Raw genomic sequence first — 144179 nt, 5'->3', positions numbered from 1 at the left:
CTAGATTTTGCTGCTGGAAGCCTCATGATGTGGTTGTAACAAATTCCTTGGGGCCGTGTAAATTCTATAATCCAGGAGGTAGATCCACAAGCTGGATGAGTTGGGTTAATTCTTTTTTTTCCAGAACTACTTCCTAGATTCTCAAAAGGTGTTGTACAAAGGTAGAGATTTTGGACACAAATCAGTGCTCTGAAGCACTGGCCAAGCAGCTACTGCGTGTAAATTTCCGGTCCAGAGGTAGGTGGCCTCTGCATGGCTGTGTCCCTGCTATGCCCGGTTTCTGGGTTGGGACCTCTTTTCTGACCCCTGGCCCAAGTGTGGCTCTCCTGGGCCGGTGTCCCTGCCTCTTTCTGGGCATGGTGGCTCCCTTGATTTGCCACCTGGCTGCAGCACAGGCAGGAGACTATGGACCTCTCCCAAGTCACTGTTTCCCTGTGATCCTATAAAATCCTCATTTCTAGCTTGGCAGAGGTCAGGGATCAGTAAGCACCGGCAGCTACTGTGAGACACAGAACATTTGCTCATAGCAACATCCAGTGATGTCTAAATTTTTTATTGAGTTGCAGTGGCCCTAAAAAAGGACATTGAACTACTGTGATTTAAAACTACATATTTTTAGAGGGTCCGGGAGAACATGGAGGACAGATAGCAGCAGCTATGGAGGCTCTCTGAAAGACTCGGCTTAGAATTCAGGAATGGTGCGGAATAAGGAGTCATAAGCAGGTGGAGATATGTTCTGCTGACCCAGGAACAAACTGGGCTGAGAGAAACCAACTTGGAATGCAGTCCTGGTGCTAGAACAGAAACAGAGGGGCCTCAGTGTGGAAGCTGGAGCCCGTGCCATTGGAAGCCGTGATTTGGGTTTCCCGCCGTACTGCGGTTACGTCTACATCAGCTCGGCAGGGAGAGAGACCTGAGAACGGGAATCGTCAAACGGAGTCGAAAACAGGATGGGCGGGGAGCTGTGCATTGACTTGCAGTGAGGTGAGTGAGAGAAACTGACACTCTTCCACAGTTTAATGAGACCCCAGTGGAAGACATTCTGGGACTGGGCAGACTTGCGGGAGCAGGGCGCTGCAGCGACTTCAGTCATGTATCCCCCTCTCAAGCGGGATTGGTGAGCAGTGCCTAGCCTATGTGACACTGCTGGTGGAGACCCAGTAGGCTAGCACAACCCAGATCCCAGAGCCTGAGGGTGGCCTGGAGGGGCTGGCCCCGAGTAGGCTGCCTGGTCCATGACTACCTGGTGCGCTGCGGTGGGCGGGAACACCTAGCCGGCGCAATTCGATCAGGCTGTGGCTGACAGGGAGGGAAGCTGGGCCTCCTTATATGCTTGCATATATAAGGAACAAAGAATATGGGAAGAGGCAGCAACAAGAAAGGCTCCTCAGCCCCCAATCCTGAGAAACAGGCAATAGCGGACACCGCACCAATAGACATAAAGCGCCATCTAGAGAGCCTCATAGATCAGTTCAGGAATGAAGTTATTAATGACCTGAAGCTAGAAATAAGCAGAATAGTTAGAGAAATGCTAAGCACCACCCAAGAAAAAACAGATGGTGGAATGGAAGAACAGAAAAAGAGGGGAGAATTGTTTGATGGAGAAAATAGAGAAAGCATAGAATACGTGAAGCAGGTTCAAAGAGGCTACCAGGAAACTAAAAACTCTATCAAAAACTGGCATAACAGCTTGAAAGAAACTAAGGACAGACTATCTGAACTGGAGGGCAGATTTGTAATATGGGAGAATGAAATAAAAAACTTCTTAAAAGTAACAAAGAAACAAACAGCAATAATACAAAGACTAGAAGATGATAAGAGGATCCATAACTTAAGAATTAAGAACATAAAAGAAGAAATAGGGACACAAACAAATGAGCTACAAAAGCTACTCACAGAAATAATCCAGGAGAATTTTCCTAATTTAGCAAAAGGTAAAGATACTCAGATGTATGAGGCATACAGGACACCAGCCACCTACAACCCAAACAGAGCAACACCCAGGCATATAATAATAAAAATTCCAGAAATTCAATACAAGAACAGAATATTAAAAGCTGTCAGAGACAAGAAAAAGACCACTTACAAGGGAACACCCATCAGAATTACAGCAGATTTCTCTGCACAAACCATCAAATCACAAAGAGCATGGGGGGAAATAATGCAAGCTTTGAAAGATAATAATCTCCAGCCAAGATTGGTACATCCTGCACAACTATCCCTGGAAATCGATGGAAAAACAAGGTGCTTCCAGGATAAAGAGGAACTAGGGGAATTTGCAACCACCAATTCAACTCTACAGAGAATACTGCAGGATATTCTAAAAAAGAAAAATACAAAGAATCCAGAAATAGTGGCAGAGAGGCCACAATGAATGGAGCAGAAAACAAAATGAAGAAGACAAACTGACAACTAATGACAGAAAAAGAGCTCAACAGAAAAGAGGCAGAGAAAATTGGATGATAGGAACAGCTATTTTAGAGAAAATGACATCTTAATAGGTAATACTGATTTAGTATTATCTTGTTTTGAAGTCTCATCAAGCTTTTGTTCTTCTGTCTCCATTGGTCTAAACAGGTTGTATCTTATTGGATTTTATTATGTACGATAGCATAAGCAAAAACTTTTATAGACAAGGAGATTATACAGAAACCATTGTTCATTTTCTGTTAGTTGATTCTAAATACCCTGTAATGCTGTCATTCTCTTAAATGGTTTTACATTGTTTTGATATATTTGATGCTACAGTATACGAAGTTATACTCAAAGATTTCAAGGAAAGAGACAATATGGTAACTACTTTTATATCAGGATTATCTTGTGGTGAAGCACTATTCTGCTTAAATGGTTATGTTTTGATCTGCGCTGTTTTGCTGTTATGCCCTCTTTTATCTCAATCTCCACTTCATTATTTACTTTTTTATTTTTATCCTTTTAATTAAGGGAAAAATAAATAAAAAATAGCAGGATATATTATAGTAACCCACTTTGACTTTCCATTATCTTGATTTAAAGTCCTGTATTACTCTCACCATCTTGTTTTTGACTGATGTCCCCCTATTCTGTTTTGCTTGATAGTACCAGGTTTGAAAGTTTAGGCAACAGCTGTGAAGATAGTGAGATTCATTATGACGCCCATTCTCATTGACTTTTATCTACTTTTGAAGACCTATAATGTCTCCAATGTTTTGGTTTTGTCAGTTTTGTTCTTTACTGTTTTGTTCAATTTTATTGTGACTGATGATATAGGCAATTCTATTAGAGATAGCGGGAGGCATTATGGTACCCATTGTTGATCACCTTGTATTATGCTTTTACATTATCTATTATGTGTACCCTTTTGATTTGATTGACTCTGTTCTGTTAGGTCACATTTGGTTCTACTCCCTTCCAAAAAAGTAATAAGAACTGTGGGAGCAACAAAACCCAAAATGTGTAATTGTCATTGTACAAAAGAGAGGAAAAGAAAGTGCTCTAAACGATATAACTGCATGTATATTTAAGTGTATAAATAGAAAATGATATCACTGAGTTTTATTGGATCACTGAACGGAACTGTTTGCAGTCTCACCGTTGGGATGTTCACTTTACAAGCTTTAATTTTGTGACTTGAACAATTATTTCTAGGATGACAATATGTAATCCATTAACTAGTGATTTCCTACTGTTTATTTTTTTCTGTAAATTTGTATAACTTGTACCCTTTCTCTGCTTTTTTTTCTCCTTAAATAAAATAAAAAAAAACTATGTATTTTTCTTTTATATTAAATTACAAATGTGATTCATGATCATGAGAAAAACCTCAAAAGACACTGAATAATAATATCATTGGTAATTAGATTTGGCAATAAAATTTTACTTTACGATTTCCTGGGGCACCGTCTGACTAAAGAGTCCACCTCAACTGAAATCCAAGTGTAAGCAAAGTGAAAGGTGATCTCATTTTTTAGAACCTATTTAGCATTCCATTCCCTTGGATAAAGTGGGAAAGGATTTTGGGTAGAGACAGAAATCATGGATTCTGGTCCTGGCTAATTAACGGGGACCCACAAATCTGACAAGTTCCCTGGACCTCAGCTTCTTTAGTTTGCAAATACAATGAGGAAGAGCAGATGGTTTTGAATACTAATTAGTGACATGCATGTTAATACCATGGGAGCACCATCGCTCACCTTTAGCAAAAATCAGAAATGATCCCACTCAAAGTTCTAAGTTTATGAATGAGTTTATGATGAGCCTGGTGTGCTTCACCTTGAAAAATAATCTGGCAATATAAATCAAGCCACAAAAGGTTCATATCTGTCATGGTTAATGGTTTTGGGGAGGAATTCCATTTTTTGTTGATGCTTTTTACAATACTGCATATTTTATTACAGCAATCAGCTATCAGTGAAAAACATCAAGGGTATAACATTTCTACCAATGACAGATTCACAGAACATGCTAGAAGCTCGCAGTTTTGATCTCTTAAAAAAATGATACTTCAACAAGTACTGAGGAATTCGCTTTTCAAAAGACCAAATCCAAACTGAGCAACATTCCACCCTAAAATTACTTCATTCAAATTTTGGAATAAAAGGGTCAACACATTCTCTCCTCAGCTTTTGACTTTCTATAGAAATCTCCTATGGTAACCAGGAAAAACTCATTCGAAAGCTCAGTAAACCAGTGTTCCCTTACTACTGACCGATGCAAACTGTGATCAATTTCATGCTGGGGCTGGGGATTTAGCTCAGAAGGGGCTGGGGATTTAGCTCAGCGGCATAAGCGCCTGCCTTGCAAGCAGGCAGTCGTGGGTTCGATCCCTGGTACCGGTAAAAAGGAAAAAGACCAAAAAAAAAAAAAAAAAAAAAAAAAAAAATTTCATGCCAATGATGGGTCCTTGCCACAGATGCCTCGTATAAATCCTGGTTCTCTCGCCACGTACTTGCCTCTATTCTGTCCTGGGTGGATGATTTGCGCGGTCTGGGTAGTCTCTCTTCCTTTGGTGCTGGTTTGCTGAAAGCCCAGGTAGATTTCACTGGCCAATCCTGAGGGAAAATGATTTTGAAATTTCACCGCAGTATAAAGTTAAAACAAGGAGCAAAGACTAAGACAGGTAGAAGAGTTTAATGCCAACAGCTTTAGAGTATCCAAGCTCCCGCCTGCTGGCCAGAGCTTCATTGTCTAGGGTGAGGGTGTGGCGCCTCTCTCCCATGGGCTCTGCAGGCCACGGCACCTGGGGCAGGGACAGAAGCCCCAGGCTGCGAGCTGGGCTCTGCCTGCTGTCCGTCCCTTTGTGGTCTCACCAAATGCTGCTCTAGCTGCTCTCACTCTTGGACACCTGTGCTGCCTGAGGGGTGACCTGACGCATCCCCCACTTCTGCGGTTTTCCCTCTGAGCCAGCTCCTGCCTCTCTGGCCTTAACCGGGCTTCTGCCTAGCAGCCCCTCCCTCAGCCTTCTGCTTTCTCCTCTTTGCTTTTCTTTCTCCTGCCTCCTCTTTTGCGCCTCCTTTCTAGACTTGCCTCTATTCTTTCCTCCTTTCCATCAGCTCCGCCAGCTCCAAGATGCCTCGGTGGCTTTTGCTGGAGGTTTTGGACACTGCACCCTATCAGGTCTATGCAAAGCCCTGGGCTTCTTCCGGCCAAGGAGAGGGGCTTCCCAGCTTCAGCCTTGCAGCCTGGCCCACAGGAGGCTGTCCGGCTCTGTGAGGGCTGATGTTAAATGCCGGGTGGACCGAACTGCAGTGTGCTCAGGGTCTGGGCTTAGTATTGTTCCTGGGAATGTCTGTGAAGGATTTCTGGATGGATTAATATGGAATTCGCAGACTGATTCCTGCAGACTGCAGCCTCCCCAAGACGAGAGGCTGCCCCAGTCTGCTGCAGCCTAGGAAGGTGGAGTGAGAAAGAACTCTTCCTCTCCCCTGGCTCCTGCAAGCTGGGACCTGAGTCATCTGCCCACTCAGACACACGCCACCCTACAGCGCTGGCTCTTCGAGGACTCCGCTCACCCCCTACAGATCTGGGGACCAACTCCACCTCCAAAACTGCAGTAGCCAAGTCCTTCCAGCAAGTTTTACACTACTGTATCTCTCTGCCCGTCTATCCATCAGCCATCTGTCTCTTCTATTGGTTTTGTTATCTGGAGAGACTAAACCAGCCGTGGCGAGGCGATGGCACATGTGCCTACAGAGCCCAACATCAGCACAAGAACCAAGCAGCCTGAGAAGCTGAGCATCAGATACCAGTTATTTTTTCTAAACTAAAACCTCCATACTCAGGATTAATGGCAATGTGATTACTTTGCTATAAATAAATGGTTTTGAGTTGTGGTTTGGGGACCCTGTCTCTAAAAGTTTTATTATCACTGCTTTAAACTAATTCAACACCTATTTGGCAGAGTAATGCAATTCCTAAGATTTTTATCCTAAGAAAATGTGTAATCTAAAATGTTTTTTAAGTCAGACATGACGGCTCCTGCCTGTGATTCCAGCACTTGAAGACTTAGGCAAGAAGCTGAACTTTGAATTAAGTTCAAAGTCAGCCTGGGCTGTAGCAAGAACCTATCCCAAAAAACAAACAGAAAAGTTATAAAGCAAACTATAATGCATGAAGTTATTAACCACTTTTTGATTTACAATAACAAAAAACTGGGAGCAGTACACACATTGAACAACTGAGAAGGATCTGAATAGACTCGGTACGTTCCTTTGAAAGCAAAGTGGCAACCATTGTACTAATAACTGTAAAAACTATGTAGGAATGTGGGAAAGTGTTTACACTTAGATGTAAACTTAGTGCAAAAATAGACCATAAAATAATATAAGCACTATAATTAAAAACAAATAAGAAAAAATAGTAATGATCAAGTCTGTACCCTAGGGTCATAGGATTATACATACAACTTTCAATTACTTTCTCTTACCAATATGACATTTTAAAAAATAAATAAAGGTGTTAAATGGGGTGGGCTTGTAGGAGGCAGCCCATGGAGAGGCAGGGCATAGGGAGGGGCCCCGGGGCACTGACTATGCAGGACCTACACAGCAAGGAAGGAGGTCTGAGCCCAACCCTTCCCCATGGGGATGCTGCCCTGGGAATTGCTACCTCTGTGGGAATTTTGCACTGGATACATTTAGCACTTTGAAAATGACTGTTGTTTCTCTCACCTCTGGTCTTTGAAAGAGGAGATGACTTTTCATACTGCAGTGGGGACTTTCTGTCATTCTTGTTTGTTTGTTTGTTTGTTTGTTTGTCCAGGGTCATGCTATGGAGTTCAGGCTGGCCTTGAACTCACTGTATAGTCAAGACTGGTCTTGAACTCATGGCAATCCTCCTGTCTCAGCCTCTTGAGTGCTGAGACTACAGACATCTGCCACCATGCCTGGCAGTCATTCTTCCCTCAAGACCATTACTGAAGCATCTTTGTTTGGGAAGATGCTATGGTTTATGTCTAGATGTCTCACCAAGGCCTCATAGGTGTGCTCATAGGTGGGTTTGGGGGAGGTGACTGGGCCATGGGAGTGTGGACTGGGCCACCAATGAGTTTACAGCTAAATGTGGTACTGGGCAGTGGAGCAGACGCAGAAGACAGTCACAGGGATGTGGTCTGGAAGAATCTATCTCCTTTTCTCCTCCCTTGATCCCTCTCTCTGCATCTTGCCACCATGCCATGGACTGTTTCTCCTCTGCACGACACCTTGCCTTTGAACCAAATGACTACAGACCGAAACCTCTACAAACTGTGAGCCAAATAAGCCTTTCCTCCTCAGAGCTGTGGGGGTTGGGATTTCGTCCCAACAATGAGGAATGTGATTGAGGCAGAAAGAGTGTAGATGATTATGAACCACAGCATACAGAATATCCCTTGTCATTAATGCAGTGAAACAAATCCATCTTTATCCAGAGTAAGTAGTCATGGTGTCCTGGTATTGCAGATTCACAGGGATAATGAAATTATTTGGAGCAGAGACTAAGACCAACCTTGTGGGAGGTCACCAAGATGAAACTGTTGATGAAGTCTGTGAGGGTTAGGAGACCTGCAAGATTCTCTTCCTCTGTACAGGGTACCAGAGGAGTGCACTGCACCAGGAGGTCTGAGGACTGCTTAGCAGCCATGGGAAGCCCCTGGTGATGTGAAACTTCCTCATCCTGGTGATTTGGACGTGCATTTACCTGTGATTCTCAGGACCTCTCACGATTATGGAGGCACTAAGTTGCCCTCTGTCTTCCAGTACTGCTTTTTACAGGGTTTTTACTTTTACACAATCAGTCCCATTATTTCCCACGCATGTTTGGGATACCCATTAAGCCAAGCAAATTCCAGAAGCTCTTTTCTATGAGCGTGGTCTGGGTTATCTTGTTTTATATTGCTGTTTGGAAATCCAACAGATTTATATTTTTCTTATTAATCTATGGTAATGACATGAGTGATAATTCTAAAGAAAAATAAACTTCAAAGATTGGAAGCACCTGAACTCAACTTCTGGTTAAGTCAAGGCTGCACTTGGTAGCTTGGAAGAATCATTTTGAAATCTCTGAGCTGTTTAGACACTGGTCTGTGTGACCTTAGAGCACTAGAACCCTGGGCTACACAGATTTTGACAACTTATTGCACACCTGTGCTCCTGACTCTGACCCCAGTGAGAAACACAGACTTTATTACTTCCAGGTGTTATGAGGTTGACTTACTTTATGTTTAAAAAGACTCTTTCTGATAGTTTGTGTGTCATATCTAAGAAAATAGGTCTTCGAGGTGTTTGAGGCTACAGCTGTCTGGGTGCTGGATGGGTGATGGCTTCCTTGATCTGTTCCCAGCTCCCTGGCTCATTTTATTTGTTTTTTCAGAGTTGGTTTTGAGAGTGCTCTCTTTAGGATTCTAACAGTGATGCCCACACAAAGCTGTGCAAACCTCTATAATCAGTGGAACACAATAGGGGAAATCATGACTGGCCTCAGGGAGCACTTGCACATTGGATCGAACACAAGACCAGGCCAGGCACTGTTTTTGGCCAGCACTGTTCCAACAATGGAGTACACCAAGCTGTCCATGCTGCATCCCGCTGTGAACCACCAAGCCCTGCAAGCATGTGGACTTGGGAACCGGAACCAGAAGAACTTACTATTCTGTGTATAGCTGACAATCTTTGAAGGAAGTGAGAGCTAAGTTGTCAGGGATACATGTGCATTACTACACTTTAGAAGTGTGCTGTTCACTAAGCCGGGATGCAACTTGCGGGCAATCTGGAGGGCAGAAGATCTTTGCAACGTGGCCAGCTGTTCCTCCTGCAGTGCCCCCTCTGGGGTGCACATCTCAGAGCCTGGTGCGTACAGTACTGAAGGCCTGGAAGGAGAGCATCAGCTACACAGTGGTGCAAAGAGGCATCAAACACACTTACCAGTCGTGAAAACCACAAGCTTAAGAGACGCTAAGGACAAGGCTGACCTCAAGTTTTTGTGATTAATCAAGGTAAATTTATTGTTCTCCATTGAATGTCAGTCTTGTTTGTCCTTAGATATTAAATCATTTCATATCACATAAACAAATGTTCATCTTAGAGTTTTAAAGAAAAATGTATGTAAAAGAACAGTTTAAATCCTTATCTCCAACCCACCCCTAAAAAACAAAAGGTATAAAATGAAAACAGAGAAGGAGCGGGGTTACCAGTCTCCTTAATCTGCAGGAGACTTCAGAATTTAAAAATACTCATACTCGAGTTGGGGTGGGCTTCTATGTACCTTAAAAACACCTGCACACACAAACACACACCCACACACATGTGCACATGCGCACACATATGTGCACCCATACATACCATCTGCCCCTCGAAATCCAAGTGCAAGGTGACCCTCGTGCACTGCAATGGCAAGGTCAAGTTCCCATGAGCTGGACACCGCCCTGGGGCCAGAGGGACCCAGGCTGTCAGGGTGCCCAGGGGCCGCTGCAGCTGCTGTCCTTCACGGGGTCGCAGGTGGCACCCTCCGAGCAGGACTGCTCCACCAGGCGGAAGGCCTCCAGGAACTCATTAATGTCCACGCGGCCGTCCTTGTTGAAGTCGATGCTCTGGGCCAGGTCGCAGATGCAGTCCTCGGTGCTGACAGTGCCCATGTATGAGCTGAACAGCTTCCAAGCCTGCCTGAGCTCATCCAGGGAAAGGAACCCTGGTGGGAAGGGTGTGTGCATAAGCCTCTCGCCCGCTGGGCACATTGCCCTGACCTCCCTAGGGGACATCACTCCCTGCTGCTGGACACATGCAGCCCCCAGGCCTCACGGCTTGTGTGGACCCCAAGAGGACAACAGGACACTGCTGGTCACATATGATCCTTACCGGGGCAGCTCTGTTCCACTGCCCACCTCACCGCAGGACATGCGGCAACACCTGCCGACACCGTTTACTGCCAGGAACAAGATCTGTACTGGCACCAGGGAACACAGAGGAGTGATGTGTACAACCCAATGCAAAGATGGCCGGCCCACCCCAGGATCAGTAATCCAGCCCCAAACTTCAGGAGTACCTCTTCTGAGAAGCACATGCACTAGTTTATCCTGCTTATAAAAAAATCTTTATACTTGTCATGTTGGCACAGGACCACACTCCCAACTACTAGGGAGGCTGAGGCAGGAGGACTGATTGAGCCCAGGAGATGGAGGCCAGTCTTGGCAATATAATAACCTTTGAATCCATACATGTATGGTCAGTTGATTTTTTTTTAAAGTCCTGGGGATCAAGGCCAAGAACTTATGTGTGCAAGCAAGCATTCTATCACTTAGCTGTGTTCCCAGCCCAAGATCAACTGGGAAAAAATCATTTTTTTAAAAAACAATGATGGGGGAGCTAGATATCTACATGCAGAAGAATGAAGTTGGAAAATTTACCCCATGCTAGTTACAAAAATTAACTATATCAGAATGAAAGACCCAAATGTAGAAGAAAAACTATAAAACTTCAAACACTTGTAAATATTTGTGACCTTGGTTTATGTACCCGTTTCTTAGACATGAGACCAAAAGTAACAAAAGAAAAAAAAAATACATTGGATTTTTCCAAATTAAACACTTTTGTGACTCAAAGAGACAGTTCACAAAATCAGAGAAAGGATTTGTAAAGTATGCATCTAGTATCCAAAATACATCATGATTCCTACAACTCAAATACAAAGACAACACTATTAAGAAATGAATCAAGAATTTGAATAGATTTTCTAAAGAAGATATACTTAAGATATGGCCACTAATCACATGGGAAGTAGCATTAATTAGTAGGGATAAGTGATTTAAGCTATAAAGTGATGCTTCACACCTAGCAGGATGGTCATTTTTAAAAATAAAAATAAATCGAAGCCCGAGTGGATAGGACATTCTCAACTAGAGCTCTCCCGCCCCCTGCTGGAGACGTGAGCAGGCGCAGCCACGCTGCAAAGCAGGCGCCAGTTCTGCGGAACCCTGAACTTACCCACCCCAGCTTCTGCCTCCCCTGCAGGTGCCCAAGAGAACCGAAAGTTGCGTTTTCACACAAAAAATTGTACGTGAGTATCTGTAACAAAATTGGTCATCATATCTAATGTGTAAAAATAATCCAAAGGTCTATCAACTGCCTATCAAAAATCTAAACTGATTTTATGCTCAGTCTTAAGACTGATTTTATTTTGGATGAACAAAGTGTGGTCCATCCAAGCACAAGAAAGAAATAAGGAACTAACGCTGCAGCGACGCAGATGAAACTTAAATTCACCGCGCTAAGTGAGGGGCTCCAGCTGGCTTAGCAGGGCTACGTGTAAGGGGTAGGAAAGTCCATTGAGACAGGAAGTGGTGGACAGAGCCAGAGCTAGGGAGGACCGCTAATGGGTTCAGGCCTTCTTTAGGGAGTGAGAGAGTGTCCTCAAATTAAACGGTGCTGCTGTCTCTGCAACCTAATAAATACACAGAGACACTCAACTGCACGCTTTGAGTGGGTGAATTACGTAATATGTGAATTAGACCTTCACAAAATCAGGAGATCGAAAAACAGCTTTGGACGACAGGGGTAACAGGAAACGGCTTATAGTCCCTTGGTATATTTTTTATAACTTCCGGTGAATCTATACCATTGCAGAATTTAAAGCTTGCTTTTAAATTTTGGGAGTGAGGTTGCAAAGCCTTTCTGCTCTCCACCCCTCGTCATTTTGGTGCAATCTTCGATGGACCCATAAAGGTCAGCACATCTAATGAGATGCTGTCCCCCAAACTAACTATCCTCCCGCCTGTCTTTCTGCTTCTCCACGCCCTGCCTTTCTGAGCAGGCTTCCTTTTGCGGTTGTTGCTGTTGTTTTTGAGACATAGTCTCACTGTCTTGTCCAAGGTGGCCCTAAGTGCTGGGCTTATGGGCTCCTTCTGCCTCAGCCTCCAGAGTAGCCACTCAAGTGCCTTGATTGCTTAAGTGCTTTTTAATGTGTGCCACTAAAACACTGCTTTCCTTGCCCCGGTGTGTTTGGGTGGAGAGGAGCACAGGGAAGAAGACCAAAGGTTCAGTGTGAAACAGTTCTTTACCTGAGTGATCACTGTCTATGATCCTAAAGATGGTCTCCAGGTTGGATCTGTTCCGGTACAGAGTTTCTAGCAAACTCGACTGGATGTTCTAGAAGAAAGAAGCTCATTTTCCTTTTATGTTTAGTCTTATGTTCAGCCTCGGGTGAAGCGCCGAATCAACTGTACAAATGCCACCAGCTCGGCACCCAGGGAGAAACGGAGTCTGCTGTGAACGCACCCACACGGCTTCTCTTGTTCTCAGTTAATGCACACAACGGTGTGACAGCTCTACACTCAGGGTGCACATTGCCCTAGGTACTGCGGGAAACCAGGGTGGTTCAGGGTACTGGATGATGTAAGGTACCCAGATGATGCAGGGTACCCTGGAGGGTGTAGGGGACCCAGATGATGTAAGGTATCTGGATGATGTAGGGTACCCCCAGAAGGTGTAAGGTACCCGGATGATGCAGGGTATCCTGGAGTGTGCTTGGGTTACAAGGAAATGCTGCACCATTTCATGTGGAGGGTCTGAGTGGCTACAGATCGCTGTTTCTGCAGGGGGTCCAGAACAGGTCCTCCCCTCTGGCCCAAGGGATGCATACATGTTAACAACCACTGAACTGCAGACTCTGTGTGGATAGATTTCACGTGTGGGAAGTATATTGCAGCAAAGTTGCTTTCAACTTTACTCCTGGGTTTCATGGAGGTTGTTAGTATTTACTGCCCGGATGCTTTATAAATAGGGTGCACAGCACCATGGTGCAGAATGAAACAGCCCTCGCATCGCCAGGACCTGAGTGTGCTTGGCTATGCCGAGGTGCTGGGCTGAGCCCAGGCCCAGGCGCGAAGCAGGGCTGTGGCCCAGCCAGACCGCAGTGGGAAGCCTGGCTTAGAAGGTGGCCCAGCAAGGCCCCTCACTGTGCGGGCTCCCGGGTCTCAGGGTGGCATCGATGCCTGTCTGCTTGCGGTTACCCGAGGCAAGGTTGGGAAGTCAGGCCAGGAATAGACACACGGGAAGCCACAGATGGTTCCTGTCTAGGTGTCTTCCCAAAAGAGCAAAAGACGTCAAGTTACAGGGATCCATGCACACACGTGTTCATAGGAGCGTAAACTCACGAGAGCTAAATCTCAGAAGCAGCATGTGTGTCCATCAGCAGATGGATAAAGAAACTATGGTGTTTACCCACAGGATGACTATTCTGCCGTGAAGAATAAACTTAGATCTTTTGTGGGAGGATGGATGCACCTCGAGACCATAATGTTAAATGAAATAAATCCGACATAATAAGCTTAAGTATCACATGGCTTCTGTTATATACGAACCCGAAGTGTGAATAAGTTAAAAAGTAAAATAAAAGGTAACAGGAAATGGTGATGGATCTTTTGCACATGGAAGGAGACCAAGAGATGGAAGGAGCTGAAGTGAGGGCAGGGAAGAGGAGGTGAAAAGATTTAAAATGCATTATGGGCCTGAGCCAACTCCCCACAAGGAGAGTGACCATTAAGTACCGCAAACACAGGCTAAGGAAAAGAAAAAGGAAGAAAGCCAGAAAGAGCCATCCTGGGGTCCCCAGCACTTTCTGGCTCCTGGGTAGAGCTGTCTCTGCTCGAGGCACTCAGCAACAGCCCGGAGCACACTCTGCCCGGCTCACCTCAGGGCTGGGCCGGTCCTTGGCCTGGTCCTTCAGCCAGGCCGAGTAGTCCAGAGCGCTGCCCACACTGCCATTCACCAGCTGCGGCCTCAGCACCCACCACGGCAGCCCCAGGTGCAGCACGGCCTCCAGAGCCGCTGCCCAGTCGCTCCAGCTGATCACACCTGCGGGTAGGCCCCAGTGTCTGTCCACCGCTTATAGCTCTAGTCTCCCCTCCTCCATCAAATACACATGCTATCTTGACAGATGCTAGGAAGCATGGGCATGAAGGCAGATGTGGGGGGGTACACCTGTGATCCCTGCACTTGAGCAGCTGAAGTACGAGAATCACTTCAAGTTCAAGGTCAGCCTGGGCTTATAATGCAAGACCTTGTATCAGTAAACCAATAATAATAATAATACAATAACACTGGGCACAGTGGCACAAGCCTGTAAACTCAGAACTCAGGAGTCTGAGGCAGGAGGATCTCAGTGAGTTTGAGGGCAGCCTGGGCTACAAAGTGAGTTCAAAGCCAACCTGAACTGCTCAATGAGACCCTGTCTCAAAAAACAAAATAAAACAAATATAATAGTAATCATGGACATTATCATAATGTTTGTTGATCATGGCAAAGCCAGCTGGAAACAGCCCTGGCAAATAAAACACAAGATGACTACTTAACATGAACTTGAGACAGATAATGAAGTATACTATTTTCCAAATAGTATATAAAAGCATTTGTTGTCTGTCTGTAATTCAGATTTAATCAGACATCTGTTTTTTTATTATACTTAATTCAAAAGCACATAAGATTCTTATAAATAAGATCATAAAATATACATATGTTAGACAGCATTAGTTGCTTTACAAGAAAACCCACATTCCTGAGATTGCATTACTCACTGGGTCACTGGGAAGCTTACAACGTGTGTCCTGGGAAGGATGCCACTATGAACCTATAAATATCACTACTACTGTTGATAGGGCCAAAGTTCTTCAGACATTTCATTGAGTGTTCTGGGGGTGTCCCCCACCCCTGCCAGGAGTTGCGCTGGAACTCAGGGGCACTCCACCACTGAGCTACAAACCCAGTCCTTTTTTATTTTAAGACAAGGTCTTATCCAGTTTCCTAGGTTGGCTTCCAATTTGAGATCCTTCTGCTTCAGTCTCTCAAGTAGCCAGGGTTATAGATGTGCACTACCATGCCTGGCAAAAGAGCAAGTTTTAGCAGGTGAAATCGAATCTGGAGCAGTTCGGGACACACCCAAAGGTGGGGAAGCCATGCTGTTGCATTGGCTGTCTGAAACACTCTCTCCTGTGACTTTCTTCACTCATTCTCACTTAGCTCCTTTGCCCTCCTCCACATCCATCCGTACTTGGCCAAGCTTATGTTCTGTTAAAAATTTAGAATATCAAGATTTGGGGAAGGATACATGAGAACTCCAGGGAGCAGGATGGGTGAAGTAGTCAGAGGTTTTTGTTAATTAACGAACATTTCTTTCTCTCCTAACTGCCCAGCGTGAGCGAGGTTCTGGCTCAGTCCCTTCTCCTGACCCCTTTCCTCCATCCTTACCAGTTTGGCTCCTGTCATACTTCCTGAATTCCCGCAGGAGGTCTGAAGAGTGGGCAAACAGCTTCTCCCTCAGCGCTCTCAGCGCCGACTGCCGACTGCTCCGCTCTGCTGACCCTGGGCCTGGAGAGGAGAGGGTGCGGGAGAGGTTGGTGAGCAGCCGTGGGCTTCAGGCTTCACAACATTCCTGATTTCTCTTAACAGCTCTTAGTGCTTCTCCTAACGTCCTGGAGAGCTCAGTCTTGTTTTGTTGGGGTTTTGTTCTGGTGGACTGGGGATTGAATCCAGAGCCTTCACACTGAGCTCCACCCCTGCCTTTGCTTTTTTATCTTTTATTTTAAGACAGAGACTTGCAAAGTCATTAAGCTGCCATGGTGGGCTGGAACCTGTGAGCCCCCAGCCATGAGCCCAGTTTGTGAGGGCTAGGCTCCAGCCCTTCTCTCTCCCTACTGCCACCCTGCCTTTCCCTGGTGTCACAGGCAGGCCTGGTACTTGAGTGAGTAGCACGCGTGTGCAGGGCTGGTCTGCGTGGTGTCTGCAGGGGCAGAGTGAGGCTCCCTTCTCTGGCCCTGCTGCCCTGGTTCCAGCTCCTGTCTGGCCCACTGCCTGCTCCCCAGTCAGCCTTCCCAGGATAGAACAGTGACTAGATCAGTCTTGGAGAAAGATCACACCTTTGGTAAAGATGTCTAACCAGCCTGTGCCTCAAAGCCTGCAACTGCTAAAGGGGGGTGATTGGCATTGATCAAGTCAGAACGCTGCTCACTAGAAGTGAGCAAATATAGGTCTGGCAGTGAGCAAAAGACTTGCACACAGAACACACACAGCACTGAGATTCTTTGTCAGAACCTCATGCATGTGTTACATCTTACTATGATGGTAAGGGTTTGAGGCTGTTATGGTTGATACATTGTGTCAACTTGAGAAGTTTAACTGAGAGACTCAGCAAGGAGCCAGGGTTCTTACTCTGTTAATATCCTCATCCTGTGCAAGAAGAGGGCAAGTAGATTTTCTGAGTGCTACACCTGTCCTGGAGGACGGGGTGGCCCGTGTACAATACAAGAGAGGAGAAGAAACTTGTTCCTCCCTTTTTGTCCTGGCTGCTTTTGCTGTCTGCTGCCTTGAAAGATTGCCCCTGTGGGCACCCTGCTTTGGAGCCAGCTAATTATGGGCTGAAACCTCCAAAAACTAAATAAAACTTTCCTTTCCTAATCTTGGATATCAGGTATTTTGTCTCAGCAACGAGAGAAAAGTAACCAAGGCAAAGCAAGATTTATGAGTAAGAAACAACACTAATTTACTTTCCCATTCTTATGGGAAAGTGACATGAGGCATATTGCTCTGCCCAACAGAAGTGCTCAATATATGTCCAAAGTTGAATGAACAAGAGTGTAAGAAGAAATAAAAGGTCAGGCAAAGTGCTCCCATTGCTTGCATGAACAGCTATGTGTGGCGAGGGTGACGGTGTCCTAAGAAGCCACCCATGGATGAGGCCATCCGTTCCCAGCCCCCAGCCACACCTGCTCCACCACTGCAGATTCCTAATCCTTCAACAACATGGTCCTCAGCATCCCCTGGGCAGCTGGGGCCTGGACAGGGGGATGCACTGCTTCCAGGAGCAGAGATCTGAGCAAGAAGTAATGGCTGAGGAGCAACAGTCCTCTCAGGACAGCATGTCAGAGCTCACGGAACTGGAACCTGACTGCAGCTCCCATGTTTCTCTGGACTTCAGACAGTGTGTACCCTGGAGAAGGGACTTCTGGGAGAACTGGGTGCTGCTGTGCTTACTTAGTGCAATGAGTGAATCTTTCAAAAAACACTACTTACAGGACTCCCCACATGGCTGCCTTTGTAGGAGGACACCTGAGTCCCCAGCGGGAGGATCTGGTTCAGCAGGGCCAGGGGACCATCAGTTGCTGGCTTTTATAAAGCTCTATGTAGCAAAATCTCTTGTGGTGAGTTTACACTTTTTTTTTAAATAGGTACCAGGGATCGAACTCATGACTGCTTGCTTGCAAGGCAGGCATTTTGCCACTGGGCTAAATCCCCAGCCCCAGTTTATACTTTTTTGGTAACACTTCTTTCTGAGTAAATCTGCCCTGTAGTCAGTAACTCAAGATGATTTAAAATAATCCACTTTTACAGCACTTGCGCAGGGCAAATGTTAATACTAACGTGTTCTCTATCCACTTATTTGGATCTGACGTTGTATACTTTGATTTTTAACTTGGGAGGCTGGATAGTTAAGATGCTTACTCAGCAATCTACATCTCCAAGCTTATATGACCGGGGTGCCATCCTCCAAAAGTGATGATATCGGGCTGACATTCAACACCCAGGTCTGAATAAGGTCGTGAGTGCCAAGCCTGCCAACTCCACTACTGACTGACTGTGCAGCCATGGGCCGGCTGCTGCATTCTCTGTGCCTAGAGACCTTATCTATCAGCCTGAAATCAGCCACGATGTATGTCTCACACGAGCCTTGTGAGACGGTAAACACAGATGACCGCCTTACAACACTGGGCAGTTCTCCTAAAGTTAAAACTCAAAATGGTCTCAACATTTAAATATCACTATGCTCTTTCCTCCCCCCAAAAAAGGGGCCCTCTTTAATAGATGCATGCTCCAAAATCCATTGCAAGCCCCCAGATAGTGAGAGGACCTTTGGCTGTGGCTTCTGGGGCTGCCACAATCCTTTGCAGATAAGAGAAAACAGGAGAATCTTAGACTCATACATGGACTTCCCCTGCGAGGTCCTCACTGAGACTCCTGCTCACACGGGTAAGGAGTGGAGCTGAGAGTGTAGAAGAAGGAAGCGGTGCGGGGAAGAGGGTTTGCGTGGAAGCCTGCGCCTCTTCTGTCCCCTGAAGGCATGGTTCTCAGAAGGGGCCCGGGACTTTTGAAAAAAGAGAGTTACACAAGGTCCTCAGGTCCAGGAAGAGTGTGCCCACTGAGACCCAGTGTCCCCTGAGAAGTTGATGTGAAATGAGTGGCGTGGCAACCCCTCTGAACCCCATTTCCTGTCTCAAAATGTTTTCTTTCCCGCTCACACTCTGGGGTCCCCACCAGCAGTGGAACTAATGGGGCGACCGAGTCCTGACTGCCTAGCCTCTAGTGCTGTGTGCTCGGGAAGGCTCTTTCCTTTGTAAGTAACTTGTCTTACAACAACAGATTGCTGAAAGGCATCTACCATGTCCAGTCTGGACTTTAACGCCGACTCGGCCACATTCTGAATTCTCACATAGAATTGATATCTGAAGCCTCGATATTTTTTATAAACAATGCAACATTTTCCTGAAAGCCAGTCATTGTAAAGTCTTGCCTTTGCTGCAAGGTGAGTGTGTGGGTGGCCTTGGTGGCTTGATACTGCACGATGTGTGGAGTCAGGGCTGGCCCCAGTTTGACGTAGGCCCCTCTGTTACTGCCAACTTCGTAGTAGTTAGAGGCAGAAAAGATGGTCAGCACCTGGGTCCAACAGAAAAGAGGCAGCATTTACGCTCCTTGAAGAGCCCCGGCCTCCAGCCCCCCGCGGCCCTGACCTTTGTCAGGTCTGCTGCCCACCCTTACACTAATCTGTGAGTCTTTTTCTTTTCTTTCTTTTTAAAGTTTGAAGTCATCCATGTCACAAGAGCAGGAGTTGCTGGTTTGAACCTTAGGCACCCAAATCCTGATAGGACATTCATAACATGTTTTCACATTCTGACCCCAAATAAGAAAGGCAGGGGTGACGGAAAGCACCTCTTGTGTTCCTCTTAGCAGTGGGCAGCTGAGAACTGTCTCAGAGCAGGGTTCCCTACCGAGTCGTTGCCTCCTGAGGTTTCTGGGGAAAGAGGTTTCCAGGGTCAATAGATTATTTGTCCCAACGCTTTTTTTTAAATTTCCCATGGAAACCTGTTTTTCTGCTATAAAATTAGTATTTCTAGGCATACAGAATCCCATCGCAGGAGCATGAAGCTAGGCAAATGTTACAGCATTTGGGCACACCCAGAGATCATTCCTGACACTAATTATACTCCAGAGACGACAAGAAACGCTGAGCTCCTGCTGGACGGGACAGAAATCAGTCCAGTATCATGGCATTTAAATGTGAAAGCCACTGATTTAAGGACAGAGATGCAATCAGTTTGGGAAAACATCGGCCCCGTTTCAGTCCTGAGGCTGGGGCGGCAGACTGATGACTTCAGTCAAACCGTGAATTTTGGAGAGGCTTGAGAAGCTGGGGGTGAGTGATAGAGAGCACTGTGATACTGTGGTGGGTGGGTCACAAACACATGTCCCAGCCCATTGGTAACAACCTGGAGGCTCAGCTCAGCCAGACACCTGTGCGCCCACCGCAGGGACTTGAGGGCTGCCCACCTTGCGGTTGTGGCAGAATTCATAGCCTTCAGGCTTGCACTCGTGGGATCGGATCAGGAGCTGCAGGCTGTATTTCTGCAGAAACTGCTCAGTCACGTCAGGCCCAAAGTAACAGCCCCCTCCACGGACAGTGTTGGCCTTGCAGCCCTCCTGCAGCATGGGGTCACTCCACAGGATGTCCACCACCTGGGGGACCAAGAGACAGACACCAGGTCATTCTCAGTCATCCACGGTGGAAGGACAGGAGGAGCAGGAGGAAGAGGAGGAAGAGGAGGCAGAGGAAAATATATGAAAAAAAATATGTGAATAAATTTCCATGCAGTCAAGTTCGGCATACATTTATATGTGGGGCCCCAAAGTTTCCGGAATCTTATTATTCACAAAATGAGTGCAGGTGGGTGTATATTAGTTGCTGAGTATACACTGCTTTCTGGAAAACAGATCTCAGGTGCAAGGTCAGTGTGGGAAGAGATGAATCTGCTCTGGATGCAGCTCTGGCCTCAGCCAGCAATGCTGAGCTGGCGTCAGTGCCCAGGCTCCCGAGCACTTTGCAAAGAGCAGATAGATGCCCTTAGGGCAGGCAGGTGAGCATCATACCCAATGGGGTCCTGACAAAGTGCATCAACATTTTAGTTCTGGAGGTAATCTTAAGAATTTTGAAAAGAATTTGCAGAAGAGCTGAGCAATCTCCAGCAGCCTAGACTCTGCATGTTCTGATACCCAGGGAAGTGCTGGTTGCTGATTTCATATAGCTCAAATGAAATAACTGAGCTTATTGTGATTGGTGACACTGATACTCTCGGAATGTCCTGCGTTTGATTTATGAATATCAACGTGTTATTATTGAGTCATGTTTTGCAAAAGGAGAGACCTATATTTTAAAATTTTGATTCTAAGGGTGTTGAAGCCCAGATCAATTTTTGGGAGCATGAAACCTAAGCTCTGTCTCTGTCCCTGTCTCTCTGTCTCTGTCTGTCTGTTTCCTTCTCTCTCTCTCTCTCTCTCTCTCTCTCTCTCTCTCTCCTCCCTCCCCATCTCTCTCAGCTTCTAGCTCGTAAGCAGCTTCAATTGCTCCTTCTCATCACCCTCTCCACCCAGTCAACACCTACTTCTGCTGCATTTAATTTTTTAAAATATCTGCATTCTCTCTACTGGATGAACCAGTAGGTCACACAGAATTGACTCCCAGTGAGTTCGTGGTGTTCTCTAAATCATGGCGGAGACCACCTACACTCTGCTCTGGTTCCCTGTAACAGTTCTTCTTGGGGCCTCCCTGCCACTGTCCTGCCCCATTGCTTGGCCCAGCCATGGCTCCCACCTGGCTGCCAGAGTCGTCTGCTGACACGCACCATGCCAAGTGAGGACGACCTCCCCCATCTGTCCTCTGTCTTCTTCCTCACTAACACAGTGACTGTGCTGAGGGCAGCAGTGTTCAGGAGGTAATCTCATCACACTTTTCCATTTCCCTTTCAGCTCAGGGTGGCCATGTGACACAGAACTCTGGGAAAACTCTTAGTTGCCTGGTAACAGAGGACAGCCGCTCCCAGGGCCCTGCGCCACAGCAGCTCCTGTGTAGGGACAGACCCAGCCTGCAGTGGCACCCAGTGGCTAGTTCTTCTTCCCCAAGAGGTGCCAAGCCACCAACCATGGATCCCCTCTGCTAAGCCAACTGCCACCCCCTCCCATCCTTTATAAACCTCTACAACGTGGCATGTAGTATACAAACACTGCTGTTCACTTGGGTGTCCTAACCTCAGAGCGTGTGCCCGGAATGCATGTGGAAGGAGAAGCTATGTCTGTGGCTTGCCATCCCGATCCCTCTCCCACACATGACACCTGGTTCCAGGCAGCAACCTGGCCACCACCCACCTGTTGCCACTCCTCCTGGGTGGGCCCTTGCAGCTCTCCATCATCCAGGGCCTCCTCGGGGGCTGCAGGCGAGGGTTCCTTCTGCTCCTGGATGCTAGGGGAGCCCGCTTGCTGCCAGCCCGGGTCCAGTTCTAAATTCACAGAGCGCCGTCCCCTCAGGGACAGCTCCCGGGGGTCCAGGGGGACACTGCAGGGGACGCTGCAGGACCGGCCAGTCCTGTAGGTCCTGCTGTCTGGGCCAGCATGGAGCAGTGAGGAGGGGAGTGAGCGGCTCTGGGGCAGGAACCAGGGTATGGGTCTCTGCGGGGGACACGGTGCAGCACTGGGCAGGCGGGGCCCCTCTGCTGGCCTCTTGGGCTCCCTGGGCGTCGGCCACCTCATAGTGGAGACAATCTAAACATGTCCAGAGCAGAGACAGGGCTGAGAGGACACTGCAGCACTTTGTAAAGATCAAGGTGGCCTCCAGAACAGTCTCAGGCCTGGTGACCCCCGAGCACGGTCTGTGCACCATAGGCTCTGGCCTTGTCAGGCAGGGGCAGACCCAGAGAAAAGCCTGACACAGCCACAGCACTTCAACATCACTGTCACATGCCAACCATTGGGGGAAACTTCACCTTATTTCAGTAACATTTCATCTTTATTGTATTTTCCAAACGGCTTGGTATTTCCAAACCAGAAATTTACAACTGGTCCTTCCTCCCCAGGACTATAGTATAAGATACACCAAGCTGGTTCATTGTCTCTCCCTGGGGGCCCAGTGGTGTCAGACAAGGAGAGGAGCACATTGCTCTCAGAAAGGCTGCCTGCCGACTGTTCCTGTCACCCCACAGATGCCAGAGCAGAGAAAAAAGTGGCTACCGTGGTACGGTCTGTGGTTTATTTCCCTAGAACCCCAGTTGCCTGTGTTCACTGTGGTCAGAACAAATGTAGGGGAGTTCTGGAAGTAAACAGCTCATGGGCTTCAAGTTGTATGCTGCCAAGGAGCATGGTGAGATCTCACGCTAATCCCTCGCCACCCCCTTGGACACAAGTCTGATGCATCCAAGCTGTGTGCATCGCCTTCCCCGCTGATCTGGGCCATCAGATGGACTCCCGTGGTGTCACAGGGTTCGGTTGAAGGGACCCTGGTTCTGCTTAGCTGTGTTTGCAAAACAAAAGAGCTGTGATGTGAGCCAGACCCAGGGCACAGCACACAGAAGGCCAATTAGCTGGGTAGCCCTGCTGCCGGGAACCTGGGGAAGCCTGGGAGAGGCAGGCTTGGTTCTGTGGCCTCGAGCATCCACAGAGCCTCAGACAGATACCAGCGGGCAAGGGAGCCACAGCATACGCTTGGAGATGGGTGACAGAGACAGTTCTGTGGGAAGGGAGCCCCCGAGCACAGCCATGTATGGGAGAGGAGAGATTCCTGCAGCCTGGGCCTTCCTGTAGGCAGGAAGGAGCTGAGCAGGGTCTTCTCTCTGACTCCAGTCACCATGGCACTGGGACCCAGAGGAGGACAGAGGGGACACATGCAGAAGGAAAGGCAGGCTCCGGCCACAGAGCCACACGTGGCATTGAGCGGAAGGCGAAAGTGGGTCTCCCTGGTGTGCTTGGGTACCAAGGTGGACACCATGAGAGATGATCTCCAAAGGACATCAATGACAAAGGTCTAGTCCTATGATGGCAAATCTAATAGAGCTTTCAGTGACACAGTCACTGCCATGCATGCCGTGGTCCAGTCCATAGAGGGGGTCTGGGGGCACATTGAGTGAAAGAGCACTTTCTGCAAGCAGATCTAAAAGTGGTGACATCAGAAAGTCCCTTCTCACTGTGGACAGGCCCAGGGTGAGCACACAGAGGAGGGCGAGCAGAAGGAGCCCACTGAGGAGGACAGGGCCTCCTGTGACAGTCGGAAAACCACTCTGCAGAAATGCAGGCTTGCACAGGGAGAGGACAGTCAGGCCACACCCACAATCTCACCACCTACCCTTCCCAAGGGCCAGCACTTCTGATCCTGTGTAACACTGGGTGTCACGATCTGGGCCGAGAAGCATCTGTGACTCTCATTCTTAACAAAGCTAGGAGGACCCTGCATGTGGAGACCTTTCGGGCACTTCATGTAAACGCACTGACCAACCTTCCTGCTGGCCTCAGGAGGCAGCATCGTTGTTTCTGCTCCAGATGAGAAGACTAAGACCCAGGGGCCCTAAGGCTCTTCCAAGACTGAATCTGGACCCTTGCTCTGGGCCCTGCCATCTCTGTCTTTCTTCCCAGGGATCCCTGGATCATATGGGTGGCTGCATTGCTTCCTCTCCAGAACTTGTGGCCACACATTAGGGAGTTGCTTTCGGTGCTGCTTCCCTAAATGCCCCTGCTTCAGTGCTCTCACAGTCCTAAGATCCCTAAGGTCCCTATGGTTGGCAAAGCATATGGACTGAAGTCTACTAAAAACTACCAAGATATGAGAGGTTGGGGAGCTAACAACAAATTACATGTTGGGCACTTGCAGAATATAACAAGGGAAAAATCAAGAGCTGGTGGGAGGCCTTGGCCCCATGCTCATCCAGAATCTTCAAGGGCTGAGTACATGGACATAGACAGGGGTTTGGTGATGAAGATTTGGGGCCGCCTATTGAGTGCTGAGCCCTTCCTCCTTCTACCTCTGCTAGAGTTATCCTCCCTCTCTGTGACTGCTGAGTTTTGGAGTTACGCAGACATGAGTTGTCTTCCAGCTACCAAGTGACAAGAAGCCATGTCTAGACCTAGGAAACAGGACCTCCATCCAGAAACCGTGGACCTTCAAAGTGGAAGCAATTACAGGCCAAGCCTGGAGTGGACAGGAGTCTCCCTCGCACGCATGAGCCTGGCGCAGTGTGGGAAGTGTGTGCACAGAAACTTGGGGAACCAAAGGGACAATCTGATATGTTGACACCCTGATTTATATATGAACAGCTATCTCTCTTGCTTTCTTAGTGACAGAACCCCTGATCTTTCTGGGGCACATCACTGCTGACACACAGACTGTGCAGAGGTGCAGTGGTTCGGGGGCTCTCATAGAGGTGGCAAAGCCAGCGCCCTGAGCAGGTGACACTAATCCATCCACCCACTGTGGGCTCTCCTCTACCCTTCTCCCGCCTCTCATCAGGCTCTGGGACTCAGCAGGCAGGAGGTATTTGCTTATGTTGGCAGTGAAGACAAAGGTAAGATTTGCATTGTTTCATTCCTCCATACCTTGTGTCTGTCTAATTTAGCCAAAAGCTCCAGGTCAGTCCTGTCCGACACTCCACCATGAAGAATCAGGACTTTCTCGTCAACTAGCGTGGCCAACGGAAGCCAGCAGAACACATCCTGAAACATCTTAATATTTTCTTGCCATGTATCTGAAAGCATGATAGTAATAAGATAGTGGGTTTCCAGTAACGTACTCGATTTCTTTCATCTAAGAGAAACTTCTGCTAAAAGCAGCATAGTAGCCAGACATGGTGGTGTGCATCTATAATCTGAGCACTCAGGACCTGAGGCAGGAGGATCACTGTGAGGTTAAGGCCATCTTGGGCTACATAGCAAGACTCCATCTCAACCCTCCCCACCAAAAGAACCATAATAAAAGCTTCCTACTTTGTATTTACGCATCACTTCCTTGGTGAAACCATATCTAGGCATAGAAGCAAAAGTGGGTATTAAAATAAACAGTATAAATTGCATATTTTATACACATGTACTGAAATTATTGAGAAAGAGACTAAGCCATAATTAACAAAATATTTACAATTACAACGTTGTCTCTGAGTAGAGAAATTATGAGATATAATTATCTTCTTTTCATTTATCTGAATTTTGTACTTTTTCTAGGGTAGATCCTTATTTACATGCTAAGGAATATGCATATGGAAAGCCTTCCTATAGAGTAGAATAATTTGTCAAATTTTTAAAATCTTTAAAAATCTTGTATACTATGTATTCTACTTTCAGAAAATAGAAAACTACTTTTAAATATCAAGAAACTCTAGCAAAAAAAATTATTTTAGAATAGGCACAAGCAGGCATGAAGTGCCCAGCCGGCCTGGGCTTGTACCGTACCGCAGGTTCACCATGTGGTCCTCATGGTTCCCTCGGTTCAGATGGAACTTTTTGGGGTAAACCAGCATGAAGGCGAATAGAACCATCAGGATCTCCACTGAGTCCTGGCCTCGGTCCACGAAGTCACCGTTGAACACGTACGCCCGCTCTGGCGACGGGAGGCCATTCTTCCCGACACAGGACAATGGGGAGGCCAGTGGGGAGAGGGAAAGCAGGTTAAAGCAATGGCCTCAGAGCCCCAGGCAGCCTGCATCAAGGCTATGTTCTCCGGGTCTCCTGCCAGTGACAGGTTCACCAGGCAGAGTGACCCTTGTCAGAACAGATCATGTCAAGCCGGAATGTAGCCACAAGTGTGGACATGGGTGTTAGGTGGAGAGGCAGAGACCAGTTTTCAGTTCTGGCTGCATTAAAACATGAACAATAATAATAATTCCCATCACAGAGTCCTCAGGATTAAACAAGAAAATACATGGAAAAGTGCTTCGGGAGGTATAGCCTGTGTACCTAGTAATACCACATAAAAACACTGCGATCCACACGGCTGTTCTACAGTCTGCATTTTATTGCTAGACATAGATACGAAAATAGGTTTTGGCTGCTTCGTTAATAAGCAAGATTCTTTATCTAGAAAAAGGAAAGTTGCTGAATGAGGCCTCTTTCTCCTTGTTAACATTTCCTATTTGTTAAACAGTATAGCAGAAAATGTAGTTGAATAAAATACAATGCTTTTATACCATGTGTTTATTGCAGAGAAGCCAGTAGTTTAAAAAAAATAATAGTCCCAAGATTGTAGCACTATTTAAGTGTGTGTTCACTACATTGTTTCCAAACCGAGCTTCCAAACCGAGCCTCCCGGAGAGGAAGTTGGTGCGAGTGTTCCTACCTTGTAGAATATGAATATTAAGTCGTCCAGCTGGCCGTGCAAGTCTCCTGAGGAAGGGAAAGAGCATCAGTGCTGCTCAGTCCTTACTCTTCTAATTTTTACCACAAAGAGGAAAACACTGCACCAAGAAAAGCTGATGAGGAATGGGCTGTTCCTGATTTCCCACTTGTCACAAAGGGATGCTTGCTAACTCACCCTCACGTGGTCATCATAAAGAACAAGGGACCTGCCTTTTTAGCAGCGATAGACAGAACGAGAGGGCTCCATAGTGGTTTTAAGGGGCCAGCATTAGGCAAGATTTCTACAGAAGCTGTGAACCCTAGATTGGGATATGGAACCCTCTGGTTGCCGAGTGTTGGGATATCCGATCTGAGATCTGAGCTCACAGAGGACACACTGGACTCGGGTGGGCTGCAGGCAGCCCTTGTGGCCCTGAGCTGTGTGTGGGCCTCTGTCCATGTACACAGACGTTGGCCATCTATGAAGACACAAGGACAGGGGATGCAGCTGGGAAACGGACTGCTCTGGAGGGGACCATGTATAGCTGGGGCTTGCTCAATGCTGATAGGCAAACTGGAATCCACTGGAGAGGACCCGGCATGCAGTGCAGCTGGGGTGTGAGCTCAGAGTCCAGGCAGAAAGGCGAGCTGAACATGCCTTCTCCTTGAACCCTCCGTCACCCAGTGCAGGGCACAGGGTGGCAACCAGCTGGAAGCACTGGGGCTTGACTTGCCCGCCCCCTTCCTGTCCGCCCTCCAAACCAGAACCTCCAGCTGCTGCCGCTCTTACCACACACTGTGAGCTCCTCACTGTAGCAGCTTGACATCCGGGTGATGTTTGGTAGCTGCGCCAGGTGCCTCTGGGTCTCATGCAGGAGATGCAGGACGTAGTGAGCATGCAGCTGCTGCTGGGAGGGAGGTGGGGGCCTCAGGACACTGACAGCCGCCAAACTGCTCCGTGACCTCGAAGGACCGTCTGGGTCTGAGTTCCCACACGGGGAAGAGGAAGGCTCACAACCTGACCCGGAGCCCAAACCTGATGGCTTCTAGTGCCTCTGCCTCTGGGCAGCCTTTCCACTCCTTCCTCCCTGTGCCTGCATCGTTAAGGCAGAGGCCTTGCCTGTATGCGCTAGTCAGTGTTTCTCATGGCACAGGAGACTGAGTCCAAGGCCTTCGCCCTCAGCTAGGTCCGCAGCTGTGTTTTATTTTGTTTTGTTTTGTTTTTGAGACAGGGTCCTGCTATGTCACTAAATTGTTCGAGCTGGCCTCAAACTTGGAATCCTCTTGCTTCAGCCTCACAGAGTACTGGGATCACAGGCAGGCACCACTACATCTGGCTAATACTCTGTCTTAACGTGGTAACCAGAATGATGATTTTCAAAGCAAGCCAGTTCGCACCATCCCTTCACTCAATGTCCAGGGTCTCCTCATGTCATTCGGGAACATAAGTCCCCCTGTAGTCTTCCCAGCTCCCTGCTTACAGTTACAGGGGTTCCGGCTTCCCCTGCTGGAACTGCCCAGCGGAATCCCGCACCAGCTCTTCCCACTTGCTCCCAAACACCCACATGGCCTGGCCTCAGCACCACAGTCCTGCACTCAGAAAGCACTTTCCAGCCTCTGCCTCCCAGCTTCTCCCCAAGCCTGGCGCACCTCCTGGGCTCTGGTTTGCTGTCACTGTCTCCTGTCTGCCTACCTTCCTAAGTGTTGGCTCCAGACAGGGACCCTCAGGCTATGTCTCTGCCCCCGGAATGCACAGGGAGACATCAGGGCTGAGGACCTGCTGAGGCCCAGGCTGAAAAGGAGGGGCCCTGTCTCTATAGTTAACATAGTTTGGGCCTGCGCCGGGCTGTTGCACCCAAGCTCACTTGTTTAAGCCTAAAAGCTTCCACCAGGGCAGTGGCGTGGCCAGGAAGCAGCGGGAAGGACAGGCGTGGCCCTGTGTAGTTGGCAGGCACCTCTATGGCTTTATAATCACTGCAGGTATCCAGCTCCGAATCCTGGGGATGGCTCTGCTCAGTCAGCATGCGGCTCAGGATGTCCCCTGGCATGGACAGAGGAGTAGCTGGCTGTAGGCAGACATGCCACTCACAGGCCAGACAGAGAGGGCTGTGGTGAGGGGACAGGTCTGGCCAGCATCGGCTCACCCAGGAGAGAGAGAACAGGAAATAGTACAATGGGTCTGTGTGGGCTGGAGAAGGTGAGGAATGTGAAAGCCAGGGCTGTGAGCAGGGGGAGGAACAAAGCCCAGGTGGGCAGCACCGGACCAGGCCAGCAATGCCAGGCCCTGAGCATAGCATCTCCAGCTGCCTGCACCCTCCTATCCCGGGGGCTTCATTCCTAGGAGCCCACCATCCTCCAGCACCTGGTGACACATGGGACTCTAGTCCCTCTGCTTGAGTGGCAGACATGCCATTCTGAGGCGGGTTTCCCAGTTTCCTGGCATATGCCGCCCCTGGTGGCGGGCTTGGAGCCCACTTCCTGCCCTGCCCCTCTCCATCTCCTCCCACCCTTCCTGCCCCTCCATCTCCTCCCACCCTTCTGACCCTTCTCCATCTCCTTCCACCCTGCGTGTCCTGCACTAGCTAAACTCAACTTCTCTTGCCACAACACTGCCTGCAGTGGTTCTAGAACCAGAACAGACCCCACGCTGGAATCCATCTGCTACCTCTCCCTGCTCCTCTGGCTCCCCCTGGGTTCACGGCTCTGTCCTTGCGCCCCATGCTCCCTGGTGCCTGTGGCTCTGAGCTGGGAAATAGAGTTGGTCACACTCACCCTCATGGCAGCTGCTGGGAGTGAAGTGATCCACAAGGTAACTGAAGAAGTCGTGCAGCTGCAGAGGAAGCAGGGGACCCGGCTTTAGAAACCAAGTGGGAAGGTGCAGAGAGTCCCAGACACTGCCTGAAGCTGGCAGGGTGGTGAAGGCACCACCAGGCCCTACCTGGCCCTGGTCCTGCTGCCCGGCATACTCTATGGACTGAAAGATGCTCCAGGTACAGCGCCGCCGCATTTCCAGCCGGGCCACGTAGCACCGGTACCCTCTGGATCAGGGCCGCCGCCTTGAAGGCTGTGAGCACATGAGATGTCGCCATGAGGGGATGCCCTGTGCCTGGACCCCTACTATGCCCTCCTGCTGGCTACAGGGCTCAGTTCCTGCCCACTCCTCCCGCCTCCATCCTGATGGTTCACGGGCATCTCTGGATTCTGTGGGCTGCTGCTGGCCTCTGGAGACACTGACATGGTACGAGCTCCTCCCAATCTGTGGCAGGGGGCCTGGAGCTCTGGAGTCACTCTCCCCTTTTTAAGTCAGCATGGCTGTCTTCTGGCTTGACAGATCCCCGTAGGCACATGTGAGTCGCCAGGGTTGCCACTGTAGCTCTGGCGCTACTCGGTAAGAGAAGGGCCACTGAAAATGAGCACTGTGTCCCTCAGTGGTCTGCTGAGCCAGAGGCCTGAGTGGCCAACAGCAGGGAGTGTGTGCCCAGGGCACACTGGATACCAGGAGGACTCGCGTTCTGCCAGGATAGGTGAGTCCATTATAGCAACAGAACAGCAGCACACAACTGAAAGCCCAGGGAGGATTCACTTCTGGGATTTTCCTTCTCACATTTTCAGAGTCAGTTGACCATGGGCAACAAAAAGCGTGTAGGAAGAGTTTGGAAAGGTTCAGAGATGTCACCTGAAAGAGTAGGCCTGGAATGTCCTAGGCTGATCTGAATGGTAGGTTCTGATCAGAGTTCAGAAAACCAGAAAACCAGTGAAGACCAGGCATGGAAGATTTCTGCTGGGAAGAAGGACTGCCTTGGTTGTTGGACTCCAGATAATGTGTTTTATGGCTTGGCAGAAACTTTGTCTGTACCTCCACATGCCCAGAGCAGGTAAAGAGAACCAGAAAACACGCCTCTGCCTGCTGTGTGCCGCCACCAAAAGGCCACGTCCTACAGGTGGTCACCATGGGCAGAAAGAACCAGCAGATCCACCTTCACCTTCAGGGTGCTGCCACCAGAAGACTCCTTCCTGCAGGCAGCCAGCAGGAACAGGAACACACAGCCAGGTAAGTCCTGTGCATCCGTAGGCCATCATTTGAGGCCCTTGGTTCCCTCAGATAGCTATCATCCACTAGCAGAATCAGACAAACAATCCCCTGTGTGACTGCCACCATCGTGGGAGTCCAAGTGTAGACACACAGGCTGAGAGAAGCAGCCTCACCTCCATGCACCCCTGATGGTCAGCAAAGCCCCAGAGTAGCTGCATAGCTCTAGAGAAGCCCACTCCACATCCTACTACCTCCCTGTAAATCTGGAATTAGAGGAACCCAGGTGCCTGTCCCATCCCCCTACACTGCTTAAGGGCAGGCAACGTGGGACGTGCCTGGGACCCCACAACAAGCTTGTGGGTAGGAACCCAGGAGAGTGTCAAGGTGAAGAGCAAAAGGCAAACTCAGATCTCTAAGCCCACACACAATAAGTCTGGGAGATATGGTCATGGAAGAAAACAGAAGTCCACACCTGAAATCTCTGAGAGCATAGCAACTGAAGTAAGAAAGCAACTTCACGAGATTGCAAAAGCAGTCGATCAGAAATAGTGTCTCAGGTAAAAAAAATATCACAAACATACTGAAAGAATTGTTCAGCAGGTCTAAAGAAGACATAGACAAAAAAGAGGAGCATAGGAAAATGATGGAAACCTTGAATGAATGTAGAAAGAAATTACAATGCATGAAACAGATTCAAAGAGAGATGCAGGAAACTAGAAACTCAATTGAAAGCTGGCAAAATCACTAGAAAGAGACTAAAGATAGATTTTCAAAGCTTGAGGATAGGATTGTAGCTAATGATAGTGAAAGGAAAGATCTCTTAAAAATAACACAGAATCAGGAAATAACCACTCAATGGCTGCAAGATAATGCAAAGAAGCATGATTTAGGAATGACAGGTGTCAATGAAGAAGCAGGTGTCAACACAAATGAAATTAAAAGGGTTTCACAGAAGTAATAGAAGAAAACTTCCCAAACATGGGAAATAGATCTGGAATATAGATAAGTGAGGAATATAGGACTCCAACTAGCCATAACCAAAGTAAATCTACACCCAGACATATAATAATCAAGATCCCAGAAATTCAACCCAAGAACAGAATATTAAAGCTATTAGAGAAAAGAGACAGATCACCTATAAAGGAAAACCAATCAGAATCACAGCAGACTTGTCAACACAAACCATCAAAGCAAGAAGAGTTTGGAGTGAAGTGTTTCAAACCCTGAAAGAAAACAACTTCCAACCCATATTGATCTATCCAGCAAAACTATTGTTTAAAACTGATGGGAAAATAAGATACTTCCATGATAAAGAACAACTGAAGGAATTCATGACCACCAAACCAACCCTACAAAGAGTGTTAAAGAAATTCTAGAGAGAGATAAAGATGACCATGGTTCCAGGAACAGTGGTAGAGGAGGATCGCCAAACAAGACAGGCAACTGAATGAAAGGGAAAAGTGGAGGGCCAACAGCAGGAGGATAGCATGGCAGAGACAAACCAATGTATGCTAGTTGTAACCATTAATGTAGATGGCCTCAGGTCATCAGTAAAAAGAAACACAGGGAGAGGGGACCAAGAAACAAAATCCATCAATATACTGTATTCAAGAAACACATCCTACTGGAAAGGAAATTCAAAAACTGAAAATCAAAGGAAAGAAAACAATTGTTCCATGTGACAGGAGACAAAAAAGAAAAAAAAGCAAGAGTAACTTGCCCATCAACTGCAGAATGGATAAGAAAGATATGATATTTTTATGCCATGGAAAGCTACCCAACTATAAAGTAGAATAATCTCAAGGCTCTTGTGGGTAAATGGACACAACTGGAGATCATGTGCATGGATGAAACAGTTCGAACTCATACATGTGAACCCTAGCGTAGGAAACAGAAGTAGTTAACAGGATCCAAAAGCAAAATAGTTAATGTAAAAGCAAAGGGAAGGAAATACCTGGGAGGCAAAGGTGGAAACTACTGTCAATTTGTTATTGTCTTATCTTGAATTTTTGCATTGTTTACACAACTTTGTTAGGTTTGGTTTTGTTTGTCTTATTTTGTTAGATTTTATGCTGTTAGATGGTAGGGGAAGCTATATTGAATATAATGGGATATTTCATGGTAATCATGGTTTCCTATTATAGTGCTTTGAAGTCTTATAATGCTTTCATTCATTGGTTTGATTGGTTTTATTCTGTTTTGTCTGATTGCATTATGTGTGATGGTACGAACAGCTATTTTGAAGAAAACAAGACATTATGGCAGCTATTGCTGATTTACTATTATCTTGCTTTGAAGTCCTACCATGCTTTTGTTCTTCTGTTTTGATTGGTTCTATCCTGTTGTGTTTTATTTGATTTTATTATGTGTGATGGTATAAACAAATTTTTTGAGAAAAATGAGATATTATGAGTAGCCATTATTCATTCCTGTTGTTTGGTTTTGAAACCCTGTAATGCTTTCATTCTTTTGAATGGTTATATACTATTTTGTTACATTTAATATTATTTTGTGTGAAGATATGCTCAACTATTTCAAAGAAAAGAGACATTATGGTAGCCACTATTGGTGACCGGTTGTCTTGTTGTGAAGTGATGTGTTGCTTGCATTGTTCTGTTCTGATTTGCTTTTTTCTGTTCTCTTTTGTTTTATTCTCTTTAAAAAATTTTTTAAATTTTAAAAAAAGGAAAGTTTGTTTTCATTTTGCTTATGTCCAGAGACTTTGCCTGAGACTAAGATTAAGGGTGGTGGACTAATTAATCTGGCAGAAGAAATTTCAAGGCAGTCTAATGTTGAGGCAGTGGCTACTGTTGGGGTCATTTAGCCAGACCTATGTTAAGAGTAGAGAGCAAAGAGCCCAGCAGAGTGATTTAAAACACTGTGAGTTTGGCCAGAAAGGAAGCTCCAGTATAGTTGTGGACTGCAAAGATACAGCTGAGGAAGTCCCTGTTGCTGAGAAGGAACAGGAGAATAAAAAAGATGGCCTGAAGGCATCACAAGAAGTAGCAAGCTTTCCACCTTTGCAGCCTCAAAACTGCAAAAGTGAAACACTTTGCTTTGAGGCAAAGGCTGCAGGGTACCATGTTCCAGAATAGCAGTAGCATAGGAAATTTGCTCCTCAGAATTGGATTCAGTGCCCAGCAATCTAAGCACTTGATCCTTACAGTGAAGAGAGAGGAAAGCCTGGCTACTGCCCCAGCTGGCAGCAGACCTCAGTGTCATTCACATGGTGCTGGTTTTAGGTACATACGGAATGCAAGAATTCTGAGGTTAAATAGGCTTCCACCCAATTTCAGAAGGCCTGGGAAGCCAAGTGAAGCTGTGAGTATGAAGCCAGACTTGCAGTGGAGAACCCAGAAGTCTGGAAAAGCCAGGATCATGGATCATCTAAGGAAAGCCGCAAGAAGGAAACAAAGCCATCCCAAGAGTGAAGACATGGAAGCTACAACTGCCACAAGTTCTGTGGGGGTGGAGTCACTTGAGCCTTTTGGAGCTAACAACAAGATTGCTTCAGATGCTGGAAATGGAACTCCAATGTTTGCCTCGCCAGATTTTGGACTTGCTTTGGTTCCAATGCTTTGTATCCCCCTGTGTGTAACTTTTGGATGGTAATGTTTATCTTGTGCCGTTGTATGTTGGAAGTATTTAACTTTGCTTTCATTTGTACAGGGGTTTGTAGCTGAGAGTTTGCCTTAGATTTTGGAGAAGACTTGGGATTTAGACTTTTCAGAAATGCTGAAACTGTTAGAAATTTGGCAACTCTTGGAGGTGGGCTAAATGCCTTTTACATAAAGGATGTACATGAGTCTTTGGGGTCCAAGGACAAAATGTTATGTTTCTAATGTAATATGATGTTGATAGACTTAATGCTGGTTAAGGGTTGTCAAGCTGTGTTATAATGTTCAAGTTGCAAAATATTAAGAATAAGCGTGCCTTTGTATCTGGAGACTGATTTAAAGAAATATATCTGGTTGCCAAGTTGACAAGGGGTGGATTGTTATGGTGTATACACTGTCAATTTGAGAAGTCTGGAAGCTTAACAAGGTGAATCAGCATCTCTGTATCCAGGGGTGAGGAGAACAAGCCTGTTCTGGGATACTGTCCATTGTGTCAAATTTGAGAAGTTTAACAAAGTAACTCAGCAGGGGACCAGAGTCCTTTGTGACATCCTCAGCCCATGCAAGAGGAGGGCAGCAGATGGTGTGAGTGCTATACCCACCCCAGAGGAGTAATCTGCATACAATAAAAGCAAACGATTTCTAGTTCTTTGGAGGAGCTCCAGTCTTCTAGTGGCACAGTGGTTTCCTGGCTTGGACATGGTTTCCTGGCTTTCTGTATAGATGGTTTGGTTTCTGCTTGGGACTTTTCAGCCTTCGTCATAGATTCCTCAGGATTGTGTTGCAGCCCCATTGGCCTCCTGATACGGCCTCCTCCGGGATACTGCAGTGAGCTCTAGCCCTTGGGCTGAAGCCTTTGTCCTCCAGCAGGTGCACACCCTTCACACACTCCCTTACCCAACTTTGTGGCTGACCGTGGTATGCCAATCTTGTAATTTCTTACATATTTGTATATCTTCTGTTACATCTGCTTCTCTAGTAAACCCTGGCTCACACACTCCCACTCCCACTAGGCCTTCATATCATCACCTTTGGGGCCAGATGAAGAAAAGCTGGAGCAACATAATAAACAAATTTGAGTGAATGCATCACCCAAAGGCTCCTTGTCTGCACCCCTGCTGCCTTCTCTGCCAGGACTGTGTCAGGCGGCCAAGGATAAGTCACTGTGTCCTGGTTTCCTGCGCAAGGCTTAGGACCTATAGTCAACAGTACTGCTGAGAACTGGCAGCTGTCCACACAGAACTAGGCTCCTCCTAAGCTCCTGGGCCTGCCATGCTGCTGGCAATGAAGGGACTATTTGTGGACAAAGCTGGATTAGAAAGGAAACCCCAAGGGTTAACTCAGGTCGACCTTGGGAACAGAAGACAGATTGACTTAATATATTTAGCTTGCATTAGACAGACAACTGATAGAGTGCTTGCTGACTTCCTAACAGGAAAAAGTAGGAAAAATTAATGGAGGGGTTTAGGGGAGCCAAGTTTTACTTTCTATGAAATAAAGAAGTTCATAGCATATGTCTCACAGGCACTTACCACAGGTGGCAGGCTGCAGCCCTGCCCAGTCCTGTCCTCATCCAGAGCCCCGGATGGGTGTGTAAGGCAGGAACTCCTGGAAGCCGCAGGGATTTGTGCCCTTCGCCCTAGGCCTGTGGCATCAGAATCTCTGCAGGTGGAGCCTGGCATGGGACGGACGTGCACAAGTCCCACTCGTAGTTCAAAGGTCCAGGCGGAAGGGTAAGGATCAAATGTTGCCATGAACACTGTGCCAAGCACCTAAGGCAAGTGGTGCTGAGCAGGCGCACATGAGCCCTCAGGGCGCTTCCCTGCTGGACAAGGCACACCCTTTCCTTCTCCTGCTCCTCCTTTTCCCACCAGTGCCAGTACCGTCTTGGCTGCCTTTAGTGGATGTGGGTGACAGGAGGCGCAGATTGTTAAGACCCTTCCGCATCTCTCCTTCCAACAGCACAGTGCACAGCTCTTGGCGCCCTCGCCTGGCTTTGTGGAAACTACTGCTAGGGGACAGATTACAAACCCACTCTGCTGTCAGCAGGGCGTGTGTAAGGGAACGCTGGCCCTACGTTACAGACTGAAGTGTTTCCCAATTCTAAAAGGGAAAGTAAAACTGACTGGGCGTAGTGGAACATGCCCTGCATCCCAGGGGCTGGGGAGGCTGAGACAGGAGGATCACAGATTTGAGGTCACCCTGGGCAGCTTCATGAGACCTTGTTTCAAAACAAAATTTTAAAAAGACGGAGAGCTGGGATGCGGCTCAGTGGTCCAGTGCTTGCCTGGCATAGGGGAGGCCCTGGATTATGTGCCCAGTATCCACTCTCTGAAAAAGTAACCCCAATTAAGAGCCTTAAAAAAACACAGAGGCTCCATTTATGGACTGGGAGTGTAGCACCTCTTGCCTGGCATGCGGGAGGCCATCAGCTTGCTCCCCAGGACTGCAAAAATCAAACCAAACCAAATCCTCCACTTGAGGATCCAGCACCATGGAACACAAAGGAACAGATAAGTTAGAATACTCACAGAAGTGTGACAGGTATCAGGAGTGAAGATGGAACCCACAGCCAAAGCCACCCACGGGGGCTGGAGTCAGGCCGCCCCCAGGGGCACACACCGAGCATGACTCTGCCTCTGCAGAGAGGACTCCCGAGTGTGCGGCCAGAAGTCTGCAGCCCTAGGAACCACCAAGATGGCACAAGCTGGGCCGGGGAATCTGTCCCCCAGCTGTATCAGGGCAGAGAGCCAGCCAGCCAAGTCCAGGTCTCAGGGAGAATGGAAGTCCACCACCTGTGGGCTAACTTATTGCAATTGAGGGTCAGAAAATGGGTCCAAGCACCAGGTGTGGTGGCACATGCCTGTAATCTCAGCACTCAGGAGGCCGAGGCAGGAGGGTGGGCAGTTTGAGACCAGCCCGGCTATAGAGGGAAGTTAAAGGGAGCCTTCCTCAACACACAAAGACAGGAGGCAAGGAAGAAGAGGATGGAAGGAAAGAAGAGAAGGAGGGAGGGAGAAGGAGAGGGAAGGGAAAAGAAAGAGAAAAAAGGAGGAACCCATACAAATGACAAACCGAAAGCACATTTGCAATTTATGTAGCAGAGATACAGGATGTCTGTGTGAGATGGGAAGGACAGTGTGGGTGCTGTCCTGGCCTGAGGCTCTCAGCACACAGGACACCTCTAGCTCTTAGAGACCACGAGGACATTCCACTTTCACTGTATCCCCTTGGTACTCCTACATGAACCTAAAGAACAAGCCCCTGCCTTATTGCCCTTCCCTGACCTCTGGCAGGAGCCCCAAGAGCTTGGCATACCCAAGGGAAACTCCACGTGGTCATCAAACATCATCTCGGGTTGGCCCCCATGGGACTTTGGCCGCTGTGCCGGTTCCACCCGAGCCCACAGAAGTCCGCCCACTCCCTCCTGAGGTGAGGACTGGAAAAAGTGCAAGTGCTTACTGGTGCCAGCCTGGCCTGCACCCCGACTCTAAAGAAACAAAAGAGAAGCCTGCCAGAGCCCACTACAGTGCAGCCCTCCGATCTAGAGGGTAGACCCGGTGGAAGACCTCCAAATGACACCAGGAAGAGAAACTCCCAACCTGTAAGATGGCCGGTACGAGTTCGTGTTCTCTAAAATTGAATAATGAATTTTAGGAACAATGGAAGAACAGGATATATATATATATGTATATATATGGGGAGGTTAGACAGGGTCTCGATATGCAGTTCAGGCTGGCCTTGGGCTCACATTGTAGCCCAGGCTGGTCTGGAACTTGCAAATGATTCTCCTGCCTCGGCCTCCCAAGTGCTGGGATTACAGAGTGTGCCACCATGTCCGGCTTTAAGAGCAACTATATTAATTGGGAGAAAGAAAGCTTCATCTGAGAGAGGGACAGAGGGGTTCTGAGTGAGTCCCCCTCCAGGGTAGACTCTGGTTACTGCAGCACCACTGCTGAGCTTGGCTTTCTCGGAACACTGTCCAGTGCACTTTAACCTCAAATCTGTAACAGATGGGCCACTGTGGGCTCCCTCTGAGAACTTCTCATGGCCTGCTCCCCTCTGCGGAGTGTTCTTTCACTGTAGTTAAACCTCTGCATTTGCCACTTCCTCTGTGTGTCCTCCTCTGCCCTTTGCTCAGGATACAAGAGCCTGGATATCAGGTGAGACTGAGGCCCTTGTCCTGGAATGCTGCAATGCCAGCTTCTACAAACTGAGAAGGAAAAGAACAACAATTACGTAGCAAAAAATGGACCAGACAGGTAAGGAGAGTTTTGAGACCAAAGAAGCCCAAGGTTCAAATGTGTGAAAAGATGTTCCACTCATCATAGGAGACAAAGTAAAATTTCTAGGAGACACATTCCCACCCGCAGGATGGTCATAAATGTAAAACCTGCCAGGGCCTCTGTTGAGGAAACCAAGGAAACAGACATCCTCATGCATTTATCATAGGCTGAGTGATGTCCCCCAAATTCATATGCTGAAACCCTGGCCCCCAAACCACAGACTGATAGCACTGGGACAAAGGCCTTTCAGTGAGGTGACTGAAGACGAAGGTGTCGTGGTGGCCCTAACCCAGTCAAGAACGAGGGACACAGCTGTATATGCACAGGGAAGGGCCCTGTGAATGGAGGGGACACCTCGCGAGAAGCCAAAGCTTGCTGCGACCTCAGGCGCCAGGGCTCCGGAACCACAGCAAACACGGTTCCACGGCCTCAGCCCTGGTCTGTGGGCTCCATCACGCAGCCATGGCAGTCACATGAGAATGCTGAGGGGAGCAAAACTGGGGATCTGGGGAACGTCTGGCAGTCATCCCTAGACCCAGCAATCTTACTGTACTGGAAGGAATCGATGACAAACGTAAACCAACAAAACCAGGAAGAGTTGAATCCCAAGACCATGTGTAATGGAAAAAGACTGGGAATGATCCAGAAACCTGTCAGCAGGGGACCTGGCTGGCTGAGTAAACAAACCGATGCTCACACAGGGAGCAAGGGAGAGGCAACCAAGGGGCAGGGACACCTGTCTTCTGCTACAGCAAACCCGGTTAAGTGAAGTAGGCTGCAGAGAAAGGGGTATAGGATCTATCATTTATCTAAGAAAGGGAAGTGTGAGCATGTGAACAGACTCCTATTTTTTTGAGAAAGTGAAGAGGAAACCCCAAAGGCCTTTGAGTTACTTGCAGATACAAGAAGATACTTGCAGATACAGATGGACAGACAGACGTCCATCCTCTGGATACACCTTTGTAGGTTTGGCTTTGGAATTATGGCCTCTCAAAAGTGTTGGCAAATTCTTTGGCCCTTCTGTCACCAAGAGAGGGTGTTCCCGTTCCCTCCTATTGAATCTGGGGGGCTCTGGGACCTCTGCAATGGAGGGAAAACAGTGGCAATGCTGTGGTGTAGTTCCAGGCTCTGGATTTAGAAGCTGACGCCTATGCTCCCCCTGGGCTGAGCTATAAGGACTCAGCCTGACCAGCAGTGTTTCTAGAAGTCCACAGCACCGGGAGGTCCTGGGAAATGATGTGAAGGCATCAAGGACAAGTGCCTCCACCAAGGACAGCTGCAAAGCATAGTCAGCCCTTGGCCAGGTTTGGACCTAGAACAAACAAAATGGAGTCTCCTGCTCACCGAGCTGGGCTGGGGTGTCACACAGTAGGAGGGCTTCAAGAGGAATGGCAGAAACTCCTCGGTGGCTATGAAATTCAGATCACAAAGAAAAACTCTAATTCATGCAATAAAGAATGAAAAGAGTGAAATCACTACAGGCGCTGAAAATACAGAAGATCATCAACACCTATTTTGAAAACCTCTACTCACATAGGTTTAATAACACAGAAGAAATGGACAGATTCCTAGAAACATATGAACAGCAAAGCTGGGTCAGGAAGATGTAAAACTGCTGAATGACCCAATTTCTATTAATGAAATTGAAAATGTAATTAAGTCCTTACCTACAAAGAAGAGCCCAGGCCCACACAGATTCACTGTGGAGTTCTGCAAGAAATTCGAAGAAGACTTAGTGACCACACTCCTCAAACTATTCAATGAAATTGAAAGGGAAGCAATCCTTCCTAAGTCATTCCTGGAAGCAAATATTACTCTAGTACCAAAACCTGAGAAAGACCCAACTAAAAAAGAGAACTACAGGCCAATCTCCTTAATGGACATAGATACAAAAGTTCTCAATAAAATATTGGCAAACAGAATGCAGGAAATCATCAAGAAGATTATACATCACAACCAAGTAGGATTCATCCCAGGCATGCAGGGATGGTTCAACATATGTAAATCAATAAATGTAATCCATCATATTAATAGAGCCAAAAGTAAAAATCACATGATCATTTCTATAGATGCAGAAAAAGCTTTTGATAAGGTCCAACATTCATTTATGATAAGAACCTTACAGAGAATTGGAATAGATGTCTTTACCTCAATATAATAAAGGTGATCTATGACAAACCAACAGCCAGTATCATACTAAATGGGCAAAAGTTGAAGGCCTTTACTTTAAATTCAGGCACAAGATAAGAATGTCCCTTATCACCGCTCCTATTTAATATAGTACTGGAAATACTAGCCAGAGCAATAGACAAGAGAGAGAAATAAAAGGGTAAAGATAGAAAAAGAAGTTAAATTATCATTATTTTCAGATGACATGATACTCTACGTAGAAGGCCCCCAAAAATCCATTGAAAGACTCCTAGATATAATAAATAAACTCAGTAATGTAGCTGGATACAAAGAAATAAGAGAAGCCACACCCTTCACAATAGTATCCAAGAAAATGAAATACTTAGGAATTAATCTAACAAAAGAAGTAAAAGATCTATTCAAGGAGAATTATAATACCCTGAAAAAGAAATTGAAAAGGAACTCAGAAAATGCAAAGACATCCCTTGTTCATGAATAGGAAGAACAAACATTGTGAAAATGGTCATTCTCCCAAAATTGTTACACAGATTTAATGCAATCCCAATCAAAATACCACTAGCATACCCCATAGATCTACATAAATCACTCCTAAAATTCATCTGGAACCAGAAGAGACTAGAATAGCAAAGGTAATTCTAAGCAATAAAGGCAAGGCAGGAGGCATCACAATCCCTGACTTGAAGTTGTTCTACAAAGCTATTGTAATAAAATCAGCATGGTACTAGAAAACAGACTTGATGATCAATGGAATAGATTAGAAAATATGACCACAACTACAGACACACTCAAGCACCTTATCTTTGATAAAGGGGCCAAACACATTCATTGGAAGAAAGATAACCTCTTTAATAAATGGTGCTGGAAAAACTGCTCTCCATATGCTGAAAACTAAAACTAGACCTATGCCTACCACCATGTACTAAAGTCTAAATGGATCAAAGATTTAAATATTAAAACAGAAACACTAAATCTGTTGGAAGACAAAGTAGGTAAAAATCTTGAAGACATAGGGGTAGGTAGAGAATTCATGAACAAGAATCAAACTGCGCGGGAAATACTTTCCAGAATCAATAACTGGGATCACGTCTTATTAAAGAGTTTCTGCATGTCAAAAGAAATCTCCAGCATAGTGAAAAGAAAACCCACAAATTGGGAAAAAAATCTTAGTGAATTCTGTCCCTCAGACAAAGGACTTCTGTCTAGAACATATAAAGAATTTTTTTAAAAAATCAGACCCCCAAAATTCAAAGACCCAATCCAAAAATGTTCTCAGTTCTCAGATGAAGAAATACAAATGGCAAATAAATACATGAAAAAAATGTTCATCATCTTTACTCATTAGAGAAATGCAAATTAAAACCACACTGAGATTCCATCTCACTCCAGAAAAAATGGCCAGGATCAAGAAAACTACCAACAACAAATGCTGGAGAGGCTGTGGGGAAAAAGGAACTGTTGGTGGGAGTGTAGACCGGTGCAACCACTTTGGAGATCAGCCTGCAGATTTCTCACAAAGCTGGGATTGGAAGTCTCATTTGACCCAGCTATTCCGTTTCTAGGCATATTCTCAGAAGAACTGAAAACATCATACCACGGTGATATATGTGCACCCATGTTTATAGGAGCACAATTTGTAATAGCCAGATCTTGGAAACATCCTAAATACCAACTGAGGAATGGATTAAAAAGATGTGGTATTTTTATACAATGGAGTACTACTCAGCTATAAAGAATGAGCACCTTGAGATATTTATAAATAAATGGATGCAACTTGAGACCATACTCATAAATGAAATAAATCAAATTCACATGTATAAATACTGTATAGTCTCCCTAGCATAAGAAATGATAAGAGTACATAAGATTTTGTGGTAATCATGATTCCCCATTATATTGCTTTGAAGTCTTACAATGTTTTCATTCATTGGTTGGAATGGTTTTATTCTGTCTTGTTTGATTTTATTATGTGTGATAGTATGAACAGCTACTTTGAAGAAAACTAGACATTAGGGCAGCCATTTCTGATTTAATATCATCTTGCTTTGAAGTCCTACCATGCTTTTGTTCTTCTGTTTCCATTGGTTCTATCATGTTGTGTCTTACTGGATTTTATTATGTGTGATGGTATAAACAAATTTTTTATGGAAAATGAGATATAGTAGCCATTGTTCATTTTCTGTTATTTGGTTCTGAATGTATTACAACTTTCATTCTCTTGAATGTTATGTTTGATACTATTGTGTATGAAAGTATGCTCAACTATTTCAAAGAAAAGAGACATTATGGTAGCTACTGTTGATGTCCTGTTATCTTATTGTGAAGTGTTGTGTTGCTTGCATTGTTGTGTTCCGATTTGCTTTGTTCTGTTCTCTTTTGTTTTATTCTCTTTAAAATAAAAAATTCAAATCACAGCAAAAACCAAAATTTAAAGAGCAGAAACAAAAAATGAAAAGAAATCTCACGCTGTATACACTGGTGCCACAGCCACCCAGAAGAACGTTAAAACAGGCAGGCAAAAAGAACTACAAAGAAGTCTTAGTTTTCAGGAACCATATTTTTTTTCTACAATTGTTGTTCAGAAACTGAATGTAAGCGTAGAATAAAATAAGCGGTGCTGTGTTATGTCATGATAGAAAAATATGTTTAACAAAAGAGAGTGTCAAGGTTTTCAAGGAGAAATATTGCCCCCTACACTGGTCACGACCTCGGTTTCTGTTAAACAGTGAGGATCTGTGGCTCTGTTTGCTGAAATGACCTAGAAACCAGGACCCCTTGGGTAGCAGGGACTGCTTTGGCCCCAGGGGGAGCTGCTGCTCCTGGTCTGGGACAGCACTGCGTAAGAGGGGCCTGGACCCCTGGCCAGACCAGGAGGCCAGGATAGCATAGCGGGGCCAGCTGTATAGTAGGGTCCCCTCTCCCTGTGCTCCTGCCGACCAGGCCGGCCAGGCCCCAGCATCACAGGCCCCAGACCCACACCACCCTCCTCCCGGTCTCTGTCGCTGTCTCCCTCCTTCTCTTTCTTCTTCTTTTTTCCCTTCCTCTCTCCTTTCTCTTCCTGCCTTTTCTCTTTCTGTTTCTGTTGCCATTTCTTCTTCTTTCTTTATTTTCTCCCCTCTCCCCCCCTCTCTCTTGCCCTAATTCCCACCTGAGGCTAAGCTTCACCCAGGTGACCACATAGCCCCTTGTCCACTCTGTCAGCCGTGATATAAAGTCCTGCCACGTGCGCTGTTTTGCATGAGACTCATACGATGAGAAAGGCAGGAAATTACTCTCTGCCTTGAAGATGAGAATTAGAGGTGGGTGCACACCAGTATCCCAGCACACAGAAGGCTGAGGCAGGAGGATCACTGAGTCCAATACCAGCCTGGGCTATATAGTAAGTTCAAAAAACCAAAAAAATTAAATGGAGATTAGCCGAATTCCAGTGCAGGCTTCTGGGCAGATGAATGGATACCGCATGTAGAGCTGGGTGCAGGTGTGGGCATGCAGGTTGCTCAAGGGTGAGAGACAGCGCTGTCTCAGCTTACAGTCTGCCGTCGCAGTGGGCCTGGAACACAGTGCAGCGGCAGGAGCAGGGCAGGAGCTCTGGCTTGGCCTCAGCTGGACCCTCTTCTGCCTCTCTGGGCCCTGACAACGTCCACGCTCAGGGTCTGCCGTCAGCTCTCGGGCCTGTGGCTTCTCCCACTGCCTTCCACAAGCCTCCACGCTACTTGGCATTTTATCTCTCCTAGCTCTTGTGTGTTTGCCTGAGCTCTCACACAGCCCTGCAGAGGCTGCAAAGGTCCTTGACCACGGCCGTCCCTGGGAAGCTAACAGACAGCTCTCCCTGCAACACCCCCAGATCTGGATACACAGGGAACTGACACTTACTCGGACTGAAGATGCAGCTGCCTGCCCCACCGACTCTCCTTGTCCCCTGGACACCACACACCTTGGGTGCAAATGTGGCCACTTCTCCTCTAGCACTGTCAGTCATCAACCATGCAGCCACTGCTTCCGGCGAGAACCCTGGAAGCCCTGCCTGACTCACCTTCTCCTCCCCTGGACTGCCTACCATTGGAGGGAGGCACGAACCTTTCTCTGTGTTCTGAAAAGCGAAGTGAGGCTGGCTAGAGGCGCCGTTTCCCATGGCTTCGGTGCAAGGTTCCTGCAGGACTCAGAGAGTGGTCCAGGATCGAGGCAGGGCACTGAGCCCAGACACAGGGACAGCCAGCTGTGTCCTAGGGAAGGGGAGGCACAGTGTTAGTTCAGGTGCACCAGGTCGGCTGTGAACCACATGGCCCACACTGCTGCAGCCCAGCAGAGCTTCTCTCCTGCACACACCCTCCACAAGGCACCTGCACTGTTTTCCCCTTCACGGCTTCCAGTCACCTAGAAAATCACCGAGGCATCTGTCTCACGTGGTCAGAGCAGTTCATTGTCACCTTTCAACTTTCCCATCCCTCCGGCTGCTTGCCAGCCCCGCTTCCGTCTCCTCCAGGCTGCCTGCAGAGCAGGCCGGGTTCTCTCCTTGGCTGTCCCAAACCCGTCTTGTCACCCTGGTTACCCATTAATCCTTCTAAGCTACTGTTTCCAGCGCCTTCAGTTTCAGAAAAGCAAAGCCCTCTGTCTCCACACATGGCATGGTTCTGTGTCCTGGGCTCCCACATGCTGGACTCTCCTGCTGTCTGTCTCCTGGGGCTAACTGTCCCATATCCATCCCTCCTCCTCCTCCTCCTCCTCCTCCTCCTCCTCCTCCTCCTCCTCCTCCTCCTCCTCCTCCTCCTCTTCCTCCTCCTTTTTTGTATTCCACTTAGAAGGCCTGCTACCCTCACTCTGTTCCCTGGATGGTTTAACCAACTCTTAACAGTCTCAGCCACGGCTTCCCACCACTCACCTCTGTGTTCCATCCAGTCGTCCTCGCTGCAGCCCACACACCAGCTTCCTGCTGGACACTTCTCTAGGGTCCACAGTCCCCACATCCCATACAGAATCACCTTTCCAGCCGGGCCGCTCTTCTTTCCTCCCTTCGGCTCTTTACTGAGACCCATGCATTTTTGTCTTCTTTGGAATGTTCTTCCTAACTCCTCCTCACCTGGGTAGCTCTACGCACTGCTTAAGGCTGGAGTTAGGCACTGCTTTCCTCTGAGAAGCCAGCCTTCCGTGCCCTCCTTGTGCTCCTGCACCCCCTTCTCCTGCCCCAGTCCCTGGATACTGTAGCATCCTTCAGCATCTTATTTCCATGCCAATAGACCGAATTCCAGAGACAAGACGGCCTGGGAGAGCATCCATCCCTCACCCCAGGGCTGGCCGCAGCACCTGACACACCCGGAAGTTCATCAAAATTAAACTCTTTGCCAATCTTATTTTTACACAGCCAGCGTTACTCTAGCTCTTCTCCAGGGGAAAAATTGTGATTCAGTGTGAATTACAGTTTTTTACTTTTTCTTTCCCTGGTTTCTACCCCTTCTTCCTTCTTTCTCTAGTTTTGAAGGTTATGGTATTGGAGATAGGCAAAGCATTATTACCTTTTCCTTTGCAAGCTAGACCCCCAGCCCCGGTTGGCTTATTTTGAACAAATAGCAAAAGAAAAAGATTACGATCTCTTTTTTTGTGGATGCAAAATTGCTCCCAGTTACACGAGGGATCATGAAATCAGAATCTGAGGGTGGTGCAGTGGGAAGGCATCCTGCCCAGAGAGCTGCCCCTCTGGGGACCTTCAGGGCTTGGGGTTGGCAGGGACTTGCGCAGTCACCAACACTTAGCTGGCTTCTGTCCCTGAGTCCCTGCCCTGCTGACTCCAGCTGCCCCGAGACAGTCTGGGTCAGAAGCACACAGGAGTAGCAGAACCCCAGCTCTGCTTCTGTCGGACCCTGACACCTAAACTCTGGAGATCTGTCTTCTATCTGTGTGCCCTTGAAAATAACAATATACATAAAGTGCTTGATACACAGGAAAACCTCAGAGGGTTGGATGAAGGCTCTCATACTGCAGGTGTTTAAAATGTGAACAACCAAAAGCTTACCCCTGACTCCCCTTGAGGACCCACTGGGAGCCGCCCTGCCCCCTAACACAGCCTGAATGGCAGACAGATCCCTACCCCTGCTGCCCACTGACACCTGTTTCTCATGAGTGTACAAATCCAAAATGTCACTAAGTACAGTCGTGTGGCCAGTCATCTACCACATAAGAAGTGATAGGGACAGTGACATGGCACATCTCTGGGATGAGGGCTTAGTAAGTGTCACAACCAGTAAATGGGGAGACTGAAGTGAAGGCTTTCATCAGGCAGAGCGTCTCGGAGGAAGCAAGAATATGCTCTCCTGAGCATGGGATGGGCACGGCCCGGCTATCACTGGAGCACCCAGGCGCTGGCAATGCTGCTGGGGGCAGGGGATGTCTGTTCCTCTGTTGTGTAGGGGCAGAAGTCACTTCCCCTCAGGGTTAACACAGGGGGACCAGGTGACAGAGGAGGAGTCCTTCGCAGCATTTGCCATTGTGTTTCTTAAACAGTCTCTCAAAATCTCTGCAAATATCTCCCCGACTGTGCCTGAGGTACACGGCACATAATCAAAAGGAAACTGCAGGACCTGGTGAGTAGGGTGCTTAGGTACCAGCAGGAAGTGTCTAAAACCCAAAGTGCGCACCACAGGGTCCACAACCACCACCTCAGTAGATGGAGCCAGTAAGGTTTTCACGCTTACCTTACATAGCTCTTTCTAGCCTTCACCCTTAAAAAAATTTTTTTTTTATTTAAAGAGAGAAGGAAAAAAAAAAAAGAAAGGACATAAAAAAACAATGCAGTAAAAGGGTACAAATAATACAGTATTTCTAGAAAAAAATATATACAATATGAAATCACCAGTTAACCTGCTAAACATTATCTTCCCAGAAACAGTTGTCCATATCACCAAATTAAAGCATATAAAGTGAACATTCATACAGTAGAATTGGAGACAGTTCCGTTCAATGATCACCCTTAAAATTTAATAAACAAGGGTAGCTCAGGGATAGAGCACTGGCCCAGCACGCAGCCGGCCCCAGGTTCGATTTCCAATCCCACCAAAAAGGATTATACATATATAATAATATTTCCCGAACATTTGCATATAAGAACAAATTTGAAAGTGGATCTAACTAAGGGCAGCTTACATATGACGGTTTAGGAGAAAGGGAAGGTATTTGTGGATGACTAGAATCTTCCTAAGATGGTCTAGAAGTCATGAGAAGACGAGTGAAAAGGAAACATGAAGTAAGTGATTCTTAAGGGAAAGACTGAGCAAGCGGAAATCTCCCAAGATGAGGACACAGACGGCTTGCAGCAGAAGATGCTCCCCACTCCACCAGCTCTCTCCCTTCCGTCAGTTGCCCCAGTAACAGTTCCAGTTCAAGTTCCTGTTACCTTTGTTTCTTAGAAACAGATGGTCCCTGCAGCGCACGGTGTAAGGTCCAAGCCCAGCGGACAAGCCATTCGGCCTGTGCTGCCTTTTTGCTTATCCCATATAAACCCCAGACCTCCAGGGATCAGGGCCTGACATCTTGAGAACCAGTTGGTTCCTATCAGTGCCCATAAAATAAATCTGCCTCAGAGTCCTGGGTGTCGTTTCAGTGTCCCTGCTTGCTGTGGCAGGTGACAATGTTTGTCCTGCTGCTTGCTTCCCTGCTAGCTATCCTGCCTGGTCATTGCCACAAGCGTGTCGCATGGATGAGGTCCCATCCCTCTGGAACCTGACTCATCCCACCCCGGTATCTGCAGTTTTAGAGACGCGGGCCGGGGTTTATTGCTCGCACATGAGGCAGGGGCTGGGACTTCCCCTGACCTTGGTCCCCGTGCTAGACTGCACTCATCACCTGTGGAAAATGAGATTGCGCCCTGTACTCTACTTTCTGTCCTCTGGGCCGGAAAGGACAGTCTTACCGTAGTGTGCTGGTGTCGCTGTGAGGCCCCAGAGGCAGGAGCCTCTAACACACACGTGTGCCCTCCATGCCACCTGCAGAGGCTGAGGTCTCCCGAGCCCGCAGGTCCAGAGTGCAGGTGCTGCCTCCAGCCTTTTCTGCTGCCTTCTGCCAAAAAGTCAAGGACCACAGAGCCTGGCTCTGGGCTAGTGCTGGGGTGACTACGGGTAGAAGCCACTGTGCAACCAGGCCCAGAGTGCAAGAGATGGTGGCGTCTCTGTATAGCCCGCCTTGCTGTTACAGGCTTCTCTTTACCCCTCACGCTGCCCTGCCCAGCTTAAGCCACCTCAGTCTCCGGATTAGGAGACTGCATTTCCTGGCTATCTGAGGACCTGAGCGCCTTAACCCAGAAACAGGACAACTGACAGACAGAAGGGAGGGACAGATGACCTGGCTCTGGAGCAGGCCCCGCCACCACCTGAACCTAAAACTCTCCTCCCCCTGGGGTTCATTTCTGCTTGCAAAGCTTGATTTAAAGATCTGCTCTTTCTGAAGGATTTTCCTTTAGGATAGTGTAGTCAGGGTTCCCAGGGGAGTAGATTTAATACAGGACACATAATTTATAAGACTGTTTTATAATAGTCCCCCAGAGAAGGGTGCAGGAGATGTGTCCATGAACTCAAAGAATCCAGCCGAGGGCCTGGATCCCTCAGTGATGTCCTCCATGAGTCCAGCTGGAGGCCTAAAGCCCAGGACAATGTCTCATGCTAGTCTGTATCAAGGCTCTGCACTGAGAAGGCCCAAAGTCCAGTGGTAGAAGCCAGGAAGTCTGGCCAGTGGGGCAAAGGAGCTGTCTCAGGTCAGCACTGGAGCCAGGAAGAGACGCTCAAAGTAAGGGCCAGAGCTCCCCTGAAAGGTCCACAGTCCTCGGGGACTGCAGGGACCTGAGCTTCTCAATGAAAAGAACAGCGGGGTTCTTATCAGGAAGCCAGCAGGACAAGCTTCTCCAGAAGAAGCAACAGCACCTATCCCCCCCACCCCCCGTCCAGTTCTCCTGCGGCAGTGCTCAGGGGGCCCTCCACACCAGCACCATGCTGCCTCAGTGTGGCTGGGTGTCACAAGTGACCACTACTTAATCCTCCACAGATACGGTAGAAATTATTAACAGTATCCCCACACAACTTTTCTTTCTTTTTTATCCCTCTCCTTCCTTTTCCTTTGCCCCAGGGCTGAGCATCCAACCCAAATGTTTGGGGACAACTCACTTTTCAGTTAATCTAAGACGTGCTGTGTGCATGCTTGTAGGGACTAAATATTCTATGGCAGTTCCCAAGGAGATTTATGTTCTGTTTACTTAACCTACATCTAGGAGCTTAACCTTATTAATTAGGCTACTCAAATCCTCTTTCTCCAAATATATTCTTTGTGCTCTGCCCAGCTTTGAAAGAAGTGTTTTTGAAGATTCTTAAAATGAGTATAGAGGTGGCAATTTCTTCCTGATGTTTGTTTTGTTTTGTTTCGTTGAGACAGGGACTCAACATGCTTGAGCCCAGTTTTCTAGACTTTGGAGATTTTTCATTTGGGGAACATTTTCTCAGAAGCTCCCAGTTGAACTCACACTGTACAGCCCAAACTAGCCTCAAACTCACGGTGTTCCTGCCACAGCCTCCTTCATGCATGGGCTGCCTGCCTGGCAACTGTTTTGGTTTTGAGAGGATTTTTGTTTTGTGTCTTTTTGAGACAGGGTGTCTCTATGCAGTTCAGGCTGGCCTTGAGTTCACTTTGTAGCCTAGGTTGGTCTTGAACTCGAAACAATCCTCCTGCCTCAGCCTCCTGAGTACGGGGATTACAGGCATGAGCCACCACGCCCGGCTCATTTTGGTTTTTTAAAACAATGAACATATATTGCTATTCTTTTTTATATTAACTTGAATGATGACAGGTAAAGATGGATCCTTTATCTGATACAAAACAAATTCAGTAAATGTTATGACTTTTTTTAAAAACGCGTTTTCAACCAGGTAGAATTATCCTGAAATATTTTCCTCCACCACATCTGTAGATTTCAGAGATTTTTTTTCATCACAATTAACAGGGTCCTGGGGAAGCTGGGTGTCACAATGAAGCTCACACAGGAGTCATCTGCAGGCTGAGACCTGCATGCCTGGTACCAAGGGGATCTGATGACAGGGGTCCCGTGGAGGCCGCAGTCCAGGTCTGCCTGGTCTCTGAAGCCCACAGCTAACAGGGTTTTCAGTTAGAGGGGACAAGGGAAGCCCTTGACCAGCTGGCTTATTTATTTTTAAGTTTCTTTAAGGAAAATACTTTCCTCCCCAAAGTCCTCCACAGAAGCTCTGACCCTGGCCCCCACTTTTACATCACTCATGGGTGAGGAGCGGCCCCAGAGGCCACACTGTGAGTTAGTGCTGGGGCCAGAGGCATAACCCAGGCTCCTAACCCCGCGGCCAGGGCCACCCAAGCAACCAGAGGCCTGGTCTGTCCTCACTGCCGTCCAGGCACTGTCATGGGGTGAGCACTCTTTCTGGAAGGAAACAACACCTGGAGAGCTTTTCTAGTCCCTGAAGCAGCAGTGGACACAAGAAAACCTAGCAAGTCAGAAAGTAGACAAAGTCTACCTTAGGTCCTCAGATGTGTCTAGCACTTAGAAGGCTGAGGTAGGAGGATCACTACTACTAGTTTTCGGCCAGTTTAGACTGCACTGTGAGCTCAAGGCTGACCTGGACCCTGTTTCAAAGAAAAAGAAAGTCCAAGGTGCGTCACCTGTCTTAGGTGCTGCCTCCCCGTGGTCATGCTTTGTCTGGGTGGGAACCCCATGCCTCGGAGCACAACGCCTTGTCTTATGTGAGGCCGTTTTCGGCATAACCATTGAAGACATACTCAGTTCACCTGATAGAAAGAAGACCTGGTGTAAAGTCAGCAGAGCCTTTGATTCTGCTCACATGCCACTGAAATGATATTTGACCACAGGTCAGCAGGTCTAAACTGAAAGGAAGGTACTGGTGACATTATCCGAGGGAACTCCGGCCCCAGACGGTAGAGCTGGTCAGATACACTGCTGTGTGAACGGCCACTTATTACAAGGCCACTATTTACAAGGGTCCTGCTGCCTGCTTTGCACGCACGGCTTCACCTCAACCCTTTAACTGTAGCAACAAAGCACTTAATTCCTTCTCTGAGCTGTGGCCTAGTAATCCAGCACCGGTTACTCTCCAGGGGCCAAAATGCAGAGATGGAAAGGGGATTCAAACTCAGATGTCACACCCTGCTTTCCCAGGGTTTGGGATTCCATCACACCTGCTCTCAGAGAGCAGAGAGTCCTTGTGGGTCCCGGTCCCCAAAGGTCACTCAGGGACTCACTTCCCACCAGCCCCTTCCTTCTGCTTTCCCACTGCTCACGGCATCACCAGGTGCAGCTGTCCACACCCCATCTCTGATTCCTATTCTGTCTTCTTCATCAGCAATGAGCCACCATAAACCAAACCAAAATGCACACGCAAAGATCTTACAACATAGAACAGAGGAAATCTTCAAAATTGGAAAAAAAAAATGATGCGTATCTCTATTTTTTATTTCTCGTCTTTGAGACAAAGTCTCACTATGTAGTTCAGTCTGGCATCACACGCTTAGAGATCCTCCTGCCTCGGCCTCCCTAGTGCTAAGATTACAGGCATGCAGCACCATGCCAGATATGTACTGTATCTCAGTTGAAGCAATGGCATCAAATATACTAATTAGTGAGGAAAAAAAAAAAACAAACAGGAAGGAGGGAAGGTGGGAAAGAAGGAAACAAGGGAGGAAGGAAGGGCAGGATGCATGTGCTATGGTAAGCCAGTACAGCTCATGGTTCACAGAGGGACCTGGGTGCTGAATAACTGTAGACTATCTGTAAAATCTTTTCGGTGCTGCTCTAGGTTTACAAAGTTGGACAGACGTGCTGGGTGGAGGGCACTGGAGCCCAGTGCCAGCTTTGTGTCTCTAGGGAATGCACTTCCCCTGTTTCCTGGCAAGGGGTTGTGAGCCAGGAATGGCCCAGCTATTGGTGCCAACGGTGATGCTCCAAGAGACAGAGGTGCAGATTTTGGAACAGGGCTGCAGGCCCTGGGTAGGGTCTAGTCCAAATTAGGAGAAAAAGACAAGGACCCAGTAGTGGAAGAGTCTCTGAGAGGAAATGAATGTAATCACATCAAACCTACGGATGGGGGGGGGGGATGGATATCATGGGGTGCTGAATTAGCCAGGCTTGGAGCCAGAAAGGAACACCCTGCAGATTTCTCAGGGAGCAGCCTGCCTGTCACCAGATGGAAGAACACACAGGGACCCTGGACTCCTCCACCTACAGACCCTCTAGGAAATAGACCAACCTCCATTCCAACCAAGAGACCTCCTTGAAAATGCAGGCCTCCCGCAAGTTCAAATGGATTGAGCTGCAAAGTTGAGATTCTAAAGCTCGCTCTCCTATGTGATGGTAATAAAACATAAAATAATGCTTATTTCGAGCCCACTGACACATTCAGGTACTTTTCTAGGTGTCACGATTCTCATTTCTCACTAGCAAAACACCCTAGCGTCCCCTAAGGAATTATTCATGTCTCACCAGTGACCAGGAACGAGGAGGAGCCTGCCTGGGAAGCCGGCCTGTCTCGGGTCGGCCAGGCAGGCAGCACTCTTGTTTTGGCTGCCCTGTGGTCACTCATCACCAGAATCCTTCGGGGACTCCCATGGAGCTGACACGGGTGCTCCCACTGCCGCCACCAGGTAACTGGCTTTTATCATGAATAATTTGCCTCATAAGGGATAGGAACACTTAGAGAGGGTGTAAATCAAAGGGTTACCTCAGGAGGCGGACAGTCACATTCCCATCCACTTTCGAAGTCACAGACTGTATCTTCACCTGGGTCCTACGGTAATCTCCCACGTGCACGCAGATAGACTTGGTACACACACGAGTACGCTATGTTATGCGGAGGTTGTTGTAGGTTGTGTTTGGGTTTTACAAAACAGATGGTAGGAAAAGGCATCAGGAAGAGTCTGCAGATGTGAGATGCTGGCAGTTCTGGTTCCTCTGCTCCTGGGATTCTCAGAACACAGCAGGGGAAGGGAGGAGCGTGTGGCTGGGATGCCGGGACCCAGGAGCTCAGCCTTTGCAGGAGGCCGGTGCACTCGGAGCCCGGGCTGGCCTTCTGCCCTGGGTGCCAGCTCCAGGTTTCCTCTCTTGTATCAAATTACTTAACGTGATTCTGCCTAAGCCACTGGACCTCACACCTGCAAGGACAGGGCTCTGCCACAGGGCAGCGGCTCTGGGCCATTTCATTTCACTTTATTCTTTATTTTGTGTTATGTGTTTATTTCCTCTTAAGGTCAGGTCTGGCTAAGTTGCCCATGCTGGTCTTGGCCTTGGGATGGTCCTGCCGGAGCTGCTGAGGAGCTGGCATTCCAGGGTGAATGTCCAGCCTAGGCAGGGATTACAAATTAGAGGCAGCTGCCTGCCAGGAGAATGCAGAAACCCAATGAGATGCTAAATGGTAAAAGCCCCGGGTTTGAAACCCAAAGAGAGACTGGCAGAGTTCTGTGACCCTCACCAGGACAGTGATCCCGGACCATGCAGGTCCTCTGCTGTGGTGAGTGTGGGGTGAGTATGGGGACGACCCTGGGGCCATGGTGCTGATGGCACTGACTCCCAGTCTACTCCGCTGCTCAGGGTCCCAGAGCCTCCCATCTGGGCCCTTGGCTTCCTAGCAGTGGGCATTTCCGCTAGTCCCTCAGGCCTCTGAGCCCTCCCAGCCGGAGTCCTGCTGGAGAAACACAGAAAGGCCACCCACCTCCTATGTGGAGAAGTCACCCTCTTGCTTTACTTGCAGAGAAAGAGGCGAAGGATGAATGCACGGCTTCTGTTTGCTGTGCTCACACCCGCGACTCCCTGCACACCATGCGTGACTTCTGCTGTGCTCTGCACATTGTCTTGGTTCGTTCCTCCTGCGTATAGAGACACTCAGTCCTGGGGGTGGTGGGCCTGGGCTCATGAAAGCCAGGGCTCCATGCACATTTGCACAGCTCCTCCTGACACAAGGGCTGCTCTGGAACAAGGAGCTCTGTGTAGAGGGAGGTGGGACACTGTCCTGGCTGAGAGGAGCCGGGCTTCCTGCCCTGGGCTGCCCTTTCATCACAGGGAAACTGACAACCCTGATTCCTGGGTCCCTGCCCCCAGATCTAACTTCACTGGTCTGGAGTGTGATGCAGGCCAGGGAGGCTCCGAGCTCCCCAGGGATTACTCCAGTGGGCAGGGGAGGTGGGACCCACTCGGGGAGGGAGGGTGCTCTTGAGCTGGCCCGGCTGGGAGCAGTGGCTGGCAGTGGAGACAAGGGCTTCCCCAGGCCATGGGGTAAGCAAGGCCCTGCTGAAACAGGCACTGTGGTCAGGGGAGACACGGGCACCTTGAGGGAATCCTGTAGATTCTTCATCTTGCTCCAACCGAAGACCTGTGACTGAGGCTGGTGCGGTCAGATGCAGTTGCCGACCTGACTATCTGAAGAGCCCAGCACTGAGCTGGGTGCCAGAATCGCACCCTTTATGCAGTCCTCCTCTGCCTCAGAGGGACTCAGAGGTCAAGCCCTCCCTGGGCACCATGGTGACCATAGCTGCAAATTTCCTATCTCCGTTTTTCTTGCTTTATTTTCACAGGTATGAAACTTCCAGCATGAAATTCATTGTGACCCTATCTCAGTCTGCTTAAGCTGGCAGGTAATTCATCTCTCTCTCTCTTTATTTAACCTCTGCTAAAATGCTTCTGTCCTTCTAGGAAGATAGGATTTAGAGAAAAAAACTGCCATTTTTAGAGTGATATTTTCAGGAATATACAGGGTCCCTCTCCTGGCCCACGGCCGCCACTCAGGAACATATATGCAGGACTGGAATACTGTCTCCAAGGGAAAAGGGAAAAAGTCTAAGGTGAGCCTGGCCTCGAGGTGAACATCGGTACTGACCACCGCACGCGTGCAGGCATAGGCGGTTTCAGGTCTGAGCCTGCCTGGGCACTGTGGCAGCACAGAATGACCCCTCCATCCTTTCTTTCCCAAGAGTCCGGCAGAGAAGGCCAGCATTAATGTGCGCAGGGTTCATCCAGAGTTATGGAATCGCATGTCCGAGATTCCAAATTCCTCAGTTAGCAGACAGGCGAGAAGACTTTTCAGAGTACGTTAGAGAGCTTTCTCCAGGCAGAGATGAGGTGCCAGGGTCCGAGGGCCAGGCTATGCGTCCTAGAACCTCTGGGCACCCTGTGCTCTGCAGCTCCTCACAGCTGTCCCTGCTCCCGGCTCCTCTCTGGCTGTCCAGAGAAAACTTGTTCTCATCGCGGAACCCAGAGCAATTTTTCTAATTTCCTCTAAAAATGTTGTATGACTATCTTTCACAACCTTGCAATAGACTGAAACTTAACGTTTGCTGATAATCAAAAGTCACATAGCTGCTTTATGTCTATTTGATACTTAAAGTGAGTCTTCTTTTTTAAACTCTTGTGCATTTTATTCAGGTATTTGTGTACTTCTCTCTTTTGTTTGACGTCTAATAATTATTTATTGAAAGTGATGATCAAATGAATCCCAGACCCAGCACACACTCAACATCAGCTCTCACATCCCTGGGTCCCCTTCACCTCTGTCCCAGGCCCTGGAGCACAGGGGCTTAGTAGAACTCTACATCATCAGAGTCTGAGTCAATGCCTTGGTTCTGAATCTGACTTTGCTTGTGGTACAGACAGGCCGCCTACGCACTGGTAGTGGCCTCCTCTGGCTTCTTGTCCTCATGTACGCGAATAAACCGAGGGAAGTGGAGGGAGAGCCCCTTTTCACTGTCGACCAGGCCCTGGGCAACAGGGTAGATGGGGGAGAGACAGAGATGGCACACTTCACCTCCCACACAGTATTGGGGTCCAACCAGTGGTCAGGCGCCAAGGCACCATCTGCCCGCACGTGGGGGCGTGGGTGGGAAGCACCAGGGCCTCCAGGCTCTGGTAATGCTCTTCCAGCTGCTCATTGCTGAAGCCCGTTCCGAGGTTGCATATGGCCTGTAGCTCCTCGCTCTCCTCATCATAGGCAGCCAGCAGGAAGCCCCCATAGTGGCTGGTCCACTTTCCCTGGCCCAGGTAGGTGCCTATCACCACGAGGTCTAGGGTGTCACCCATGCCATCGAGGTAGTCCTTCTTCAGCTTGAGCCAGTTGTGTGACCTCTTGGCAATCTCATAGGTGGCATCAGCATCCAAGGTCTTTACCATCAGCCCCTCGCAGGAGTCTTTCACTGACTGTTCCAAGAACTCAGCAATCTGCTCCATGTCCTTGGTGTCCAGAGAGGTGGCGAAGACAAACTCGCCTTCTGTCTCTACAACGTTCTCCCAGAGCAGCTGCTGGCATTGGGACAGGGGCTCACGGACCAAAGACTCTCCACTGAGGTAGATGAGGTCAAAGGCACATGGACACACCTGCACCTGGATTTCTGCAGTGTCTACTTCTTTCCGTTTGCGAGTGGTTAGCACTTGTAATGGCTGGATCTGCTTTTTTTCCCGGTCCCAAGCCACAGCTTCATGTCCAGGATAAAGGATGTGACTGAGGGGAGTTTAATCTTGGGGATGCGGCTGATGATGTCGGGGTACTTCCCCATGTTGTCTTCCTGATTCCTGCTGAAGATCTTCACCTCCCCACCTTCTAGAAGATGGATCTGTGCCCTCTACCCATCGTATTTGTACTTGCAGGTAAAGGCTGCCTCCTCAAAGCGTTTCAGGACATCACTGACACCCCGAGTGGGATGGGCCAACATAGGTTTCAGAGGGACCCCTGGGCTCAGCCTGCAGTGCTCTGGGAGTCGCTCCAAGCCATGCTCCAGCAGCATAGGGATGATTCGGTCCAGGTCAGGCACCTCGCAGAATGTCTGCTTCAAGATCATGCCTTGCTCCTCTAGCCATGTCTTTCTGGCCTCTGTGGTCTTGCCTGTCCCATCATCCACCATGGCCAGAGGGAATTCTTGGCCTGGGAATTCTTGGCTCGCAGCCTGGGAAAGGGCAGCCAGCACCGACTGCTTGGCCAACCCGAGGCGCAGCCGTCCACTCAGGGCCCTGGTGATGAACGGGGCTTCTGAGTGGCGGCAGACAACAAAGCAGCCTTTGATGATAGCCATCTTCTTGGTCATGGAAGCATTGCCGGTGAGCCGGGCAATGTCCTGGAACTTGGAGAAGACCCCAGAAGCGGTAAGAGGAGGTGGTGGCAGCATCAGTCTCTGAGTACTGCGGCTGTTCTCAGCCACCAGCCCAATGTCTCCCCTCTCAACAGCCTCAGCCCGGACAGATTCCAGATGGTGGCCTGTGGCCTGGGCCACGGCCTTGAGAAGGACACCATCACCAACGCCAAGCTCTAGGCCCTGCTGGGGAGGCCCAAGGCAGTTAAGGGTGAGGTAGAGGACAGGGAGCAGGTCTGGAGGGGACAGGGCCACCACAGAGGGCAGCAAGTTGCTCAGCGTTTCCACCATCCAGAGCCCAGCAGAAACCTCCTCAATCTTCTCAAACGTCGGTGCCACAGCCAGGGAAGGAACCTTCTGCCCTGTCTCCAGCAGGCATACTCCATGGGGTGGTAGTTGTTCTTAGCAGGATTGTAGCTCACTGGGCCCAGGGATCCCTTGGCCCCCTCTTTTCCCGCGGTACCTGACTGCTCTTCTTTCACATGGGTTTTGACTGATGGCTTCCGGGTTGTGAAGAAACTGCTGAGGGTCCTGGAGACTCTGGGGGCAGCCTTGCTCTGGTTCTTTACCTGTGGCTGCTGCTTCTGGGGAGCTTGGGTGTGGAAACACCTTCTGTCTTTGCTGGGGCTTCTGCTTTTGGGGTTCTGGGGGCTCAGGGGGTGTCGAGGGCTGATCCCCTCCTCTTCTTCCTTCGTTGTTGCCGCTCCAGTCTCTGTTGGGCTTTCTCTTGGAGTCTCTGCTTCTTTTTCCTCCTTCCTCTTCTTAGCTTCTCTGTCTTTGTCCTCATTCTGATCCTCCAACACATCCTGAATTACCCGTTTCGGGAGCTGTTTCCAAGCTGTGAGACGCTTTGGTAGTCCTGATGGGGAGACGACCATAGGGGAAGTGTCCGAGAAGGGAGGGCTGTTTCCGGGACACGTGGTGAGGTTGGGCGGGGACCCCTGTGGGGAATCTGACCCAGGCTTCTGGTCTTCAGTGGGGCTGAGGGCTTCATCTTTTTCCTCTGCTTCGCTGCTCAAGACGCGCACGGCCTTCCTCCCTGACCTCTTCACTGGAGAGTCACTATCAGGCACCACTCCATTCCGCTCCCTCAGTGCCACCTTTGGAGGGGGCTCTGTCTCTCTGCCGCTGCTCCTGTTGGTTTCCTTCTCAGTCTTCTTTGCTTTACCCTCTTTGGTGGGGTAGAAAAATGACATGATACTCCACTGCATGATGGCACTAAAATTCTCCCAGGATTTTTTTTTTTCTCTTGTCAGCTGTTCCTGGTGCACGGCTGCCCCAGACACCGCACTCGCTTAGCACAATTGCATACTTATTTCAAGGTCAGTGTCTAAGAAATGTTCTTCGGGGACCTCCTGTGGACCTGCTCTCATTATCTCCTTTTCCTCTGACTTGCATTTCAGAATTACAACCCTCTCCCTCCTTTGTGTTTTGGGACCTGGCTCTTTCTGACTGAATGGGGAACGCTGTTTAGGAAAGTTGCAGGGGCAGCTGGGCATTCCGGGTGAAGTCGTCTCCGTTGAGAAGGTTTCTGTTTACTCCTCCTGGGCTGGACGATCTGACCGTGTCCGAGCCCACCTTCTTCTGCTGGAGGATGTGAGGATCTGAGCCAGGCCCTCTGGTTCACCCCTGACTTTCAAAGCCAGACCTTGGGGTCATCTCCACAGGCTGCTAATGCAGCCCCTTCCCTCTGCGGGCTCTGAAGTGTGAGCTTCTGTTCCCAGTTCTACGCACCTGTCACAGTCTGTACCCCATTTTCCAACACTACCTTTGGAATTGGCTATTGCCTCAGGAGAAGCGGGGAGCCAGCTTCCTCTGTGGGGTGTGTGCCTGTCTGCGGTCTCGGGTGCACACAACTGCCTGTCTGACCTCCTGTCCCTTCATGACCAGGCATCCAAGCATCATCTTTGTACAGTTCTGGTCTCCCCAGAAAGACTGACTCAAAACTCTAACGCGAGCAATTAATTTCCTTTTCAAGAAATGAAACACTCCTAATTTATTGGTCAACTGCAAAGAAATATGAATAAGACGCAGTTGGTAAGAAGTCAATGCAGGTTTTTAAAGAACGGCCCTGATTCACAGTTCTTGCTGTTTGCTTTCTTCTCCTGTCAAGAACTCACAAACCCGTTTCTGTCTTGCTGTCTGTTTCCTTAGTGGAAACCGCCAGTCATCAGAAAGACCATGACAGCCCCGTTGTTTCCACTTCCAATGGAAAGCGATCCTCTCCATCTCCTGGTCCTCTGGGCACAGTTGCCCCCACCAGAAGAGGCAATGGTTGAGGAGTGAGGGTCTCCAGGACCCTTACAGCTCACAGCAGCCTCCTCCTCCGAGCAGCCAGCTGATGTCACAGCTGAGGAGCCAGGTTACCATCTCCCTGCCCTTCACCCCCGGCACACCCTTCCAGATGCAGGCTGCAATGAAGGTTTCATGTCACTGCGCGAGTCCTGGTGGAATATCTTTACCATCATTATCACAGCGCCAGGACAGCAGCAGAGAAACTGGAAGCGGGCTCCTTTCATTCCGGGTGGTCCTACCCTACCTAGGAATCAGGGCTTCTATAACAAATGAAGTGGGGGACAATAGGGGAGGGCAACCCCTGATCTCTGCTGAGCTTGGGGAGAGGGAAAGTGACAGAAGGCTTCTGTTTCCACCCCCTAGCCAAGGCCCCCAAGAGGCTGCTTGGGATATTTGCAGCCAAAGGAAGCACCTGTGTCAGAGAGACACACATTGATGAGGCTGTGAGGATTAAGCTTAACATTCCCATGTGCCTGGAAAGGAGGGAAAGTTCAAAGTTTCCCCCTGTTCTGTCTATAGAGATGCACACCACAAAAGGGTAAGCAAGATTTCACACATCTCACCTTCTCTCTGGGTGAATATGCAGCCCATTTCCAGGAATGGGACCCCACCCTGTGTGGCTTTTATCCCGCACAATAACCACATCTCTTCTTCCCCCTTTTCCTCTGCAGAGGGAGGCACTGCGTGGGCTTCATGAGGATTGGGGTGTCCTTTGGGAAGCCCCCCAGCTGCTTCTCATTCCTGCCGGTTGTAACAGGGTCACACCTGCAAGGCAAAGGGACTGGAGGGAGAGCAGGAGATGCTCAGCTGCTTCAGAGAAACGAGTGTCAGCACATAAAGGACCTAAGAGCCGGGAATCGGTACCAGCAGGGCGTGAGTTAGAAATGAGGAAGACCCAGGCATGGGGCACACTCCTGCAGTGCCAGCCCTCAGGAGGCTGAGACAGGCGCATTCCTAGGGCTGTAGTGAGTTTAAAGCCAGCCTGGATTACATAATGAGACCTTCTCTCAAAAAATAAAATGCAGAAAAACAAAATCCCAATGTTAAAGCAAACCCACAGCAGACGATGTGTGGATACAGATCTTCAGGGGCCCTCAGCAACGTCCACACAATTCAACATCTGCTGGACTTTCTCTACCAGGAAGAATTGTACTCTGTCTGCATCAACCCTTTCCATGCTCATTCTCTGGATAGCTTTGAGCCTGAAAAAGTTGTTCTTTGTATAGAGTTAAAATATGAAGTTTGTCTATCTCTTTGAGGCCAAATTAAGCAAATCTAATGTGTCTTCTCAATGCTTTCCTTTCTCTTTCTTTTTTTTGGGGGGGCGGGGGTACCGGGGATCAAACTCATGACCATGTACTTGCAAGACAGTTGCGTATGCCACTGACCTAAATCCCCATTTAGAAAAGCATTAATATCTAAATAAAGATATCTCCCAGGTAAAATTGTCTGGCACCAACCCTTCTTTTTTTTGACATTGTTTGATTTCTAATATCCTAGTCATCGTTGCTAAACATTCTCCAGCTTCTCTGTGGTCCCTACCACCAAGGAAGTTTCTCACAGTCACGCACACTAGGAGAGATGTGATATTTAAAATACCAAAAATGGGACAATTGTCACCTGTTCTCCAGATTCTGCCTAGTATCATCTGGGGCCATTAGCATTGGTGTAAGTCCCAACTAAGTTCTCTTCACGTCCTGCTGAGAACGTGTGTGACTCTTTTATGGACCTGCAGGCTTAGGCCTAAGAAAGGACCCTGCATGACTTTTTACCATGGGTCTCACTGGCCCCAGATCTGTGATCTCACACTGACATCTGTGACCTAGATTCCACCACACAGTGAATGACAGCTGAGTAGTCCAGCAGGGTCCCAGGGTTCTCTGCTCACAGATCGGCTCACACCACAAATTATATCTAAGCATTTCATTGGCCTACGGCCCTGGGGAGACAGAACAGGACAGGCTATGGCTCCAATCTGGGGAGTCTCTGTTTCAGAGCAGTATTTCCTGGAAGCTAGTGTTTATGTACAACATCTTGGTTTATATACAATAATAAACTACATTTGTACTTGCAGCAGAAATCTTAAGCCCTTGAGCTATGGCGTCTCAACTAAAGTGGTGCAGGTAGTAAAACGGGCATTGGGAAAACACTGCCCTCTATGTACTTGAGTTCCAGCAGTACCCAGGACCAATCCAACTGCCTTTGTTGTAAGAGAGGTAAAAATAACAGAGACCCAGGAAATCCCAGAGGTCCTCATGCAGAGTCCATCAAGTGGCTTGACCTTCAGTAACCTTCTGGAACCTTCTGGAAAGTTCATCAATATGGAGAGCATCTCATACATATAACTACATAACAATGAGCTCTGGGAACATCCTTGGCACGAGAAAGCCCTAGAAGACCCAGCAGCCTGTCACTCCTCCCTGACAGTCTTACCTTGAGATCCAGTTAGAGGCACCCAGGCTGGGTTTGCAGTTCCTTTCAAAATCTGAAGGCTTGGTTTCTCAGTGGGTGTGATGGGCCCTGACACCACTTCTCAGCTCGTGCCACTCTTCTTGTGTGCGCTGGCCCTGACCTCCCTGAGCACATCTTCCTGTGATCCTCAATACACAGAGCGGCCTTTCATGCCACCCCCCCCCCCGCCTTTGGGGTGCGCTTTGCACTTCTCGCTCCTTGGACAGCAGAGCCTGGATCTGTATGCTGGACCCAACAGGCAGTAACAGAAGCACTGGGGGAGAAATAGCACTCGGCAAAACGCATGTTCAGGCTGTGGAATGAGTTCTGTGCCCTGGAATAATGGAAGGAAGTAGGGGAGTAAGAGGGTTAGGTTCACGCTTGGGGGTCACCTGGGTCATGGGAGTTTCCAGTACCAAGGAAGTGACTTCCATCCCAAAACCTTCCCGCCATGATTTTTTGTTTTTTCTAATGTCACATGCTAGGTAGGACGGGGCTGAATCATAGTGCTTAAGGATGTGCGTGTGATGGGATTTTTATGATTTTTAGCATATTTGCTAGAATATCAGGGCTTTTGTTTTTTCATGAGTGCCCAGATATTTCTGAATTTCCAGGCAGTCCTGGATAGTGTTAAGACATCACGAAGATGGAATGTGAAGATGAGTCAAAGCGAGAAGGACTTCGTGACGGTGATGGGTGGCATCATCTGAATATACGGGCCCCCTCCTGTCTCCAGGTGATTTTGGAAGCAGTAGATTTGGCTACAGCTACATATTCCTATAAATGTTGTGCATTTCATCCTGCTCTCAGTAATAGGAACAGTTGTGGGCACTTTCAGGCTTTTGAAGATTTCTGCTGGGCATCGAGAATGAAGAATTGAACCTGACCAAGTCTGGAGGTTGTTTTATGGATCAGCTTTTGAAAGCATACCCTACTTTAAATGAGCCAACAAGTGCGTCTCCTAACGATCATACTGGTCACTCATAATTAATACCTGTGTAATGCCTTCTGCATGAAAAGAATTATCCTACGCACTTTGTTTATTAATTTTGATTGAAATCACTGGGATCTTCCCCATATTTGAGTTATAATTCACATGCTGTAAATCAATTCATCATTTAAAGTGATATTGCAGTGTGTATTAATGCAGACATAAGGTTCACTTGTTCAGCATTTTCTATACCAAAAGAAAATTTGTTTCACCTCTTTTTGCCTTCTATTATCTGGCAAGCATTCTGCTTTGCCTTTAGGGATTTGATTATGAGTATTTCATTTCAGTGGAGCCATGTAATGTTAAAAATCTATTTTATTTAGCATAACATTTGTAAGGTCCTTCTGTGTTGTAGCATCATCTACAGTCATACCCTTGTTCTTGACTTGTTTGAAAATTGTCACATTTGGTACTCCTCTGTCTTGACGCTACAGTTTTGTTCAGGCACTGGCCATTGAGTTGGTAATGGACTTGCATTGTCAGTGGCCTCCTGGGGACTGTCTTGTGAGTTGCTGTAATTCCAGCCACAACTGTGTGTGTGCTGCTTATTGTTTTGGCGCTCTCCTGCTTCCTGTAACCGACTTATAACAAACCCCAAAGCAGCACTGTACTTGTTCCTTTTCACGACTGAATGAAATTTCTGTGTGTGGCTCTTTGTGTTTATCCGTTCATCAGTTGATGGGGATTCCGTGAACTCCACTTTTGAGCTATGAAGAATATTTCCGCTATGAGCATCCTCAGATAGGAGTGTGTATGGACTTCTGTTTTCATTTGTATTGGGTATATTCCCTTTCTGAGTCTTAGGCTAACTTTCTAACTTTTCTACAGGCCTCTCTTCCACTTCACATTCTCACCAGAAAAGGAGGAAGTGTATCCCATAAGAAGTTTTTGTTCTCTAAGTTTTTAACTATTACTTAAGGTTTCGTTAAAGCTCTTGTCCAATCACCACAGCGTCGATGTGATCAGCTTTTTTTAATCTAAAAACTGTTTATGGCATCCTGATTATTCATGATATTAATGATATCATGATAAAGCTCCAAGAGAAGCAACTGCATGTTTATCAGATGTGGCACTCAGGAAGCTATTAGATATCTTTTGGAATCACTTGGGTTGTGCTTTCTAAATTAATTGCATTGTGAAGAACCTGTGGTCTTTGTTATGCATTTTCCTTATTTTTCAGGGCTAACTTTAAGGCTAAGCATGGAGTCAAGCTTTCTTCTGGGTTCCATGTGCCATACTTGATGAGTATAAAATTCAGTTCTCTGAGTTTTGTGTGCCTTATTAATTACGGAGGGAGATATGTTAGCAATTTACCAAAAGTAATAGATATGCCAAGTTTGCCTCTAGTTCTTCAATTTTTGCTTTTATATTTGGAGATTTTATTAGATGCATAGAATTTTAGAGCTGTTTCCCCCCCCCCCACAGGGAAATTACTCTTGTGTGTTTATACTCTTATTTTTAATAACTCCTTTTGTTTTGTATTTATAACTAACATATCTATAATGCTTGTTTATATATATTCCACCCATTGACTTTCTGAATATTTATACCTCTTTGTATATTTCTTGCCAGATATTTAAAAATCTAGCTGCAATTTTTTTTTTATCGGTACCAGGGATCGAACTCATGACTGCCTGCTTGCAAGGCAGGCGCTTATGCCGCTGAAGCTGCAAATTTTTGAAGGACCTAGTTTACTTTCGTTGCAGTGATTAATTTTTAAAATTTATTTCTTCCAATTTACTATGTGTTTTTTCCGATTTTCTAACTTTGCTTTAAATGTTTTGTTTCTTTTTTCCCATGCTGCCATTCCCTGTGTACTTGCTGGGTGGTGATCAAGCAGAAATCCTGACCTAACTGCAGCTGTTTTGTCCAAAAAAACTCCAGCCGTTCTGTTCTCTGGTACTGGACCAGAGTCCAGTCTGCTACTGGACCAGTAGCTAAATCATATGCTTTGTCATCAAGTTGAAACTTCTGGGAACGTGCTAAAAGCAACTTTGCTAGGTTCAACTACGCTCACTGCACAAGATACCCACTGTACCGTGGCTTTCAGCTCAAGCTTATCTAATATTTGTAACTTCTGTTTGCCACCCTATTAAAAAAAGAAGTTCTCTTTAATCAGTATCTCAGTCTTTGGAGATTACTCCTCTCAGGTCTGTTGGCATTAATAAAATTTCTTCTCTTCTCCTGAGCTCCTGGCTATGATTAACTCAATTTTCCCACAAAAATATACTAAAAAAACAAATAATTTATTAGGTTTATTTATTTATTTTTGGTACCGGGAATTAAACGCAATACCTTGGGCTTGACAGGCAGGCACTGTGCTGCTAAACTAAATTCCCAGCCTCATATTAGATTTAGAAATAAAACAAAAACTACCAAAACATTAAATAATCAAGTTTAATAGGAGCAGAGATTGCTGGGATCTAATGAAGTACATTTCAAGGCTTTGTTTATTGTGTTTTAAATGAAACCAGGAAAGCAGATGAGCAGTGCTCCTCCAACAAAGCCCTCTCACCTTTGCTGGTTGCTGATGGCTCAGGTGATGGGTGGGGACACAGGAGCTCCTGTCACTGAACCTGGATGCCTTCTTTCCTGACTTGGCACAGGGCTGCCTTGGCTTTGGCACTTGAGCTGTGAGCAACTTGGATTCCTCTGCCAGGGCCCAGATCCGGTGGGAAATCTCTCCCATCCTCCTCTGCTGCTGCTGGAATCTGGACTGCTCCTCTTGGACCTCTCTGAGGAGCAAGGGTATCTGCTTCTGGAGTTTGGCTCTGTCCCTGGCCACCTGCTTGCAGGCCACCTCCAAGTGCTGGGCTTGCCTGGCCTCCTCCTCCAAGAGGGCCTCCTCCTCCAGGCAGGCCTCCTTTAGGGCTGACTCTAAGGCCTGGTGCTCTTTTTGAAGTTGGCTGAGCTTGTCTAGGAGGTGGCACCTTTCCTGGATGTGCGCTGACATCTTGAGAGCCAGCTGCTTCTCTCTCCTCATGGCAAGCTGGCTCCTCAGGGAGCGGAACATCCTCCAGAGAAGCAGGAGAAGGGACAAAAGACCCACAATGGCTGCATCCTCCATGGCCAAGGCTGCCGGGGCAGTTGCCTCTGCCCTGAGTACTGGCCTGGAATGTTGGGTGTTTGGGTTCAGAACCTGGCAATAGAGCAGACCATTGCTGAGCCACTGCAGGGGTGGAGTGGGGCACCTGGGAGCATTCCCTGGTGAGAATTGTGTGCTCAGCTCTCCACTGCCACGGAATCCTCAGGGTTTCCTGTTACACTTTCTATTCCATGCCAGCACTGGTGAACTTGCATGTGCCAAGTTGCTGGTGAACTTGCTGGTGAACACCAGCCTAGGAACTTGCATGTGCTGTCTCCAAGTCTCCTCTCCCCACCTTTGGTTCCCACTTGGCTGGTGCCAGTTGGCATTAGGGAGAGGGTAAGATCACTTTTCAGACCTAGAGTAGCAAAATATCCATGTGTAAGAAATAAATCTTTGAGACTCACCAAAGTACTGACCAAATACTTTATGATGTCCGTGTATCTTGACACGAAGAAAAGTTATTGGCTGACAAAATAATGTTGTTACCTACCCTGAAATAATGTTTTCATCTGAACCTGCAAATATCTATGGTGTGTCCCTGGTTGTGTCTAGCATTGCTTATTTGTCTTATTCAAATGCTAGGAAAAGTTGGTAACTCCTGTGTTTAAGTAAAGACACTCTGAATAACTTGATCAAAGGTGCTGCAAAACTGCATATCATTAGCAACTTCCTTCCAGAGAGCTAAGAAGGTTAGTCAGTGAAAGCAGTTTCCAGGGGTCCCAAACCCTGCTGCTCCCTGAAACTGGGAAGGAAAGATCACTTTTGTGACTAGCAGCAAAACTTTTTCTACTGCTGGGCCTGGTGGAATCCCAGAGGCCAGGGCTTTTGTGTTTGGAGCAAAACCGGATGGGCTCGCCATCTGCTGGCTGGCGGGAGGTGGCACAGTGGTGGCTGGGGCCTCCTGCTCCTCTTGAACCAGTTCTCCCTGCTCAGGATTTGAGGAGTTGCTTGGCTCTCCCAGGGTGAGAGACTCCAGCAGGGGCTGTCACTCAGGGCCCTGGCCTTGGGCAGCTTGCCTAGCCACTTCCATTCCAGAGGACCACTGGAGAATGCTGATGTAAAATGTCATTCAGGGCCAGATTTTGGACAAGGAGGTCACAGGTGCTGCCGACCCTGGGTGGCAGCGGGGTGCAAGGTCGCTGGGGAAGAACAAGGGAAGCTGACCTCGCTTTCTGCACAGTGGGGATCTAGCGTAGCTTCAGTCCACTGCCCTTCCTCCTGCCTCTTGCAGCCTCACTCATGGTGGGGTGCTTCTCCCCTTCAAACCCTCCTCTGTCCTGTGTGCACCTGCGGTTACCTTATAGGAAAATATCACTTCTCCTGGGTGAAGCCCTCAAAAGGCAGACCACATCCTTCAGGTGCAGGCAGTAGGTCTGCTTCATTACAGAAGGACTTTCGTGGCCTCTGCCCCCACTTGACCCTTGCTGCTTGACTTTATATTGAGGCAGAAGTCCTGACCTAACTGCAGTCATTGTTTTAATAAAGCTGCAGGCATTCTGTTCTCTGCCACTGAAATCAGTTAAATTGTAGGAAACTTCTGGAATGTGCTAAAAACAACTTTGCTGCATACAACTATGGTCACTGCACAAGATGCCCATTGTACCATAAACCTCAGCAGCTTATCTCGTTCTTGTACCTGCTGTTTACCACCTATAAAAGACAAGTCCTCTGTAATCACCACCTCAGACTTCTGACATTACTCCTCTGGGGTCTGCTGGCATCAATAAAATTTCCTTTCTTCTGAGGTTTTGGCTACTGCTGATTCACTTTTTCACACAATGACAGAATTGTGAATAATTATGAAAATGTGGAGCAGTGCAAATGTCTAACGTCCAGCATGAGGTCAGTGTAGCTGTTCCATTTGAATATGTGGCTTACTTAACATATTCATATAATGTATATTAATGTGTCCTCTAGCCATTAATGAAACAGGGATTTCATAACACGCTCATGATATAAAATAAGCAGTGGGAAATGAGCACCAAACTGTGTCAACAGTTTACATTCGTGTGTGTGTGTGTGTGTGTGTGTGTGTGTGAAGACTTGCAGGTAAATTCTTAATTACCATTTTGCACTATGAGTTCCTTCTGTTGCCTTCAGAAACTGTCGGTGAATCCTTCCTTCTTGCTGCCTTGGCAGCCTGCTGCTTGCGGAGTAAGTGCTCGCCGTGGATGTTCGCAGCTTTGATGTGCTTTTGCACTTAGCCTTATTTTGTAAAGCATTCCTTGAGGGGGAAAAACCCCTCAACATTCATTTCCTCATTTACAAATGTTCTCATTTCTAAACAACTTACACATGTTCAGAAGAAATGGACTCGGATGCTGGGTAAGTTAGTGTAACACAAGGCTCATAAACAGACAGAGCGAGGACCAGAATCTTAGCAGTGTTTTCCTCTGTGCTTTCAGCTGCTCCCTGCTTAAGGGTATCTGCCAGGAAATTCATGCGGTGCTACCCCCCGGGGCGCCGCCTGCCCCATATTCTCAGTGATATTCTCAGTGAATGGGTTCCTCTGAGCTGGGCGCCCATGATTATGCTTACTGGGTACATTAAGCTCCTGTCCAAATCTGTCGCCCCCCAGCACTCCACTCTGTACCTACTGTTTGTTCAGCTACCAGTGTCTGCAGTTCCTTCCTTGCTCAGAAGCCAAGCGGGGCTGTCCTGTCTGAAGTCCTAGGGAATTACCACCGGCCTTTCAGAGTGGCTTTCCTGCCCAAATCCTATTTCCGCAGTGGGTGTTCCAGCTTTGGTAGGAAATAGTCCTGGAAGCTGACGTGTTGGGTGTGCTGGCTTGGCTCAAAGCTGGGACTCTTGGAGAATGACTGACTTCCCTTCATCAGTGGATCAGTCCATTTGTGGATTCATCGTCTGATGGCCTTGCTGGGAGGTGAGGGAGTTTAACAGGTAGGAGTTGGCTGGAGGGTTGGCCTTAGGGACTGTCTTTTGCCCCTGCTCCCCAACCAACCTTCCTCCACCCTCCTCTTTACCTCCTTTTCTTACTTCCCTTCTCCCTCCTTCCCGGCTGCCATGAGGTTAGTTCTGCCTCCCCCAGAGGCCAGAAATACTCAGGCCAAGTTTATGTCTGGGTCTCCCCGAGAGCCTCGTGTGTTTGGAAGGTGATGGGACCATGGGGGTGTTTCTCTTATCTGTGGGTTCATCCACTGATGTGTTCATGATTGACTTGCTGTTAGATGTGGCCCAAAAGAGTGAGCTCCCTTTGCAATTCTTGTCCCCTGGCTTCCTGGCCACTGCGAGAGAGAAGTCTTCCTCTGTGGCAGGCTACCACCGTGCCATTTCTGCCTAGGTGCCAGCTAACTATGGAATAAAAGGTAAAACCCAGGAGCCAAATAAACCTCTCCCCTTTCAACTGTGATGTCTCATACTGCATCTCAGGCTGGTAAAATGACTAAAACACTGGTTTCTCCTCTCTACACTACTTTTATTACCTGCCCCTCTTAAACAAAGTACTGCCCAGAATCCTCGTCTCAAGCTGTACATCTGAGGGAAAAACCGTATGACATCTACACGACAGCTCAGTGCTTAAAGGCAGGTTACCTAAAATGTGTACCTGGTGTAGCAAATACATAAATATGCCAATTAAATTTGGACATAAAATGAGAACTTGCAGTTTTCAAAGTCTATTCTTTCGCTAATAGGAAACAGATGGTTCTTACATCTGTTACACATCAAGCCTTTATTAAAAAGCAAAGCGGTCCATATCATACAGTTATGAAATTCTTGATTGTTAGGAAAGGCTCGCAGATGTAACATCTTCATTATGGAGAAGATGGTGAAGGATGAGGAGTGAATTCGCTATGGTGGAAGATGAAAAGGCATGGAATTTGCAGGTACAGGGACAGAATTCTGTAACATGGTACAATAAAATCAGAGACAGCACATTAATAATAACACATATATAAACAGACTTCCTTGTGACCAGGATGGATGCCTGGCACATGGTCAGTACACGTGGACACCACACGGTGAGAATGCACTTCACAGTGAAGCTTGTTTACACTTAGAGCACAGCACGCACACAGCGAGTGTGCACACCCATTTCTCCTGGAGTGTGTACACTAGTGCCTAGGAATAAAGAAATCTGAGAGGGATCTGACGTCCCAGAGAGTGACGCTCAAGAAACTCCTACGGAAGCCTCCCTGGAAGGTCAGCCACTTGCCTCCTCACTGGAAATTAGACTGAGACTTTCTTTTCATTGAGGGAACTTTAAAGAGCCAGCGTGAAGAAACAGGACTCTCTTTTATTGGCTTCCCAGCTGACGATTTCTCACTAACACTACACTGTCTCTCACTTCTCCTATTAGCTCTCAGATGGTCACATTGTTCAACACTTTTGAAAAAAAATCAGTTTTATTTTTTATTGAGAAATAGATCCCTCCCTAAATTTGATGAGATGTTCTCCTAACTAGAACAACTTGGGCTAGAACTGTGAAAATGGATGAATTTTCAGTACCCAAGCCTCCTTTGTATCACACTTCATTTATATTATCCATTCTAGTCTTTAAACTATGGCACACAATATTTCAGGATTATATACCTGAGCTGGTATAAAATAAAAACTTTGTTTCTACTCAAGCTTTATGAACTTTGAAACTTGCTCAAAATTTTCCTTAATATGAACATACTTACTGAGTTAAAAGGTTGAGTGCATACAGTAAAACTTAGCTTGTCCTACTAGGTTAGTTGTAACATTAACTCATCTGCAAATGAGTTGAGACACATGGGAAAGAGAATAGAGGGCCTCTGCCATGGTGTTCCTGTCTTACAGCCAGTGAACCACAGACGGACCCTCTACAACTGTGAAGCAAATTGAATCTCTCTTCTGTGAAGTGTTCAGCACTTTACACCACCGAAGGGAAAGCATCTAGTATAATTTTATTCTACAAATTACTGAAAATGTCTAAACTGGAAGCAAATTAGGGTTCCTTCCAATTCTTATGTTTTCTTAGAGATATCATTTATCCAGTAATTAATTAATATCAGTGCTTTTACCCACCGTATTGCTAATGAAATATAAAATATAAAAGCCCCACAGATATTAGATATGACAAAATATCAAAAGTTACATAGTATTTAATATGTTAACCATTCCTACAGACTCTAGTATAATGGCTACATACCCATTCTACGCTTTGTAGTTTTCTTCTACTTCATGTTTTCTAAGAGTTTACTGCAGGAAGGTAGCTGAGTTAAAATTTCTTTGTTTCTTCCTCCCTCCCTTCTTCCCTTCGTCTCTCTGTGCCTCTCTCTCTCTCTCTCTCTCTCTCTCTCTCTCTCTCTCTCTCACCAGGGCTGCACTCTCAGTCTCACACTTGCCAGGTAGGTGCTTTCTCCTGCTAAGCGATCCGCCAGGAAAATTCCCTTTCTTACAGGAAAGCTACTTTCTCAGCTCATGAATGGCACTTGAGTGGAAAGGGGACCCACCTTTCCTTCACACCCTGGACAAAAATGACAACACTGGCTTTGTGGCTGGAAGGGGAACCCGGCAGCCCCGTGACAGTCCTCCAGCTTTAGGCACAGTAGCAGCTGAGCATAGTACTCTGGATGCTTTTTTCTTTTCTTGAATCTAATATTTACATCTTGATTTCTTATACGCAAAAATGAAAAAAGTCTTTGATCCATGGGTAAAGTTTCCACACAATAAATTAAAGTGCAAATGATTAATAATCGGTCACAAAGACCAGCATCGTATGGCTGCTAGAGCATACAAGTAGTGGATTCTATGGCAACCGGGGACAGCCACTTTCTCCCCCGCTGGGTGACACACAGCGACACAGGTGTCACACGTGGATGTTGGAGCTGCAGTCTCCTCCTCCGCCTTCCAGGCCGTCTGCGGACTGCGAGGAGGAAGGCCGAGTGCTTCGAGGATGGGGCTGGCCGTGGAGTCCCGCCGGCACGCCCAGGCCGGGATGGGTAAGCTGGGCGGCGGTGTCCTCTGCCCCCCAGCGCTCCAGCTCTTCTCGCACCAGCTGCTCCATCTGCTCCCTGTGGATGTCACTGTCACGACCCAGTCTTTCATCCTCACAAGAGACAGAGAAACCAGGGTGTTACTGCAGGGTGATGTGCGTACAGAAAGCGCCTCAGGAAATCCGTGCACAAATAATCTATTTACAGTTAGATGAGCCTGGGGAATTACAGCAAGTACAGTGGTACCTCGGCTCACGAACTTAATTCTTCCCATGATGCTGGTTCCAAACTGAGTCGGACGAGAACTGAATCAAATTTCCCCATAAGGTCAACACCGAACCTAATTATTGAATTTGATTCAGTTCTTGTCGAATTTGGTTTGTGGACAGAAGTATAGAAAGAGTTAAGCTTGTGAACTGAGGTGCTATTGCAATAGCCCTTTTCAGTGGAGTAGATGTTCACTAAAACCTCCTCTCCAGCGAAGGCTGAACCACTGGTGTCCAGAAGGTTAGGACACCCACATCTCCAGACAATCACTGATGGGCAGAAACATCTGCCAGGGTAAAGGCTATAGGATACATCTCCCTGATATTTCACAGAATCAAAAAGCATTTCTGTTTCATAGGGAAAAGTATTTGCAAATGAAAACGGATGGAAACTATGTTGTGGATGTCTGTAATCTTTCTTGTTTGCATGTTTTACTCCTCAGTTAGAAAGCAGTGTCACCAATGTGGCCCATCACCAATGAGTCCCTCGTCTTGTGGTCAGCTGTGCTGTAGCTCCAGCTCCTTACCTCAGCCACTCCGTCCAGTAGCCTCCCCAGCACCTCCCGCCGCTTCAGTTTGGCCCGTTCCATGATCTCCAGCTTTACAATCACAGCGTCAATCTTGGACACGATGCTGCCGATAGAGTGTTCCATGCGGTCCACGCGTCTCACCAGGCTGTGGGAGACCAGACCTCAGCGGGGAAAGGAGACTTTACGGTCTCCACAGCCCCGCTGGCTGCTCAAACAGAAATGCCAGAGAATTTTTCTTAAAATAAATAAATGATAAAATCTTTGTCTTTTGTACTGTAGGGATGGAACGGAGGTCTGCGTACATGCTAAGCGAGTGTTTACCACTGAGCCACACCCCAGCCCTGCCACACTGCCTAAGTGGTTGCAAGCATAAGATAAACTCTCCCTTCAGGTTTGTGTGATGCCAACTGGAACATCTTTCTGCCAGTCCAACTGTATCTGGAGGTTTAAAAATCTATATCCATCACTTTCTTCAGATGTTTTAATTTTAGAAAAATTTCTAAAGCACCCAGATATATGTAATTTCTTAAAAGATATGAAAGATAGGAACTGGAATGTTGCTTTTTAATAGTGCATCACTAGAAGCTGCTACATTAAACAGTCAATAAGACAGACTGTTCACTTACACAATGAAATTTTAAGATGTCACATCTTAGATATCTAGAATGGTGGCATTAGAGTTCAACAGATTAACTTCTCAGTGAAATAATTATAACTGTGGAAAGTTATTTAAAAAATCCAAACATTGAAGTGCTCTAGAAATTTTAAGAGTATATACCTAATGTAAAAGCACTTATTAAAAAAGTCAACTACCCAATCAACATACCACTAGCATATCTCAGAAATCTAGAGAAAACGTTCCTAAAATTCATCTGGAACCAGAAAAGACCTAGAATAGCAAAAGCAATTCTGGGCAACAGAGGCAAGTCAGGGGGCATAATAATCCCAGACCTGAAATTATACTACAAAGCTACCATGATAAAATCAGCATGGTATTGGAATAAAAAAAAAAAAACAGGCCTGAGGATGAGTGGAACAGAATAGAAGATGCAGATGCAACCCCAAACACAGTCAACCACCTTATCTTTGACAAATGAGCCAAACATGTTCACTGGAAGAAAAATAGTCTCTTTAATAAATGGTGCTGGAAAAATTGGCTTTCCACATGCTGAAGACTAAAGCTAGACTCAGGTCTATCACCATGTACTAAACGAAAGTCAAAATGAATCAAAGATCTAAATATTAAAACAGAAACATTAAATCTACTGGAAGAGAAAATAGAAATCTCAAAGACATTGGTATGGGCAGAGACTTCATGAACAAAACACAGACTGGAAGGGAAATATTACAAAGAATCAACAAATGGGATCTCACTTTATTAAAAAGTATTTTCACAACAAAACAAATCACTAATAGTAAAAAGACAGTCCACAGGAGGGGTAAAATTATAGTCAGTCGTCCCCAGACAAAGGACTTATATCTAGAAAATATAAAGAGTTGAAAAAATCAGACACCACAAATTCAAAGATCCAATCTAAAAATGGGCATCTGAAACAAATACACACATCTCAGCTGAATAAATACAAATGGCAAATAAATATATGAAAAACTGTTCATCATCATTGGTCATTTGAGGGATGCAAATCAAAACAACACTGAGATTCCATCTCATCCACAGAAAGAATGGTTATTACCAAAAAATCAACTGATAAAAATGCTAGAGGGGCTGTGGGGGAAAAAGAAATCCTTCTCCAGGAGCGTACTGACAGGAGCGTAGATTGGTGCAGCCACTGTGGAAATCAGTATGGAGACTTCTCAAAAAACTAGGATGAGAAGTCTCCTTAGAACCAGCTACTCCCCATATAGGTATCTTCCTAGAAAAATCATGCTACAGCGATATATGCACACCCATGCTTATAGCAGCACAATTTGTAAAAGCTAAATCTTAGCAACAACCCAAACTGAGGAATGGATAAAAAAGATGACGTGGTTTTTCTTTATAAAATGGAGTACTACTCAGCCATAAAGAAGGATAGACTGGAGACTTTTATAGGTAAATGGATGCATACTCAGCAGTGGAATAAATCAGACCCACATGTGTAGACACTATATTGTCTCACTAGTGTGAAAAACTGATTGAAGTAGATATGACCCAAAATATTCATAAACAATAATTGTTTAGGAAGAAACTATTTAAAAGAAAAGATAAACTGAAGGAGGAAAGCAGAAATGAAGAAAGGGAAAAAGAAAAAATATATGTGTAGTTAAGATAGTTATACTTCTAGTTTCTTATAGCTCATTGAAAAGAAAGGTTTGTGCTAATATTGTTTGGATAAGGTATCATGCCTGCGCTCTGAATAACTATTACAAAGACAACTATATGCAATATGTTATTGTTGTAACTGTCCTACTAATCTGTTTTGAAACACTGTTTCATTTTATTTTTATCTTTTTTTTTTTTTTTTACTAGTAAAAATGGAACATGTAACCTGGGAATTCAAACAGTGGGACTGCAAACAGTTCTGTTCAACTGTCCAACAAAAACTTAGTAACATGGTTGTCAATCCTATACACTTAAACATACATGCAGTTATCCATATCTTTATTTATATTTAAGCAAACTAAAGCAGGCTAAAATTATTCTGAACAAAGAATAATAGTATTTCTAGATTTCACATCATGACATTCCGTGATCAGCACTGGGTACTGTAGTGTCTTTTTTTAAAATTTAATTTAAAGAAAGACTAAACAAAAAAGAAAATGGGTAGAAATAATACATAATTTCAAAGAAAAAAATAAACAGTAAGAAATCACTAGTTGATGATTCCAGATTGTCTTCTTACAAATAGTTATTCAAGATACTAAAGTGGAGCATAAAAAGTGGGGATTCAAACAGTGAGACTGCAACCAGTTTTGTTCAACTATCCAACAAAAACTTAGAAATATAGTTATCAAGCCTATACACTTAAACATACATGCAGTTCTCCATATGTTCAGTTATGTTGAGATTGAATAAACCTAAGCAGTCTAATATCACTCTGAACAAAGAATAATACTGTTGCTGGGTTTCACATTATGACACTCCAGGATCAGCACTGGGTATTTCAGAGTCTCTTTTTCTTCAAAGTATCTGTTCATTTCATCATGTGTCATAAGATCAGTTCTCATAAACTGTTTATAGATTCTACACATGCATGAATCTTAACATGTATTTCCATCCTTTCTGTATTAGAGGGTGAAACAAGACAAAGCAAGGCAAAACAAAACATATTCCTATAAATGCATGAAATGAAAAAACATATAAGACCGTTGTACAAAGAGTTCTATCATGGTTCCTGTGTTGTCTCTTGTTATCTCCAATAGAATTAGCTATATCATCAGACATAGTATAATTGAATATATCAGTACATAACAGTATTAATAAAAACACAATTTTGTATATAATGTAGAACTTCAAAAACTGGCAGTTATCAAATCAGAATGTGTATCGCAGTGAGTCTTGTCATCTTATGTAGTTGCCTACACTCTCAGACTTGATACTATCAATCACATCAGTTTTGAATAAAATCTTTTCTGCCTCATTTCTGCTATGCTCTTTTTTTGCCATCAGTTGTCTGCTTATCTTCTTCATTCTGTTTTCTGCTCCATTCATTGAGGCTTCTCTGCCATTATTCCTGGAATTCTAGTACTTTTCTCTCTCTCTAGAATGCCCTGGAATATTCTCTGTAGAGTTGGATTGCTGGTTGCAAATTTCCAAAGTTCCTCTTTGTCTTGGAAGCATCTTGTTTCTCCATTAATTTCTAGAGACAGTTTAGCAGGGTATATCAATCTGGGATGGAAGTTATTTTCTTTCAGGGCTTGGAATATTTCGCTCCAGGCTCTTCTTGACTTGATGGTTTGTGTGGAAAAGTCTGCCATTATTCTGATGGGCCTTCCTCTGTAGGTTATCTGTTTCTTGTCTCTAACAGCTTTTAATATTCTGTTCTTATATTGAATTTCTGGGATCTTGATTATTATATGTCTGGGTGTAGCTCTGTTTTGGTTGTAGGTGGCTGGAGTTCTATATGCCTCATATATCAGAATATTATTTCCTTTTCCTATGTTTGGGAAGTTTTCCTTAATTATTTCTGTGAATAGCCTTTGTAATTCCTTTGTTTATACCCCTGATTTTTCATTCACATTCTTTATTCTCAAGTTATAGATCCTCTCGTCCTCTTCCACCCTTTGTATTACTACTTGTTTCCTTGTTATTTCTAAAAAGTTTTCCCTTTCATACTCCCACATTGCAAAACTGTCCTCCAGTTTGGTTAATCTATCCTTAGTTTCTTTCAAGCTGATTTGCCATCTTTCCATAGAGTTTTTAATTTCCTGGTAATCTCTTTGAATCTGCTTTATATATTCTATATTTTTTTTATATTCTTCATCAAATGGTTCTCTTCTCTGAGTTCTTCCCTTCTTCTGTCTGTGTCTGCTTGAGGGGTGCTTAGTATCTCTCTTATTAATTTTCTTATATTTTGCTTTACCTGGCTAAATATGTCACTTTTGAACTCGTTTATGAGGTCCTGAATATATCTCTTTATGTCCACTGGTGCTGTGTCTGATATTGCATATTTGCTGTCCTCATTCTCCTTAGTATTTACCTGTCCTGGGTCAATGTTCTCAGGATTGGGACCTGGGGACTTCTTGTTGTTGCTTCCTCTTCCCATTTTTTTTTTTTGCTTCTTCCAGGAGGCCCCAGTTTCTTTCTTTGTTCTGAAGCACGCTGGCTAGATGACCCTTCCCAATGCAGTGTGCTAGTGAGTTGCAGACAGGGTCAGTGTATGCTGGCCCCTCCCATCCAGGTCAGTCAAGCTGCTGTGGCCTGCACTGTAGTACTTTGCGCTGCCTCCCCTCCGGGTCAGTCAAACTTCTGAAGCTTCAATGGGTTAATGTGGTTAGTGTGTGCCAACACTGAAGGGAAATGATTTCAGATAACCTATTGGGTCTCAGCCAGGTCACGTGACCCAGGCCTAGCTCACTCCACCAATCCCATTCAGGAAGGGAACAACTGACTGAAGTCGCTGCTGCCCCTTGTATTTGCCAGTCCTTCCAGGTCCCGGAATGTCATCCACCAGAGCCCCCCTTTCTGTGGAATGGCTCCACTCCCGTCACTCACCACAGGTCGATGTAGGTACTGTGCCAACTTAGCTCTCTGTTCAGCTCTCTGACTCCCAACCTCAGTGTGACTGCGCCTCCAGTGAGTTGAAGCGGCAGGACCTTGGACAGCTTGGCAAGTCACCTGCTGCGGCGGGAACACTGAACCTTTAGCTGTTCCAATAATAGCACTGGGACTGTACGTTTGATTGGTTCTTCTCACCTTAGTTTCTTCTTGAGATGAGAGAAGTCATCTCCCTCTGTTTGGGGCTCCCCACTCTGTATTATGTTCAATTCTAAGTTGACTATCTCAGGGAGCCTCTGTAGCCAGCTGTTATCTATCTGCTATCTTTGCTCCTCCCCTATTTTTAAATTTTTTTCTCATTAAGCAATCAACTAAATTTCAGTAAGAAGAGAGTGTGTGAAATTTAAGAAATACAGTCACACCTCCATTTGTGAATGCTTTAGTTTGCAGACAATTTGATTCACAAACAAAAGCCTTAGGCCAAGTTTTGCTTCGGCTCACAAACTTACATGGAGTAGCAAACACACCCATGGCTGCGTTCCCCACACAAACACAGACAGCAGTCTTTTCCCAGATCGTAAAGCAAATTAACTTTGTAAATCGATGTGCTACCATATCTGCAGAAGTCCTATGTGGAAATCTCCACAACTTGGGGAAAAATGTATGTCCAAGAAACTCATAGAACTGAAATTAAGTTAAACCTGAAACGCCTACCAAGACATACAAATTTAACATGTTTCAAGGCAAAACGATGTTTAAAAGTATTTAGAAATATTTAAAAAGAGCAAGAAAATGGACTCCTCTTGTGCAATGAACTCTCAGTGAGATAAACATTTGTTTATTTGTAAACAGAGAAGGAGGCAAACATGCCCAGAAGAACCCAGATGGGGAGAATTCACCGCTAGGAGACCTGCTTTAAACGAAACACTATAAGAAGATCTTTATGCTGAAAGCAAGTCCCCAGAAACTAATTAAAACATTTATGAAAAACAGGGAATACAAACAGCCACGTAAGTATAAAACATACTATAGATAATATCTTTTCCCTCTTTGGTATCAGTTTACAAAATAGTTGTATAAGATTTGTATGTAATCTGACTGTTGGACCTGTACCACACAGAAATGTAATGTACTTCACAATAGCTGGCCAGTGGCGGTCAGTAAAAGCTAGGTTGTACTGGAGAAAGGAAAAGACACCAGACAGGATGCAAGACAGAAACCTGAGTTCTGAAGCATATGAGGGAGTCAGATACGGTAAGTAGGAATATCAGTACAGCAAACACTATAAACATAGAACTTATCTTTGCTTACAGTGATAACATAGCAAGGCAATGCTGCATTTGAAACAGCTACTGAAGAATACTTCTATCTACCTAGCACAAAAAGGGGAGTGAACAAAAGGAACTAGAGAAGACTGTTCGATACGTCGCTGGTTAATTACTAGAAATTAGCAACAGATTGTCATAGGCCGCTCTGCATTGCCTAAGCATTATAGCAACCACTAAGAAAGTAACTTAGAAACTGCATAAAAAGTTAAAGGAAGTCAAATGGGACACCAGAAAATATCTACTTACAGCCACAAAGGAGGAAGAGGAACAAAAGAAACACAGGACATACAGAAAACAACAGGTAACACTGTAGATGTAAATCTGTACCAATAACATTAAATATAAATGGATAAACCAACCACAGAGACAAACTTAAACATATGCCGTTTACACGAGATACATTTATATACAAAGATACAAACAGGTTGAAAGTGAGAGGGTGCCAGATGCTACATGAACAGCAGCCCTGAGGCTGGAGTGGCTACAGGAGCATCAGACAAAACTTTAAAAAAGCACATTCTATTAAAGGTAGGGTGAACCAAACTACCTTATAATTAAAAACAAGATCAATGTACTAGGGAGAGACATGAAATCAGAGAGTTCTAATATCCACAAAATAAAATCTTACAGAACTGAAGGGATAAATCCAGCGTGGTGGCACACACCTGTAATCCCAGCACTTGGGAGGCTGAGGCAGGAGGATCGTTGCAAATTCAAGATCAGCCTGGGCTACAAAGTGAGCCCAAGGCCGGCCTGAACTGGATAGAAAGATCCTGCCTCAAAAAGACCAAGAAAAAAAAAAGAATTGAAGGGATAAATGATAATTTAATAATAACTGTTGGAGAATTTAATACCCCACTTTCCAAAGTGGAGAAAAAAACCAGCAGGAAAACAGGTGAGTTGAATAACATTATAAAGCAACTGGACCCACAAAACCTCTATTCTCCTCTACGCACAGAAATATTCACATTTTTCTCAAGTGATCTTCCAGGGTGGACCATACATGAAACCACAATAACATAAGAATAGTGATGAAAACACATGACAACTAGTGAACGCTGTGGCTGGTAGGAAGATGGCATACTTTAATGCTTTATTTTGCTTTTCTTTGTTGATTCTCCTATAATAAACACATTTTTTTATAAAGAGAAAAAATTACTAATAAAAGTAACAGAAGAACTGGTAACTGTAGTGGAAAAGACTGACCTGAAAGGAACAGGGGAAGAGGGGAGCAGCTGTCACAGAAGGACCCTGGAACCCCAATCTGGCCCCTTCCTTCAGACTTACACTTGAAACTCCTCGTAGGAGACCCCGCTGGAGATGCTTCCCCTTCTCCTGGAGCTGTGGCCACTGTCCTCGTCATCATCCTCCTCAGAGTCATCCAGGCTCCTTGGGAAACTCCGGTTGCTCATAGGCCGTGGTAAGGAGCTGTGGTCCAAGTCCAGGTCCTCCTGAAGAACACGGGGTCGTCACGGGAGAGCAGGCACACAGGACCCACGCGCATGGCTGGGGTCGTGGGCAACGGGAAGTGGGTGCACACTGCACATCCAGGGCAGTGGTGGTGAATCTTCTAGAGTTTTCCACGGTCGTACACAGCCGTTCACCACCACGCCACCTACTATGTTCTCATGTCAGTTTTGTATCACTCCTTACTCTGAATTTCTTACAGTCACACTATTTTATTTCACCTTACAGAATCATTACGTCCTTTTTGGAGTAAGCTTGATACTGATACCCAGATGGAAAGAAAGGGAGAGAGAGGGATGGAATAGCCCACTGCTGGAGTAGGACCTGACACATGGGGAGGGCTGACCCCAGGGGAGACTCACTCTCTCTTTCTCCAGGTCATCTCTCATCTGCTGGTGCTCGTGTTCGGTGAGTTCCTGGTCTCCGTCCTGGTCATACTTGGTGAAAATTGCTTCAATCTCCGCATCAGTGTGGCCTTTCCTGGAAGGATTCGAGAGGGCCCGATGAACCCATCCTGCATGGGTGCAGCCCAAACTTAGAGACGTCAGAGTGCGGGAGCAAGGCAAACAGCACTGCACGGGGCTAGTCTCCAGCACATTCTAGCAGATGCCTGCCTCTGGGGAAGAGTCTGTCTCCGAGTGCCCGGGCCCCCAGGCTCCGACACAGCACCCTCCTGTCCTGACCGCCAGGGCTGGACTCCTACCCTTTGAGATCCTGCCGAAGTTCATCGAAGTTCAGCTTGCCTCCCCCTTGCCGCAGACTCCCTGAAATGTCATCCACGGTGCTTTTCTTCAGCTTTAGTTTGACCAAGGCTTTATGGTAGCCCTATTACAGAGGGAAATGACAGGAAGTCAGGAAAGGGAAGAGAAAGGGAAGGAAGGGAAAAGGGAAGAAAAAGAAAACAGGGCAAAAGAAAAGGATCCGGTTTAGTATACTCTCCTGCATTCACTCTGCCCCCTATTCATAAATCCAGAAGCTGGTGGGGCCACTCAGTGTGTGTTCATCAGTGAATAATGAAAATACAGACCTGTACGGGAAGACCCAGCATTTTTCAGTGAGCAAGAAGAACTAAGGCCCCTTTCCTCATGTATGTGCTCCACTTTAGGTAACAGGAGTGAAAATCATCACCTATTCCACAGGGGTCTACCCTGGAGTACAGGAATATACACTGTTCTACAAGAACACCAAGAAACCCGAGGCATGGACTGCTTATTTATTGTCTGTTTAGCACTTTACTATTGAGAGACTAGGTCTTGCCATGTTGCTTAGGCACTCTCCTGCTTCAGCCTTCTGAGTAGCTAGGTCTACAGGGTTGGGCTACTGCACTATGCCTGGCCGTTTAATTTTATCATACCTCATAGCTCTTACCACCCTATGAAAAGCAGGTTAAAAATCCCAGAAGAATAAAGGTGAGGATTTCCCACAAGCAAACTGCAGTGAAGGGCTGTAAAAGCTAAACTTGTTCACGGGAATCTAAAAAAATCAACAGAAGAAATTTCGACTGTTCTGTGACCTTTAAAACTTTTAATCAAAACATTACAAAACTCCCTTGGCATCAGTTGTAGATTTAGAGAGAAATAGGCATAAACTTAATTTTTTTTAGTACACAGAAATTTAAAACATTACAAACGCACTCTGAGAAGCCCGTGAGTGCTTCTTGCCTCCCCATGTTACTTCCTCAAACTATGCCCTGAGTGTGAGCTCAGCAGAAGCCCAGGCACTGTCAGCACCTGCCTGAAAGCAGTGCCGTCCTGGTCACTGAACGTGATGGGCATCTGTCACCTAGGTGACAGGTGAGATGAAGACCGAAGAGCCTGGAGTGTCCTGTGCACTGCTGCCAGCGATCTGCTCTCAGAGCTCAGATTTGAGCCATGTTCTGAAGGCCTGGCACTGATAAACAAACCCAGGGTAACCCAGCTTGGAGCACCCCACAACCACATCGTGTGGAGTGAGACGCACACAGGGGAGCTTGGCTAAAATGCAGGCCAGTGCGGTGCAGAATTCAAGACCGTGTGAACCTTAGGTCTCACCCAAGGGGCTCTGCTGGAAGCTGAAGCTTTCCCCACATAGGACCCATTGGTGGTGCCAACAGGAACCCAAGTGAAGGAGCCACTGAGCCTTCATGGCACCAACATGGTGCCAGCAAACAAACCGTGTCCCTTAAACTCCTTACACACTGTAGTGTAGCTTTTACTCTAAACTAAATGATGAAGGCACACTGAGTAGACCAAAGCCAGGCTGCCCTTCTGTCCTGCCCTCTGTTTAATGAAGGACACATTCTCAGGCTTGGCTGCGGCCTCGGTTCCAGGGACATTCTCCTTCATCTGCTGTCTAGCTGCCTTAGAAAGTCCAGAGTCCGTGACTATATTTTTCTCTAAAAGCTTTTAAAGTGGATTTTAAAGGAGGTAGGCAAGCTAGATGCCTCTTTCTATAATCTTCCCTTCCAGTTTATTCTGAACTCAGAGCCTAAAAAGAGTCAACAGAGGACACTTCAAAACTTAGGAAGGCACTCAGATCTTGAGTCACAGGATTATTGAGAACCTGATTCAAGGCATAAAAGGATTCCAGAATTTAAATCCAACCTACCAACACACCCACCAAGCCTCCACTCAGACAGCTTTTTACACTGTTCTTGAAATATAATGATCTACTATTTCTTTTAAACAATGTCAGGGGATCAACAGTATCTTGTAAAGTTGGACGACGTAATATTCATTTTACGTAGGCAGTAAAAAATATTCTGAGAAACAGAGATTAGCCTACCTTTCTGATAAGATCGGAGAGTTCCATTTCAGCTTTTTGCTGGGCCATGTCAGATTTCACTTCTGAGTAAGTATCATTGATGATGGCCAAAAACATATTCTGTTTGTCAGTCAAAGTAAAGGAAAAAACTCATATATATTACCAGGAGTTAACATATGCCTTTGTAGTGACCTTTTCTCCGCAGTCTGAATGCTTTATAGTTTAACAGGCTTCCTACCATATTATTTGAGAACACTATTTTCCATTGTCATGCCAAAGGGAACATTATGTCCTTACTTATAAACCACATATTTTTCAAAAAGAAACGATAAAAGGTCTAGCGATTTACTTATGAATGGTGCGATCCTTTTATTATTTTTCCTTGTTTTCTGTACATTTAAAATTTTTCAGGTAAGTTGTAAAGCTGTTTGGAAAAGCCATTCAGATTTCAACAGTCAACACACACAACGAAAGCCCTACTGTGCTTACTCTAAATGTTGTTAAATAATCATACTTGAGATTTATTGATCATGTTTCAAAAAGTTACAAAGACTTCTACAAATAGGAATGTAGTGGAAATAGAGCAAAGAAAAGCTTTGTGGAAAAGATGAAGACACTGCAGTGGAGCAAACTTAGGTTTCAGTCTGGGCAACACCAAGACTAAAGCTGTTTAATTACCATGATTTCTTTTTCAGTGCCCTAGGGTGAAACCCAACTACAGCGTGAATGCTGGGACCGCAGGTATGAGTGAAACCTGGCTTTAGCTGTTGTAAGGTTCATTTGTAGGATTTGTTTTGCTTTGCATTTATAAAGTGGGAAAACAAATACCCCATCCCTTTCAGCCTGGCTGTGGGAGTTAACACAGTGATTTGTGCCCTGCATTCAGGACAGGCCCTGACACACTGTGGGTGCTTAGACCTTAAGCTACTGTTGTTAAGGGAAAGCCTGCTTCTTTCCTGACCATTTCCCCCTGGTGATAAACTTTCCACCACCACCATCTGTGGCCAACAGATTTTCCTGAAATACTGCACCCAGGAGAACCTCTTTCGTTTGCCCCTGAGATTTTAGGGTGTAACGTTCGTGGCTATAGGATGGTGTATTTCACTATGTCGGTTTTCCCCACAAATCCATGCGGTTTCCCTGGGCCTGGCAAGACTGTTTTTTTTACCATGATACCCTCATCATCTAACACACTGCCCTGCACTGTTAATACACAGTAAACATGGTAATTTATCATGTATTAAGCACATAAATACAGGAATATAGCTGCTGTATAAATAGTTACTAACCAGTGATGACTAAACAAATCAGGGCTCTCTTAAATTAGTAGGCCAGTATGTCTCTATCCTTTAGGGCAGTTTGAGAACTGAACACAGTCAACACCTAACTTCCTGGCTACCTGCTCCAGTCCAAGGGTGGAGAGTGTCAGCTTGAATGACATCTCCTACCTTCACCCTTCCAAGCAGTCATTTCATGTTCTACTTTTGCTTTACAAGGGCTAAGTGAAGTCTGTGAGTGTCTTAGGTGAAACAGGTCACAGCACTCAGGGGAGACCGAGGAAGGCAGAGAAAGGCTTGTGAAGTGTAGGCCTCCCTCCCATCCTGACTGTCAGCAGGTCCTCTCATTATCAGACGGGCTCATGTCCCAGAGTTCTCTCCCTGTGTGTGGGTTGATGAGGGCCACTTTATACCACTGGTTTTGGACTCTTTCTGAATAGCCACTGAATGAACAGCGGGCAGGAGGCTTGGGAAGCGGAAGTGACCTCAGCCCCCCATTTCCTCCAGAGACGAGTCTGCACTGGAAGCAGCCTCCCTGCCATCTATCCGCCTGGCTTTCATCTATCTGTCTACCATCCATCCATCTATCTATCATCTATCTTGTAAATATCTATGGGGGTGAGAAAAACAATTTCCTTTTTTGCATAACGGAAATTATTGTAGGATATAAACGAAACCTAAGGGCTCTTTTTCTTGTGCTGGTGACTGATCTGATAAAATGACCACATGACCTAGAAGGTGCTGGTTCTAACCAGTCCTCATCTGAGCCCTTCAAGCTCCACAGTTGTGTTACTCATGTGGCAGACGACACTCTGAAAAACCTAGGTGGCTCGAGGTCAGTGGAAGGGTTACTGCAGGAGTCTCCATCCCTGGTCTTTGTGTTGTTAGACGTTTGGGTGCCCCAGCATGAAAAATAGCACGCATGTATGAGCAGGACAAAGGTTATTCTTTCCTGAGGATGGTGGTGGTGAACGTACAGTGTGCACCCTGCAGCAGTCTGTTTTTAATCACTGAAAGCTCTAAAAGGTCCGCCAATGTGGTCCTAGAAACTTTACCATAGCACAGGAGGAGGATTAAACCCAAAATCTAGCCACTGTGCATGCATACAGCAAGGTAAACATGGACCTGGGGCTGGGGATTTAGCTCAGTGGCATAAGCACCTGCCTTGCAGACAGGCGGTCGTGAGTTCGATCCCCGGTACCGGAAAAAAGGAAAAAAAAAAAAAAAAAAGCAAAACATGGACTTGCACCGTCCTGCTGCCCACTGGTCTCCTGTTCAATCTGTACACGGCTGCCAACACGGGAGACCTGGCTGACTTTGGAAATTTCCCACTGAATTGCTGGAACCTCTCACAAATGACCTGTGCAACACTTACTGAAAATGGGAGCAATTCTGTAAATTTTATTAAGACGATTCTTTATGTAAGGAAGTCTTATGTGGTAGGGTACAGATGAAAACACCCACTGCATCAGTTACGCCAACCTCACCTCCTCTCCCAGTGGAGACATAGGCAAACAATCAAACACTTCCGAAAAACCTTAATGAACTTTGGGCAGAAATGGAAGTGTTACTGTGTGCTAAATTAAAGGAACAAAAATTTTTTGGAAATATCTTTTAAAGGAATTTCCATTCATTGTTTAAATTGGTCTTAAACTTAATATTTAAGTATTCTTTGTAGGCAGTCTCTAGACGCTTACACGGTGTGAAATGTAAGTTAGAAAGCCTTAATCTTTACAGGGAAGAATTCACTCTCATACTACTCTTGACATCGTGGGCCTTTGAACCATCTGTATTTTTGTTTAAAAGAGAAAAGAGACAAGCAAAAGTCAAGAGAGCGACTGTATATGAAAACGATGACATTTATATTAAAAAGGAATGCCAGCATATTCTACCTTGAGGCAAAGCATACTCTGGCTAGCTGATAAATTTGTTCTAATTTTTTGATATCTCTATCTATAATCCAGCGCCATGAAAAGAAGTTTGAGGAAGGCTTAACACTGTGAATCAGTAGATGTAGAGTAAGTTTTCTAATTTAGACACTGTTTCCTCCTTCTGGGGTCTTCCTTGGGAGTGTGAGACAGAAGAGAAGGTGGTGATTTGTGATCATGAAGTTTAAATCACCCCACTATAAACAAAAATGTACATACCAAAAGAATGAAGAACATAAAGAACACAAAGGTAGTGAAATAAAGTGGTCCCAAAACTCGATTAGCTTCCTCAATCTCTGCAAAGTTGACATCGCCCAAAATGATACGGAATTGAGTGACGCTACAAAAACAAAACAAAACAAAACAGTACGAAACCAAAGAATGCCCAACCGTCAGTGCAATGCTTCTTAGGGTGATTTCACAGCTTTGGATCTTTTAGGAAGATCTGTTTGGAAAAGTCTTGCTACTTACAACAACTGACGTATTCTAGAATATTAAAACAGATTTGCTTTCATATGATATGCATTTCCAATTGGCTAATATTAATTATTATTGGATGGCTAATGTTGCAAACATCCCTAGGAATCCATACTTAATCTGAGTAAAATGTGGTGACTATAAATCTCCATATGGTCATTTTCCAAGGATATGAAGTTATAGGCTCTAAAGGGTAAAGAGAGATGATTTCTGAGTGATTGGCAGAGTTCTGTGTGTTCAAAAATCAATACATCAATAAATCCAATACTCAAAGCCAGGTCTATGGGGCTGACTGTGCCCTGTCTTACGAAAATCATTCCACTCCTGACTTTTATCAGACAGGAAGATGCATCAGGGATCCCCGCTGACAAGGCCCTGTCGACCGTCACTGTCACCAGCTTCCTCTCCTTTGCTAAGTGCTGACTCCTTAGAAACGGTCCTCATGCCTGGTAACAGCATCTGTTTATTTACTTGGCAGTGCAGGGACCATGCGTGGCCTCCTGCACAGTCGCCAAGCTCTCCAGGTCTGAGCTGCTTCTCGGTTTGGTTTAGGGTATTTGAGAACTCTGGAGAAACCTAAAAGTTTCTGTATTGTGCTAGGTTTTTCCTAGAATATTAGAAGTACCTTTTTCTTATAAAATAACTTGAAGTTCAAAATACAAAGCAAGCATACTCAACAGGAATGACAATATTTGCAAACAGCCCCCCCCCACAGCCTCCCTTGCACCAGGTGCTGAACTCCCCGTCTTTGGAACACGCTGGCTTCTTTGGCTATTTCTAGCTCATTCTGTGAGGGCTGAAGTCTTAAGACTGTGTCATCTGCTTTGCCTTTGTGGGTCACTGTTTCCAGGAAAAGTAATTCATTCTCATCTTGAATAACTGTTTTGAATACTTGCTGGTCAAACAGTGACCGAGAAAATGTCTTTCTCCTTGAGAGAGCATTGCTATCTCCGATTAAATTTTCTTCTTCATGTTATCAATACTTACATACATTCTTGGAAAGTACTGAAGTCATCAACCTGAGTGCCGAAGACAAGGTAGGCCAACTGGGCATAGGCCAGGAAGATAATGAAGAACATGAGGGCGAAGCCAAAGAGGTCCTTGGCACACCGAGACATGGTTGTGGACAGCTGGCTCATGGTCCTGTTAAAGCTGATGAATCTGAAGAGCTGCAAAAGAGGGACAGCAAAGGGGACAGGACACCACCAGGTGGGCACACGGCGGGCTCCTCCACCTGGAGGGGGAGCAGCCCCAGACAGAGGTTGCTGTAGGAGCCTGGTAGGATGAGGTTGACACGAGAGGCTCTTAGAGGGGGCCAATTCAGGGTCCACAAGTGAACCAGAGGCTACTGGGGGCTGGGACAGGAGGAGGGATGGGATTGAGTGCCAAATGGACACAATGCCTCGCATTTAGTTTTGAGAATGCTGTGGTACCCCAATGGGGACGGCTGCACCACTGTGATTGTCCTTCATGCCACCAAGCTGGATTCTTTAAAATGGTAAAAGTCTCACAGTAAAGAAAAAAGAGAAAGAGAGAGAGAAAGGGAGAGGGAGAAGGAGAGAGAGGAAGAGGAAGAGGGAGGAGAGAGAGAGAGAGAGAGAAAGACAGAGAGAGACAGACAGAGAGAGAGAGAGAGAGAGAGATATGACACCCACCCCCACCCCGTCCATCCCGTTTCCAGCAACTTCTTTCCTGGCTTTCAAAACAGGAGTGCTGGGGTCACAGCAGGCAGGGGACAGGCTTCTGCCCAGCCTTGCTGGCAGCAACAGGATGACTGAAATCAAGCTTGAGTAGAACGAAAGTGATTATTGTACCCCCAACCCCTGAAGAATTAAAATCCCTAATAAAGGAGAGATACTGCTGTGACTTGGTAACCACCATGTCACATGTCACCCAGGCAGGGATGGATCCCCACACCCACCCTGACACTGGGTTTTATCCCCGGCAGTCAGTGCTGCTAACAGCGAGGCCCCGCCCAGCTGTAGCTGAACAAAGCCTCCCTGACCCCTGCTCAGGACAGGCAGGATGACTTGAAGCTTCGCAGCCTCAAGTGGTTGGGAGAACTAGGGGTCAGCAGTGCAATCGGGTTCCTGCCCAGAGAACTCGATGGTGGAATTCGGAAGGGGAAGCAATAAATAAGATCCAACAGCCTGAGGCACAAGACGAAAGGGAATCACTATGAAACTTGACTTCAGGGTCTGCCAGAGACTGTTTTTGACCATAGTGAAATTTTTCTGAGGGCTGCTGTAACAGAAATCACTTTACATTCCTGTTCATCTGAGATCTTGGCTACTGTTCCTGTTTTATGAGAGAGGTTAGATGTGTAGTGAAGGCTTCTCCTGAATAAGCAGGAGACTGAGCAAACAGCCCCCATGATGATGTGCCCTTGGGAGAAGGGCATATCTGGGTGCAGAGGCCACCTCAGAAGACAAAGAGCCAAAGGGAACCTTCCAGAGTAGCTGCTGCAGGGAACACTGGTGAGGATGGAAATGTTCTATTATTTCCATTTCCCATGCAGCAGCGAATAGCAATTCAGCGACACCGAGCACTGAAAACGTGGCTGTGGGGCTGAGGAACTGAGTTTCTACTCGCACGGCATCTTCCCTTAACTGGAAACATAGCACGTGTGGTAGCAGCTGCCCTCTGGACAGTGCGGTCACAGCCAAAGGGACTCCTCAAGGATGTGACTGTCCAGCCTCCATGCTGAGGCTTCCCCCTGGCCTCCTAGAGAGAGGCCGTCCTTCCAGGGAGCATTTCTAGGTGCAGCCCCTCCCCCTCCCCTATACCCTAAGTGCCCCCCTTTCTCTGAGTTCCTTCAGCTCCCTGCTCACTTCTGACAGGGGACCTTGGGCCCAGGCTGCGTGGCCACATGTTAAAGGAAACCCAGAGGGAGAGACGGCACATGGGTTCAGGAAGCAGGGGAAGCAGCCTCAACCCCAGTGAGGGGTGTCTCAGGGCTTCCACTGGTTTCCTTGGTATAAATTAAGAAGCAGCTACAGCTGGCTGCCTGAATTTGGCCACATGGCAAGTTCAAGTCCTCTATGATTTGTATGGCTTATATTAATGCAAAGAAAGAAAAAATATTAACAATGCAGAAGATGAAATGTATAAATTACCTTAATCCAGACAAAAAACACTGTGACAGCGGCTATACTGTTGAACTGTATTTGCCAGGATGCCAGATGCTCAAAGTTGGGGAAGATATTTTGATCATCCAGAAAGTGCAGGAGCCCCTCCACACTTGAGGTCTGGTAGATGTTGATTCCTATTGCTGTCCCTGAGAGCTGGAAGGCACAGAGTTGTATCTCACTGGAGTGGGTGACCAATGACTGACCTTAGAATAACCAGTTTTCTTTCCTTACCCTTGCAGGGTCCAGGGCTGACCACTGTGTTCACCCAAAGCTACACCAAAGGGTGCAAGTGCCACACGATGCTGAAGAGTGTGTGTGAAGCACACTGCTTGTGTTCTCTTTGGTTAGGAACAGAAGCCATATCAGTGTGTGCATGCATCTATGAGTGTGTGCTCACAGATACACATGTGTGCAGAAGTGTGCAGAGGAGAGATCACACCATGACAAGCTCAATTCAAAGGGGAACACCTTCTGGGTTTTCTGCCACTCTCATAAAGGATTTCCTACTCTTGTTTGCTCGGCCTCATCTTGGTTTCTGATTTTGTTTGTGGTTTTAAAATTCGTTTTAAATTTTCTGGTTTCTCTCCCTTGTGTAATTTCCAGTCATGCATTCTTTCCTGTCTTCAGCAAGTACCCTGCAAATGTATAGATAGACAGCATTGTGCCACCTTCCTGGTGAGGGGTTTCCAAGTTGCCCTTGTGTGTGTGCTGGTGGTGGGCGTACTTTCTGTGTGCTCTCCGGGACATAATGAAGATGTTATTCTCCATGGACTGAGCCCTGAGGAAGAGGTGGGGGTGGCCGGTTTCAGAGTATGGTGTCCATGACAGGACAGTGGGCAGCATGGACACCGAATACTAAATGCCACAGCTGTTCCAATGAGATCGTTTAAGTGCTTAGAAATTAGACATGGGACACATGATCCAGTGAAAGCTGAAATGTTACTGCTGAGGAAGAGCTTGTGCAAATCCACTGTACATGGGCCAGGTTAGGGAAGAAGAGACACCCTCAATTGCATTTCGCACCACAGTGCTCTGTCCTAAATGATTCAGCTGAAGAAAAACAATGAACAAGCACTCAGGATCATAGGCATCCAGGGCAGAGGCAGCATGTAAAATATGTCCCAGTCCTGTGCACATAACGGTCTTCTGATTTCTTGAACCTTACACGAAGCACTGTGGTAGGCATATCTCGAATTTTATTTCTATTTGTAGGAAATTTTAGACTGCAGGAGTTTTCTGTTCACGGTGTTTCTTCTTGCCATCATTTGACCCATGTACAGGAAAATGTAAATTAATTTTTACTAGCAAACGAAGAAAAATATCAAAACCTTAAAATAAGAAACTACCTTCTGCATATCCCCCATGGCATGCCAAAAATGAGTGTGAATTAGGGTTATTCTCATGATTAGCGCAGTTAATTGAGAGCTCAGTAGGAAGGCTGGTCCACTTCACAGTCAGAAAGGTTCCTCATGCACATGGAAAAATAATTAGTAACACAAACACTGATATAAGAGACAGGGCCTTCTAGATTCTCTTCCAGGATATTCAGATCCACAAGGCCGAGCAGACTAAAGGCTGTAATTAACACATTTTAGAACAGAGCTGGGGATGGGCACTGTTCTCCAACCTACCAAAATGATCACCACATCCAGACAGTTCCAGAAACTTCTAAAGTAGTGCAGCTTGTGAACGCGAATTTCCAGTATCTCTTCCACAGCATAGTAAAAGATAAAGAAACAAAAGAGAATCTCACAGGCTGCCAAGAAGAAATCGAACGAGGTGACATAGCGGATCAGTTTCACAGGCTGAAACTGCCAGGAGGTGATCACGCCTCCCGTTGCTGGGAGTTCAACCAACAACCTGCGTTACAATAAGAACAAGAGAAACAACATGGACATGTGGGTGTGGCCAGGGGAAGCAGCCACATATTCTGTCCCTGCACCAGAACAGCTACAGGTCACCGACAGCTAGTGATGAATTATTTTTACAGAAGGCGACACCTCCATACTTGGAGAATCTGTGCTTCCCAACACCTCATACCCTAAAGGATTCCTTCTTTCTCAGGCTTTCTTGGGCTTCTTGGGCATCCATACTGTTCAAAATACTGTACAATATGCTTACACATAAAAGTTAGCCAATCTGTCTTTCTAGGACTTCTATTGGGTTCAAATCACTCTACTAGGAAACATATTGAATGGAAGAAATACACCAAAACCTGCACGGTCTGCTTGAAGAAGACATTCTCTGTTTTTCAATGTACAGTGCTGAGAACTGAGTCCCATTCATTCATTCATTCATTCATTCACTTGCTGGTACCTAATTGGCACCAAGTCGTTTGCACACCCCCCCCCTTCTCTCCTTCCCAGAGCCCCTCTTCACAGGTACTTAGTGAGTGCCCAGGGGCTGCAACAATGTCAGGGATGTCTTCACTCACAGGATCCCTGACCTTCAGTGCTTTCCTCTACCGGAACTAAAGATTTTTCTTGTGGGATTTCCTTTTTACAGGTGTCGCACTGAGATGAGAAACTTGCACAATTCCCTTCGTGGGCCATCTTGCTATTAAACTGAAATGGAAAGTGTGGCTCCATGACCTTGCAGTCACCTGCCCCATTGTGGAATGGCCACACCTGGGACCTGAGCTTGAGGACCCATGCTGCTCCAGCTGTGACGGTGGGGGCTTGCAGTGAATGACGCTCCTCTGCTTTCTCTCGCAGGATAGCAGTGCCTTCAGAGTGAACCCAAAGGGGAGCAAGCAACCTTGGTGAGTGAGGTCACTGCTTGCTGGCCAAGTGTGGTCCTGCACGTGTCAGCCATGTCCAGAAACTTGCCAGACAGTGCAGAGAGACACAGTGACAGGTCTGGCAGTGAGCACGCTGAAGTCTGGGGAGGAGGCAAAGGACACACGGAAGACATTCTCTAAACAGACCCTTAGGTGCCGGAGTCGCCTGCCTGCTGCCATCCTCCGCAGAGCCTCACGGAAGTCGGGAAATGCTCAGTGATAACTGCAGCAGGTTTTCATGCATTTCTAATAATGACTAGAACTTGATTTAATGTGACACTATCTTCTACCACAATGGGAAAAAATGCAGCTGGCGTGAAAGCAGAATAAGTTTAGCCTAAAATGATGATAAAATATGGACCCTGCTGGTACTTATCCCCATTTTGTGTGGAGATTTAAGTGCAGGAAATCCTTGTGGTCGATATTTAGGTGCTGCCCACACACCATCCAAGGTAAAGCCTAGATACCCTTGCCTTACTCTATGCTTTTCATTTCCAGAAAAAAATTATGATCCAAAATTCTGTAAGATTTGTTTCTCCCTTTTGTTTACTGAACGTAGGTTCTGTAAGGAGAGGGACCCTCATTTTCCTCCTTGATGTCCTAAGAGCCCAGGACAGAGCCTGGGCACCTACCAGGCACCCAGGAATAAATGAATGAATGAATGAATGAGTGAGTGAGTGAATGGATGAGCGAGGAAGTCCCTGTCAGTGTCCTCAGTGTCTCCCACAGTGGTCAGGACACGACCTCACAGGGCCGCAGGAAGGACTTCGCGTGCCCGGGGTAAGTGCCAAGCACGGCAGGGACCTGGTGTCCGTGGTCATGGTCCTCATTGCTGAACTCGCATCCCAATAGATGGGTGCCATCTGGCAGCAGCAGACTCGAGGGAAGGAGTCAAGGTCTGATAGCAGGGGACGTGGGGAAGGAGTGGGAGCCCCGATCAGCTGCGATCGTGTGCTAAAATCACCAAGTTTTTCTGAATGTTTCCAGCCTTGCAATGAACGAGGAGCAGACATAACAGCTTTTTCTAAGTCACAATATTCTAGGATCCTGAGTCTCTTCCCCAAATGTCCTCAACCCTCCCTTCTGGCACCTCACTTAGCCAGCTCAGCCAAGGCTTCCACACTACAGGGACACAGGTGGGGCCCAGCCACAGGAGGCACATGAGCCTTGGAACGCACCTGACCACGCAGAACAGGTTGACGTTGGCGTTGTACATGGAGAAGTCGATGAAAGCTGCCCTGGTTCCTCGGTCCAGCCAGGCGTTTTTCCTGAGGCCAGCAAGCTGGCCAGCTGTCTCCTCCCTGGTCCTTGACAGATCCAGGTAATAGCCAGCACCGCTGTATGCTGCGATCACCCCCCAGTGGGTACTCCCATTCAAGTCCTGTTCACTTGTGTAGACCCAACTGAAAGACAGAAGTGGAAAGGTAACATCAGGAAAGCATGGTGGAGTTCTCATCCCCTAGTTAGGAATCAGGCCCTGAGGCTGAGGGAGAGTAACTGGGTCTCAAAGCCTGTGAGGGTGGAGTTGAGGACCTGCAGTTGTGTCTGGACCTGAGCATCAGCCTGAGTTCTTCTGCTGCCTTCCCTGGGCCAGTCCCAACTGAAAGAGGGACGCCGTCACCTCGTTCCTCACTGGGCAGCCTTCGTCTGTTCATGGCCATGGAGACAACGCCCGTTTCAGAGGTATTTTGTGAGGAGAGACAAGACGGTGTGTGTACGAATAGCAGCATGGCAGGGAGGGATGGCTGCATCAGTTTCTCTGAATGACATGATGGAAATACAATATTGAAAAAGGAACCACAGATTAGAGGTGTGTTTATACTTTGTGGAAGCTAAATAAAAGGAGCATGAGAATGTGCAATCACTTTTACAACCAGGAAAAGTGGCCTTCTGAGATTATTTGCTCTCTATGTGTGTCTCTCACAGGCGCTGGTTTAAACCCTGGGAAGCAGACAGAGAATACAGACATGGAAATGTCCACCAACTACAAACTAACACATGGGGACTCCAGGTGGCTTGGTTCCAGATGGATGGAGGTGACATGAAGAGTGGGTTCAGCAGGGTGTGGAAGACAGCTCTGCACCCAGAAACTCACCCTGGGCAGCACCCGAAGAGGCCACCCTGATGCCACCAAGCTTCTATGGAATAACTGCAATAATCTAAAACTAGTAACTGCCCTTAATATCCCAAGTATTCTAGATATGGGCAGTGAAGTACACAGTGCACATGTACTCATGTAACCCAAATAAACTAGGGAAGCATGGGCTTTAAACCACCGACACGGGTCTTGTTCACTTCTTTCTTTCTCTGCGAAACTGAGACAGACCCCAGGCCTCAGGCATGCTGGATGAGCCTTCTACCTCTGAGCCGCACTCTCTGCTCCAGCTCCCACCTTCAGTGTCCAGGGAAGATGCTGCTACTCAACAAGCCAGAAAGGAGATTCTGCCACTTGCATGGGGGGGGGAGGGTGGCCCTGGAGAAGGTTCCACTCCTGTCTAGGAAAGCTACTGCGGGAGGCAGGGAAAATCAGGCGAGGGCCAAGACACAGCCAGCTGGAGGACGTGGGCCTGCCCCCAGCACAGCAGCTGGCAACAGAGTACAGCGGTTTACGACCTATGGTTCAGTGACCAAAAGAGACTGAAGGCCCCAGCCTGAGACGCTGATGGTTTAATCGGATGGAAGTACCAGCCAGCCTGACTTGATCGATCAACACTGCATACTTGGTTTGGGTTACTGTTTTGGACCCCACACAGGTGTACACCTAGTACATTAATAAAATTAATTAGACTTTAAATAACTGTATTTTTAAATAAAAATTTATTTTTAAAGGCTACTAAAAATTTTTCTGTATGAGAAAATTTCCTACTGAGGAACCTTAATTGATGATACCATGAGAACAGAGCCTGAGCATTTTAAATGAAGCACTGGAAGGCTCAGATAATGTCTTTGGGGGCACAGACAGCCAACAACTTAGCCTTCTGAAAATAGCTGCAGAAACTAAAAGGGGACTGAGGAGAGAGGAGCGGAGATGGCGAAGGTCGGTCTGGCCCAAGCCTCCATGTGGCCAGAGGCCAACCAAATGTCACATATACTTACGCAGTTCCGTTACGGGGCCCAAAAGGGGCCCTGTCTTCACTGCTGACCGAGTAGACGTCATAACACTCTTTGATTTCATCTCGAAGGTCTGGAGGAATGGAGCAGGATCCGTTTCTGACTTTGAGCTGCCTGATGCGTGGGACCCCCAGCAGCAGGTTCTCATAGAAAATGAAGCTGCGGTTGTCTGTTTCTGAGTGGGCGCCGGGCTGCGCCTTCCAGTACAGCCCGTCCAGCAGGGGGCCCTCTGTGAACTGAAAGTGAAGAGGCACTGGACAAAGGCTCTTGCCTGCTCGGGCTTCCCAGAAGCTCTGCGTGCTCCACACCGGCACCCGTGACAGCTGGGGAGCAGGCTGTGTGTTCAGAGATCTGGTCCTGGGTTTCACTGTCTTCTGCCAGCTGTGAGGCCTGCAGAGGACCCTTTACACCAAGGTCTCCACATCTGGAGGGGAGACCCAGAGGCTGTGGATCACCACACCTGGCACGGGGCAGACACTTGAGAAGGGGGATGCTAACTCCCCCCCTGGGTCTAAGCGGAGTGTGGTGGGGGAGCTGGATAAATCCACACCCACCACTAACCTCACCTTCCCTTGTGAAACCAGCACCCCTCGCAAGTCTGGTTCTGAAATTGACTGCAGAGAAAGGTAGGTTTCCAGCACCAGCCTGCCAGTGGGGCTGTCTATATGGGGAACCGTTCTCCCCTCCCCACATCCTCAGAGCGCAGCTTTGGTTATTCTGCACACTGTGTCCTGCATTTAGGGGGCACAGACCTGGCCTCTGCTCAGGCGCGGTCCTGCTCAGACTGCTCAGCCCCACTGAGGTGAGAAAGGTCAGCAGTAAGGAATGTGAGCTTGGAGAGTAAGTGCTGTTAAACATTAATCAGTTCCCATGGCTCTGCTTCCTCTAGGCTTCAGATCAACAGCTCTGACCCCAAGGCTTAGTAAGAACTTTGCAAACTGTTTACCAGGGAGGAACTACTATTTCTTTTCCAATTTCTTAGATTCCAAGCACCACAGAGTATTTGTCGCATGGTATCAGTCACTGCTCAGACTCTGCTACGCAGGAATTTGTGACAACCAGAGAAGGGGCTGGTTTCAATTTTACATCAGTAGATCTGTGAAAGAAGGTGCCTTTCTAGGAGCTGGGGACACAGACCCTTGTTAACAAAGACACAAAACACAACAGTGTCACAGAAAACAAACTCTTGAGCTTTACATCCTAGAAGATATGCAATTGATATTCAATAGCGAATGTCTGTATTATAATCTATAATGAATCTCAGGCTGTCATGCTAGAAAAAACCCACCTCTTGTGTTGCTAGTTATGCAGCCTGGCACGTCTAAGCATCTAGGTCTCATCTGCAAACGAACTAAGTGTAGTATCAGTACCAGGCCTTAAGGTCACTCTAGGGATTAGACAGGACAAGGTGTGAACAGCTCAGCACGGTGCAGCGTCTGACCTTCAAGATCTCAAGAAATGTAACTGTACCGCTTCGAGGTGTAACTTCCAACAGTTCGGTACTGTCTAGCATCTTACACAGTGATAAACATGCTGCAAACTCTGAATGTATTCTTGAGTTCAATCTGTGATACTGAATGCCCAATTCTGCAGGAGAAACACAGACTTTCAAAGTCACGTGCAAATACCTTCCAGAAGTCCTCTGTTGAAGACAGGGTTTTAAAGTTAGTCTTGTCCGTTTTGGAAATGGGGGTGTCTAGGAAGAGCTGTGACATCATCCGGGTGTAGTAGTACACATGGGAGCTCATCATGCCATAGGTCACTGGAGGACAGAAAGAGGATGGTGAGCTGCTGGGGACTTGCACACAGGAACTGGTCCTGGAGAGGGACATCTGAGGTGGACACACATATGGTCTCTGTCACCCTTGCTTTCTCCCCCTGGGATACCCCTACCTCTGGTTTTAAAAAGAATTACTGACATCAGTGAACGTGGCTTGCAGGCTTCTCACAGTGGTTACTATCCCCTGGCCCCAGTGTGAGCTGTGGCTGTGTCCTGTGCTGCTTCTCATCCCCATGATGACACGGGCAGCCTTCCTGCTTCCCCCACACTGTTGGCCTGCTTTGTTCCCGAGGCTGACCACTGTGGGTATCTATCACTTGACACCCTCTGTGGGCTGTCTCCTCATCCATTGCGCCATCCTCTCTCCATCTGGAGCAGGATGGAAGGATCCCCCAGCCTGGGCCAAACTGCTGGGGCTCATTCCCACCCCACACTGCCCTTCCCTCCCTGGTCTGGAGGTGACCCCGAGTGCTGCAGGTGCCCTGGTCCCTCCTTTGTCCCTGCCAATCCTGCAGTGTCCCTCCTCTGCACTTCTGCCAATGCCACCTTGGTTACCACCTCTTTCCTTCCAGGAGCCAGACGACACAGGCACCCCTGCTTCTGTCTACCCTAAATCAGGTCCCTGTGGCCTCTAAACCCAGGGACACTTGGCATCAGACCAGATGCCCTGGACGGGATGGGAAGATGATTCCCAGGGGCCCAGGGCTTCAGTCCTGGCCACGCTCCTGACGGGCAAGCTGGGCAAGAGGCTTAAACTGCATGAGCCTCGTTTCCTCTTCTTTAAAATGGATAATTAACCACTCCATAGGAGCTTTCGGTTTTTACCTAAAAACAACTAAAGTTTCATCCAGTGCAGCAGCTGACCCTTAAATACCTAGCAATGATGCCTTTCCCTAACTGGGTTGCTGCAGCCCACCTCTTGCACATTTCAGCACCTTAGTAACTACTGTCGCATGCTGAACTGATTTACAGTGTGATGTGCTGTAATTCCTGCAGTTAGCCAACAAAACAGCTTCAGGGGAAACAGTATGGGTTGAATCCAGGGCCTCCTGCCTCACACTCGCTGCACAGATGCTATATTTGACCCAGAGCTATGTCCCTTGAGTATACTTCTTTAAATACAGCTCTGAACACCAGCAGGTGATAAATACTGACCTATCGTAAATATCTCTATATATCTGTTATAGATAGACAGATGATAGATAAAATACCTCTATAAAAATCTATTAAAATTTTGATTATTAAAATTATTAAGTTATTGGGGGAACAAATGCTATTCATAAAATCCTTCCTCATCCATCCCCCTTTCCCTTTGAAGCATCAGAGGAGATCAGAATTATTAAAGGACAGGGGTAGGAAGCATTTAGGATTTCATCTCAAGCAATCCCTCAGGGTAGTAGGCATGACTAGTGGGGTCTGTAATTTCCAGCCTCCCCATTATTACCCAGCGAAGCCAGAACAGACCAGGGCTCTTCAGGGGTCATGAGACTGTACCGGACCTGAGTTAAGGGTTAGAGCCCTGACCCACCCACACCCGTGGGACAGACAGGGGACAAAGAGGAAGCGGAGTGACCACTCCCTCCAGAGGCGCTCCGAGTGCCCAGGGCCAGTCGCCCCGGCCTAACTACCACTTGAGATGGATGCGGGGACCTGCAGCTGCTGAGGTCTCTGGTGGCTCAGAGCTCATGATGGGGCAAAGCTGACATGGAGATAAGGATCAAAGGCACCCACAGCCACCTGCAGGAGTCAGTTCATCACCTTCAGTTAACATCAGCTTACAACATGCCTAGGACAACCTGGCTAATTAAAGACCAGTCCATGTGGGCTATTATTGTTTTTTTTATTTTAAAGAGAAAAAAGATAAAAATAACAAACATTTTCTTTCTTTCTTTTTTTTTTTTTTGTCTTTTTCCTTTTTATCAGTACCAGGAATCGAACTCACGACTGCCTGCTTGCAAGGCAGGCACTTATGCCGCTAAGCTAAATCCCCAGCTCCCAATAACAAACATTTTCAAAGGGCTTGTTATTATTGTAAAGGATTCTGATGAATTATTTAAAATTGTTTTACTTTTAAATAGAGTACAGCAATATATAAATATGTAAATGTTTTTGCCACTGATTTAAAAGCATATCTCCTTCAGTTTCTCGCTGTGCTTTAACTGCAGTATAGACTTTTGCTCTTTTAATGCTCCAGCTCCACTCACAGGGAATCAACAAACCCCTCAGGTATGGGGTGCCACCTTCTGGACAGCAGGGACAGGGCCTTGCAGCTTGGAGGGATCCTCACTGTTACTTGTGGAGTCTGCAGACATGTATTCTCTCCCTTCCCAGCCTTCCTTGTAGCTGCTCCAGATGTCCTAGAGTGACAGTGTCACACACACCAGGAGTCAGCTGCACCACGAGGCCACATCAGGGGTAACTAAATGACCTCTGGATTTGGAGTCACCAATTTGGGTTAGGGTTTCACCTCTGCTCTGTCCTCAGTATCTACTTTTGAGTTGATGACTTGTGTCTGGGTGTCCTGGTGTAAGAGCAAAGTTAGAGAACAGCACACTTACAGACATCTCACAGCAGAAGTTAAAAAATCAGTTAGTAGCCTGTGACTATGACCATGCTCGTGCTGCTGGTCCCATATCTGGACTGCTGCACTCACAAGGCCTTGACTGTCTGTACCCAGCTGCTTCCCCCAGAGAGTCACTAGGTCAACCTGACTGCACCCAGCTGTGATGTGTGTTTTCCTAGCTAAGAAAAAAAAATCCATGTATCTATATATCTATCTCCGGTTTTCCCAACATAGTTTAAGGACTTTATAGCTAAGACAGACAGGTCTAATCAAGGACATATGCAGCTTTACCTGATCCACTCAAAATTTTCCCTCCTTCTTAGAATGTACCTGCTTTATGATAAACAGTTCCTAGTAAGTAAACTTGTTTAAGAAATCTGCCTGACAATCCCTGGGCACTCGGAGCATTAAAAGAGCAATGTGTAACCAATAACCTGCTATAAGCTTTGTACTTCCTGCTTCCAAAATGTATATAAGTCTCTGTTTCACTCTGAGCCAAGGCTGGTGATTTGGACTCTGTCCTGCCAGCCTGCAGGTATGATAAAAGTTGCCTTCCTCAGTTCTCACATTGTCCTTTTGTTTCAGTATCAGGTCTCCTGGGCTTAAACTGTGTTATCTAGAAAGTGATGACAACACTGTCCAGGGATTTTATGAAACCCAACTGAAGCAATGTACACTATGCATTTGCACACATTCACACATGGTGAAATCCAGTGGAAACAAGATCGGTTTGTCCTTTCTCCTTTTGGTACCCAAGGAGGAAGCTCTGGGGAACAGTGTACACTTTCTCTAGATGAAATGGGCAGTGAAGAACGATGCTTCTGTGTGAAATGTTAACCTCAATGAGGTGAATGATGCATGCATATTCTGTGTGCGAGTTAGGACTTTAGCTCTTGCCTTAACCCAGGAGCTTCCATATTTCCATCACCTAAGCCAGAACAAATGTGTTAAAGCATAGACCACCAAAACAGCAACACATGTAGGAACCAAAGCTACCTGTAAGTCATAGTCTGTCTCTCCGAAACAGCTAATGGGTGCTATTTTACTATAGCTGTTGTTGAAAACTACAGATTCAAATGGAGCACTGTGGAATGGTGTCTACTGTATAAATCCCAATTATTAAAATAAAAAAGCAAAGGAAAAATCTCCAAGCTAAGAAAAACAAAACTGAAAACAAGAAAGTACAAAAAAGAGAGAAAAGACAGAAATTTGACAAAAATATGAAATGTTGGATGGGTTATACTCTTACAAGGTGAGAAGGTTTAGATAATTGGTTAGAAATTCCCTCTCTACAATTTTATAAGATACCTACTCCAAATCAAGTTAAAAATAAAGTAACTAGAAAATATGAGGAACAAAATGTTTTTAGAAAGGTGTTGTTAGTGGTATTAAAATCATTTGACAGATGAGCATATAAAGTGAGTTTTGGTCTACTGAATCTGATAAAAAGGTATTTAATCTGAAGACACAGCCCTCGTGTGCACTCCAGCAGCCATCAGAAGACACTTCCCGCAGGTAACCAGCTCGGTGGGGAGGCAGCAGCCAGCTCTGCCCCTGAACACACTCCAGCAGCCACCTGGACACTTCCACCCCAGGTAGCCAACACAGGCTGGGAAATACAGCAGCCGGCCCTGTACCATCACACTCATTGACCATCGTTGGATACCTGTAGTCAGAACTGGCCAGGAGAATCAAACAGTCATGCTCCTGAGAAATTGTAGCCAATGTAGGAAGTGCCTGGGACCTCACTGCCCACTTGTTTGAAGAACCCAAGAAAACTCCAACCCAAGCCGATTAAGTCCAGGAGATGAAAACATGGAAGAGATCAGGAGTCACACACCTGAAATTTCCAAATTAATGGCAAATGAAGTGAAGACACAATTTCATGAGGCCATAAAAGACATCAGAATAGAAATACTGTCTCAGGTAATAGAAGAAATGAAAAACATAAAGAATTGTTAAGTACCTCTAAAGAAGACATAGATAAAAAAACAGAGGAGCACAGGAAAATGAGGGAAAGTATGAATAAACAATATAAGAGAGATTTAGAATGCATGGAACAGATTCAAAGAGATATCCAGGACCTTACACACTCCACTGAAACTTGGCAAAACTACTTGGAAGAAATTGAAGATGGACTTTCAGACTTTGAAGACAGATGTGCAGCTTATGTGAAAGGAAAGATCTCTTAAAAATAACAAGGAACCAGGAAATAACAATTCTATGACTGCAAGATGACACAAAGCAAAATGACTTAAGAATAACAGGTGTCAGTGAAGAATCAGGGTCAACACAAATGACATTAAAATCCTATTTACAGAAGTAATAGCAGAAAACTTCCCAAACATAGGAAAAGGACATGGTATACAGATAAGTGAGGCATATGGAACTCCAACCAGCCATAACCAAAATAGATATACACCCAGACATATAGTAATCAAGATTCCAGAAATTCCACACAAGAACAGAATATTAAAATCTGTTAGAGAAAAGAAATAGATCACCTACAAAGGAAAACTAATCAGAATCATGACAGACTTTGCAACACAAACCATCAAGTTAAGAAGAGCTTGGAGTGAAGTATTTCAAATCCTGAAAGAAAACAACTTCCAACCCAGGTTGCTGTACCCTGAAAAACTACCATTCAAAATTAATGGAGAAACAAGATGCCTTCATGACAAAGAGGAACTGAAGGAATTCATGATCATTAAACCAACCCTACAGAGAATACTGAAGGGCATTCTAGAGAGGGATAAAAAGAACAGAGGCAGAGGGGGCTCACCAAGCGGGGCAGACAACTGAATGGAGGGGAAAAACAGACAACTAACAGCAGGAAAACAGCATGGCAGAGAAGAGCCAGTGCATTCTGGCCATAACCATTGATGTAGATGGCCTCAATTCACCAATAAAAAGAAACACAGGCAGAGTGGATCAGGGGAAAAGTATAAACATTCTAAACCACTGAGACTTCAGGCAGGTTTCCTATGTATGCTGTACAGTTTCATTTTACTTCTCTGGCCTAGTTCCTGATCTTACCTGTGCATATGAAAACTCAGATCTCTTGGCCACATCTTGAAGACTCTATAATTCTTACCATTTATAATTTTTCAAAACCTTTTTGGTAATTCTCTTGCTCAGGTAATTTAGGGACCACTGAAATTCTAGGCTTACAGCGGTAAACTATGTTGCATAAGAAATATATATGTATATGTAATGCTTAAAAAAGCTTAGTAATCCTAACTAACCTGTTAGTATTTCAGGGCCTACGGTGTCATATGAGTAACTATCATTTCTATGCAGGAATGACACTGAGGAGCAAATGCAACTTCAGCATTTTAAAGGTTTAGAGCATCAAAGTTTATAATACCACAGCACTTGCTTGATGATTTTAGTATGTAGCTCATTTCTAGCTTGTTAGCACTTCTGTGTTATGTAACATGCTTTAAAATATGTCACTTTTATGAGGAATCTAACACTGAACTTACAGAAGCAGACAGGTCAGTAGCTGGGATAGAGGGAGGAGTTATTAGTCAAAAGGAACAAAACCAAACTCCTCCTCTATCTCCCCACAAAGCACACCAACAAACCCAGCAGAAGGCAGTGAGCTGAAAGTTAGGAGGTGGATGGATGGATGATGGCAACATTTGAAGGAAAAAAGATCTGACCACCAAATGCAGTCCACAAAGTACAGACTAGGAGATACTCTTTAAGTGATAAAAATACTATAAAATTGAATTGTGAGGGTTTCACAACTCTGTGCACTTAAAAAAAAAGAAGTGAATTGGTTATTTAAATAGATTAATTTTAGGATGTGTAAATTACACCTCTATAAAGCTATTTTAAAAAGGACAAAAAATCATCCATTTTCTTTAAAAAAATAATTATTTTTAAAAGTATACTATGTTTTTTTCTAAATAAGTAACAGAAAATTTCAAAATTAGTAAGAAAAAAATAAGGTGATTTTGTTTATATATACATAATTGTAGTTTAAATAACACGTTTTCCCCAAGCTTCTACTTGGGTAGGCAAAATCTCAGAACATGTGAAAAGAAGACATGTCCTGCTAAAGCATATTAGGAGCAGTGAAAACCTGTATGGGGTCTTTAATGTTCGATCGATTGCAATTACAAACACAGAAACTCAAAGGTTTCCTTGATCTTGTATGTTCAAGGTATCTTTTGTTTTTCCATATATCTAGGGTAAACTTTAAAAGCTGCTTTCAGCACTTGAATTCAGGAAGATCAGTTGTAACACATGAAGAATGGTATTACTACAGCGTCAATTAAATTCTGTTTCTCTCCATATATCACAGAGGAGTTTGGTGAAATTAGGGGTGGGCAGGCATCACGAAACCGCTTTCTAGACTGCTGCCTTACAGGGTGCCAGGGCGGCACGATGGAAACGCATCCCCCACTTGTCTGAGCCTCAGGCCAAGTCCTTCCCCTGCGACTTCCTGGACTGGGAAGCAAATGTTTGAGACTGGTTTCCCTGTCCGCAGATGTGAGGACAGACACACAGAAGGAAGAGACTATTACAGGGCAAAGACCTGGGCCTGGGTTTGCTGCTGTTTCCTGCAGAGGCAAAGTCCGTGACAACTGAAGATTTGGAAGAAATAATAAACTACAGCAGTGTAACTGACACACCATGTCCACATCCAACAGGAGACTTAAGCCATGTTAACAAAAGCAGTATTAGGGGCACTGTTTGCCTTTCCTGGAAGTTAGACTTGGAAAATCTACTGACTCTACTGCAAATGGTTCTTACACTGACTTTTGATGTGCACTGCTCTGGTTATTTATTGTTGTGAGATGCTAAATCCTTTTAATCAGGTCCTTCATATCTGACAGGTTGCCACCTGCTTCTCAGAGTGAAAATGGTCACAGGTGACAATGAATTAGCCAGTCAGATAAATCTGATTTTTCTCACAGTGTTTGCCAAGGTGGTAGTGGGAGAACCTTTACCAAATTCTAAATTGGAAATGAAGCAAAGAAGGAAACTGCTGATTTGACCTGCTGATACGCTTCCTCTTAATTATGACTCTGCCAGGCCAAACGTCTCAGCCTCTGCAGGAGTGGGTAGAAGCAGTCTACTTACAGATGCACAAGATGACCAGGAAAACCAGGTATGTGACCAGCTCCCGCAAAACGCTTTTCAGGTATTTCTCTCGGTCAGTGCTGCTGTCCTCCAGGAGCCTCGTTCCCCAGAGACCTTCACAACAGAGTGGGAGAAAATGATGTTACTTTATTTAAGAATGCTCATGAATAGCAAAAGAGAAAAAAAAAAAAAAACCACGAAACAAGGAGTGTAGAGCACAAGAGAGGTTCTCACACAGAAATACGGATACACACGAAGGTAGGTATTTTAGCCAACTCTAAATGCAACTGTGCAACGGATATAGCAGCTGTGCTTTATACTTCAGAACGTGCTAAGCAAAATGTGCAAAATACAAGGCAGGGATCTGGTCACTTTCTCAGCTCCCAAGATCACTAGCAAATGAGTAAAAACCAAGAGGGCAGGAAACGAGGCTGGCTTAAAAGAGGAGAGTGAGCTGCCGCGCATAACACACAACTCTTTGTATGTGAACAAGGACATGACCCACCATCCAACAACCAACCCACTTAAGACGGTGACGTGAGTACTTGGTAAGAGGCCACAGAAGCCACCAGCTGAACAAGTTCTGGGTGGTGAGACGTGGCAATTTGCAAACACCCATCAAGTGACCAGCACACTGGCAGAAGGGCTGCTCTGTGCTCATCTTGGTCCTACGAGTGTAGTGTAGGGATTGCCTGCTCTAAGCCTGCTTGGCTTAACTGATTCATAAAATTCCAATTAATATACGCTTTTCAAATTAAAAGAGGCAACCCATCCATCTTGATCAGCAGCCACATTCTGTGTTATAGCAGATGGAAAAAATGTTGGGTGAAGCTGACATAAGCCACAGGAGTCTGCTGGAGAGAGTTCCAGTTCTGGATTCAACCAGCATGTAGCCACGGTGGCCACCCAAACCTCTGGTGATAAACAGTGTGGTCAAGTGACATGGTTAGTTCTTTGGAAGAACCTTAAAGTTTTCCAAAAAAGACAAACTTCTTCATCCTCTCAGTAAGATCAGCTTGGCTGTGATGGAAACCAGCCTGGGCCCTGCAAATGCCTAGTGCTTTTTATTCTACAGATCTCAGCTCTTTAGTAACTGAAGCTCACAGAGTATTAAGCTGCAATCTCACCAGAGAAAGAGAAGGAAAAAGTCTCTCCCTTCGAAGAAATGATTTCATCATTAGTGTTCTGCATTTTTGGATCTTACAATACACATCAGTTCTTCACCTAAACTTGAGTATTTCATTTCATTTCCTTCTTTTCCTTTAGGAAAATCAGCATTTGAATTCAAAGGCACTGTGTTACGCATCATAGGTTTTTACCATGCTGGAAGTCAGCACAGGTTATGACCAGGTTGCTCCTTCCAAGATCTGGGAGTTGTCAGGGAATTACTCACGCAGAAGAAATGCAGCGAGCAGAATGTTTGTTCCCTGAAACTCTATCATACTGCAGAATTATTACAAATGTAGATGACATGGAAAATTACAATTCTGAATAACCCAGAGGCAGCCAAGGACTAGGCTCAGTAGCCCTGGACACAATCACCTCATTTCTTTGGGTAGACTTCTTTTGGAGACCAGGCCTAACACACACATGGAAGTAGAGGCTGTTGGTCTGTACCATTGGGAAACTCGGGTTCCCTGCCCCTTTTGTTCAGTGATTTCATTCTTTTCCAAGGGCTATGGACAGCCAGGGACTAAGGAACAGGAATAACTGTTAACATTCACAAAGGATACTGCATGGTCTTTAAATAGAAAAAACAAACTTCTATCAAGCTAAACTTACAAAGGGCTATGACAACTTAATTCCTGACCTTGAATGAGACATTTCAACTACAAAGAAGCCCTCTTATTTATAATTTTATATGTTACTATGTTTTATTTTTCTATATTGCTCAATCTACCTCCCTAGTATTTATGGCCTTTTATGTTTTTCAGGCCATTTTCTCACTGAGTGTACATGGAGGGTTTATCTTAAGAGACAGGGACTTCTTTTTATCCAGAAGGGTGAGAGATGGCTTCTCTACAAACAGGAAAAATAACTTCCCTGTCGCCAGCTAGGTCCATGTTTAACACAGCTGATAAGGGTGGAGGGCAGGTCCAAAAATGGTGGCATTCTCCAAAGTCAGCTGCCTCCTCTCCTAATTGTTCCAGCATGGTGGGAGGACCTTCCAGACACTCCTGGTTATACACATGGTGCTTCAAGCTATTCAAGAAAACATGGAACGAGGGGCACATTGGACAATTTGCCAACTTCTTTTATGTTCAGAAGGATTAATGCCAGAGCCCCAAGTCAAAGCATATTGTCTAAACAGTGTGTTTCTTAAACAGCATTCTAAATAATGCCTTTCCTTAAATATGAGCATCAGGGGTACCTGGCATGGGTAACCTCAAACACAAGATGTTTTGACTCTGGAAACAAATGCTCTTTCCCCAACTGTTTCATCCAAATGTCTTTAAAAACTTATTATTTTGGAAAACATCTGAAAACACCACAAAGAATGATATAAGGAAGTTTTCTGTATTCATGACTCATCTGCAGTTTCAACTCAGTGCCAGCTCTGATTCATTTAAACCTTACCCATTCTCCTCAGTTACTCTGACACTAACCCCAGCTAACATTATATCTGCAAATACTCATCATCAAAAGTTCCATAGTCAAAAGGTTCTGTGTTGGCTCAAGCTAATTTTGTCCTGCCTGAAATTCATTAACTGTCTGACTTATTGTCATGGTCTGATATATGACATGGTGAAATTCATTAACTGTCTGACATATGACATGGTGCAATGTGGGACTCTGGAGTCCAACTACGGTCCCTGAGGCTCAGCCACCTGTGAGCGGTGTGACTTTACCGAGTGATACCATTCTCAATCCCCTCCTCTAAAATGGGGCAGGATTTCCTCCCTGTGGGGCTCTCCTGGAAATTGGAAATATCACATGCAGAGCATCTGAACTCCAGGGACACTTCTAAGAAAGTGAAGCAGTGTAGCCAGGCAATGGTGGCCCATGCCTCCTCAGCTTGCTGGGAGGCTGAGGCAAGACAAATGCATGCTTGAGCCCAGCCCAGCGGGCAACTCAGTGACTTAATGAGACCCTGTGTCACCACAAAAAAAAAAAGAAAAAGAAAATTAAAAAGGGTGGTGACATAGCTCAGTGTGAAGGTCTTGGGCTCAACCCTCCGTACCACAAAAAGATAAAAGAGAGAGAAAAAGGACATGACTTTTCATTATTAGTCCATTTTCTCGAGAACAGCCAGTGGCCCCTTGACCAGAATACTCAGCGACTCCTGAGTCCTGTGGTCTCAGCCAGCTTCCCTGAGGTGCACACAGGTGTCTGCCATGGGTAACATTCCTTCTGCATATGCTATATGCTCACAGGCCTGAAATGAAGACTTTTCTTTTTCTAGAAACCTGTTCTTATATGGGTTAACAGCACCAAGTCAAGACTCTGGGTTTTCCCCAGACCAGGTCCTCTTTTCAGCCTGCTAGTTTGGCAATTCTGCCAGCTTCTGTCTTCAGCTCACCCGCTGGCTGCGGCCCTGGGCACTGCTTCCTATCATGGTCAGCCCTCCCCTGACCTGGGCTCTCAGCCACCAGCTCACCTCACACCACCCTCCGAATCCTGCTGCCATCCCTGTGACCAGCCAGCCTCCTGTCTGAAGCCCGACTCTACACCCTTTGTAGATTTGGGGCAAGATACATGACCTCCCAACACAAACTGTGGAAACCAAGATGTTTCAAGAGGCAAAACTGCTCCCCCCAGAAACTGACAACTTCTAGTTTAGGAAAATACTCTGCTAGTGATGAAATCAGGCTGACTAGTGCTAAAGTCTCAAGACTGAATGTGTCGGCACAAATGGACTACAGGATCTGCGACCAGGAATGGGAGGTCGGATGCTCAGATTCACATCTTTTCAAAAGTCTCAGTGACCTTCCCAATAACTGAATGTACTTCTCTTTATCAAAAAGGCAGACAAGAAAAATGCAAGATAAAGAGAATACGGCAAGATAAAAGGGTGAATTAGTCTGGGTTGAGGGTCACTTATCAGATACAAACAGCACCCTCATTTTAATGTCCAGTTTCAATCTTTTTAGGAAAAATTACAGTAGATCTACTATTTTCCTTGATACCTACCACGAAAGTAACAGACGTTACTGGCTGGCCATCTAAACCCATGCCTCCATGCCTCCTTGTCTGAAGACAAGGCCACAAGTGCATTTTCCAAACTTCTCTACAGTTATCTTGGATTATATGGTTCATAACTTGGCCAACAGATTATGCATGGAGGGACTTTAAGACACAGCAGCGCTACTCCTCCTTCCTCTTCCTCCCACCAGAACTGGGGCGTCCAGCTTTGACCTTGTGCATGATGACAGGGCCCTAGGAGAGGCATGTGAGGCAAGGAGGCGGTGTCCCCATGTATAAACACAAGGAGAGCTGCTACTAACCCAGAATATCCTCCTTCAGTGTTAGTGTGAATCAAACCTCTTACTCCTCCGAACACTGAACGAAAGGGAGGTATTTGTTCGGTGGCTTAGCCCACCCTGACCAACACAGCTAGTACAGGTTCGGATCAGCATCCCTGATCCGAACACCTGAAATCAAAATGCTCCTAAGTCTGGAACTTTGTGCACACCAACATCACCCCGCAAATAGAAAATTCTATGCCTGACTGCTGGTTGACAGGTTGCAGTCAAAATGCACGTGTACTCAAAATAGAGCATAAAGATACCTCCAGGCCAGGGGTGGCTAACCTATGACGTGCAGAAGCTCCCAACTGGCACACAAACCACGTATGTAAGTTGTTTTCTCTAAATAAAATCTCAACATTCAGGCTTAATTCTAGTGTGGACACTTTGAGATAAAGAATTGGATCTGGATTACATTTTGGGTGCTTGGTCTCCAAAACACTGGGCAGCCCTGTTTAGGCTCTGGTTATATGGTACATGTGAAACAGAAACGAGTTTCACATTTAAACCTGGGTCTCATCCTTGAGCTATCTGACTGCGTATCCAAATATTCCAAACTCTGAAAAAAATGCAAAACCCCAAACATTTCAGGGCCCAAGCATTTTGGATAAAGGATCCACAAGTAATACTTTGTGATTTCTCTAGGAACAGCAACAGAAGCAACAATGAAAAGCCCATGCATCTGCATTTAAAACAACAAATAGCAAGTTGACACACTAATAATAAAGTGTTCAATTTTAGAAAGTCAGCCAATTTGACAGACAGTGCTGCACTTTATTGCTGGACATCTTAATGTCTGGGATACTGTCTAACCTGTAAGCTAGCCTTTGCTTCCTCTGGTCCAGACCATCAGCATCTCTTCCCTAGCTGTCAGCCACCTGGTCTCCTCTGCAGGCCTTGTAGGCACTATGCTGATGAAAGATGCCCTGCTTCTGTTCCTGCTGAGAAACACTGCTCACCTGCTTCTTAACATGCAAGGCTGTAGGCCTCAGGCATTTCTCCTTTCTTGACTATCCTGCTTCTGCTCAGGCAGCAGACCCACATACCATCCAACACATGGAAAGGACTACTTGTGTATTTGGAAATGGTGTTACCAAACAGCAACCAGGATATGCTGAAGCTATAAGGAACCTTGGAAATTAACTGTTTCATTTTAACTGTGGAGGAGGAGAGGCCCTGGAGTCTGACCAGCTGTATAAAGATCTCTGGGAAGCTTCTGATCATTCTAAACTTAAGTTATCTCCCCTACTTTAAACATCTTAAAAATGGTTGGCTGTTGTGATCCCAAGGCACTGCCAGCATATGTTTCCCAAATTTCCATCACTGTTACTATAAGAGGGGTCAAAAATCACAAATTCTTCATTATCTAACATTTCTGGGTTTTGTCCATGGAAAACGGTGATATACTACTCTAGTTTCTAAGTATTTAATAAATGCTTTTCCTTAAATAAGTGACAAGAATGCTAACTATAATCTCTTCATTACAGAAACTGACAAAATGAAATTTATTTAACATTTTTCTGTAATGAAACCTTTGCTTAGTCTGTCCTCCTAAGAATTAGACCGCTGATACGGGTACTATTATTTTTTATGTTTACCAATTACTGAACAGGACATCACCAGGGAAACTGATGAAGAGCTATCTGGGGAAAGGCTGGAAAGAGCTGGGTCTTCCTGGCCTCTTAGGCAGTGCCACCTGGAAGACCATCAGCGCTCAGAAATCTGGACGCTCCACAGATACAGTTGGACAAGAGGTTTTAAGACTATGTATAAGCTTAGTAACAATTCCTGAAATTTTTCTTTAAAAGAAATAAATGTGTGTCTACCTCATATAAAACTACATATTTATATCATTTTCCTCCACTGAGTTTACGAAGGGTAAGTGTGTTGTCAGGTGCTCAAACTGAGTTACAAGGTTCACACTACTGGTGATTATTAACTTATGGGAAACTTCTGTGAATACTCAGTGAGTACTTTTTAAAAGCACATTTTGCATAGTGTAAAATGGTATATAATTTGTTTTAATATAGTTTTCAGCCTTATAAAGTATTAGTGTTTTATTTATTTGGGGTTTCAAAAGGATTCTTTCATTTCCATCATGTCCTGAATCAAATCAACCAGGATAAGCATGAATGTAAAAGAGGTGCCCAATATAATTTTAGAGTTTATAAGACTTATGGGGCACTCGCAGCAGGGCACAGACTTACTTCCTGTTATGGTTTATATCTAGATATCCCCCAAAGCCTTAGCTGTTCACAGGTGTAGATTTAGGGAGGTGGCTGCGTCATGAGTGTGTGATACTGGATTAAAAATGTGATACCCGGATCAGTCCTCTAACTGGATTGCTATAGTTCTGGGTGTGACTGAATGGATTTACTTATGACAGATCTATTTTGTGTGTGACCAATAGGCGTGTAGCCTGGATAGAATAAAAAGAAAAGAAGACAGCTGCTTGCTGTGTTTTTCTGCCTAACATGCCATGGACTCTTTCTCCTCTGCCATCTTGCTCTGCCTTGGAGCCACCCTACTACAGACTGTGAGCTTTAACTTGTGGGCATGAAGGTATTTTGTTCCAGTACTCAGAAAGTAACCAAAGCACTACCCACTTCTGATGTCTTATTCAATTAGTCTTTACAAATAAAGAACTAAGCACTGGGGCTGTCTCTGTCTAATAGATGTAAAATTAAGGCTCAGCAAGCACATGAGGAAAGTTAAATAACTTGATAAAGGTGTTAAGAGTCAATGAACGGCAGAACTGGGATTTAAATTTTATGTATGCCATTATGACATCACATTTATGGGTTTGTGCACAATTTTCAAAACTTACAGAGAAGGGCAAGGAGACTGTCAAAAGAACTGAATGTGGAAACTTAAAAATGGGGATTCATTTACAGTGATGCAACAGTACATTTATAAGTTCGAGGCCAGCCTAGGCAATTTACATGAAACTGTCTCAAAATAAAATAAAAAGAGCTGGGTGTAGCTCAGGGGTAGAGTGTCCTTGGATTCAACCCTAGGTGCCACCACCACCATAAAAAACAAAACAAAACAAAAAATCTGTGGTGGGTGAGTATCAATCCAGCCCTCTAACAAGGATGTCTCTGACAAAATTTTGTAAAGCAAGATCCCATTCCCTAAGTGAACATCTGCATCCTAATAGGCACGGAGAAATCTCATTTCCTCCTTGCCCTTTGCAGAACTGGGTGATTGTGCTCCCCACACGGATCAGCTGGTATATGGAGATTCATTATTTAGTTGGCATTGCAAAAAACACTGTTATCTAAAACACCCAAGTTTTAAAACAATGTTAACCTTGTTTTTGCAACTATTTCTGAAAAGTTGCTAGAGTTAGAAATGATTAAATATTTGTTTGTACAGGTATTATTTTATTCCATTTGTGTTATGGTCAAAGGCTCCTCCTTCCCTAAATAATCACAGGCAACATCACCAAAACAGCATCAGTGACAATTTAAGGGCACGCCCTTCCCACGGATTGGATAACGGTGTCCTTACTGTTGGTGGAAAGGGCGGAGGAAACAACAGAGCCTTACGCCATGGGCCTAGGATTCCATAAAATGTTCTTTGTGATTTTGTGACATCAGCAAATACGCATTTGGTTGTAGCCACCGTGAGTTGCACTGGAAGTAAGGCTCGTTTTCCCCTGCGGAGCCCCCGTTGTGTCCTACGGACGGCTTTCACATCTTTCCAAAAGTCAACCGGACAGATTGTTAGGAGGGGGACCCAGTCTAGCACCCAGGCGGGCGCAGAGGGGACCTGCGGGGTGCGGGGCACGCGCCTCCCAGGGACGCAGGAGTGGGTGCGGCTGGGCCCCCTTGAGGCTGCGCACCGGGCCGTGCTTACCTCTCAGCCCGCGGACCAGGCGCTCGGCCCAGGCCACGCGGGGCGGCTGCCCGTCCAGGGCCAGGTGGCGATGCCGCGCGTCCCCGCCGCCGGCCGGGCTGGAGCAGGGCGCGCCCGGGTCCTCACGCCGGTGGCGCCGCGCGCCCGGGGGCCCCGCGCCGTGGTAGCCGCCCAGCGCTCGGCCGCGCGCGCCCGCGGAGCCCACGGCCGAGGACGCGGCGCCCCTGCGGCTGCCCGCGCGCCACTCCACGTCCATTTCCACCACCATGCCGCCCTCCTCGCCCTCCACCTCCTCGTCGTCGTCCTCCTCCTCGGCCTCAAAGCCCGGGTTGTCGCGGCTCCACGCCTGCCGCGAGCAGGCCGAGGGCGGCGGGGACGGCGAGGCCGAGGCCCCGGCCGGGGGGTCGCGCGCGGCGGCCTGGCGGATGCGCTCCATCTCGATGTCCAGGCCGCGCGCCTCGCGCAGGCCCGGGCCGCCCAGCCCCGCCATCCGCCTGCCCGGCCTGGGCGCTTGCGGCGCGGACGGCTCGGCGGCCCCGGGCGGCTGCGGCTGCACGCGGTTCGCGTTCACCATCGCGTCACGGGCGCCGGGCGCGCGGCCACAGTGCGAGCCCCGCAGCGAGCGCAGCCCGGCCGCGGCCCCGGCCCCGGCCCCGCTCCAGAGCCCGCCGCCGCCGCGTCCCAGGCCCGGCCCCGCCCCGCCCCGCCCAGCCGAGGCTGCCCTGCTGCGCCCATCCGAGCCCCGCCCGGGGAACAGCTCGGGGGTAGGGGAGTCTGTCCGGGCGTTATTCCTAGGCTGCTTGTGCTTCGATTTACCAAAGTGGGAGAAGACAAAGATCAAGACCGGTACGCGGGATGGAGTCAGTTTGTGAAACTGGGCCGAGTGGGCATCTCCAGCGTGGGCCAGGACACTTTTCCCGCATTTCGAGACCTCAGACAAACCAAGGCGGATTCGCACTGCCTCCCCCAACGCCCACTGTGCCTCGGTGTCCCTGCGGTCCACACCGTGGGCGCCCGGAGGATTGGGCTGGGGACCTGCAGATGGCTGGAGTGTCCTCCCTCAGCACTGGCTACAGGGTCGAGCCCTGACTCTGGCCTTTGTTTCCCTTCCGCTGCCACATGCAGCTGGTGTTCTGGGGCTGTCTGGGCTCAGCCTACTCTAAGCTCAAAGCCTTGGCCTCTCTGGTCACCTCCTTCGTCGCTGCTGAGGTTGGGGGTGGCTTGCCTGCCCATCATGCTTCTTGATGACTCCCTTTGTCTGCTCTCCACCACTTCTCCACGTCTCGTCCGTCCTTCCTTTCTGCCCACAGAGGCTGCCCTGACAGGCTCTCTGCTGTTTCCTTCCCGCTGGTGGCGTTTGCCTCTGTATGTGTCATCACACGTTGGAGCCGAGCGTCCCTTCCCACTTCTGGTCTCCGCATGTCTGTTTCCAGCCCAAACCGAGCTTCTTAGACATGTCCTTGGGCTTCCAGCAGCTCAGAGGGTGACATTCAATCCCTGAAGGTGGATTTAGAAAAAGTCTGACGCTGCTTGTATGTTAGCTTGGTGGGGCTGGCATAACAAACTGCCCCTGCCAGGGGGCTTGAACACAGAAATTAACCTGCTGGCAGCATTGTTGGCTTCTCCTGAGGCCTCTGCTCTTGGCTTGTATGTCCCGGCTTCCCTGGGTCCCTCACATGGTCTCCTGTTCTCCTATAGGAACCCCAGTTACACTGGATTAGGGGCCACACTAAGGATCTCATCAACTTCATCTCCCTGAAAAAGACAAGTCCGCCTAGAGTACTTATTCTGAGGTGCAGAATTAGGAGTTAGGATTCAACCTGAATTTTTGGGAGGATACAAGTCAACCTGTAACAGCTCCTAGGGTACTTTTCCTGGCATGATTTCCCATGCTCTCCATCTACTCATGTGGCATTATCTGCTGTTCTTGTGAACTCAGGACATGCTGCTCATACTCGTAAATTTCTGTAGCTGCCTATCATCTGACCCTGTGGTTTATACAGGTGGCTCCTTTATCCAACTGCGAGCCTCTCAGAGGCAGGGCTGGCTGTGAGTTCAGAGCATGGGCCAGACTCCTTCTGCAGACATTTCCTGATACACTTACTGAGACGTCAGGCTTGTGAAGCAGAGAGTAATACTGACTTTGGCCTGGAAAGGAGACAGATCAAAGACAGATAAAAACATGGTGATGGTTACTGTCCTGAGTAGGGTTGCCAATGCCTGTCACCCAAAAATGCAAATGGTGGCACTCTCTGCGCTCTATTGTCAGATAATCTTGAATGGACCAGGAGAGCTGGGCATGAACAGGCACACTGACCTGAGCCCAAGGGGTCCCCTGGAGAACAGCTCTAGCTCTGTGTTTTCAAAACATGACCTGAAGACCTTCAGCATCACTCAGGACACTTGTTGAAGACACAGCCAGTCTTAAGACAATCCAGTCTTATTGCTGAAGAACTCCAGGACTTTAGAGCTGGAGTTCTGGATCTTTACAGAGGCTTTGGGGGCACCCTCAACTTGAGAAGCACCCGCGTATTCCAAGTTCCACCCCACCATAGTTTTCTGCTTCACTGTCACCCATGATCCCATCATCTGGGATCCCAGATCATGAGGAAACTTCAGTGTAGTCAGACCAATTCTTCGGCTGCTCTGGGGCCTGCAATGTGGTCATTCCTTTCAGGAACTCTGGAAGCAGGTGGCTGGGCTTTAGCTCTTGCTCTCCACTTCCCACTGCACGGAATCAGGCATGCTTCCTCTCTTACTGTTGCTTGTAAGGATAGACACAAAGATCATGCTCATCTCACAGTGTTGTGAGGATTGGGTGACTTGATACATGTAAGTGCCTTAGTCCATCCGTACTGATTGTTATAGCAACAACAATCTGTCCTCCTGGTTTTGGAACCTGGTAAGTCCAAGGTCGTGATGCCAGCAGATGTGGTGTCTGGTGAAAGCCCACCGTCTGGTGCAGAGAGCACCTGCGAGCTGTGTCCTCCCAAGATAAAAGGACTGAAAACTCCCATTATGTCTCGGGTCTTACAAGTCCTATGAAGGTTCATGCATTGAAGACTTGGTTGCCCGTCTATGGTGCTATTGGGAAGTGGTGGAACTTTTAGAAGTGGGGCTGGTGGAAGGAAGTTTGCTCATGGGGCTGCATGTGCCTGGAGGGAACGTGTGTGTGAGCAGCCCCTCCTCCTTCTGCTTTCCAGTCGCCATATGCTGAGAAGCTTTGCTCTCCTCATGTTCCCCCACTCCTATCCCATGGAGCAATGGAGCCAACTGATGTGGGCTGCAATCTCTGAGAACACCAGCCCAGATAGGATTTTCCTCCTTTTAACTGGACTTCAAATATTTTTTTCTTTGCAATGGAAATCTGGCTAACACAAGCTACCAGACCTTTTGGAAATAAGGATCACAGTTCCTTCTATGGTGGCTCCATCCCTACAACAGAGACACTTCCTGAAGGCTCTACTTTCTAATGTCTTTACTGTGGGGGTTAGGGTTTAGTGCATCAAGAAACACAGACATTTGGACTACAGCAGTGAGGCTTAGAGATCCCTGCCTGAAACATGGTAAATGCTAGCGGTATTAGGGGTGTATTGATTCATATACCTCATCTATTATAATTGCTTATCTGGAGGTCTTTATCCCAATTAGACTATGAGCTTCTTGAGAACAGGGACTCCATGCCCGGCACAAGATCCTGTAAGAAGGATCCTAAGCACCTAGATTATCAAACACAACACTAGAAGCCAGAGAGAATGCAGTGAAGCAGGTATGAAGCCTGGCCCTCACGGAGCAAGGCTTACTTTCTGCAGAGATTTGTCAAAGAAGACTTGAATGCCTGCCATCATCTTCAGTCACAGAACCAGACCTTTGGTTGAAACTGGAGTCTCTTATTCCTCAGCTCCTTAAAGCGTTCCTGCTCGCCACTCCTCCAAGTCCAGGAGCCCTCTGTATGTCTTATGCCACAGGAACCTACTGTAAAGTCACTGCTCAAAATGCCACTTTAAATGCTGGGATATTTTCCCCCAATGGTGATTTTGCTCCTCACAATTCAGGAAGATTGACTGCAGTATGTTTCTATTTCTTGTTTGCTCCTAGCTTTTTACTAACCAGTCTGTTGCCCAGAGACAAAAGGAGGAAGAAGCTGACAGACAAACAGATACATCAAAGAATAATGATGGAATTAGCAAATTCATTCACTTAGTGTCTATTTATTGAGTTTGAATTCTGCGCTTCTATTACAGGTAGTTAGGATGAGCAAAATATTATTTAGACAGGTTTTTCACTAGAATGACACACCCTGAATCTAAATGACAGAAGGGAGAACAATATTTTGTATCAGCTCTCGAGTGAAGTCTTGTAACAGGAGAGGAGGCTCAGAAGAGAGATTACTTGGGATGGAGTGGGGAGAGAAGGCAGCCTGGTCGGGACATGGGAGCCTCATACATGGCAGAGAGTACAGAGTTTATTCTGTAGCTAGCAACTTTTAAGAGGTCGGTTTGTAGCAGTGTCAGTTATTTAAAACAACATCTGAAACAGACCCCTTGAGATTCTACTTTTAGGTTTACAATATTGATTGAAAATATGTCCATTCATCAATTTAGGATTAGATGTGTGCTTACCCACAATTTTATTTACAAGTTATCGCAAGAAATGTGACATAAAAAATTCTCTGCAGTTTTTGTGTAACATTACTTGAATAGTTTTTAGACCATTGCATCTTTAATCTTGCATTCTAAGAGTTTCGCTATTAATTTTAGTCTAAGTTTCATAGTAGACATTTATTTATTTATTTATTCATTCATTTATTTTTATCGGTACCGGGGATTGAACTCACGACTGCCTGCTTGCAAGGCAGGTGCTTATGCCGCTGAGCTAAATCCCCAGCCCTTAGTCTAAGTTTCATAAACTCAGCTCCTATTATCAAATAGTTTCCTGCTCAAATATCTACTCATTCCTTCTGGTTTCCTATGTTCCCTTTTGTACTTTTACTTTATCATATTTTCTCCCTGTAGAATCCTAGCTTTGGCTCAAGCAGGGCCTGAGGCTTAAGTTTCTCTTCCTATACGTGGAATTCCTTCTTTTAGGATTCATCTTAAAAATCTGTCTCTCATAAAAGGCGTTTCCTTTTTACAGAGTGAAATGCACAAACTTGTATTTTTGTTTCTCTGACCATCACAAACCTAGTGTCATGTCCTCAGTTTCCACAATGCAGAGTGGGGTGCTGCGTGGGGTACATAACACAGCCCAAGTGCTCTGATTTTGTTTTCTCCGTGTGGCAGGTTTTTCTGGGACCACACCACAGGGCACACTCAGCTGTTGTCATGCCATGGGACACACAGCCCTTTAAAAAGCCAGTCCTACAAACAGGGCGGTACAGTTTAATACACAGAACTCCCATCTCTCCAACTTGTGTATTGTTACAATCGTCTGCTTCCTGGGTTGCTTTTATTTTTTTCAGTGAGAACTGCTGAGACAGACGCCAGCTGAAATAGGCATTGGTCTTGCAGTCTCCAAGAGGAAAACTAAAAGGACTTTCTGGCATGTGTGATGTTGCTTAGCAATTCACTCAGATAAACATATTTCACTCCTCATTTTTTCCTCAGCCCTTATTTATCCAAGAACATTGTAAAATAAACTTATGGCTTGACATCTGAGATCACTAAAAGAAACTTTGGTGTTGGGGGCTTTATAAGACCGGCTAACCAATGTATAACTTTTGCTTTATTTTATTTCTCATTTATTTCCCTGATGAGACAAGGCTGGGCTTTGTAGTGTTCTTCATGCCTGAGTTTTGGTTTGGATTGGCCTGTGTGCCATTCTCTCTACAGGGGTCACTTTGGCATCCTGACTGGCTGGCACTGTGGTCCTGACCTATCCTCCCTATCTCTGTTTCATCTCTGAAAAAACTGAGGTTAAATATATCTGTTTCTCAAATCCCCAAGGAGAGTTTGCTGAAGGCTGATGAAGGAATATTAAATTCATCAAACATTTATCAAGTGTCCACTAGACTTCAGGAACTTGTGTTGGATTCTGGGGGGGAAAAGATAAGACTTCAAGGGGATCAAATCTTACATTCCATCTCTCAAGTGGATTATCTGGAAACATCCTTAGACCTCTTTACCCTGCATAAAAACAACGAATATTCCTAGGCTCAGACATCTCCCTTCCTTGGAGTCTTTTAAGCTGCGGTCCTGACCTCCGGCCTGAACTGATTTGTTCCTATGTCTTCAACTCCACAGCGACCCCTTGTGCTAGGAGAGTCTCTTCACAGCTGCCTTCCCAAGTGTCCTTTAACTCCTGGTGGCCCAGCTGCTACATGGGTCTCCTAGGAAAAAAGTAACCAGCTGTCTTGGGGGGCCACTCACTGTGCTGAGTCTGCGTGGACATCAGCACCAGCTTCTGAGTGGTGCGTGTGGAGCTCATGCGTGGACAGTCAGAGCATGAGTCCCCCTGGTCCACCTGAGTGATATTTCACATGACTTTGGCATTCAGTTTTGTTCAGTGAAAATCAGACAGGAACTATTTTCCAGTCACTGGAAAAGAAGAGCTTTTCTTCCCACTAGATTTGAATTTATAAGATTGTAGGTCCAGATGAGCTGGCAGCCAAAATGTTGACATTCAGGGGAAAAAATGAAGCCAGTTATATATATCTACCACAAAGAACATATGATATGAAGATTAGAAGGGTACCCCAAATTGAACTAACTTTTGGGTGGCTAGGCTATTAAAAAGCATCATAATACACATTTTTATCATCTTTCTTTCTTTCTTTCTTTCTTTCTTTCTTTCTTTCTTTCTTTCTTTCTTTGTACTCGAACTCATGACCTTGTGCTTGCCAGGCAGTTCCTAGGTTTTTTACATACCAATATTATATTTATAATTTGTATCCTTGTTCAACTTAGAAAGAACTTTGAACAAGGTAGGGCTGAGAAAAGAACTCTTCGGAATCCTACGCAAGACTTTTCTCTTCAGAATTCTAATTTATTCAACACTCTTTGGTGCAGTTGTTAAGAGAACTTTGAATCCAGTTGTATATTTACTAGCCCAGACTATCCCAAAATATTATCAGATTTCTTTTTCAAATGCGTACCAACATAGACAGAACTTACAACATTCCCAGCTCTACCAGAATTTACAGAATACATGTTTTATGTCCATACAGCATAATCTTAGATATGACTAGGCTAGCAAAAGTAGTAAGAAGCTTGTAATTAGCTTACTATACACAGATAAAACATTTAACCAATGAGACTTTTATGACACTCTGCTGGAGGGTTTTGTTTTAGTATTTTACGAATTTTTTTTTATCTTAAAGAGAATTAAAAAACTAATAAAAGTGATACAGAATTTTGAAACAAGATGATAGGAAATTAACAATGGTTATTACAATGCACATTTCTATCTTCAAAACAGTTGCTCAGATTAGCACATAAAGGTATGTAAAATTGATCAAACTTGTTTTTTGACAGCATCTTGCTATGTAGTTCAGGCTGGCCTGGACTTACTACGTAGCCCAGGCTGGCCTTGAACTTATGGCAGTCCTCCTGCCTCAGTCTCTTGAGTGCTGGGATTACAGGTGTGCACCACCACATTCGGCTTTTGTGCTGCGTTAAAAATACTAATTCTGAAGTTTAACTGCTAGAGTCTCTTATTCATTATATCATAAGTAAGTCCAAAGTATCTGTATTGTAGAAGTGCAGAGCAAAGAGATGGGGTTTTGATGACATTATGAACCCTGAATCAGTACTAATTGGAGTTAGATCTGCTCTGGATTTCATAGCAAAAGCATTTTCTTCCTGGTTAATTTATTTAGGCTATATTCCTGTCACATGCAGAAGAAATTGTACTAGATAACATTCACTTCCTCCTTGCTGGGATGAAACACTGGCACCTACAGCTTAAAGGGGAGAGGTTTCAGTCCGTGGTCAGTCCATTGTCAGCTCGGAGTCCATAACTCCGAGGCAGAGACGGAGAATGGCAGCGGGACACGGAGGAGGACAGGAGCCCATCCCACAGCAGCTAGGAAGCAGACAGAGAAGGGAGGAGCTGGGGACAGCCCCACTGCTCACCTCAGGCCAGGACCACCTCCTACCAGCACATTCACCTGCTGAGCTCAACCACAGGTGAATCCGCAGGTGAGTACAGCGCCCTCGTGAGCCAGTCACCTTCACACACACATGAGACTTCTGGGGAGTGGGCATTTCAGGTCTAAACCATGACATGAATCCTGTGGACTGGTAAGGGTCTCGTCAGTCATATGCAGAGTAGGCTCTGCCAGCCCATGGCGGGAGCCCTTGTCTGAGCAGAGTGGGCTGAATAAGGCACCACGGGTGGCTGGCTGGGGACTCCCACTCTGCAAGGAGAGAAAGTCAGAGATATGAAGCCGTGTGAACTCTACTTTTGTTCTTAAACATCATTAAATTACAACTTTGAAATCTCTGCTGTAAATAGCATTGCAAAGAGTGTGCTAAGTTATGTTTTTATTCTCTTAGCAGCAGTTTTTGAAGTTCATAACTTTGAAAGAGTTCAATTTATGAATTTTTCTTTAGTGGGTTGTGTTTTGATGCAAAGTTAAGAACTTGGCGATTAGTACAAATAGAAATGATTTCTCCATATTTTATTCTAAAAGGTTTGTTTTTGTAAGCTATACCATGAGGTCTGTGGTCTATTTTAAGACAATTTTTATGTAGTATGCTATGAATGGAGGTTTTCTTGGTCTATTTTTTTTTCTGCATATAAGTATCACATAGTTCCAGCACCATTAGTTAGGAAAACTATCATTTCTCTTTTGGATCATCTTTGTACTATGTTTGAAATTCAATTGACTGTCTATTTGCGCAAGTCTGCTTTTGAATAGTCGGTCCTGTTCTGTTCTTTTCCTTTCCATGTTTAATCTTTCACTAAAATCTTTCTGACTTGTTTATAATAATTTTCCCATATGCTTACTTTCTGGCCACATACAATACAGGATTTAAATTTTAATGGTTTAAAAATAGTTTTGTTGGCTGTTCTGACCTGTAAAGAGCTACTCATGAGGTTTTCAGTGAGTGTTAGTAAGCTAGGCTGGATTTCGGTCTGAATGATATTCAGAACTCACAAATGCATGTTTAAAAGAAGTGAGTTTTAAAAAATAGGGTTTATTTTTTTAAAGCACTTTTAGAGTCATGGGAATATTAAATGGAACATACAGTGATAGTCTATGGACTCTTTCCATGGACTTCCACCCATATGTAGCTCCCCAATATAAATAGGCCTCACTAAAGTAGTGCATTTGTTATGCATTTGATAAACCTGTACTGACATGTCACAATCAGTTTACACTGGGATTCACTCTTGGTGTATTTTATGGATGTGGACAACTTTATAGCCATTGTGCAGAGCAGCATCACTGCTCGGACATCTGTACTTTGCCCATTCCTCTCTCCCTTCCTTCTGTCTCCTGGTAACCATTGATTTTTTTTTTCTGGCAGCATAGTTTATCAGGTGTTGGAATTGTACAATGTTTAACCTTTCAGGTTGGCTTCTTTCACTTATTAATTGCCATCATCCAGACCTGGAGTGTCTCCACAGCCCTACATGTTGAAAGGTTCGTCCTCAGCCTGGGGTGCTGTCAAGAGCTGATAGAACCGTCAGAGAAAGGTCTTTGGTGAGCTTGCCTCGAAGGAGATACTAGGATTCTGTCACCTTTCTCTCTCCCTCCTTTCTGGACAGCTGTCCTCTGCTGTGATAAGCTATGCCCCGATAGGCCCAAGGCAACAGGGCCCAGGTGGACTGAAACTCTGAAACCATGGTCAGCGTAACCTTTTCCTCCTTGTAGGTTGGTTATCTCAGGTATTTTGTCACAGTGATGTTAAGTTTCCTCCACACCTTTTCTTGGCTTGATAGCTTATTACTTTTAAGCACTGAGTGAGTTCATTGTTTTGCTCTAGCACAGCTTATCCATTTTTCTACTGAGGGACAGCTCGGTTGCCTTTAATTTTGGCAATAATGAATAAAGCTGCTATAACACCCCTGCCTTTTTTTCAGTACCTGGGCTTAAACTCATGACCTCCCACTTATCAGGCAGGCACTTGTGCAACTGAGCTATATACATTTTTGTACAAGTTATTGAGTGGATCTAAATTTTCAGCTGCTTTGGGTAAATACTGATCTGGCCCGCGGATCAATCCGTGGGTTTTGCCTGGAGAGAGAATGGGGATGGGGGGCAGGGCAAGAGGAAAGAGAGATGGAGACAAGATGAAAAGTTCCAATCAAGTCTTGTTTATTCAGGAAGTGTACATGGCTTATATTAAATCCAAGGGAATGTGGCTTTATAGGATAGGTCAGTTTAGATCTCCTCGTATGACGTGGACTTATCAGATTAGCAGGAAACCATGCCTAGGCAACTAGCGGAAGTGGAAGTACGTAAGCAGGAGAGGATTGTGGGTAATGTAGGCAGACGTGAAGATCATGGGAAATGTAGGCAGATGCGGCAGAGGCCCACAGGAGGGCGAGATAAGGTGGCAGCAGTGAGATATGCCACTCCCTACAAAATAAGAAGAGACACAATTGTTGGGTTGATGGTAAGACTAAGTTTAGTTCTGTGAGAAACTGTCAAACTATTTCAAAGGGATGAGATTTTGTATTCTCATAGATACAGAGTTTCATACCCTTCTCCACTTTGTGGTTGTTGGGGGGTTGTCAGTGTTTAGATTTTGGCCATTCTAGTGGTGTCTAGTAATATCTCCTTGTGGCTTTCATTTGCAATTTCTTAATAGCATATGTACACAACGCCTTTTCAACTGCTTATTTTCTCATCTGTGAGGTGACTTATTTTTTTCATCTGTATAAGAATTTTTTCTTTCTTTCTTTTTTTTTTTTTTGGAACCAGGAATTGAACTCAGGACCTCATGTTTGCCAGGCAGGTGCTGTGATGTTGAGCTATAAGCCCAGTCCCAAGGTTTTTTTTCCCTCATTGGTAACTTTTGGGTCCTCTATTTATTTATGATAAGAGTCTCTTATCAGATACGCTTTTTGCAAGTATTCTCTCCTTGTCTGTAATAATTTAACTTAATTTATCTATTTTTTCAGTAGTCTTTACTCCTTTTTAAAGATTAGACTATCAGAAAATATACATTTTCAGTCAACACATACATTTTTATTACTTTTTATTTTAAAGAGAATAAAACTAAATCAAACCAAACAGAGTAAAGGTAATTAGAACAGAGCAATGAAAGCAATACAGGATTTCAAAACAAGACAATAGAAAATCAACAATGGCTACCATAATGCCTCTTGTTTTCTTCAAAGTAGCTTCCATACCATCAGACATAATAAATTCAAACAAAACAGAACAGAATAAAACCTATCAAAACAAAAGAATGAAAGCCTATTTTAAAGAGAGTAAAAACAAACAAAACAAAATAAAGGTGATCAAGACAAAACAGTGAAAGTGATACAGGACTTCAAAACAAGACAATAGCAAATTAGCAATGGCTACAATAATGCCTCCTGTTATCTTCAAAATTGCTGCCCACACCATCAGACATAATAGATCAAACAAAACAGAACAGAATAAAACCAATCAAAACAGAACATTGACTAAAACAATAAAATGCAACAAAACAGTGAGAACAATGTTGAATTTCAAAAACAAGACAGGAAAAATTCCCCATATTTGCTACATTGCATATTATTATCCTCTTAATAGGTGCTCAGACTACCCAGGCTTAGGTCTGCAAAGTCAGTCAAACACTACAAGCATTAAGTTGTTTTTGTTTCTCAGATGCTATCAACTTAGCCCTTCCTTGAATCAGCTGGTTACTTACGGGGCAGGGGTGGGGATTAGGGGTGTGGTGTTCTTGTCTCCCAGCCTGCATGCTGGTTGGCTCATGGGAAGGGCAAACTGGTTTCTTGTTACTCCTCTCAGACCCAGCATGACTTTACAAACAAATGTGTTTTAAAAGAAATGATTTTATACTGATGAAGTCAATAAATTTATAAATTTTCATTTTGTTGTAAAATAATAATCATTTTTCTTCATATGTATATTCATTCTTCAGTACTAGTACATGTAAAATGTGTATTTCCATTCCTTAAGTATATCTGTCTTTCTTGATAGTTTCCTCCATTCTCCCCCCTCCCCTCACTCCTTCTCCCTATGTATTTATTTATTAAATTTTATTAAAGAAAAAAGAGTAATACAGAATTTCAAAAAATAAACAGTAAGAAATCACTAGTTGATAAATTACATATTGTCATCTTAGAAATAGTTTTTCAAGTTACAAAAGTAAAGCATACAAAATGGACATTCAAACAGTGAGACTGCAAACAGTTCTGTTCAACAATCCAACAAAAACTTAGTAATATGGTTATATATCTTACATACTTAAACATACATGTGATTATATCCTTTAGAGTACGTTCTTTCCTCTATTTTTTTACAATAACAATTACACATTTAGAATTTTACTATTCCTACAGTTCCTATTACTTCTTTTTGAAGAGAATAAAACCAAATATGACAAAACAAAATAGTCAAAACAAAAGGATGGACATAGTACATGATGTAAAAACAAAATACAAGATGATCAGCAATGGTTATCATAATGCCTCTTGCTATCTTCAAAAGAATTACCCATATCATCAGGTATAATAAAATTGAACAAAACAGTGCAAAACAAAACCAATAAAAATGAAATATTGACTTCAAAAGAAAATAATAGTCAAACCAGAATGGGTATCATAGTGAATCTTATTGTCTTCAAAGTAGTTGCCTATACCCTCAGACTTGATACTATTAAATATAACAGAATAGAGTAAAATCAGTCAAAATAAGATAGTGAAAGCATTACAGGGCTTCAAATCAAGTTAATAAGAAATCAAAAATGGTTACCATAGTATATCCTGCTATCTTTGGGATAGCTGTGCATGTCCTCAAATCTAATACAAGTAGACACACTGGAACAGAATAAAACCAAACTAAACAGAATGATGAAAACAATATGGGTTTCAAATCATGATAGAAGATTAAGAATGTACTCTGCCTTCTCTTTTTAAGACAACTCCTCCATTTCACTTTCACAGGGTGCATTGTACATTTTGGATCCCACTAACTCCTTTAGTTTTTACATTAGGAAGGCAGCCCACTAGTCACCTGATTCTGAACCTTTTTACCCCTGAGCATGATCTCAAATTGTTCCATTTACTTACAAAAGCCTCAAGGTTTTCTTTCTTTATAGCTGAATAGTTTTTCTTTGTGTAAAAGTGTTATGGCTTTCTAGCCAATCTGCAGCTGATGGGCAAGCTCCCCTCACTTTTATCTGGTTCCCTATCACACAGAGCGTTGTTTCTCATCTTTGACTTTCAGTCTGTAAATCTTCTTTTGGGTTAATTATATTTCTTATATACAGCACATTGGTAGACCCTATCTCCTGATTCACTCTGCCTGTGTTTCTTTTATTGGTGTATTGAGGCCATCTATATTAGTGATTATGGCCAACATTCTCTGCCTTATCTCTGCCGTGTTATTTTTCTGCCATTGGTTGTCTACTTTTCCCCTTCATTCCACTGTCTCCCTGGTCTTTTTTTCCTTTCTCTCTCGAATGTCCTTCAGTATTGTTTTGTAGGGTTGAATTGGTGGTCATGAACTCCCCCAGTTCCTCTTTCTCCATTAATTTTGAGAGACAGTTTTGTAGGATACATCAACCTGGGGTGGAGGTTATTTGCTTTCAGGACTTGGAATATGTCACTCCAAGCTCTTCGTGATTTGATGGTTTGTGTTGAGAAGTCTACCATGATTCTGATCAGTTTTCTTTTATAGGTGATCTGTTTCTTTTCTCTGACAGCTTTTAATATTCTGTTCTTGTGTTGAATTTCTGGGATCTTGATTATTATATGTCTGGGTGTAGATCTATTTTGGTTATAGCTGGCTGGAGTTCTATATGCCTCATATATCTGCATATCATTTCCTTTTCCTATGCTTGGAAAGTTCTCTTTAATTATTTCTGTAAATAGCCTTTGTATTTCATTTGTGTTTACCCCTGCTTCTTCATTCACATTTTTTATTCTTAAGTTATAGATCCTCTGGTCATCTTCTAGCCTTTGTATTGTTACTTCCTGGTTCCTTGTTATTTTTAAGAGATCTTTCCTTTTGTAATCACAAGCTGCAAACCTGCCTTCAAGGTTTGATAGTTTATCTTTAGTTTCTTTCAAGCAGTTTTGTCAGCTTTCAATGGAGTTTTTAATTTCCTGGTAATCTCTTTGAATCTGTTTCATGTGTTGTAAATTCTTTTTATATTCTTCACTGAAGGTTTCCCTCCTTTTTCTATGCTCCTCTATTCTTTCATCGTGTCTTCTTTCAAAGTGCTTAACAATTCTTTTGTTATGTTCCTCATATGTCCTTTTACCTGAAATAGTATTTCTGTTCTAAGTTCTTTTATAGCTTCATGGAGTTGTTTCTTTATTTCAGTTGCTGTTGCTTCAAAAACTGAGCTATGCGACTCCCAATCTCTTCTGTGTTTACCTCTTCTGGGCCAGTACTGCTTGGGTTGGAGGCCAGAGACTGCCTTTTGCTTCTTCCTCTTGTCATGTTCCTGGTTTCTTCTGGACAAGTGGGTAGTGGGGTCCCCGGCACTTCCTATATTGGTTATAATTACTCTGAACCATGTTGGCTAGGTATTTCTGCTGTTTGCTGCTTTCCCCAGTCTGCTGGTGGCTACTGGAGTGCAAGCAGGGGTGGGGGGACAGACTGGCCCCTCCCCTCCGAGCTGGTTAACCACAGGGAGTCTTCACCACAGTAATGTGTGCTGGATGGGTGGGGTTGGTTAGGAATAGCTTTAGGGAAACTTCAACAGTGGCTATTGGACCACACAGAGAGTGGGACTCAGTCCAAGCAATTTTCACCAGTCTGCTCAGAGCTAGGAGTGGCTGAACGAAGCTGGCTGCAGTTCTGTCTCCAGGCTTATCCTGCCCAACTCCAAAATGGCACCTGGCCACCTGGCCAACTGGCCAACCTCCTACTCCCGCAAGAGAACTGAGTCCCACGCACTCACTGCCAGCCAGTGCAGTTCTCTGGTCGCCTGTTCCCCTTCACCACCATGTCTCCCCGCCAAGGCCTTCAGGCTTGCCAACCACCTGCTTCACTGTGCCCACGCATGTCCGGGTTCCAACCACGCTTCTGGTGTGGTGGTTCTGGCTCTGGTGAAAGCGTCACCAGCTACTGCCTTCTTCTGTTTAAGCTTTTCTTTTTTGTTTTTTATTCTTTCTATGGGCTTCAATTCTCACTTTAGCTTCTTCCTGGGTTGAGGGGACCCACTTCTTTCCTTCTTGTCTCCTCCAGAATGCTATATTCCAGCAACTGGACTGTTTCTCTCAGAGAGGCTATTTACTCTGCTGCTTACTGTTCCGCCATCTTCCCAGATCCTCTCCCTCTCTTTGTACTGAGCATGCTGGGCAAGCATTCTACCACTGAATGACAGCACCAGCCTTTTCTATGTGTTACCGTTTTTGAGACAAGGTCTGTCTAAATTCCCCACAATGGACTAAAACTTGTTCTCTTTCTACTTCTGGAGTAGATGGGATCACAGTTGTACACCACCAGACTGACTTTGTTTTCTTGATTCTGTCCTTTTTGAGGAGTGTATTTATTTAGCTAATAACATTTTATTAAAGAAGAATTCATTAGTGGCCCATTATTTCTAGATTTTGTGCAAAATTAAGCATGATTTTTTTGGCTAACAAGTGGATTGGACAGAATATTCTTGACTAATTTTTTTCTCCTTTGCAGAATTCTGAAAACATTTTTCTACCTTCCAGTGCTATTCAATATTGTTATGGAGAAGTAGGAGGGCAGGTTAAACCCATTTTGTTCTTTAGTTCTAGCAGTTAACTCATTTTTAGCCCAAAGTTTATGTACTTAGTGATTTTTTTTTATCTTTTTCAGGAAGTTCTCACTATGTAGTTCAGGCTGGCCCTGAGCTCACTTTGTAGCCCAGAGTGGTCTTGAACTCACAAACCGAGGTTTCCCTAGTCTCCCAAGTGCTAGGATTACAGGCATGTGCCATCATGCCTGGCCTAGTGATTTTTAAAAGAAATTCTCCCCAGCTTGTCTTTATGTAAATCATAATTTACCTGTAAAATATTGCACAGGTTTAATCAGCAAATTCAAGTTTTAATTCATTTTAGCAAGGTATTTTTTCCTTTATAATTTTGAATAATTTGCTTCATTCTTTTGTTTTCTTAATTCATGGTGTCAGATATTTCTGTTATCTTTTTCTTAATGATTTCTCTATTCACTATTTTTGACTTTAATAGGATTTTTATAGGTCATGTCTTCCATGTTACTACACACTTCATGTTTTTGTGGTCTTGAATGTGGTTTTTATTTTATTTTTTATTTTTAGTTACAATCTGTACTTCTACCTGGAAATCCTGCCAGGTCATTTTTCATTTTTTCATGGATTTATTTTGCTTTATGATTTCCAGTCTTGTTTTTTTTTTAAGTTAAATTATTTTTACAGGATTTTTGTTCCTGGCCCTGAGGAAGCAACATAAATATATTAACATTAATATCTTAAACAAACAAACAAACAAATCCCACAGAATTTACAGAGAATAGTTTTCAACCCTGGAACAACACATGTTGAAGAACAGTATTTCCAAAAAGAAGGTAAAGAAAGGTAGTAGGTCCTAGGACTTCTGTACCAGTTCCCCAGAATGAAACTCTGGGCTACATTAAAGTCTCACAAAGTGGGGAAAATAGTGTTAGCTGGGAATTTGAGGAGGTCAAAGTGGACCAAAGCAAAACAAAACAAAACAAGAGAAGACAATTTCACCCAGGAAGGCCCTGCATCTCCAGAGCCGTTCTTGCCTCTTCAGAGCATGCTTTTGAGGAATTCCTGAGACAGGAGACAGAAACCAGGAAGGGGTAAATGGAAACATGCCTCCTGTTCAAACCGAGAAACCCTGGGGGTGAAACCAGGGGGTGAGGGGAGTCACCCACAGGAGTTAGGCTCCCTGTCCTGCGTAACCGCGGGGCAAACCAGCTGGTTGAGTTTGGCCTGTGTGAGTCTGGGTGAGCTGTGAAAATTCTTCACTACTGTAATGTTGTCATCAAGTTACTCGAGTTACCGGATGCTATTAACTGTTGTAATAATTTTGGCTTTATACTTTTTTCTTATTTCATTGTCCTTTTATCTAGTACGTAGATTATAATTATAATTATCATAATTATATATTAAAAGGAGTGATATAAAAGTTTCATTTCATGCTATTTGCATTTCAATTCTGTTATTTGACAGTAATATCATACCCTTAAAAATTTTAATCTGTTTATAAGAAAAACATCTTAAAAAAACAAAAAACAAAAGAAACAAAGCATGGTGCTAGGGCTTAATATTATTATTTTCCAATATGTGAGTCTGTGTCAGAGAGGTTTCATCTATTTTTTTTTTTTTTTTTTGATACTGGGAATTGAACTCAGGACTTTGCACTTGCCAGGCAGGAGCTTATGCTGCTGAGCTGTGTTCCTGGCCCTACTTTTATTTTTATAATTAATGTCTTTCATCTTATTTCTGGTATTTCAATGTTTTCCCTTAAAAATTGGTCTTCCCCATTTCAGTGATTAACTGTTTTATGTTCCATTTGATTTTATCTTCAGTGCTTTGCAAGCTACATAGCCTCTTTCCACCACTAACAGATACCTTTGGCACAAAATTCTCCAATGTCCCAGGAAAGCAATGGTTTGTTAGCATACAGTGTGTGTGTGCACAATCCCTGTGCAAACTACTCTCAGGGTTATTTCAGGATATTTGACTTCACCTGAAAGGAAAATATTCGGAGTTCTATTTAGATTTGTTTTCTGCTCCACATTTTTTGGCATCCATGCTTGATATATAAATATCTGGAACGCAGTAGAGCGGGCTGCCATCTTTCGGACGTCAGTTGATGTGTGAGAAATTGCTGTGGTCCTCTCTTGTGGGTACCGGGTCTGAGTTCTTTGGTTCTGACTTGGCCACCACACAGTGCACAGATTGAAGCAGTTTTTCTTCTCTTCTTCTTTTATATCATTTCTCTCCTCTCTCCTTGTCCTGCTTGCCCTCCTTCCATTTATCCTCTTCTTTCATCTTCTCCATTTCCTCTATTTCTGTTGCCTCAGGTGAGATGTGTGCAAGTTTGGAAGAAAAAAACACTTCTTGTTTTTCTATCTGATGGTTAAATGGGTTATGCTCAGATGATGCATTGATGTGAATTTTCCTCCCTGTTCTTCATCTTTGTGTTTCAGTGAAAATCAGAAAATGCTGTACCTTAAGAGACTGGTCATTTATCCTGAAATGCACACAGAGGTCCTGTGCACATTAAACAGAGCCTGAAACCAAAGTATAACACTGGAACCAGAAAATTGACATCAGCCAACACACCCGCCTGATTCAGGTTTCATCAGCTGCTGCACACGTGTGTTGTGGGTGTGCACAGCGAGGACCGGTCCTCTAGTCATGCTTATGCGTGTAGCTTGGAGTGTCAGTTAAGATACTTAAAAGAGCTACCTTGTGTTACAGCTTCATTACCACACTCATTTCCTCTCCCCTACCACAACCCCTGGCATCCACTAAGTAGTTCTCCACTTGCGTAATTATTTCACAAATGTTAAATGCATGAAAGCATCCAGCATGTGTACTTTTAAGAGTTCTTCCACTCAGTGTGTTTTAACTTTTGAGAACTCTTCCCTGTGGAATAATGATAATAATAATATTAATAATTTTAAAAAATAGCTCTGGGTCCCTAGTTCCTGGCACATTCAAGTTCCCAAGTGATGAACACTTAGAGTCCTGAAATACACACACTTTTGTATGCAAATGAGGTGACTGGTACTCAGAATCCCAGGACAGCCTCAGAGTGAGTGCTAGCCATCAGATGGAGCAAGCCAGGATGAGGGGATGGGAACTTCCGGTCCCCTCAACTCTGCGGAAGGCAGAGGGGCTGAGGACTGGGTTAAATCACCACTGTCTGATGATCTAACCAATCACGCTTACATAATGAAAACTCCATTGAAAACCCTTAGAGCATAGGTTTGGGGTCTTCTGGGTTGGTTTTTAGGTTCTAGCCTTTATAACAATCCATGGAAGATAACTAAGCACTTTCCTGAGTTCCGAGGGCTGTTGAGGTGAATTACTGAATCCGAAGGGAGGCCACCAGGACTGCTGGATTCGAGGTTGAGTTGGGCATCACCATGGGAGCTTCAGAATAAGCCTTTCAATATCTATAAAAATAGTTGCTAATTTTTAGGTAAGAGTTGTGTTAAGTCTGCACATCAATTTATGGAGAGTTGATGTTTACAATATTGAGCCCTCTGCTCAGTGAGTATAATAAACCTCTCTTAAGTGTTTAGGTCTTTGTTTACTTTTCTTTTTGTTTATTTTTTCTATCAACATTTAAAAACTCTTAGGTGGTTCTACATATGTTTTTTTTAGATTCATACCTACATATTTCATTTTTTTCACAGAAATTTTAAATGGTACTATAATTTTTACTTTGGTTTATATTTGTTACTTTTCAGAATATAGAAATTTTATTAACTGTGTCCTATTGATTTTATAGAGCTTGTTTATTAGTTCTAGGTGGGTTTGTATAGATTTCTTAGAATTTTTATATAGACAATCATGTAACTTGAAAAGAGACATTTTGTCTCTTGTTTTATCACCTGTATGAATTTTATTTCCTTTTCTTACCTGATTGCAATTAGTAGAAATTTCTGTTCCATGCTTAATAAATGTGGGTGGCACATTCTTGCTTCACTGCCCATCTTGGAAAGCATTCAGTCTTATGGATTTATCCTTCAGAATGATGTTAACTGTCAGTTTTCACAGAAATCCTTAATTTGATTGAGAATTTTTTCCTTTATTCTTAAATTCTGAGTTTTTACCATGAGTGGATGCTAGATTTGTTAATACTTTAATTACGTCACTAGTATTATCATACTATTTTTCTTCTTTAGCTTGTCGATATGAAGGAACACATTGTCTGATTTTCAAATACTGAATAATTATATCTGTATTATGACTGGCCTTTCTAAGGTGTATTATTATTTTTGCAATACATTGCTGATGAGTTTGATTTGTTGAGGATTTTTGTGTCTACATTTACAGAACTGCCACAGGGAGCCTGGGAAGGTCTCTAATTAAGGATGCTTTTGTCCTGCTGGAGTGTCCACAGGACTGGTGGGGAAACCCAGGTGCCAGGGCTGTGCTTAGGCATTGTTTTTAACTGGTAACAACCATGAATGCTTTTCCATAATTTTGGGGGAACAGTGTTCTGACCCATTATTTCACGGACTTCACTCATTGTCCACTCTATCCTGCTGCTCTTTCCTCTGCTTTGCGTTTTTTGAGGCATTTTTAAACCATGAGAAATGTTGACAGAATAGTGCACTTGGCCAGGTTCATTTTCTCTCTTTGCCATGCACCATTTTTCTCACGATGATTTTGAAAAAGGGTTTCACTGTGCTCTCTGGAGTAGGCAACACACTATGGGATTCAGCGAGCTCGTGAGGAGGCTGCAGTGGTGACACAGACTAACACATCTGTTGTCTCACATTGCTACCTCTTTTTCCAGGGCAAGAAGGACCAAAATCTGCACACTGAGCAGGAATTCGTGACACAGTACCATTTATGAATGGGAGCCCTCAGGTCATAATTAGATCCTAGGCTCACTCCCCGATGGTCTACAGTTACTTCCTTGTTACTGAGACAAAAGGCCAACACCCAAAGCAAGTTAGAGGAGGACAGGTTTATTGTAGCTCAGTCTGTAGAGATTTCAGTCCATCCTCGGCTGGCTCCATGGCACGGTGGCATGGCAGAGGGGCAGGGCAGAGCAGGACGGTGCATGCATGGCAGGCTGAAGACAGCAAGACAGCGCAGCAGCAGGAGTGACAAGCAGGGACAGTGGCGGCCCTCTTTCAGTCCCTTACATTCTATCCAGACCGCCCTTAGGACAGGCAGCTCACACCCAGGTGGGGCAGCCTGAGTCCTAGCACACTCTGAATCACTCCTTAATGCTAGGGTGGTACACTATAGATCCAGCCACCTCTGAAAAGCTCTGCCTGTGATCCTACGAGATTTTGCAGAGAGGGGGAACATGCAGATAGAAGCTATAACAATTAGTAATAGCTAAATCTTGGGAACCACCCTAATGCCCATGAACCGAGTAGATAAAAAAGATGTGGTATTTTTATTTATTTATTTATTTGTTGGGGATTGATCTCATGACCTCATGCTTGCAAGGCAGGCATTTACGCCACTGAGCTAAACCCCATTTTTATACAGTGGAGTACTACTCAGCCATAAAGAAGGATAAATTTAAGACTTTTATAGGATGCAACTTGAGACCATACTCAACAGTGAAACAAATCAGACTCACAGGTGTAAACACTGTTATTGTCTCTCTGGTGTGAGAAACTGAAAGTGCAAATAAGGTCCACAGTGCACCATGGATATTGTGAAATGGGAAGAAATTGTGAAAAAGGAAAAAGGAACTAGGATGGGGAAATAGAAAAGGAAGAAAGAGGAAAGGGGGAAATTCCAGTTAGTTGTACTATTAGTGTCTCTTACTTCATTGAAAAGGAAGGTGTGTGCTAATATCTGTGGGAGAATTTTTTATGTCCATATCTTGTACTCTGAGTAATTACTTTGAGGATGACAACATGTGATGTGTTAAGTACTGTCATTCTCCTAATATTTTGTTGTGAAATTATGTTTTATCTTTTTCCATAAAAAGATATGAGCTATAACACCCCACATCCCGTGCTCTGTGGTCTTCCACCTGCGGCTCCCCATTTCTTCTCCCTATCACTTTCTTCTTGGATCAGCAGAAAGTGAACTCCAGGAACCGTGGCGCTGGGTCTCTCCATATTTCACCGTGCTTAGGAATAAGGAGATTCACCGTCATGAGCAATATGAGTTTCAGTTGAGAAAACTAGTAAGCTAGGAGTGGTGGAGCGTGTCTGTAAGCCCGGTACTGTACTGTGGGAAGCTGAGGCAGGGGAATTAAGTTTGAGACCCATCTGGGCATCTTGGTGAAGACATATCTCAAAATAAAACATGGAAAAGATCTGGGAATGCAGCTTAGCGTGAAATTCCTGGTTTCAATTTCAAGTGCCACAATTAAGGAAAAAAGGAAAAAATAAAGATAGGGGAAAAGGGGACAAGGTAAATCCTGATTTTGAAAAGAAAAACTGAAATGTCAGAACACAAAAGTTACTCAGGCCCAATTTAAAATTTTACTTTCTTTTTTCTCAGAACATAAGAAGACTGGCCAATTCTCTTTTGCCTATAAATCAGCCCTTTCCCCTGTAAGTAGGCAATTCTTCCACTTGTAAATTACATTTCATCCTATAGATGCTGTCTGAACTTCAAACACACATGAGTATTTTGCCTGACAGTAGGAATGCACATCTCAAAGAATCCCCCTTGAAGACACCTTCAGGCCCCATGTGTACAGCCAGCTCCAGACCACGAGGTCTCTTTTTGTGTCTCTGTCTCTATCTCTGTCTCTCTTTCTCCCTTCTTCCATTCCCTCTCACTCTGGCCTAAACTCTATTTCTTGTATTGTGCCCTATTAAATTCCTATCTAGTAAATTCCTTTACATGTCTTGTTGTCACATCCTGAAAATTACTTCTGTGACCAGAGACAGTGAACCTACAAACCTTCTAGGATCCTGCCCAGTAACAGAAGGAAGGAAGGGAAGGGGAAAGAAAAAAGGAAGGAATTTAATAACAGTCCACAATATTATCTAATGTACTGTGTATAAGACTTTCACGTGGTTCACTAACTTTTTTTTCCCCTAAAGATTAACTTAGAACTGAAAAACATTGTGGAGAATACATTCACTGTAGTACACCATTAGCATATTCAAAGGACTTGAAGAAAGATTAATTTTTCAAAAGCGATAACAAGATTGTTACATATGATATTTTGAAGCATAAACCTTGGTGAACAGGATCACTGTCAGCCATAGTGCAAGTTTAAGTCTGAATAGTTAGTTGCTGGGTAGATGTAGTTGTAAAGTGTTCTTTGTTTAAGACGACAGTAGCATTTTCCAAAACCGTGGCTCTGTCAAGTCTTTATAGCAATTTGTTTTTTTAAAAAAAATTTTGTTTAAAGAGAAAAAAAAAAAAACCCCGAAACGGAAAAAGGGTACAAGTAATACAGAATTTCAAAAAAATAAATAGTAAGAAATCACTAGTTAATAGATTATATACTGTCATCTTAGAAATAGTTGTTCAAGTTCCAAAATTAATGCATACAAAGTGGACATTCAAACAGCGAGACTGCAAACAGTTGTGTTCAATGATACAACAAAAACTTAGTAATATGGTCATCTATCTTACACACCTAAACACACTTGCAGTTGTATCCTTTAGAGCACTTTCTTTTCCTCTCTTTTTTACAATAACATTTACACATTTTGGGTTTTATTACTCCCAAACTTCTTATTACCTTTTTTTTTTTTGGAAGAGAATAAAACCAAATGTCACAAAACAAAACAGAGTCAGTCAAAACAAAGGATGGACATAGTACATGATGTAGAAACAGAATACAAGGTAATCAACAATGGTTACCATAATGCCTCTTACTACCTTAAAAAGAATTGGCTATATCATCAGGTATAATAAAATTGAACAAAACAGTACAGAACAAAACCAATAAAACCAAAACATTGGAGACATTACAGGACTTCAAAAGAAGATAATAGTCAAACCAGAATGGGCATCATAGTGAATATTATTGCCTTCAAAGTAGTTGCCTATACCCTCAAACTTGATACTATCAAACAAAACAGCATAGAGTAAAATCAGTCAAAACAAGATGGTCATAGCAATACAGGGCTTCAAATCAAGTTAATAGGAAATCAAAAAGTTACTATAATGTAGCCTGCTACTTTTTAAATTTGTTTTACCTTAATTAAAAAATAATAAAAATAAATACATTTTAAAAAAGGAGATTGAGATAAAAGAGGACATAACAACATAACAACACAGGTCAGAACAGAACAATTTAAGCAACATAGTATTTCATCATAAGATAACCTGACATAATAGTAGTTACCATACTGTCTCTTTCCTTGAAATGTTTTAGTATAACTTCATATATTATAGCATTAAATATATCAAGACAGTGTGAAACTATTCAGGAGGATGAAAGTATTACAGGGTACTTAGAACCAGATAACAGAAAATGAACAATGGTTTCTATATTATGTCTTTGCCTATAAAAATTTTTGTTTATACTATCACATATAATAAAATCCAGTAAGATACAATATGATAAAACCAATGGAGACAGAAGACAAGATGATATCAAATCAGCACTAGCTATTATGATGTCTTGTTTTCTTCAAAATAGCTGTTCATACCATCACAGACAATAAAGTCAAACAACCCAGAATAAAACCATTTCAACCAATGAATGAAAACATTATAAGATGTCAAAGCAATATAATGGGGAATCATGATTACCAAAAAATCTTATGTACTCTTATCATTTCTTACACTAGGTAGACTATACAGTATTTACACATGTGAGTTTGATTTATTTCATTTATGAGTATGGTCTCAAATTGAGTCCATTTGCTTATAAATATCTTAATGTGATCTTCTTTATAGGCGAGTAGTACTCCATTGTATAAAAATACCACATTTTAAAAATCCATTCCTCAGTTGGTATTTAGGTTGTTTCCAAGATCTAGCTATTACAAATTGTACTGCTATAAACATGGATGCACATATATCACCGTGGTATGATGCTTTCACTTCTGGGAATATGACTAGAAGTGGAATAGCTGGAACAAATGGGACTTCCAATCCCAGCTTTTTGAGAAATCTCCAGACTGACCTTCACAATGATTGCACCAATCTACACTCCCACCAACAGTGCAGAGGAGTTCCTTTTCCCCCACAGCCTCTCCAGCATTTATGGTTGGTGGTTTTCTTGATTCTGGCCATTCTTTCAGGAGTGAGATGGAATCTCAGTGTGGCTTTAATTTGCATTTCTCTAATGAGTAGTAGTGATGAACATTTTTTCATGTATTTATTTGCCATTTGTATTTCTTCATCTGAGAAGTGTGTATTCATCTCAGATGCCCATTTTTGGATTGGATCTTTGAATTTTGGGGGTCTGATTTTTAAAAATTCTTTATATGTTTTAGACAGAAGTCCTTTGTCTGAGAGACAGTTCACTAAGATTTTTTCCCAGTTTGTGGATTTTCTTTTCACTATGCTGGAGATTTCTTTTGACATGTAGAAACTTTTTAATAAGAAGTGATCCCACTTATTGATTCTGAGAAGTATATCCCATACGGTTTGAATCCTGTTCAGGAATTCTCTACCTAGTCCTAAGTCTTCAAGGTTTTTACCCAATTTGTCTTCCAATATATTTAGTGTTTCTGTTTTAATACTCAGATCTTTGATCCATTTAGATTTTATTTTAGTATATGGTGACAGGCATGGGTCTAGTTTTAGTTTTCAGCATATGGAGAGCCAGTTTTTCCAACACCATTTATTAATGAGACTGTCGTTTCTCCAGTGAACCTGTTTGGCCCCTTTATCAAAGATAAGATGGTTGAGTGTGTTTGTAGTTGTGGTTGTATCTTCTAATCTATTCCACCTATCTTTGGCTCTGTTTTGGTTCCAGTACCATGTTGATTTTATTCCAGTTTCTTTGTGGTATTACTTCAAGTCAGGGACTGTGATGCCTCCTGCCTTGCCTTTGCTGCTTAGAACTGTCTTTGCTATTCTAGGTCTCTTCTCACTCCGGATGAATTTTAGGAGTGATTTCTCTAGATCTATGAGGTATGTTGATGATATTTTTATTGGGATTGCATTGAATCTGCATAACGGTTTTTGGAAAATGGCCATTTTCACAATATTTATTCTTCCTATCCATGAGCAAGGGATGTCTTTCCATTTTCTGAGGTCATCTTCAATTTCTTTTTCAGTGTATTATAATTTTCCATGCATAGGTCTTTCACTTCTTTCCTGACAGTAATTCCTAAATATTTCATTTTTTTGGTTGCTAGTGTGAAGGGTGTGGCTTCTCTTATTTCTCTGTCAGTGATTTTGTTGGTAGTGTACAGGAATGCTATTGATTTTTGAGTATTGATTTTGTATTCAGCTACATTGCTGAATTTATTTATTATATCTAAGAGTCTTTCAATGGAGTTTTGGGGGTGTTCTACATAGAGTATCATGTCATCTGAAAATAATGATAATTTAACTTCTTCTTATCCTATCTTTACCCTTTTATTTCTCTCTCTTGTCTATTGCTCTGGCTAGTATTTCCAGTACTATATTAAATAGGAGCAATGATAAGGGACATCCTTATCTTGTGCCTGAATTTAAAGTAAAGGCCTTCAACTTTTGCCCATTTAGTATGATACTGGCTGTTGGTTTGTCATAGATCACCTTTATTATATTGAGGTAAAGACCATCTATTCCAATTCTCTGTAAGGTTCTTATCATAAATGAATGTTGAACCTTATCAAAAGCTTTTTCTGCATCTATAGAAATGATCATGTGATTCTTACTTTTGGCTTTATTGATATGGTGGATTACATTTATTGATTTACATATGTTGAACCATTCCTGCATGCCTGGGATGAATCCCATTTGGTCATGGTGATTTGCTGTATCTTATTTGCCAATATTTTATTGAGGATTTTTGCATCTGTGTTCATTAGGGAGATTGGCCTGTGGTTGTCTTTTTTAGTTGGGTCTTTTTCAGGTTTTTGTATTAGAGTAATATTTGCTTCCAGGAATGACTTAGGAAGGATTGCTTCCCTTTTAATTTCATTGAAGAGTTTGAGGAGTGTCAGCATTAGGTCTTCCTATATTTTTTGTAGAATTCTGCAGTGAATCTGTTTGGGCCTGGGCTCTTCTTTGTAGGTAAGGACTTAACTGTATTTTCAATTTCATTAATAGAATTTGGGTTATTCAGTAGTTTTACGTCTTCGTGACCTAGCTTTGGTACTTCATATGTTTCTAGGAATCTGTCTATTTATTCTGTGTTACCAAACCTTTGAGAGTAGAGGTTTTCGAAATAGGTGTTGATGATCTTCTGTATTTCTAAAGAATCTGTAGTGATTTCACCTTTTTTATTCCTTATTGCATGAATCTGAGCTTTTTCTTCCCTTTTAAAAATGAGTTTGGCTAGGGGCTTATCAATTTTATTTATTCTTTCAAAGAACCAACTCTTTGATTCATTGATTCTTTCAATTGTTTTCTTAGTCTCTATTGCATTGATTTCTGCTCTGATTTTTATAATTTCCTCTCTTCTTTTGGCTTTGGGCTTGACTTGCTCTTCTTTTTCTAGCTGTTTGAGGTGTAACATCAGGTTATTTATTTGTATTTGTTCTGTTTTCTTGATGTGGGAACTCAGTGGGGTAAATTTTCCTCTGAGGAGATCTTTCATTGTATCCCACAGATTCCGGTAAGTTGTATTTGTATTTTCATTTGCTTGTAGGTATTGTTTAATTTCTTCTTTAATTTCCCTGGACCCACTGATTACTCAAGAGTGTGTTATTCAGTTTTCATGTGTTTGTGGGATTTTTGCAGTATCTTTTATCATTAATTTCTAATTTCATGATGCTATGATCCGATAACATGCAAGGGATAATTTCAACTCTTTTGCATTTATTTAAATATTTTCTGTGAGCTAATATATAGTTTGTTTCAGAGAATGACCCATGTACTGTTGAGAAGAATGTGTATTCTGATGTTGTGGATGGAACACTCTGTATATGTCTATCAAGTCCATTTGTTCACAGGTGTGATTCACTTCTGTTATTTCTTTGCTGATTTTCTGTCTGGTTGATCTGTCCCTTGGTGTCAATGGTGTGCTAAGGTCTCCTGCTAGAATTGTGCTACTGCTGATTTGGTTTTTCATTTCTGTTAATACTTGTTTTATATAACTGGGTGCTCTGGAATTTGGTGCATATATACTTAAGATAGTTATCTCTTCCTCTTGAAATTTTCCCCTAACCAGTGTGTAGTGACCTTCTTTATCTCTACTGATCATTATTGGTTTGAAGTTCACATTGTCTGAAAACAGAATAGCTACTCCCACTTGTTTTTGGTTTCCTGTTGCATGAAGTGCAAGCATGCATGAAGTAGAAACAATAGTTTTCCATCCTTTGACTTTCAGTCTGTGAGTATCCTTTTGGGTGAGATGGTTTTTTTGTAGACAGCATATGGTTGGATGTTGTTTCTTGGTCCATTCTGCCAGTCTGTTTCTTTTAATTGGTGCAATGAGACTATTTACATTAATGGTTATAACTGTTATATTCTGGTTTTTTGTTGACATATTATCTTTCTGCTGTTTAATTGTCTGCTTTGCTTAGTGGTTTTTTCCTAAGTGTATCTAAACTGTCTTTCATTATTTTTTGCAGGGTTGGCTTGGTGATCATGAAGTTCTTCAGCTATTCTTTGTCATGGAAGTATCTTATTTCTCCATTGATTTTGAAGAACAGTTTTTCAGGGTACATCAGTCTAGGTTGGAAATCATTTTACTTTAGGATCTGAATTACTTCTCTCCATGCTCTTCTTGACTTTATTATTTGTTCTGAGAGATCTGCTGTGATTCTGATAGGTTTTCCTTTATAACTGATCTGTCTTTTCTCTCTGACAGCGTCTAATATTCTATTCTTATGTTGGATTTCTGGGCCGCTGATTATTATATGTCTGGGTGTAGTTTTATTTTGGCTATGGCTATTTGGAGTTCTATATGCTTCACTGATCCTGATATCAGTTTCCAATCTCATGTTTGGGAAATTTTCAGCTATTACTTCTCTAAATATCCTCCTGACATCCTTTATGTTGTCCCCTTCATTTATCCCTATCAATCTTATGTTTTTTTCTTTGCATCATCTTGCAGTTGTTGAATTGTTATTTCCTGATTCCTTTTTATTTTTAAAAGATCTTTCCTTTCCTGTTCACTAGCTGCAATCTTGTCCTTGAGGTTTGAAATTCTATCTTCACTTTCATTGAGGCAGTTTTTACAACTTTCAATGGAATTTTTGATTCCTGTGTATCTCTTTTGCATCTGCTTTATGTATTCTGTTTGTTTCTTATATTGTTCATATAGGGATTCTATCTTTTTGTTTAGTTCCTCCAATTTTTTAACTGTGTCTTCTTTAGATATGTTCAGCATCTCCTTCATTTCTTTTATCATTTCTTCTTTTACATGGGAGAATATTTCTAGTTTGAATTCTTTTAAAGCTTCTCAGAGTTGCTTCTTTATTTCAGTTGCCATTATGTCCAATATTTCATGTGTATGACATATATTTTCTTCTATGTACATAGTTCCTAAGGTTTCTTGGGAAACCTTAGGTTTGAGATTGTAATTTGGTCTTTTGTTTTGTCATTTTCTATATTTCTGTTTTTCAAGTGTTAT

At 45.0% G+C, this 144179-nt stretch overlaps 3 protein-coding genes across 3 annotated transcripts; all 3 read right to left on the bottom strand.

Annotated features, from left to right (window-relative positions):
- Positions 1-9430: 9430 nt before the first annotated feature.
- On the bottom strand, positions 9431-30086 carry Ppef2 (protein phosphatase with EF-hand domain 2). Its single transcript, XM_003469381.5, is given in 19 exon segments — positions 9431-10140; positions 12506-12593; positions 14137-14300; positions 15690-15809; positions 16378-16448; positions 19006-19148; positions 20040-20225; positions 21909-22301; positions 25119-25243; positions 25246-25267; positions 25506-25542; positions 25968-26134; positions 26851-26897; positions 27640-27754; positions 28715-28890; positions 29622-29679; positions 29788-29884; positions 29886-29913; positions 30008-30086. Coding segments are annotated over 19 exon segments (2355 nt in total). The 3' UTR covers positions 9431-9901.
- Positions 30087-56465: 26379 nt separating this feature from the next.
- LOC100714669 (DNA ligase 1-like) lies at positions 56466-59295 on the bottom strand. The gene is given in 5 exon segments (XM_063247946.1): positions 56466-56724; positions 56727-56810; positions 56813-57406; positions 57409-58416; positions 58419-59295. Coding segments are annotated over 5 exon segments (2745 nt in total). The 5' UTR covers positions 59263-59295; the 3' UTR covers positions 56466-56509.
- An 11253-nt stretch (positions 59296-70548) lies between these two features.
- On the bottom strand, positions 70549-115425 carry Pkd2 (polycystin 2, transient receptor potential cation channel). Its single transcript, XM_063249402.1, has 15 exons — positions 114756-115425; positions 106429-106542; positions 98620-98753; positions 96977-97227; positions 95059-95283; positions 92733-92961; positions 91087-91254; positions 88958-89139; positions 87713-87833; positions 84310-84408; positions 82250-82371; positions 81909-82026; positions 81367-81530; positions 73591-73738; positions 70549-72910 (listed from the first exon to the last, which is right to left on the bottom strand). The coding sequence occupies exons 1-15, from the start codon at positions 115327-115329 to the stop codon at positions 72671-72673; spliced, it is 2889 nt and encodes a 962-aa protein (XP_063105472.1). The 5' UTR covers positions 115330-115425; the 3' UTR covers positions 70549-72670.
- Between the last annotated feature and the right edge of the window lie 28754 nt (positions 115426-144179).

Source organism: Cavia porcellus, unplaced genomic scaffold, assembly GCF_034190915.1.
Source record: "Cavia porcellus strain 051 isolate PalLab524CR breed Dunkin Hartley unplaced genomic scaffold, mCavPor4.1 scaffold_5, whole genome shotgun sequence".
Taxonomy (NCBI): domain Eukaryota; kingdom Metazoa; phylum Chordata; class Mammalia; order Rodentia; family Caviidae; genus Cavia; species Cavia porcellus.
The sequence above is the reverse complement of the archived record's forward strand: the minus strand, read 5'-3'. Positions and strand labels throughout refer to the sequence as shown.

Coding starts and splice junctions, on each gene's coding strand:
- Pkd2 (XM_063249402.1), bottom strand. CDS start 115,329: ATGGTGAACGCGAACCGCGTGCAGCCGCAGCCGCCCGGGGCCGCCGAG. Junction 89,140..91,086: donor TGTTTTTTGTCTGGATTAAG/GTAATTTATACA, acceptor CCTCTTTTGCAG/CTCTTCAGATTCATCAGCTT. Junction 81,531..81,908: donor ATGACCTGGAGAAAGAGAGA/GTGAGTCTCCCC, acceptor CGTGTTCTTCAG/GAGGACCTGGACTTGGACCA.